At 40.7% G+C, this 119,464-nt stretch overlaps 1 protein-coding gene across 2 annotated transcripts; it reads right to left on the reverse strand.

Annotated features, from left to right (window-relative positions):
* Positions 1-3,335: 3,335 nt before the first annotated feature.
* LOC136858595 (monocarboxylate transporter 7) lies at positions 3,336-110,585 on the reverse strand. 2 transcript variants are annotated; one of them, XM_067138269.2, is made up of 9 exons: positions 110,405-110,585; positions 53,847-53,982; positions 40,379-40,505; positions 26,108-26,251; positions 21,399-21,967; positions 18,080-18,255; positions 17,400-17,701; positions 10,508-10,699; positions 3,336-6,855 (listed from the first exon to the last, which is right to left on the reverse strand). In XM_067138269.2, exons 2-9 carry the CDS (start codon positions 53,970-53,972, stop codon positions 6,710-6,712), a joined length of 1,782 nt encoding a protein of 593 aa, XP_066994370.2. In that variant the 5' UTR covers positions 53,973-53,982; positions 110,405-110,585; the 3' UTR covers positions 3,336-6,709. The 2 variants fall into 2 exon arrangements, with proteins under 2 accessions (XP_066994370.2, XP_066994369.2); XM_067138268.2 differs by lacking the exon at positions 110,405-110,585 and adding an exon at positions 69,532-69,631.
* Between the last annotated feature and the right edge of the window lie 8,879 nt (positions 110,586-119,464).

Below are 119,464 nucleotides of genomic sequence, written 5' to 3' on the forward strand. Positions count from 1 at the left end.
CTAACTGCTCACGAGCGTCAACGTTAGAGGGGCTTTTCAATCATGCCTATATCTAATTTATACCATAAGAGTTCCTTGGAGGAAGAAAAATCCTGGTCTCACCTAGTATTGACTCTCGTATTTAAGGATGTATTCCACTTCAGTTTGATAGAGATTTGCAGACTGTGCACTGAAAGCTTTAAGCATAAATGATGAAGAAATATATGTATCTATGAGTGAATAATGTTTTGTTGTGAATGTATGTAACTATTTATGACGTACCAACTTTCTAAATAATTGGCCTGTTTGGATGAAAAGCGCCCCTCGTGTTCCGAAAACAAGATTCATTCCCGCAAAACGTACAGCCATAATTTAACATCCTTCGTAAATATCTTAACATATAAAAAATGTCGAAGAGGCCAAGGTAATCCACCTTCTATGGATACTGCGGCAAAGTATTCCCCTCATAGGGTGGTGCTCCAACGGAATGAATGTCACATGATAATGAGAATGTTTATAATATTTCGAACGAATAGGTTATATAGGCAAAACCATGAACCGTTTCTGTGAAGCAGTATTGTATAGTACAATTGAGTATGAAAGATCCGGCCGTGTTTGTATTCCTACTGTTATTTCTGTGTGTGTCAAATGTGTCCCTTTTTGTAATTCCTGTGTTTGACGCGGAGTCGTAAGCTTCTGCCTTGAACCTGTTGCGCATCCGCTGATAATAAAGGACTCCACGGAACTGTCGCCATTTCATTCAGATAATAATAATAATAATAATAATAATAATAATAATAATAATAATAATAATAATAATAATAATAATAATAATAATAATAATAATAATAATAATAATAATTGTACCGGGCGGTACACCTCCACAATGCAAATTCAAATATTGCGCCAGTTTAAACTCCTTTACAGGAGAACGCCTGAACTTTAACAAACTATATTAATCCGATGGTTTCTCGAAAGATGTCACCACAGTAAATTTGGTAATTTTGAAGTGTCTGAACGGTGTCTGTTTCGACTTGTGTTTGTTTCCTCCGGATCAAGAAATTTGGACGTTCTCTAACATATGTCTCTACAAAAACTATAATAACGCACTCTGGTGTAAAGGAATGAACTGTCCTGAAGAAATTTAACATTCATAAGTTTTGTTTTTGCTAAATTTTGTTCTGTGGTTTGAGAGTTGGCAATGTTAATCCTTTCTTTCCGCCAGTTTTGAAATTAGCCAATCCCGAATTTCTTAAATTAATTTTCGGCCAATCGGAGCTTTCTTCCCCAACCTGCTCTGTAACTGTGTTCTGTAACCAATAAACTGCTGTGGGTGTGTCTTATCATTCATGAAAGGTCTCGAATGTTCCACGAGGGTATATAAACTGCTGATTTTCTTGTCTCGGTGCCACTTCAGTAACATCTCTCCTAGTGTGATTATGTAGCAGGGGGCGGGATGCGCTTCTTTCTTCGGGCAGCAGTTCATCCATAAGGTAATGGCCATTTAATAACTTAATTTCTCGCTAGCTCAGCAGTTTAACCCTCGGGGCAGGTTCGAAACTTTTCTCATGTAACCTATCTTTAAAATGTAATAGACACTTGGTAAAACTTCGTCTCTTTAACTATAAATTGGGATAGAGAGTGGTAATCCCTCTCGAGCTCCCACTCCTATTGTTTTGAGGTGACTTTGTTTTCACAACCGTTTCTTCCTTTCTTAATGTAATAAAGTCTTCTTATACAAGTCACCTCTTTAGTATGGGATTAGCCCTTGTGTATGCGGCCTAGTGCCAAGTAGGTTTTAAAAGTGTATTAGAAGTGCAAGTTACGCCTCCAGTCAAGTTGGTATTTTGGGCCATGTAACTAACCTGCTTATTTACTGAATAGGCCCAGTAGGTTGGGTATTTATTACCCCTGTTCTTGGTATGCCTTGAGGGCAATTTGAAGTATAGTTTGTTGTGGCCTTTGATGGGCTTGAATCTTGAGAGCGGGTTTGCTCTTTCTTAAATTTGGTTTCTGTGTGCCTCGAGGAGGCTTAATATGGTAATCAGGAGCCAGTGCTCCTTGGCATGATTGGGGTTTTCTGCCCCTTTGTTTGAACTTGGTATATAGGTAAAGTTGGGCTTACAGCTCAAGGTTCGTGAGTGTCGGGCTCGAAGCCCAAATTTTGTAATGAACTAAAATCGTACTTTCTTAATTTGTTGATCTGCTACTTGGTACCTGTTATATTTTGTTATTTATTTATCTTGAAAAGAAAATATAACCTTTGTTAAAGTTTTAAATTAACTTTAATTTCGTAAGTTGAGACCTATTCCACCCAGCACATTCTTTCACCTCTGCCGTTCCACAGATACCACGGAACAATAATAATAATAATAATAATAATAATAATAGTAGTTCTATATGCAGCCGAAACCCTGTCTCTAAATGCCAACAAAGGACTCCTTGAAGAACTGGAGAAAAGAGAACGCAAAATTGTGAGAGGAATCTTGGGATCAAACTACAGAAATGGAATCCATCAAAAGAGATCCAACAAGGAAGTCTACAGCAAAATAGAGAAAATTACCGACACAATCAGAAAAAGACGGGCACGATTTTACGGTCAACTGAAAAGAATGGACGGAAGAAAGTTAACTAAAGAAATATTTCACTTTTTTGATTCAAACTCCAAAACCACAATTCTCTGGTTTAGAAATACCAAAGAAGGCCTACAAATGCTACATATCTCAGCTGAAGACGCCCTTAACAGAGATCTCTTCCGCAAGAAAATATTGACGAACGGGCTAAACTGAGACGAGCAACCGAAGAGAAGACACGGTGCCCCTTGGACAGAGGAGCGTAAGCATGCCCACTCACAAAGAATGAGGGAAATTTGGGCTCTAAAGAAGGCCAAGTTCAGTGTCAAATGCAACAAGACTTAACGTGGTCCTTGATGGCCCCAGCGAATTATATAATAATAATAATAATAATAATAATAATAATAATAATAATAATAATAATAATAATAATAATAATAGTATTGTTTCCAAGTCATAATTTACTGCTGATAGTCGTAAGAGATACAGAACTTTCACACCTTTAAAATGTATGTAAATGTACTACAACGGGTCCCTCACACTTAATCACTCTCACACACTATTTGTGTTGGGACTCTGTACAACCATCTTGAGAGTAAACGAGCAATTTGTCAGCAAAGAGGAATAATCCATAATGAAGAGGTTGCGGAATAACCAGCGACAAGGATGTCACATTACATTCTCATTAGGAAAAATTATACATCCACCTTAAATAATGGAAAATAATGTAAATGGGGTAATTTTAATAAATATAGAAGGGTGAATTGTAAAGAAAAGCACAAATCGTGAGAATTTTTATGTATTTATTTTGTATAAAAATGTTCATTATTAGAACAGTACAATACGTATAAAGCGTCATGAATATGCACTATACTTAGATTAGTAGCATACAATACTTTGTTCCTAAGATTTATTTTCACAAATAGAAGTAATATATAAATGACAATTGAACCAATAATCCTCAGTAGGATTTTCCTTCTCCAGAATTACACATCTTGCATAATTCATAATAATATCTGTTTACGTAGAATACGGCCCAAAGAAATGGATCTCTGTTCGAAGTTGGTAATTTCTTGCCTTTGTTTCAGTAAGTGAGGAGCATTGATATAAACCTTGACATAAATATTATGTCGGATACATAGGTGAAATAAAACCTTCACATTTATTACGTATATTTTCAATAAACTCTTTCCATAGTGCCTTCAGGTATTTCCTAACAGCGATCGATTAATAAGTTTCACATTCGTCTATCGTGTTAAATCACCCTAGGACCCTCTTTATCGTACGCAGGCGGGGAGATGGGGACAGGTACAGCTAGCATTAACGATAATGGTACAATGTTTTCAGCCAACATGACTTACAAGCAAACTGTCTGGGATTGGGCCAAACAAACTGGAGTGAAACTTGCGTGAATGATCAATACATATCCTAAATTTAATAGTAAGAATAACTTTGCTGTGAAATCAACGATAGTGTTATAATTATTTCTGAACATTAGCTGTGAGACCAGGAGCAGTCGCTTGTATGTTAAAGTTACATAAAGACACGTTATTCCAAAAACGAAATTTTGACAACACAAACAGAATCTACTTTTCTCAAACTTGCGGTATACGAAGTACCTCGGTGCCTCAAGTGGCAGTGCACCGGCTTTTCACCGCTGGGTTTCGTGGTTCAAATCCTGGTTACGTCATGTGAGATATTTGCTGGACAAAGCGGAGGAGAGACAGGTTTTTCTCCGGGTACTCCGGATTTTCCTGTCATCTCTCATTCCAGCAACATTCTCTAATATCATTTTATTTCATCTGTCAGTCATCAGTCGTTGCCCCAGAGCAGTGCGAGGGGCTTCGGCAGCCGGCACAATTCCTATCCTCGCCGCTAGATGGGGTATTCATTAATTCCATTCTTGACTCGGTCGAATGACTAGAAACAGACTGTGGATTTTTGTTCTCACGGTATTCGAATATATCAAAATATTACAGTTTTCAAACCTCTGTGTCGCTTATAATGGGAGCTACAATATTAAGCAGTATGAAATTTTCGTCATATACAATATATCCGAGCACGCTATTAATATCTTCGTTTATTAGCACAAATTAGGAAACTGCCGTATTCTTGCTGATAATTAGGATTGTTATGCTGTTGTCGCTTTATTTCTTCATGTCTTGATAACCATCTTATACGCCTCATTGAAATCGATGCCTTCCATACACCATGCTCCTTTTCAAACTGTAGCAACACGTTACTATTTGCTTCAGTAAGCAAATACCTATTGCTTTACAGCAGAATTACTGTCATCATTATGATCTCCGGCTCTATGGCTAAATGATTATCACGCTAGCCTTTGGTGCAAAGGGTGCCGGGTTCGACTCCACACCAGGGCGGGGATTTTAACTTTCATTTGATTAATATCTCTAGTTTCGGACACTGTGTATTTGTCCCGTCTTCGGCATTAGAGTTCATCTTAGCTAGGGCCTTATCCTCGCAGAAGCGCAGGTCGCCTATAGGACGTCAGCTCGAAAGACCTCTCCGGAGGCCATACGCTTTTAAATTAACAAGTTTCACTCCAATCGATGAAGTCCAGTCCAAACACGTCCCTTGTTAATAGCGTGACCCTGCTGGGAAGGGACTATCTGAATGCATTGTAGTTTCGCTTACCTTCAGATCCACCATTTAGGTAGCATCTATAACAGAACAACGTATTAACCGTATTTTCTCACAGCCCCTCTTCTTTTAATCCATTTAGTACTCTATTTACTGAAAATTGTCCGGCTCTGTGGTGTAGTGGTTAGCGAGATTAGCTGCCACCCCCGGAGGCCCGGGTTCGATTCCCGGCTCTGCCACGAAATTTGAAAAGTGGTATGAGGGCTGGAACGGGGTCCACTCAGCCTCGGGAGGTCAACTGAGAAGAGATGGGTTCGATTCCCACCTCAGCCATCCTGGAAGTGGTTTTCCGTGGTTTCCCACTTCTCCTCCAGGCGAATGCCGGGATGGTACCTAATACAAGGCCACGGTCGCTTCCTTCCCCCTTCCTTGCCTATCCCTTCCAATCTTCCCATCCCTCCACAAGGCCCCTGGTCAGCATGGCAGGTGAGGCCGCCTGGGCGAGGTACTGGTCATTCTCCCCAGTTGTAGCCCCGACCAAGTGTCTGAAGCTCCAGGACACTGCCCTTGAGGCGGTAGAGGTGGGATCCCTCGCTGTGTCCGAGGGAAAAGCCGACCCTGGAGGGTAAACAGATGATGATGATGATGATGATTTACTGAAAATTAAACTAATTACAATTATACTAGGGTATGTGTCACAGGTTCACGGATTCTTAGTATTGACCTTCCCCAGTAAAAGTGGACCCGATGACCAAATAAATATAATAGTAGAAGTCTATTGAACTGCTTGCAGCTTAACTAAGATCACGGACAATATAAATCTGACTCTCTCTCCTTTCCTATCACCACAGAGAACATTAAGATGTTAGTGAGACCTTCAATTTGTAACAATATATAGTATATGTCTCTGAGAATTCCTAAAAATATAGGTGCGACATATCTTAGCGATATCGCCACTAGTCTCGCAACAGATCTTTTGAAGTTGAAATTGATTTCCCTCTGGTTTGGAATGTATGTTAGACCATAGTGTCAAACATTGTGAAGGCAATATTACTAGTTGCATAAACTGCAAATGTGTTTGATACCAAAAATACGGATTTAGTCACTATTTCTGTAAAATCAGAGTTGTACCAACCTAAAATGAATAAGATTTCTGCTTAAGATACTTGTGTATATGGTTCGACTGTCAAATTCAACTGTCGCTGTAATTTAAATACTACTACGATTCTTCACATCAGTTCCGTCAACTTGCCTTTTATTTTACGTGGAGTTCTTGGCTTGGTCTATCACTACGATCACCGAAGCTCATTACTCTAATCTAACTATAGTACATAAATATTATCAGGTACGTGAATTAATAATATATACACTCTGTAGCGGAATTGTATCCTGCTAGAATAGGATGAGTAATTGCAGAACACCTTGAGATTAGGTAATGTCTGGACACACGTTCTGATGTGACAAAGAGTATATATCACGTCTGGAACTCCAAGTAATATGGCAACTCAGGAGTTGCGTCAATTTGAGGATAATTGTTTCTTGGAAGTGCCTCCCTCTCAAGGTGCAGCATTGTCGTTCTCCTTTCTCCGGCAGAAACGAGTGTAAGTGAGCTCCAGAATCCAGGGTACGATACACAGCATCATCTGAACGTTCAGGGAGTGAATACAGATGGGGTAGCTGTTGGTGACGTCCCGGATAACACCTGAAATTAAAAATGAGCATCTATAAGTATTAAATTCCAAATTTATCCGTTTCTTGCGAATTCAATTCGCGTTTGGCATTTCTTTTACACGTTTCAAACTGTTTGAATATAAGTGCGCGAAACAGCTATTTATATAGCAAGTACTGAAATGTGTGTACAGAACATGCAATTTTCGAACGTTCTGCATACAAGATTGTTAACGCAGAATAAGTTCTGACGTCGGTAGATGCAGAGTGGGTTGTTGTACCATATGCTCTGTACTCTGACCGGCCAACCGAGCAGAGGAAAGTTGGCCACGGCTCTACCGTGGTTCTACGCCTCTGCATTTGGGAGACGGGACCGGGCTGGACCTCATGGCTGGCCTGTCCTGAGAATGGTTTTCCGTGGTTTTCCATTCTCCTGCACAAAGGCGAATGCCGGGACAGTTCGTAGTATAGGCCACGGCCGCCCACCCTCCCACCTTCTGCGCACATCTCCTTCACCGTAACAAATCTCCCGGCCTGAGAGACGGCGTCACCGTCTAAGAGGCCCGCCTCCCGCTTCAGGAGAGGAATGAAAATGTTTAGTAGTATTAGTAATACGTTTGGAGGTAGAATTGGTCTATACTTTCGAAACTGAACGTCAATTTAATTCACTCATCAGGGATCTGCATTTACGGCTGTCACCCAGGTGGCAGATTCCATGCCAGTTGTTTACCCAGCCTCCGCTTAAATGTTTCCAAAAAAACTTGGACATTTATCGAACATTTCCCACGATAAATTACTGTATTCCGATCCCTTGTTTTTCTTCCTGTAAATTAATATTTTCCACAATTTATTCTCTTGATTCCAACTTTGTCTTCATATTATGATCTTTCTTACTTCCTACTTTTAAACAATCACTCAAGCTACCAATCTACTAATACACCGGGCGAGTTGGCCGTGCGCGTAGAGGCGCGCGGCTGTTAGCTTGCATCCGGGAGATAGTAGGTTCGAATCCCACTATCGGCAGCCCTGAAGATGGTTTTCCGTGGTTTCCCATTTTCACACCAGGCAAATGCTGGGGCTGTACCTTAATTAAGGCCACGGCCGCTTCCTTCCAACTCCTAGGCCTTTCCTATCCCATCGTCGCCATAAGGCCTATCTGTGTCGGTGGGACGTAAAGCCCCTAGCAAAAAAAAAAAAAAATCTACTAATACCATTCCACGCCAGGTCGGTAGATGCAGAGTGAGTCTCTGCCCTGGCTGGTCGTGGTCGAACAGCTCTGCACTCTGACCGGCCAACCGAGCAGAGGAAGGGTGTGCACGGCTTACCGTGCCTCTACTCCTCTACATTCGGGAGACGGGACCGGGCTGGACCTCATGGCTGGCCCCAACCGTCGGCTGTCCTGAGAATGGCTTTCCGTGGTTTTCCATACTCCTGTACTAAGGCGAATGCTGGGACAGTTCCTAGTATAGGCCACGGCCGCCAGCCCCTCACCTTCTCCGAAAATCTCCTTCACCGAACAAAACTCCCGGCCTGAGAGACGGCGTCACCGTCTAAGAGGCCCGCCTCACCCTTCAGGGGAGGAATGAAAATATTTTAGTAGTAGTAATTCCACGCCATCTCTCCACTGACAACTTGGAACATACTGTTTAGCTGCTCGTCTCCTCACTTCCAAGTCTTCGCAGCCCAAAGTTTACAAAATGTTCGCAACACTATTCTTTTGTTGGAAATCAGCAAGAACAAATCATGCTGCTTTCCTTTGAATCTTTACCACTTCTCGTAACAAGTAATCCTGGCGTGGGTCCCATACACTGGAAGAATACTCTAACTGGGGTCTTACCAGAGACTTAATACGCCCTCTCCATTACATCCTTACTACAACCCTTAATTACCCACATAGCCATGTGAGAAAATCTCTATCCTTTCTTTACAATCTCGTTAATGGTTAAGGTACTTACCAGTGATCCCCATGAGGTACGCCTACTATCACCCCAAAAATACAGTAATTAAAACTGAAAGGATGTTTCCTCTTTGTGAACCTTGTAACCTGACTTTTCATCTCGTTTAGCAAGCTGCTTCTTTGGATCAGTGGTAGAGTGTCGATCTCCAGATCCCAAGATTGCGGGCACAAACCCGGCAGAGGTAGCCGGAATTTTTAAAGGGCGAAAACAAGTCCATTCGACATTCCATGTCGTCCGATGTCGGCATGTAAAATATCTCCTGTGACACATTTGGTATTTACCCGACAAAATTAATTAAATCTCAGCCGCAGACGCCCGAGAGAGATTCGGTTTACTCTGTCTGCCATCTAGTGGGCCTAGAGTAAAACGAAACGTCGAAATTGACGAGCAGACAGCCAGATGGCGTCAAATTAAAATGTCTGGCCAGCAGCTGAGGCCATAAAATTATTATTATTATTATTATTATTATTATTATTATTATTATTATCCCGTTTACCATCATACTATTGTCTACTGTCCATCTCACAACATTGCTCAGGTCCACTCACAATCCTATAACTTATGTACTACTGTGTAGAATGTTTTGGTAGATGGTATGACAGCAGTTAGTAAGACATTGTGTCTCGATGACGCATAATTGATTTTTTGACAGAAAAATCTTCAAGAATCCAACTAGCAGTTTCCCGCTGGCTCCGCCCGCAATGTACAAAGTATGGTGTTGTTCGTTACTATCCTCACGGATGTATTTGCAAAGTTTCGAGTTAATGAAATAAAGCACATGATCTGCTGTGGTAATAGAATGTAATATTATGTCAACAAAACACTTGAAAATACATCACACAAAGAAATTGAATTAAACGTTCCTTGGAACAACACAACGCGCCGAACTGTTAAGAAGTCCTTCAAAATCTTCGTCATGGAGACAAATTTCTCAGAATCTACCTATTTAAGTAGTTATTACCTCAAAAGAAAGCGCTTAATCCACTTAATCCACTGAGTGTTTTAGACCAAAACTAACTGCGTACCTCAATTAGAACGAAAGATATGTTTGCTTCAATAAGAAAAAATGTTGAAGAAATGAGACTTCAAATGGAATGTGCACTCATAACATTCCTCAGAATCAACCAATTTGAATAGTTAAGAACTGAAATGAAAGAGCTTGATCCACTGAGTGTTCTTAGACCAAAACGAACTGCGTACCTCAATTAGAATCGACGATATGATTGCTTCAAAGAGACAAAAAAAATTAAAATCAAATAATTTGAAGAAGGCGGAAGTTAAATGATTTGTAGTACCTGATGACAAATCTGTGCATGAATACCTTTCAGTTAAAGATGTGAAGGAAACTGACTGGATAGAATGGCCGGACTGACTGACTTTAGTTTTCATACATTTTTTAATATATAGATGGATATTTTTAGGAGTGTAACTCTTAATTTTATCATCACTCTTTAATATTTTTTGAATGCACACCTCCAATGGACGTTCATACACTGCGCAGACACATATTGTCTCCCTTGCAGAGTCCCAATGAACTAATTTTCAAGGCTATGCTTACACAACATGTCTCATCTTTGAATAAAAAGCGTGATGAATTGAACATTTTCCTGATCTTGACTTGATTCAGTGGATAACATAGAGAAATTATAATAACAGTTGAGTGCCTGGGATGCCACCATGATTCGCCTTGGCAAACTCCTACCAACTGTATACTAAAAGTCAACTTACCCACAAGTGGTCCAGTGGAAATCCCGATAACTCCACTGATGGCCATGAAGAGACCGTAGGCTGAAGGGAAGCGATCCCGGTGGCAATGTTCGGCGAACACCAGCGCGAAGTTAGCATGGATCCAAGCACGGAAGAAGCCGTGGAAGCCGTTTGCAATGACGAGGATTAGGTATCCGTGTGCGTAGATCATCACTGGAAAAACAAGAGCAATTATACAGTACTTTTTTCAGATCATAAAGGAATTTAGCTTATGGATGATGATATACTGATTTAAAACTCCTAATTTTCTTAATACGATCTATATCGCTTAATTAATTGAGGCTGGCCTTGTTCGTTCCAAATAGTGCGTTTGATCCAAGTAATCTCTCTTCTAATATATTCCTTCTCAGGGACTTCGGTGTTTTCAGCCCATCATTTTTTGTGTCAGAAAATATCCTTTTCTCCAGTGAGCTTCTTGCACAAAGCAGTCATCAAACGGAAAAGAAAATAAATGTTTGCATAACTTATCTCCTCGCTGCCAAAAAGAGTACGCACATAATTATGAAAAGTTTCCCAGGAGAACATCGTTGTAGGGCACATTTCTGTATGGTTTTACAAAACTATAATATATGTTAATGATAGTATTTAGTTTGATTCATGGAAGTGATGGATTAAGGAATGACGTTCAAGCCATCGGGCAGTTGTTGGATTGTGCTGGCTGGCGAGACCTCCTTGTAGACTTCTTAGGCGATTAATAGACATGGGATTTGTATACAAATGCATATTTTGTTTGCCGTTATGTAGACCTCCTAACCCGACAGGTAAGTGCGTTTGAAGGTGAAACTGGACAAATGATTTTGTTTAATAGTGCATATATATATATATTTGCATATTTTTGCGATTAATGCATACATTTCAAATTTACGATTTATTGTGCAGGTTTTCGACCTTTATGATGCATATTTTAACATGTTTTGCAAGCAGTCTTCAACAAAATATAAATTCATTAATGCCGTGAATTATAAATGAACTTCACAGCTGTGGTAAGTTTTCAAGGAAAAATCAAGAATCTAGAAACTTGTGGGTTGCGCCTCTGTGGTTCGCTGGAGATTATGGTGAAAGTGAAATGTGAACTGGAAGGTATCACAGGAAACCTCGGACTCGCTCTGCAAACAAATTATCGTGATGTCCTCAAAATAAATCCGAGCTACGATATCACGAATATTTAGCTGGTACTGATAATGTGGAACTAACAGAGTGTTTAACACCTACACTCGCTCTCGAATTCATGTCACATCGTAGATGTAGAGACCATTCATTCTCTGCGTTCATGTTCATTTTAACAGACTAACGTCACAGATTTATGCTAGAAAACTTGGAGAAAATTGTTGTAGTGTAAATTACTGCAAAGCAAATTATGGCAGTCCTGAAATAGTGTTTGGAGACAACGAACTAAGCTTCGGTAATCCAGGTAAGTACATTTTTTTCATTATGTTAATACGGTGATGGTTGAGTTCTAATAAAATCTTCGTTATAAAATAATCATTATTTGTTAATACTTGTTCATATTATCACCTAATTCTCTATCATTCACAAGTTTACGCAACGTAAACAATACTGGATATATATACGCATTATTTAAGTGATTTGATAGAATTTGACGATGTTCTTGTAGGAGGAAACAGGTCGTTCTTTGTATAATAGTGTTTATTTTTACAGGTATGTTTATAGTGTTAATTTTGTGCGTTTGAAAGAATGGAAAGTTTTTATGTCTCAAATTACGTACAGGGAAAGTAGGGCGTGTAGTGTAAAATATAAGAGGAATGTGTATTTAAGTGTATTTCTTCACGTTTTTTTTAGACAGTTTTCTTTCAGCCTTACTAATTGTGATTTATCATGTGTATTGATTAACACACCGTGTCTTATCTAGGAGACGTGTACACAATGAACACTGTTAGATTAATACGTCTCGCAAACTATGCACTGTGCCCTAGTGGAACAGCCACAACTCTAAGTAGAGTGTGATATTTTGTTTGTCATTCAGATGCTTATTCACGATCATGATTTTTATGTTGGTGTGGGTGAATCGCGTGAAATATGTCTAGTATAGGAATGTTACGTTTTCATTTCACAAAAGTGTTTAATAGCATGACAATAAGTGCATACTTAAGCTCATATTTCACCACTTTCTGAAGCTAGTTGCATGCATATCGATGGCTTACTTCTAAAACCACGTAGGGTATAACCCAATGCTCTTCCCATCCATTATTTTCCTAAAGACTGGTCATGCCTTCCAGGCACATATGGATATGCATCCCATCAGAACAATTTTCGTTCGGTTCACTTTCCTGTGATAGTGTGTAAAGGAAAATGAACCTTGAATGCATTATACTGTAGGAGTGCGTAAATTCGCGAGCAACCATCATCCTTACAATACGGTATGATAAGGTCCATTTTCCTTTGAACGCCAGCATAGGAAAATAAATACAACGAAAATTATTCTCATGGACTGCATATAGATGTGTATCTGGGGGGCGTGACCAGTCTTAAGGAATATAACGGGCAGGAAGAGCATTGAGACACACGAGGTTTTAGAAGTAAGCCATCGATATATTGGTGATTTATACAGCAAAATATAAATCCTATGTCTAGTGACAACCAACAATATTTATGATGCATTACTGAGATTAATAAATTCCTTGCAGTATGTCTGGATTCTCCACCTTCATCTCAACAGTGTTTATTCGTCATCAGATGTTCGAATCTTCTTGCACAAGCATCATCAACAACAAATAAATGTTCTTGTAAGAACAAGTTTGGAGTTGAGTAATGCGTTTGAGACAGACCAGTTAATGATTAACTGTACACACGCATATGGTGGTTTCTTTATGTGTTTACGACATGTTCATTGGCAAAGTCAAAACAGCAATCCGAGAGACATGCTATTTCAAGGGTTATTCATTCACAATTTATTATTCTTATTCCCCTTTCTCTCATTTACAGCTTAACCAAACATTGCATATGATTCAATACGCACAATCTCAATAATATATTGGACACTAGCTGAAACAAAATGTGATTGAGAATATCGTATGGTTTCGAGATCAAATACAACTGAAATAATGGAGCAAATAATTACAGAGAATTCTTGTCTGTTTGTTACGGTGTTCTGTGATGAAGAAGTGTGCTCTAAGATGAAATAACCTTTGCATCGGGAGAACTCTCACAAAGAGCAGATACTGTCCAAGTTAGGAATGAACTCAATAGTTGAAGGTGTGTGTATGAAATAGCTTCAGTGATAGGGTTACGTGAGACGAATATAGTAGGGCAGGTTACTTAGGACAATAAGGGACTTGGTCCTAGAGAGGTAAGTGTGACACAGGAAGACCAAAACCGATGATGGTTAGATTCAATTTTAACGATTTGTGTTTAAGAGGTGCGGAACTAAACAAAGCCTCACGGCTTACTAAATTATTATAATTTTTTTTTTTTTTTTTTTTTTTTACAATCGAATGGACCACTAAGGATCACGCTACAACTCCATTTCTTTCTCTTCGTGCGGAGTTTTCTCTGTGTCCAATACTCCTTCATGCTTTCGCTGGCCTGCTTCCGTTGTTCATCTGTCCAGGATCTTCCGGTCTTCTTAGTTCCCTTCTGCGCCTTGAACACCTTCCAAATTCTTCAGTGTGTTCCTAAACGTATTCCTTTCTAACGGCTGGTCTTCCAAGATGCTTAACCAGTAAATATCCTTCTTCGTTTCCTTAATCCATGCTGTAGTGGTCTTTTTTCTCCAGAAGTAATCAAATATCTGTTTGGTAAGTCTGTTTGCGTTCATTCTGTATAGGTGTCCAAGAAACGCTAGCCTCCTTTTCTTCATGGTCTCTGATATTCTTTCTACCTTCTGGTAAACTTCTTTGTTGCTCCGAAGTTTCTATCCGCTTTCAGTTTGGACAGCTCCCATAATTTTTCTGAGGATTCTTCTTTCTAGGACCTCTAGCTTCTCCAGCTTGTAGTTCATGGACAGACATTCACTGGCATACAGGCATTCTGTTTTGACCACAGTGTTGTAATGTTTTAATTTGGAATTCCAAGATAAGCACTTCTTATTGTAGATGTTTTTTGTCAATCCATATGCTCTCTCCATTTTTGATATCCGATCTTCCACTGCAGCTTTTTCTAGTCCATTCTCCTGTATCGTCTCACCAAGGTACTTGAACTTTTTGACCCTTTCTATCCGTCCTATCTCTGTTTCCAGGAATTTTGGTCCATCTTTGATGTTCGTCATGAATTTGGTCTTTTCTGCTGAGATCCTCAGTCCTGTCTGGCTGGCGATTCTTTCCAAGAGGTTATGGTTGCGACATTATTATTATTATTATTATTATTATTATTATTATTATTATTATTATTATTATTATTATTATTATTATTATTATTATTATTATTATTATTATTCATCGTTAGGAGCTCTAAGGACCGCGAGATCTCAACTGTTAGCCTTCTTGAGGGCTCACCAGGTTTTCATCCCTTCGGAGTGTGCTTTCTTCCATGCATCAGAATGGAAATATTTAAGTCGAGTTGGGACTTCTTCTTGATGAACCTGTCTAAGTTTGTGTTTTGAGTGGTTCTCGGAGTTGAATGTCTGTTTCTGTGAATTCATCCTTCAAAATATCCTTATCGATCTCCACCAACCAGGGAGGAATCGTTGCGATACTGCTGAAGTAGAATAACAAACGTTTACAGATTCCTTCAGTTGGCAATCTGAAGTGGTGAGGGTAAAAAGTTATACTTCCTTTTCGGATTACGCTTGATATGTTTCCGGTGTGGGTGTATATTTCTACGTTGCTCCTAAGTCCGTAAAATACCATCTTTGAGATTGGGACCAAGTATAATAATAATAATAATAATAATAATCAAGGAAACTTAAAATAAAGCACTACAACACAGTAGTGAAACCAGAATGCCTTTATGCCAGCGAATGTCTAGCACTGAACTACAAGCTTGATAAATTAGAAATATTAGAAAGAAGAATTATAAGGAAAATATTAGGTCCTCCAAGAATTGCAGAGTTTTGGAAATTAAGAAGTAACAATGAAATTTACCAGAACGTAGAAAATATATCAGAAACAATAAGAAAAAGGAGACTGCTATTTCTTGGACACATTTACAGAATGGATGACAATAGACTAACTAAACGAATCTTCAAGTACCTTTGGGAAAAGAAATCAACTACCACCTGGATTCAAGAAGTCAAGAAAGACCTGGAAAGGAACAACATACGAGAAGAAGAATTATTGGAAAGAAAGATTTTTACGAAGAAAGTCTTACAAATGGAAGGATTCCAAGGGAGGAAGGAAAAGAAAACAGGCACAAAGTGGACTGAAGACAGGAAAAAGAAACACAGTGAAACAATGAAAGAATACTGGAAGAAAAGGAAAGAACAACTAAGGAGGAACAATTGAAATTGTAACGTGGTCCTTAGAAGGCCGGAACGCAAGAATAATAATAATAATAATAATAATAATAATAATAATAATAATAATAATAATAATAATAATAATATGTTATTTTTAGCTAACGTCGCACCGACACAGATATAATAATATGTTATTATTATTATTATTATTATTATTATTATTATTATTATTATTATTATTATTATTATTATTATTATTATTATTATTATTATTATTATTATTATTATTATTATTATGACTTCTGGTATGGGCTAGAGTAATTTTGTTACGTTCATTGATCTGTCTCGGTCTCATCCTTGGCTTTGACAATATCAAAGTGATTGAGGTTATGAGCGATGCTAGTAATGCCATTCCTTATGCAGCCAGTCCCTGTTATGAATGGCGTGAAAATGTTGCTCATAGTGTCGGTTGGTGCATGCGTTTCGGTGGGGTTGGCAGACTGATATGTAATAACAACTTTTGGCTCTGAAGTAAGCAACGGGAAACTATCTCACTCCTCATTTCTCTAATATGCCTCTTACCGGGCGAGTTGGCCGTACGGTCAGGGCACACGGCTGTGAGCTTGCATCCGGGAGAGAGTGGGTTCGAATCCCACTGTCGGCACCCCTGAAGATGGTTTTCCGTGGTTTCCCATTTTCACACCAGGCAAATGCTGGGGCTGTACCTTAATTAAGGCCACGGCCGCTTCCTTCCAACTCCTAGGCCTTTCCTATCCCGTCGTCGCCATAAGACCTATCTGTGTCGGTGCAACGTAAAACAACTAGCTAGCTAAAAATATGCCTCTTTAGTGATGCTTAGGCCATCTATGACAGCTAATGGTGGAGCTGTTGAGGATTCAACCAGCCTTCAGGATGAGGACTGAGGACATTATTATTATTATTATTATTATTATTATTATTATTATTATTATTATTATTATTATTATTATTATTATTATTATTATTATCTTGTTGTTGTTGTTGTTATTCTAATTATGATTACATTTTATTTAGATAATAATAATAATAATAATAATAATAATAATAATGTTATTTGTTTTACGTCCCACTAACTACTCTTTTACGGTTTTCGGAGACGCCTAGGTGCCGGAATTTAGTCCCGCAGGAGTTCTTTTACGTGCCAGTAAATCTACCGACACGAGGCTGACGTATTTGAGCACCTTCACATACCACCGGCATCAGCCAGGATCGAACCTGCCAAGTTGGGGTCAGGAGGCCAGCGCCTCAACCGTCTGAGCCACTCAGCCCGGCATCTTATTTAGAAAGATGTAGGTTATGTGCCTTCAGTTTCTTGATATTTGTACCTGAGAGTTGGATGGCTTTGTCAGGGAAACGTAAACACAGGGAAGATTCCCAAGCTTTGTTTTCCAAAATCAACTAGGTATTTTCTTAATTTTATTACTTGAATGATTGCTATTTCTGACTGGAATGAAGACCTACCTACTCTTCCGAGAACCATGCAGATTGCACCTATCAGGAAGACAGTCCGACTGCGGATACTGGTCCAGGCTCCGAGCATGGAGAAGACGATTCTTCCCGCCAGGTCGCAGGCTGCGCCAACCGCTATGCAGAGTGCGGTCTCGGACATGGTGAAGCCTAGCGAGAACATGAAGAGTGGGAAGAGTGTGATGAACGTGAAGTCTGAATAGTAGGCGCAAGACACTCCCAGAGCTAGGTTGGTGTACACCGGGTCCTTGAGTAAGCCCAGGTCCAGGAAGTCCACGATAGTAGACCAGATATTTCTGAAAAGACAAACATACAATCCGATAAAGTAGTTGTATCTTCCTTTTACGAAACTAATGAAAGCCATGAATCCCTCAAAACTGATATAGGATAGTTTTACGTGATCTCATTGGTGAAGTCAAGTAGGTATGGTAATTTTATTCTAAAGTAGTGGGTTCGATTCTGCCGGTAGTCAGTAGCATTTTAGGATGTTTTCATGCAGAAACTCCATCTCGCTATTTTTCAGGATGTTAAAGAACAGATGTGTAAGTAAATTTCAACACCATGGAATTCCTTCAAAACTGCTGGGCTCAGTGGGTCAGAAGTGGAGTGTAACCACTTAGGGATAAAGTTAGCTGAATGCGCCACGTTAAACATACTGCAAATTAAATGCTTACCTTCTGCTTCCTCGCAAGCGTCTCGAACTGAGCGCCAGGCTGTCAGCGCCAGCCACCACGAGGCTCCCAGTACTTATGATAGATAGACGTGGTGACAAGTGCCGCATCCCATTGGGCAAATCAAGCTGCTGAACTGAATCGTCGCCGACCAAGCTTCCATTTCTGACCTGGGAATGCTGTAGAAGTAAAATAGATTATAGAAAATAGCAAAACACGAAACTATATATCTACTTATTACCAGGGTCCAGATTTTGGTGAAATGCCATCATTCTTGCCTTCATTCCTATCGATATCCCTTAACTTTCGGATACACGGTGCTGGTTACAGAATTTATATTTTTATGGATCAGTGTATGGTAATTGTAGCCCACCTTGTCCGACTCGTTGGCTGAATGGTCAGCGTACTGGCCTTCGGTTCATAGGGTCCCGGGTTCGATTCCCGGCCGGGTCGGGGATTTGAACCTTCATTGATTAATTCCAATGGCTCGGGGGCTGGATGTTTGTGCTGTCCCCAACATTCCTACTACTCACACACCGCACATAACACTATCCTCCACCACAATAACACGCAGTTACCTACATATGGCAGATGCCGCCCACCCTCAACGGAGGGTCTGCTTTACAAGGGCTGCACCCGGCTAGAGATAGCCACACGAAATTATTATTATTATTAGCCCACCTGATGGCCATCATCGTTAAGGGATCAACACCGTGGTTAGCCGGTTGGAATCCTTTAGTTGAAAACATCTTCACCATCAGAATGTTGGCCGTCAGGGTAGGAGAGGTGGTGGTATTCAATTTCTAATCACTAGATCGAATGCCAAAAGCCTGGATTCAATTCCAAACCCCTCCTCAGTGCTCATATGGAGTAAAATGAAATGAAATGGCGTATGACTTTTAGAGGCGGGAGTGTCCGAGGACAAGTTTATCCATGGAGCCGGACCTTATATGGAGTAAGGGGATATGACACTGTTGATGGTGATTCGTCCGTCGGATGGGGACGTAAAGCTTCCAGCAAACCCCTTGGTCTATGTGCCGGCACCGGGTTTCACTCTCTCCCTTCCTACTATCACATATCTCATTACTGTATCTTGACCAGGAGAGAAATATGTCTAGTCGAGTGTCGAAAACGAAAGTACAGTAGCGACACCAGTGAATTTACTTGTGCGTTTCCAGAGACAATTAGTTACATAAACAACATGGACGTAAATATATAGTTTGCTTTCCAAAATCATGTGCGCATGTATTGTATCTGTAAAGCCATTCGCTAAATCTGATTATTCATTTCATCTCATTAACTCCTCTGATGAGGTTGAGGTCAGGAAGTGCATCCGGTCATGGATGCACCGCCCTCCATACCCGACCCCGTATAGAAACGGGCTGGATATTCAATTTATGGTCATTTTCGCCAGTTTTTCAGTTTTACATAAAGAAAACGTTTTTGAGTCATATTTCGTCACATGTACAGTTTGAAATATTCTTTATGCGCTACGATGCCGAAACATAAATGATATATGCCAGAAAACTGAATCTTAATGACGCTCATTATAGTTCAAGTTTCATTATGATACAGGATGTTCACCAATCAGAGTTCAGGTTTTCATTATGATACGAGTTCTCCACCAATCAGAGTTCAGATTTTCTTTTTTTTTTTTTTTTGCTAGTTGCTTTACGTCGCACCGACACAGATAGGTCTTATGGCGACGATGGGACAGGAAAGGGCTAGGAGTGGGAAGGAAGCGGCCGTGGCCTTACTTAAGGTACAGCCCCAGCATTTGCCTGGTGTGAAAATGGGAAACCACGGAAAACCATCTTCAGGGCTGCCGACAGTGGTGTTCGAAACTACTATCTCCCGAATACTGGACACTGACCGCACTTAAGCGACTGCAGCTATCGAGCTCGGTAGTTCAGATTTTCATTATGATACAACTGTTTGACCAATTAGGTAAGGATAGCATTGCACCTACGCTCAGTGCACTAGCTTCGCACTTGTTTCCAAAATCAAACATGTCGGACACACATATTAACATCAATTCACCTTCTACTTCCAATATTCCACAACCACACGGCACATTCCAGCAAATTCACTTCACTAACTGTACAATAAACAATTTGTATTTGAAATAAAGATAGGTTATGATAACCTTATATCAAAGCTTTGAAAACATATGACATTGTCAAGGTCTCTGATCCACGCACGGAAAATCAATAACCCAGCGCATGCGCTCTGAGAATTTTATGAATATTAAAAAAATAGAGTTATAATTATCATCGATCATAAACAGACGTACACAACTCGCCTATAATGGTAATTAAGACACTCGTATGGAAATGATGAAACTCGCTTCGCTCGTTTTATAAATATAATCGTGTCTTAATTATTGTCATGATAGGATTGTTGCATAATGTACCATTTTCTCATTTTTCAATAATTTCCTCACCCTAATACCATGAAAGTAGTCCAATATACCAATATACTTAACTAGATGATATTGATGACCTAGTTAGAATATCTCGTATCTCCCAAAGCTCTTGCTATCCATTATTTCCCTTAAGACACACATTTATATCGACGGCTTACTTCTAAAACCTCGTATCTCTCAATGCACTTCCTATCCATTTTCTTCCTTAAGACTGGTCACGCCTCCCAGCCACATATGGATGTACAGTCCATCAGAACAATTTTCGTTGTGTTCATTTTCCTGTGGGAGAGTGAAAGGAAAATGAACCATACATACACTAAAATGTAGGAGTGCTTAAATTCGTCTTGAAAACAACATCCCTACAATATGGTGTGGTAAGGTCCATTTTCCTTTACATAATAGCATAGGAAAATGAACACTACAAAAAAGGTTCTGATGGATTGCATATAAATATGTGGCTGGGAGGCGTGATCAGTCTTAGGGAATGTAATGGGTAGGAAGAACATTGTAACATACGAGGTTTTAGAAGTAAGCCGACGATATGCAGTCCATCAGAACAATGTTCGTTGTGTTATTTTTTCCTATGCCGATGTGTGAAGGAAAATGAACCTTACCTTACCGTGCTATAAAGAATGTATATTTGAGTCATGTATGTACTAACTCCTGGAGTATAATTTTTATAAGGTTCATTTTCCTTTACTCGTAAGCATAAGAAAATGAACCCAACGAACATTGTTCTGATGGACTGCATACTGAAATGTGGCCGGAAGGCGTGACCAGTCTTAAGGGAAATAATGGATAGGAAGAATTTTGGGAGATAACGAGTATTCTAAGTAGGCCATCGAAATGATTGTCCCATCAACGGCAGGTATTACAGCTAGTTAGATTTAAACGTACCTTCCGACCGTTCTCCATTATTAGCGGACTCGTCTGATCCTCCCTTGGCTTCCAGTCAACAGTCAGTGCGTTTTCAGTTTTCTTCTCTATCTGCTGCTTGTCTTCCGTGTGATCACTCTCGTGGTCATAGTCTGGCTCCAGGGTGCACATCAACTTCACAGACTCCCTGTTATACTTGGCGTCCTGCTCTGATATAGGCTTCTCTCCGTCCTTGGGGATAGACTGAGCGGAACCCACTTTCTCCCCACAAGAGAGATTTTTCGGTACAAAGTCACCGTTGACCTTTTGAGTGACTTTGTTGGAGACGATGGTGTTGAGTTTCTTTGATTTTCTTACAGCAGGGATGAAGGAGAGCGCGCCAAGCGTTGCGCCCAGTGTCATGGCAGCCACGATAGCCTGAGCCCCTCTGAAGCCGAACTTCTCCACCAGATGCTCCACAATGATGGGATAAAGCATGCTTCCGGCCGACAAGGTGGTCTGCGCTATGCCCATCACGAACACCCGGCGTCGGATGAAGTAATCATTGAAACAGTGGAAGGACGCTGGAATCATCAGTCCTAGACCCACACCTAGAAATAAATAACAATAGGCCTATACGGTTAATATGCAATTAATTAGATAAGCACAGTAAAGTGTTTCCTTATAGATTAAATAAAAAATGAAATGGCGCATGGCTTTTAGTGCCAGGAGTGTCCGAGGACATGTTCGGCTCGCCAGGTGCAGGTCTTTCGATTTGACTCCCGTAGGCGACCTGCGCGTCGTGATGAGGATAAAATGATGATGAAGACGACATATACACCCAGCCCTCGTGCCAGAGAAATTAATCAATTATGGTTCAAATTCCCGACCCTGCCGGGAATCGAACCCGGGACCCCTGTGACCAAAGGCTAGCACGCTAACCATTTAGCCATGGAGCCGGAAATAGATTAAATTAAGTGCTTTTAGGTTTTGAACACATAATTTAGCATTTTTTATTAGGGATCGGATTTTTATGTGCTAAAGAAATGAAAAAATTTAATTCTATATGTGCTAAAAATCCTAGAAATATTTGATAAAACGTTTAAAATATTCTGCTTTAATATCACATAACTACTCGCCTTCAAGAGGTAAATAAGTATAAAGTTTTTGCATTAAAATATGGCCGCTTCCTTCCCACTCCTAGCCCTTTCCTGTCCCATCGTCGCCACTGTGTCGGTGCGACGTAAAGCAACTAGAAAAAAAATTATTATTGATACGACATGGAACAGATTAATTTGAAAACTGACCATTCCTGAAAAATGTTCCGGATCAGAGAGGGTATGGGCGATTTCTCATCCGTAGGTCCAACATCATCAGGAATGTAACTGGACTTAAGTGGTGCAGAGCGTCTGGCTGAGGGCTACAGAAGATGGACTTGTACAACAGCCTCATCTGAATTGAAAGAACCGTAAGAAAGAGCGAGAGAGAGGGGCGTTCTTAACCTCCCGTCAATACTTAGGAAGTTGTTCACGCGTTTCGAATCACTTCGCTACTACCTTGCTTTCAGGAGATAATGAGTTCAAACCCCACTATGGGAAGTCCTGAAGATGATTTTCCATGGTTTCTTATTTTCACACAAGGCAAATGCTGGGGATGTACCTTAATTAATAACGCAGTCGCATTTTCTCAGTTCTAGTTCTGCCCATTCCCAGCGCCTCCGTAAGCCTGTCTGTGTCGGACGACGTAGAACAAATGACAAAGTAATCAGTAGAGTTCTACCTATAGATTTGGAAATTACCTATATTTCCGAAATGTTTCCTCCAGAAGAAGTGTTTCAACGCGTCAGTGAATATCTACATTCGGTAAAATCTCTAGCAGAGGATCTTTGTTCACCTAAGCGACTGCTACCCAGCCAGAAGAACCGGGCCGGCTATGTTGACCACACCGTGAGCTGCATTGCAATTACCTTCACCCACAAATCAGTATGGAAACTGAATGATCAGAGCGTTGCCTACGTTATAATACAAGGCCTGGAAATAGAGCCCGTAAAACGCTATGGAAGTGGTTACACTGAAGTTCAATGCCGGGCCGCTAGGATCGCTATCTTGCCCCCTGTCGACCAGGCTCGCGCCTTTAAACGTGTTCATTAACTGAGTTGGTTGTGAATGTATTATGTATTTGTCTGATGTTAAGCATTCGCAGTTCCAGTCATGGTTTATTCACGAGAAATTAAAGGTAGTGGAATTTCGTTTGACAAGTTTCCAGTGAATGTTCCTAAGTTTTGATCCGAGTTACGTCATAAGAATCGGGCGATCCCAAAATTTGTCACTGGACTTTTTTTAAACTATGCTACCGTGACCGGCAATCATTTGAGAGGCATCTTTAAACTCAGAAATCTTAAATTAGTAAACCAGCGAGGAAAATAATTTGCCCAACAAATTTCATGAAAATGAATGTAGCAAGAGCTAAAAATATTGTATTTTCCCCTGAAACAATCTCTGGTTTGTAAAGTATGGAGGTGGTTATGTCCCGAGAGCATAAAATACAGTTTAAAATAAGCCATTTGTTTTATGAAGCATTTTATTAAATTGTTCAATGCGCATAACGTCTGAAACACCTCACATGGGACATATTCAGGAACGAGAACAAACGATCATCTTTTAACCGGGCGAGTTGGTCGTACGGTTAGGGGCGCGCGGCTGTGAGCTTGCATCCGGGAGATAGTGGGTTCGAATCCCACTGTCGGCAGCCCTGAAGATGGTTTTCTGTGGTTTCCCATTTTGACACCAGGCAAATGCTGGGGCTGTACCTTAATTAAGGCCACGGCCGCTTCCTTCCAACTCCTAGGCCTTTCCTATCCCATCGTCGCCATAATACCTATCTGTGTCGGTGCGATGTAAAGTCACTAGCAAAAAAAAAAGCAACTTTTAGTACTGAAGATGAACTCCTCAGTTGGTTAATTAATGATTTCCTGTCATATATTAAGAAACTTAAAATGCATTCAGAGAAAGTAAAAAAGAATCATGAGAGAAATGTATCAGGCATAGATCTTGACTACCCAGTCCACTGTGGCCAGCGTAAAATACCGGTAACTCATAAGTATACATTTGCATTATGCATTGATGAGGAACCTAAAGAGCTATGACATCGAGCTCTTCTTCAGCTACCTAAGACGCCAAGCGGAATACAATGACATTATGGTTCGTGTGGCAAAAGAAAAAAACAGACTGTAAAGGCTGTTTAGAACATATCTGTTCTCCAGCTACTCAAAGTTCAACATTGTGTCTTATTCGTTTCAAGATCGAGGAGCCCTCAGATACCGAAAATCGTCTGTGGCACTTCTGCAGTGAACGACGAAATTTGTCACTTCCGCTACGCAGTACTTGTCCCGAAGAGAGTTACTAAAAGGTGTACGTTTATTTTTTCGAAAGACATGTTCAACAGCGAAATTAAGTGTGGAAAGTGTAAAGGTGACAAACCACCTATTTTTCTACTATGACAATTTCTGAGACCTCTGTTAGACAACATTGCTTTGAACCACTCAAGTAGAAGAGAGAAAGTTTTGAAACTTCAATGACATATCCAAGCCAATGCAGCACCGCTCTATAAATAAAGTATTGTCAATACTCGCAAAAACATTCAGTTCTTTTTATTTAGGATATACTTTACTTATTGACATAGGCTATACGGCCATGCGAATACAAGGGGGCAAGTCCGCGATCCTAGCGGCTGAATGGTGAACTAGGAAGCAACCCGTTTCCACGAGTGCATTTCAAGGCCTTGTGTTATAGCGTAGGCAACGGATCAGAGATGGTGGTGGTGGTGATTATTGTTTTAAGAGGAAGTACAACTAGGCAACCATCCTCTATATAACACTAATCAGAGAGAAAAAATGGAAGGGGTCCGACACTTCGAAAAATGAAGTTATCGGCCAAAGGAAGACAAGGGCCACGAAGGGCGTGAAAATGAAAGACTCCCTAGCCCTCGCAAGCCTAATAGCGTCGGGGTCGGAAAAGAACAAGAGTTGACCAAGAGAGGTCGGATAGGATAGATAAAAGTGAGGAGCCTGGCACAAGTAAGTGGAAGCAATGCCAGGACTCAGCTGAGGGCCCCGTGGTCGCCAACCCACGCTCCAAAGTTCAGAGCCCCTGAGGCCCCTTTTAGTCGCCTCTTACGACAGGCAGGGGATACCGTGGGTGTTATTCTACTGCCCCCACCCACAGGGGGAACGGATCAGAGACAATGCTCCGAAAGGAATAGGTGTTTTGTTCGATTTCAGATGTCGCCATGATATTTTGCGTCTGCACTATGTATCTCTTTGGTGAACATTGAACTCGCCCTAATATCTGAAACTGTATTGGAGATAGAATATAGACAAAACAATCAGATCTTCTTTTTAATTTCTGTACACTGAACTTCTCACTAAAAACGTTTAGATGAAGCCATTCTCAATGACAATGATATATTTAGCAAGAAAGTGTAAATTTATAATTGGTGCCCTTTTACTCAGTCTGTCATTATTTATATTAAGTTATAATTGTGTTGTTAGAGATGTCAAGCTCCTCTATTTTCACACCAGATAACTGCGGGTATAGTACCTGAAGAGAGGCTGTGGTTCCTAGTTCTAGACTTCTACTTTCCTTCCGTTGCCGAAAAGCACCACTTTACTCTAGTATGGTGTTAAATAAATTTGAATGTGACCTTCTTATATGAGAAGACGCATTCTCGTTGATATCGCTTTGTTCACTTACCTGGGAGTATGCCAAATGTGATGATCATGTGGAAGATGTTCGTAGCGAAGGAAGTCGCGAGGTTACCAACAAAGAACAGCAGAGATCCTACCAGAGCCACTTGTCTGCAGGAGTACGACTTCAGGGCGTAATTGGTGAACAGCCCTGTAAGAAACAAAAGTTGATATCGCAGGGCAAACATACTTCTTACAACTATGAATTCTGTTTTAGAAAGACCTATAGCATATTATAGAATAGATCACAAATTATACGAATCTACGGAAATATATTCTTCTCTTGATTATTATTATTAGAATTATGTAGCTGATAGGAAGCAAGTAGAGAGAAAGAACATTAATCCAGAACCGATAGACCGAGCTCGATAGCTGCAATTGCTTAAGTGCAGCCAGTATCCAGTATTCGGGAGATAGCAGGTTCGAACCCCACTGTCGGCAACCCAAAAATGGTTTTCCGTGGTTTCCCATTTTCACACCAGGCAAATGCTGGGGCTGGACCTTAATTAAGGCCACGGCCGCTTCCTTTCCACTCCTAGCCCTTTCCTGTCCCATCGTCGCCATAAGACCTATCTATGTCGGTGTGACGTAAAGCAACTAGCAAAAAAAAAAAAAAACCGATAGAAAATTTAAACTGCAGTAATCCACGTAAGAATAGCAGAATATGAAAAAGGAGTAACTGCATTTAGTAAAAAGGAGTGAGCAATTTTTCCCGTCTCATTTTTAATGTTATTAGATTAGGCAGTAAAATATGAAAATTAATCACGACTGAAAGAGAGAAATTGGAAACTCTTAGTTGGCCTTGTGGATGATATTTTATCTGAACCTGCAGATGATCTGGAGAAATTGCTTAATGGTATAGGAAAAGGAATACAAGGTGAAAAATAAATTAAAACAAAAGTCATGTCATAGAATCGAATGAAGTTAAGTGACATAGAAAGTAACTGAATAGGAATTAGGAATTCAGGTACGAAAAGTGGATGAATATTGCTATTCGGGTAGTAGAATAACTTATCATTCGTGAAGTATGGAGGATATTAAATGGTTACTTGATCAAGCACGGAAGACAATTTTAAGAAATAAAATTTTCCATCCGGTGGTGGAGGTGGTGATTATTGTTTTAAGAGGAATTACTACACCTTAATCAGAAGTCATAAAAGAAGAGTCCTACGACGAGTAAAGGTACCAGTCACGAAATGGCTACGAAGGGTATGAAAATGAGAATTCCTAGGCCTCTCAAATCTAATACGGTCAAGGTCGGAAGAGAACAAGAGCGAGCGAAGGGAGCTTTGATATAAACATGAAAGTGAGGAGTCAGACACTCACATAGGCACCCCATGGTTGCCAGCGCATGCTCCCAAGTTCAGATTCCCCGTGGAGTGGCATACTTCAGTCACCTCTTAAGACAGGCAGAGAATACCGTGGATATATTGTATGTTCCCAACTACAGGGGCTTATTTATATATTGCATGTGTATTATAGTGAAAATCACTTATCAGTCAAACACCGCGGATCTCCATTCAGGACAGTCGCCTAGGTCGCAGATTCCCTATCAGTTATTTACCAAGTCTTTTCTTTAATAATTTTGAAGTACTTGGAAATTTATCGAAGATCTCTAATTTCTCTTCCTATTGTAACGGTTCAAATCCCGTTACAAGATGATATCTGTATTATTATTATTATTATTATTATTATTATTATTATTATTATTATTATTATTTTATTTGTGAGATTACTATTATTGTAACTATTATTATTGTTCAATTCACTTATGCAATGATGATCGCTTGCGTGATTGTAGTTGAATGTATGTATATATACGTGTGTATAGATTAACACTAAAAACATGAACAGTAAGAGTTGTTGTATATCAGATGTGGATGTAGTGTGTGCAATAACTTGTGACATTGTAATATTGCGAAATACTGCTGGAGTAACTGCCGAGTCATCGCTCTGTCATCGTGCTTATTTAGCGGTGAGCTTACTTTGTTTGAGAAACCCAGGGTGCCGCAGGCAATTTCGCCATAGTGTGAAACAGTTTGAGCAGGGTGGGAGTAGATCATAGTTATTTCTGGAGATTGCGTAGGTGTGTCAACCAATGGTTATAAATACTAGGACCAGCGTCTTATAGCTTCAGTCAGCGGGATGGAGAGGCCTCAGTCGGTCATTAGTCATTAGTCAAACGGAAGGTGAACAATGAAGAAGTCAAATGGATAAGTGAACAGTCAGGAAGTCAATTGGAAGGAGAGGCCACAGTTGGTCTGTCTGTGCAGTTGGAAGGATAGACGTACCAAGAAGTCATCTGGATGGAGAAGAAGCAGTCACATGGATATTTAGTCGTCAGTGAAACAAAAAGGATACATCACCAAAATAGGTTTGATACATCTGCAGCAAATACCAATTCAAAGGAATACGTTGTAATTACACTCAAAGTGCTGAAGGTAGAATCAAGTGAATCAGTGAGGGATACATTTCGTGTATAATTGTTAAATGTCCGGTCAAGAAGAATTCAAATTCATGCCTAGTTTCTTTCAGTTGCAATGTCATAATTTCATATTCTCATCTGTTTTATACAATTTAAAGAATATATTTTGTTCTATCAAATTAATTTATCGTTTTATTTCTAGAGTAGAATTACTTAACCTCAAATTGAATGGGGAAACCGAACGCCAATCTCCTTTTCCCAGAACTTATATGGTATGTTGTCACAAGTAAGCTTATTACCCCACACCCTAGAGATATTCAAGAATCTCATTCTCTTATTGCTGCACTGAGTGGTAGCTGGCGCCCTTCAAATAACGTATGTGTAAGTAATCAGGTAAGAACTAAGTGTGACTACAAAGTCCGACGATTGAGTAACTTATTTAATGAATATTAATTTTTATATTTATCATTTAAATTCAGATTAGCATGTTTTAAAAGTTAGTAAAGGAGTTAGGAACATTTACACTATAAGTGAATATGTGCCCAAATTTGTCCTATTGAATTCCAAATTTAGCTTCATATTGTGACCTTTTCTACTTCTAAAAACAACACTCAAACTTATTTGGAATGTTTTTAAACAAAACTTTAAATTGTTTTTTAGCATATCATATCCTTTGCTGAAAGAGCAGAGAATTGGAAGACACATTATGTACATGACCCAAGAAAGTGCCTCACCGTTATCTCAACGTGATGAACCATTGAACTTTCCATGCTACTTCAAAATGTAATTGACCAAGAAAATGAAGACATCAACTAATTGAAAGTGGAACAACTCTGACTGCTGACTGAAATATTCACGTTTCAATCTTTTATTGCCAAGTTCATCAACGGCGAGCTTCGCTGACAATATTTTTGTGTCGTCATGGAGATAGTGTTGGTTGTACGAGTAGTAATGATCGTCTTTGTAAGGACCAGCGTACCAGTGCGAGAACTCTCGCATGTGGAAAGCCGCTTCCCCACTTCCACCCGCACTTTCTTCCTACATCCGTATAAAAGGGTGAATTTATTTCTGACTTACTAAGCTTCGTTGCATACAATGTTTGATGTAGTATCATTGGTATCAAGTACCATTTAACCGTAACTACCCCGGTGTATTATGCATGTCTTGTGCGTTCAAACAAACAAGAGTTATAATTTCCATAAGAACATCATACCGCACCAATCCAAGCATCGGTCAAATATTCACGGACACTCAATCACAGGTCGGAAAATACGGCGAACTACGGATTTTCATATCCCCAGCCCCAAGTCCTCCCCTCTTAACCTATCTGGCTAAGTTTTGAAGCACTCACTACGTTACCGCACTGCTGATTCCACAATTCTGGTCTTACAACTGCTACGACTTGATGAAAAACGTATGCTTGAGCATATACGCATACATCCATAATCTTAGTCAAGTTGGACATTCCGACTGAGGCTGAACTATGACTTAAATGGCATTCAGATTGTCACAGTTCTTCTCGGGGGACTTTGAAATCTACGGATTCGACATTAATATTTGGGTGCTAGGGAGTTCCCTGCCCCTACAGTCTTTTTTGCTTCAGATAGTAAGTCGTATGTGTACCAAGTTTGGTTGAGAACTATGCTGGAACATACATACTTTCATCCATAATCTCTATCATTTTGGACATATTCTTTTCCGCTCCTTCTCACCACCGTGCCAATCGGACTTATCTTGGACTTAAATTATATCTGGAATGTGACTAATCACCTCAGCGACCCCAAAAGCTATGGATTCTGCATTAATATAGGTGGTTTTCTATTATTTTTATACTTCACTCTCTATCCATCCCCGTCCAAAGGAGTCCTACGAATGTCTTACACAGCAGTTTGTTATTTCCAGATGGTAGGTCATTTGTGTACCAATTTTGGTTGGCAGCTATGCCCAAACGTACATGCATAATCTCGCTGCTGTAGAATTTTGGAGCTGACGTTGCTATGGTTACGGCAGTTCAATTCTTTATCCGATTCCTAGAGCAGGGATAGTGTGGTGCCAATATCTGCATAACGGTTGGTTTTAGGGCCTTAAATCATGGTTCTTGGGCCCCTAGGGCTTACCGAGTTTTGCTCTTTGCGTCAAGGGGCTTAAAATGTGCTTTGTCTCGTCCTTGTACGACAAAGTCGATATTTCGTCCATATTAGCCTAGTATTTTTGTATCTCCCTCGTCGCCCAGCCCCCTCGAATTGTTTTGAAAATAAAATACGGCCCATGTCTCTCAGGGATAATTAATATTTACATTAGTAAAATAATTTTTAGGATCGGTCCAGTAGTTTCTGAGATTACCCTCCAGATATACACAAACTCACAAAATTCGCACTCTCTTCATTATATTAGTATAGATAGATAGATAGATAGATAGATAGATAGATAGATAGATAGATAGATAGATAGATATATAGATAGATAGATAGATAGATAGATAGATAGATAGATAGATAGATAGACAGGTTGATTGATTGATTGATTGATTGATTGATTGATTGATTGATTGATTGATTGATTGATTGATTGATTGATTGATTGATTGATTGATTGATTGATTGATTGATTGATTGATTGATTGATTGATTGATTGATTGATTGATTGATTGTGTTTGGCTTCCGGAGAGGCCTGATACAGGTCTGTCTATTTAACGGCCAACGCGTCTGGGTGTGATTATGATGATCATGAAGAGGAGGAGGAGAAAGAGGTAAGGGGAGGTTGAAACTTTGTGCTGCCTTATAGCCTACTCCTATCGAATAAAACCAAGGAGTCTACTCAACGCTTAACGCCTCCGTCCGACGAACAAATCATCATCGACAGAGTAATATGCCTTCACTCCATATGAACACAGCGGAGAGGTTTTTGGTACACAATCTAGTGATAAAAAATTGTGCATATCACCACCTGCCGACCATCATTCTGATGGCGTTTTTTTCCACCAGCGGGAATAGAACCAGTTAACTACTGTGTCAGACCTTAAAGACCTGACACCTTAGCGATCATGGCCACCAGGCGGAAGGAAAATAATGAAGATGACTGTAGAAATGATAAGAAACCTGTGAAGGAACAAACTCTCTAAGAATGAGAAGATTAATCATAAATAAGTGTGGGGAGGGAGACTGGGAGACGATGGCTGTCTAGGACTCAGATACTCTGATATTGCCGAATTGAAACAAAAACAGAGGTGGCATGCAACCTCCAACAACTGACCAACAATAGCATAATAGATGCGGACTGATTGTCATTAATTGAAGTGTGCTCTATCTCTTATATTGCCCCTCATCTCCGCTAGATCACTTTAGTGTTGGAATTGTACAAAAACTAGCTCATCAATTACGGGTGCAACAGTTAGGAAAACGTTTACTTTGCTGAGAGAGAGGGAATTGGAAGACACATTATTTCCATGACCCAATAAAGTGCCTCGCCATTATCTCAACATGATGAACCTTTGAACTTTTCGTGTTACGTCAAAACATAATTGACCAAGAAAATGAAGACATCAACTAATTGAAAGTGGAACAATTGTGACTGCTGATAACCCATACTTCGTCACCCATAGATATTATCTCCTTCAGATTCTAACTGGCATTCGTTTCCCAAGACCTCAAAGAGGGCACACAAACGTACAAATACAAATTTAGCACCGAGAAAGAGCTACGATTTGCAATTTTTAGCCTTATGAACACTGATAAATTATTTTAAAAACACCTATCTAGACGTTTAACAACATGGTAAGCTTTTATGAGATCAAGCGTGTGGAGGGTCACTACATTCGCCTCGAAAACACACACTCTCAGAAAGACTAAGAGCATTTGGGATGTGGTGTAATAATAATAATAATAATAATAATAATAATAATAATAATAATAATAATAATAATAATAATAATAATAATAATAAATACAAGGGTTCGGCAAAGTGACGGTCTGTCACACTTTCTATTCAACTGTGTTCCAGAGAAAATTGTAAGAATTCGGAACGTAAAGCTTAAAGAGCATAACATTTTGCCGATAACTTTGGGGAGAAAAAATAATGGCATTGAAATAAATTGCCTAGCATTTGCAGACGATATCGCTATATTGTCACAAAACCTAACAAATGCAACAAAATGAACAATCTCTTGAAAGACAGGTTTGAGAATCACTGCAGAAAAAACAAAATTTTTTACAAACATCAAGAATGCTCCAAAATTTTCGGCAACAGATATTGGTCCAGTGGAAAGAGTAACGAAATTCAAATATCTGACAGAACTAATTCAAGAAAATGTTTTAGACAAATCTGCAGTAGAATAAAGGGTACACAAGATGGAAAGAGCATATGGTATCACAAAGAATTTTTATAACAAAAAGTGTCTATCTAAAAATCTTAAAATAAGGCACTGCACTACAGCGGCGAATGCCTGGTACTAAACTATAGATTAGATAAACTTGAGGTACTAGAAAGGAGAATCATGAGAAAAATCTTAGGCCCTGTAAAAGCAACAGAAATATGGAAATTAAGATGTAATGATGAAATATACAAGAACATAGAAAACATAACAGAAACCATAAGAAAAAGGAGATTGCATTTTTTCGGACATAATTACAGAATGGATGATTCCAGATTAACAAAAAGGATTTTCAAGTACCTTTGGGACAAAAAGGCAACAACTAGCTGGATTCACGAAGTAAAGAAAGATTTAGAAAGAAATAATATAAGAGAAGAAGAAATTATGGTCAGAGAAATTTTTAGAAAGAGGATTCCAAGGAAGATTGAACAAGAAGCCTGGTGCGAAGTGGTCCGAGGACAGAAGGAAGCAGCATAGTGAAAGAATATTGGAAGGAGCGGAAGAGAAAACAACAAAGTATGAAGAACTGACTTGAAATTGGTACGTGGTCCTTAGCAGGCCTCATCGGAAAGAATAAAAATATCAATTGAATCCCTGTTGAATGCATTGAATGCATTATTATTATTATTATTATTATTGTGGTTATAGCTGGCCTCGTGCACCCGTTTTAAGCAGATCCTCCGAAGAGGGTGGGCGGTATCTGCTGCGTACAGGAAACTGAGTGTTGTTGAGGAGGAGCATGGCGTGCGTGGCGAACGGGTTACAGGGATATTGAAGACAGCATGCATATTCAGTCCCTGAACCAAGGGAATTAACCATTTAATATTAAAATTCCCTACCCGGCCGGAAATTGAACCCGGGGTCCTCTGAACCGAAGGCGACTACGTCCAGCATTCACCCAAAGAGCCGGACTGGGATGTGGTACTGACGAGGTACGTTGCGAATATCGTGGACAGATAACGGAAAGGAATCGAGAAGTTCCCCTTCTGATGCAATAATAAGCCTCATTTACATCATTGAGAAAAGGAAAACTTAAGTTATTGACCATCTGATAAAACTGAAAGGCAAAATATCCAGAGGAAGTCCCAGAGCAGCTTTCCTCGATAGCATCAGACAAGGAAACCCAATCAAACAACTGACTGAAAGAAGACAGCCAGTAAACTACTGAAGATGATGGAATGTTCATAATCTGTGTAAAAATGCTGCTGGTAAATCTTTTGAAGTTGCAGTCTAATGCCAATTTAAACCAGAGATTAAAATAAACTTAATGCACAAATAGTTAGACCTGTAAGCCAGGTTTCCACCATAAGTTAAGGATTAGCATAACAATTTCTCATCCGATTGACTTGGGTTTGATTCGAGGATGTAACAAAAGAGCGGTTTGACTGTCTGGAACAGTATATATTCAGCTTTGATAGAACAACCAAGAGAGGACGTGCGTTAAAATACCTTTCTCGACAATATTAGAAGTTCTAAATCTAATCAAAATATAGCCTATAAAAAACTTAAGGGCAATGGCTTCTTGCTTATACAGGGAGTTTTCTCGGTTATACTCGTTAGGTGAGCAATCCTAAGGAGTATGAAAGCACTTTTGTCGTGAAGTTTTCTTGCCTGTTAGTAAACCCTGTTCTTGTAGATGTACTTGTAATTAGTGATCCACGCTTTTATAACCTATTTATCCTCTGTGTGATGTACTCTTGTTCTTATATCCAACCACTTACAAACTTACGCACTTCATTTTGGAGAAGAGTATTTGTACGACCTTCCTTTTCCGTCTGCAAATGATCTCCTATTAATCATATCGAAGGCTTACTTCTAAAACCTCGTACGTCCCAATGCTCTTCCTGCCCATTATATTCCTTAAGACTGGTCACGCCTCCCAGCCACACATTTACAGTATATACAGTCCATGAGAATAATTTTCGTTGTGTTTATTTTCCAATGCTAACGTTCAAAGGAAAATGGACCTTACCATACTGTATTGAAGAATGATGTTTGATGGCAAATTCACGCACTCCTACAGTATAATGCATTCAAGGTTCATTTTCCTTTACACACCAGCACAGGAAAATGAACCGAACGAAAATTGTTCTGACGGGATGCATATCCATATGTGGCTGGGAGACGTGACCAGTCTTAAGGGAAATAATGGATAGGAAAAGCATTGGGAGATACGAGGTTTTAGAAGTAAGCCATCGATATTTATTATTTGATTTTTATTTGCAAATTTAGTTAATTTTACTTAATTGTTCCCTATTTATTCTTTGCGCTTTTATTTGTGAATTTACTAAATTTAACTGATATGCTCATTTCTTATAGCCTACACCCGCACACTACATTAAAAAAATAGTTTCTCTAGGGTCTTCCACTCTTCTCTGCCTTTAGCTCTTATTGTCCACTGTCATCCAGCTATTTTTTTGAACGAATCAGCCAATCGGGTCCTCTGTCTTCCTCTTCTCCTTCTGCCGATTATGGGGTCCCACAACTTTAGTCTGTGCGTCCACATCTGTGTTCCATTCTTGCTATGTGACCTCCCCATTTCCGCTTCAGTCTGTCGGCTTCTTTGAATGCGTCTCTTATACTGGTTATTCTGCGTATCTCCTCGTTCTTTATTCTGTCTTTCGGCATGATGTTGAGGATCTTACGTTCCATCCTGCGTTGGCCTATCTGCAGCAGCGTTCTTCTCTACTTCGAAGTTAATGACAAGGTTTGGCATCCACAAAGCATTACTGGTAGTACACACTTCTTCAGAAATTGTTTTCCAGTTATTCCCACTTTAAATTCAGGTCAGTGCAAAGAAAGTACCTAATGCTCTGGGTACGGACGGTCTTTTCTTAATTCGTATGTGCCACGTAACCTTACAGAACTCGATACTTTATGCAGCGTATTCATCTGGGAGTTTAAATGGTAGAAGAAAATGGGATACATATCAAAGTTCTCTGGGAGATTGCTAATAGAGCAAGTTTGAGAACAAAGGTTAACTGAATACATGTCACAGTTCTATGCCCCATGCAAATGGAACAGTTTTGTTTTGTGAGGAGCGTTCAATGGGATTAATTTCATAAGTTTTCAATGGGGTTTATGATGCAGTTCTGTGGATCGCGATAATGGAGCAGTCTTCAATGGTATTTACGTTACAGTTCGCTAGACCAGCATTTACGTTGTTGAATGGGATTATGTTGTAGTTCTCTTGCCCTTGTTAATGGAATAGATTTGTGCGGATCTCTCAATGGAATGCATGTTGCACGACGCTGAACCACGCTAATGGAACAATTTTTGTGAGGGGTAACCAATAGGATTTATGTCGCAGGTGTACGGACCACCAAAACGGAGAGTCGTTAAAGAGTGTAATAGGATACATGTCGCAGGTCTTTGGGCATGTTAATGAAGCAGTTCTTCGAGGAGTGACTGATGAGATGAGTGTCTCAGGTTTCTGAATCATGCTAATTGAGCAGTTTTTCCCTTGACGGATGAGTCGTGCCTGTATATTATGGAACTGGAAATGCTTGTTTCTGTAGTTGCTCCCAGATTCCTACCAAACTCGTCTTCTTTATTCCATTTTCATCGCCAACATTCAATCAATACAGATCTGCATTTAGGGCAGTCGCCCAGGTGGCAGAATCCCTATCTGTTGTTTTCCTAGCCTTTTCTTAAATGATTTCAAAGAAATTGGAAATTAATTGAACATCTCCCTTGGTAAGTTATTCCAGTCCCTAACTTCCCTTCCTATAAATGAATATTTGCCCCAGTTTGTCCTCTTGAATTCCAACTTTATCTTCATATTGTGATCTTTCCTACTTTTAAAGACACCGCTCAAACTTATTCGTCTACTAATGTCATTCCACGCCATCTCTCCGGTGACAGCTCGGAACATACCACTTAGCCGAGCAGCCCGTCTTCTTTCTCCCATTTCTTCCCAGCCCAAACTTTGCAACATTTTTGTAATGCTACTCTTTTGTCGGAAATCACCCAGAACAAATCGAGCTGCTTTTCTTCGGATATTTTCCAGTTCTTGAATCAGGTAATCCTGGCGAGGGTCCCATACACTGGAACCATACTCTAGTTGGGGTCATACCAGAGATTTATATGCCCTCTCCTTTACATCCTTACTACAATCCCTAAACATCCTCATAACCATGTGCAGAGATCTGTACCCTTTACTTACAATCCCATTTATGTGATTACCCCAATGAAGATCTTTCCTTATATTAACACCTAGATACTTACAATGATCTCCAACCGGGCGAGTTGGCCGTGCGCGTAGAGGCGCGCGGCTGTGAGCTTGCATCCGGGAGACAGTAGGTTCGTATCCCACTATCGGCAGCCCTGAAGATGGTTTTCCGTGGTTTCCCATTTTCACACCAGGCAAATGCTGGGGCTGAACCTTAATTAAGGCCACGGCCGATTCCTTCCAACTCCTAGGCCTTTCCTATCCCATCGTCGCCATAAGACCTATCTGTGTCGGTGTGACGTAAAGCCCCTAGCAAAAAAAAAAAGATCTCCAAAAGGAACTTTCACCCCATCAACGCAGTAATTAAAACTGAAGGTACTTTTCCTATTTGTGAAACTCACAACCTGAATTTTAACCCCGTTTATCAACATACCATTGCCTACTGTCCATCTCACAACATTATTGAGGTCACGTTGCAGTTCCTCGCAATCTTGTAACTTATTATCTATTTTCTAGAAATATAGCAACCCATTCAGTCACCCTTTTGCCTAGTGCAATTCCACTCATTTTTGCCAGTAGACTTCCATGATCCACCCTATCAAACGCTTTAGATAGGTCAATCGCGATACAGTCCTTTTGACCTCCTGAATCCAGGATATCTGCTATATCTTGCTGGAATCCTACAAGTTGAGCTTCACAGTGGAATAACCTTTCCTAAAACCAAACTACCCTCTATCGAACGAATTATTAATTTCGCAAACATGTCTAATATAATCAGAAAGAATGCCTTCCCAAAGCTTACATGCAACGCATGTCAAACTTACTTGCCTGTAATTTTCAGCTTTATGTCTATCACTCTTTCCTTTGTACACATGGACTACTATAGCAACCCTCCATTCATCTGGTATAGCTCCTTCACCCAAACAATAATCAACTAAGTACTTCAGATATGGTACTATATCCTAACCCATTCTCTTTAGTATATCCCCAGAAATCTTATCAATTCCAGCCGCTTTTCTACTTTTCAACTTTTGTAGCTTATTGTAAATGATCACACAACAATTACCACAATTATCACCCAACAAGCAAGTATTAATCATGGAACCACATAGGCATTTTTCTCTGAAGATAAAAATTCTTGACCGGGCGAGTTGGCCGTGCGCGTAGAGGCGTGCGGCTGTGAGCTTGCATCCGGGAGATAGTAGGTTCGAATCCCACTATCGGCAGCCCTGAAAATGGTTTTCCGTGGTTTCCCATTTTCACACCGGGCAAATGCTGGGGCTGTACCTTAATTAAGGCCACGGCCGCTTCCTTCCAACTCCTAGGCCTTTCCCATCCCATCGTCGCCATAAGACCTATCTGTGTCGGTGCGACGTAAAGCCCCTAGCAAAAAACAAAAAAAAACCAATGAAATTCTTGAAAACCGAAGACGGTGTATCTACAACATTCGGATTACAACTAAATGAGGTATTTATTTTTTTACTTTAGAATGAGCTTAATTCTTGAAGAAAAAATCTCACTAGACGTGTACCGAAAGAGATAGTGGATGAATTGAAGTTTGCCGTGTAATTCAATCGGTTTCTTTAAGGTAACACCGTTAACATAACTTAACGCAGTCGAAGTTGTGTGGAATGCTCCAAACATCCATCCACTAACCTCTACTATAATCTCACTAATCTTCCTTCACAGCAGAATATATCTAGACATATTCCACATTTTATTCACCGCCGACAAAACAATATGAATACATCAGTTCACTCCGTCATTTCAAATATCCCTCGTACTACCTTGTCTAACTATGTGATGGTGGTGTAAGTACAGTATAAAACTAATATTAAGTAATTGTAACGCACTATCTGCTGTAAATCTCAATGATCAGGTACTAGAAACAAAAGTTTCCTGTATGTTCGCATAGGGGTGTCCATGTGAAACTGGACAGAAAAATAATATTCTTAAGTTTTGAAGCAATAAGCAAAGCAAAGCAAAGTCACCTCCGTACAGGCCATGAAGGCCCTTGGAGGAGTGGAATGTAAAGGCTTCCACCGTTGTTAACCTCAGCACGTGATGGGGGTAGAGTGGTACGCCCGGCCACCTTTGCTCCCAGGAATGAACCTGGTACTCATTTCTGGTGTAGGCTGAGTGAACCTGAGGGCCATATGCACCTCCGGAAGTGGAAATCTCGTTTCTTAAATTTTACGATTTTCTGACGGGGATTTGAACCCACGTCCTTCCGGGCGAACCGAGCACGCATATACCGCTTCGGCCAGGCAGCCCCTATTTTTGAAGCAATACTCTTGAAATTTTTCGGGGGGGGGGGGGTTGGCAAGTTGCTCAGTTGAAATTTACCAAGTAGTTTTTCAGTTATGAGAACTGAGACAGACAAGGAAAGGGCAGGGCAAGTCCTAAAACATCCAAGACATCTGCTGACTGAGGGGTATTACAGGGATGGAAAATCAAGATATGAATATCAAAAAGTTTAGATGAAGTTTTCATTAGTTACGTGGAGCTGGACCGCCTCTGTGGTGTAGTGGTTAGCGTGATTAGCTGCCACCCCCGGAGGCCCGGGTTCGATTCCCGGCTCTGCCACGAAATTTGAAAAGTGGTACGAGGGCTGGAACGGGGTCCACTCAGCCTCGGGAGGTCAACTGAGTAGAGGTGGGTTCGATTCCCCCCTCAGCCATCCTGGAAGTGGTTTTCCGTGGTTTCCCACTTCTCCTCCAGGCGAATGCCGGGATGGTACCTAACTTAAGGCCACGGCCGCTTCCTTCCCTCTTCCTTGCCTATCCCTTCCAATCTTCCTCTCCCTCCACAAGGCCCCTGTTCAGCATAGCAGGTGAGGCCGCCTGGGCGAGGTACTGGCCATACTCCCCAGTTGTATCCCCCGACCGAGAGTCTGAAGCTCCAGGACACTGCCCTTGAGGCGGTAGAGGTGGAGGGTAAACAGATGATGATGACGTGGAGCTGGAAAGGTTAGTATAAAGTAAAGTAGTCCTAATAATTATTAGACTAGATAACATGTAAAAAAATGTATTTTACGCAGATTTGAGAGTTTCTATGCAATGAATGTCAAAAAGAGGCTAGTTAATAATAATAATAATAATAATAATAATAATAATAATAATAATAATAATAATAATAATTTACAATTTTTTTTAAACTTTAAAAGATTACAAACGAGAATGTATTGCAAGGCAGGTAGATTGTGAAAACGTGGTCCGCAGTTGGCCGTAACAATGAATGAATTAATTAGTGAATTAATTAATTAATTAATTAATTAAAATTGCTTACTCTTGACTACGTTGTACTACGTACCTGAGAATGAGTGCAAGGCCATGTAAACACTGTTGATGAGCGTGACTCCTCGGCTTCCTTCTCCCAGCCCCTCCAAGAAATTACCGAATATAAGTCCGAAGCATGCCATGGGACCCAAAGTTACGATCTGAAAAGACAATGTTCATTGATATAAGCTTTTAAACAGGGAAAATACCATTTTAGTCTGCAGTTTAAATTTCATTACTTGATAGAGATAGATAGGTAGATAGATATGTTAAAATGCATTCCTCCCTGTCTTTGAACATAGGCTACTTCACATACTGGCTCTAGCTTATCTGAGAACCGTTGTTTTCATAGACAAGGAAATTCGCTGCGGTATAGAATTAGGCTATATTTTTCTTCGAAGCAATTAAAACACAAAATGCCCGTGATTCCTCTGCTTGATAATGGTATTCGAAAAAATGTTACTCTGTCACAGAGATTCTCACATGTTGGGCTTAGTGGCTCGGACGGTAGAGTGTTGGCCTTCTGAATCCTTTCAAGGGGGCTTCCAGGCCGGTTTTGTCCGGTGGTATTGTAAGGGGTAGCAACGTGTGGGTAGATTCTTATTGGCACATAAAACACCTGTGGGACAAAATTCCAGTGCTTGTGTGTGTACGAAAGGGATGTAAACATATTTTCTGACAATTGACTTTACGTTACACCAACACAGATAGGTCTTATGGTGACGATGGGGTAGGAAAGGGCTAAGGGTGAGAAGGAACCGACCAGGGCCATGACATTTGCCCGGTATGAAAATTGGAAAGCACGGTAAACCATCTTCAGGGCCGAGTGATTTGGCCATGTGTTTTGGGTCGCGCAGCTGTGAGCTTGCTTTTGGGAGATAGTGGCTTCGAATCTCACCGTTGGCAGCCTTGAAGATGGTTTTCTGTGGCTTCTCATTTTCACACGAGGCCACGGCCGCTACCTTCCCAATCCTAGTCCTTTGCATCCTTCCGTTGCCGAAAACCTTCGATGTGTTAGTGTGACGATTAACAAGTAACAAAAAAAAAATGGACCCGAACTCGGAGGGTAAGAGATGTAGGAGACCAAGACAACGATGGTTAGACTCAGTTTTGAATGATTTAAAAATAATAACAAATAAAAATAAGAGTTATAGAACTATTAGAGGGCAGAGACCAGAACTGAGGCGTTTAGGTAATCCGCAGAGGCTTGCAGACTGAACGCTCAAAACAATAACAGTCTGTAATGATAGCTGAGGTATCATTTCTCAAATAAATAAAGAGAATACAATTAATTTTAAAGGAGTCCGACTCGTTGGCTGAATGGCCAGCGAACTGGCCTTCGGTTCAGAGGGTCCCGGGTTCGAGTCCCGGCCGGGTCGGGGATTTTAACCTTCATTGGTTAATTCCAGTCGCCCGGGGGCTGGGTGTTTGTGCTGTCCCCAACATCCCTGCAACTCACACACCACACACAACACTATCCTTCACCACAATAACACGCACTTACCTACACATGGCAGATGCCACCCACCCTCATCGGAGGGTCTGCCTTACAAGGGCTGCACTCGGATAGAAATAGCCACACGAAATTATTATTATTATATTTTAAAGGAAATTCATTTTGAAAACTGAATAACGTTCAAGAAAGTAAACACTCGTATTTTACGGAGAACTGTTGGCTTACAATGAACTGTTGACCGTAATAAGGCGCACTAAATTCTGTAACGCGAGTGGTCGCATGTCGGTCGTTTTGCCTTCCTTGGTTCTTGTGCCAAAATTGCTGGCTACATCGTATACGTGATTAATAGAACCTTGTAAGTCATAAAGAGGATTGAAGAAATTAAGTAAAAATTGTTTCAAACAATGTCAAGACTTTTTCTTTTTCTTGGAATTGCTCTCGCCCCATCCTCTTGCGGGCGTAGTAAACTAGACCATGCTTATGATAAAACAATTGTGTGGTAAATTTGTCCAGATTTTCGTATTATCCTTTCCTAAACCGAAAGTCCTATCAGTATCTGATATAGCACTCCCAACGTTAGCTTCCTCATCAGAAAATTCAAACTGAGCTCGATAGCTGCAGTCGCTTAAGTGCGGCCAGTATCCAGTAATCGGGAGATAGTGGGTTCGAGGCCCACTGTCGGCAGCCCTGAACATGGTTTTCCGTGGTTTCCCATTTTCACACCAGGCAAATGCCGGGGCTGTACCTTAATTAAGACCACGGCTGCTTCCTTCCAGTTCCCAGGCCTTTCGTATCCCATCGTTGCCATAAGACCTATCTGTGTCGATGCGACGTAAAGCACATAGCAAAAAAAAAATCAATCTCAGCGTCCGTGTTATGGCGACATTCTTGCAAAATGTCTTCTTCCCCCCGTCTCATATCCAAGGATCTCTCGTTAAGGGCCCATAAATTCGAGAAAGTCCACTAACTGTAAATAAAATGTACTGTGTATAACTCGGAATTGCTGAATGAAAACCCTCCATCGCTACAAGAATCTCACCTTCCTTACAAGGAGCGCCGGCGGCGAAAGGACACACGCGCGACCAACTGAACTATTTAAGTTATTAATGAGTGAACTTTCAGCCTGGCGTGTTTTGCAGACGGTTTTAATTCGCTGTGAAACTTAAGAGAAACTCACTGACACTACCACTTCAACGGAGAGAAATACAGACTATCGTCTTTCTTGTTCTGTACGTTGGTTAGTTTAGAAAAGATCAACTTACGGATGACAATAGAAAAAATAGCATAGTATTGCTAGTTTTCTCTCCTATTCACGGTAAATAACAATGGTAGTGGCAATGTTTGCTGAAAATATGGTAACAAATGCCTTGAAATGAAATATAAGTGAAAATCTTATTTCAAAACGTACCAAATACAACAAAAACAATCAAAATTGAGAAAATAATGTAAAACATACTTTGGTAGGAAGCTCCGTAATATGGAAGAAACATAAATTGTCAAAACGGCCCAAATCTATGTCAACCAGGGCGTTGAAATTCACGTTTCATGCCAATAAGTACCAAATCCCACGAGGTGAAATGGCCAGAGAACATAACGTATCCATGCAACCAATGAGGAGCTATTTCCGCGGCACCCGACCAGCAGCAACTGAACACTTTGTTTATTTTACATTGTTGTGCTCGATTATTTAATGTATTAACTGATTGGTGCCTTCAATGTAAGTAACTTAATCATAATAATAATAATAATAATAATAATAATAATAATAATAATAATGAAATGACGTATGGCTTTTAGTGCCGGGAGTGTCCGAGGACAAGTTCGGCTCACTAGATGCAAATTTTATTGTTTGACTCCCGTAAGCGACCTGCGCGTCATGCTGAGGATGGAATGATGATGAAGACTACACCTACACCCAGTCCCCGTGCCAGCGAAATTAACCAATTAAGGTTAAAATTTTCGACCCTACCGGGAATCGAACCTGGGACCCCTGTGACCAAAGGCTGGCATGCTAACCATTTAGTTATGCATCCGGAATAATAATAATAATAATAATAATAATAATAATAATAATAATAATAATGTTTTTACGTCCCACTAACTACTTTTTGAAGTTTTTCGGAGACGACGAGGTACCGAAATTTTGTCCCGCAGGAGTTCTTTTACGTGTCAGTAAATCTACCGGTACGAGGCTGACGTATTTGAGCACCTTCAAATACCACCGGACTGAGCCAGGATCGAAGCTGCCAAATTGGGGTCAGAAGGCCAGCCCCTCAACCGTCTGAGTATCTCAGCTGGGCGTGTAAATAACTTAATTTTGGTCGTTTTATATTTAAATACAGTGATTGTCCTGATGCTTGCAGTGAAGTTAAGTTATTGGAATAAAACATTTTTTTTAATCTTAAACCATATATTGTTCTGGGAAAACAAAAATGGAAGATTTATGATTTTCAGAGGGAAGTATTTAGAGTTTCAGTGCCAAAAAGTACCAAATACATCCTATTTTATTGAATATTACTTAAACTGCAAAATTTGTACAATAATACATAGTAAGAATGGATGAAAAACGACTGGCCAAAAAGATCTTCACATACGTAATAGGGTTAAAGTTCACCTGCAAGTCGGTAGAAAAAGTCAAGAGGGATGCAGGAGAAGATGGAATTACACTACAGACAATGCACAATAGAACAGAGTTCAGAAGAGATGTCGACAATCTGAAATCATTTGAAGAGCAAACCACTAAAACGGAGGCCCGAACTGATCATTTCCGAAGAAGGAGATGAGAAGCGAAAGAATGAAGAGATTTTGGGAAGATTAGAGAAGAAAGACCAAGAAGAGTTTAGTTCTATGCAGTCCATAGTTGCTTTGCTAGTTGCTTTACGTCGCACCGACACAGATAGGTCTTATGGCGACGATGGGACAGGAAAGGGCTAGGAGTGGGAAGGAATCGGCCGTGGCCTTAATTAAGGTACAGCCCCAGCATTTGCCTGGTGTGAAAATGGGAAACCGTGGAAAACCATTTTCAGGGCTGCCGACAGTGTGATTCGAACCTACTATCTCCCGAATACTGGATACTGGCCGCACTTAAGCGACTGCAGCTATCGAGCTAGGTAGTCCATAGTTGGCCAAACTCGGAAACAAAATGGATTTATTCTGTCTGAATATAATATGAGTGCTAAAATGATTTTTCAGTTCATATTTTACACTCTGAACATCTGTCTTCTCTCCTGAAATTTTTTCTCTTTGGATTTGGTACATTTTGAAAATAACTTTCTCAACTGTGAAGGATGTGGAGAAGCTAACTGTGTTTAAAATATCCACAATAACACAAGAGCACGGAAAGCATTCTATAGGAAAAAGCAAGAGTAAAGGTGCAACTTAAATTTTCAATACCCTTTTCCAGAGTGTAAGTATGATCAGCGGAGTGCCTAGGCTTTGGCCGGAGTTTTAAGATTGGTTCTAGTGAAAATCCCCCACACCCCACCACGAAGTTACCGGGATTGGAACTCTGCACAATCGAACGGGCAGTCGTGTGGTTATACTACTGTGCTGCCTAGTTCCCAAGGAAAACGTTTGTAAATTATAACATCTGCTACCTATCACAGAATATGTGTACAATTTTTAGTACATCAGGCAATACAGTAATTTCCACTTAAATTAACACAATACAATACCATTAAATAAGAACTGAAGTTACACGATATTCACACAATTTTTTGAAGCAATTTAAACGTTCTGGAAAAGATTTCAAGACTCCCGCAGGCAACGCATTATTTTAATTTCTCTCCCTTTACTACTACCCAGGGAAAACAACCTAAGTTCTCGAAATCGTCTGACTACTCCAATTAAGATTATTGAAATTCCTTCTTAAGAATAATTACTTTTATAAATATCAATATGGTTTTATTCCAAATTCCAGCACATATAATGCTGTTGAGGATATTATCATTAAACTGCAGGAAGCTCTTGATTCACAAAAATTAGCTTCTGGGTTATTTATAGACTTAAGAAAAGCCTTTGACACAGTTGATCACGAGATCATGATCAGAAAACTGGAAGATGCAGGAGTAAGAGGTGTAGCATTGAACTGGTTTAAGGATTATCTCAGTGATCGATCACAATTCGTCTCATATAAAAATGCTAAAAGTTTATGTCTTCCTATATCAATTGGAATTCCTCAGGGATCAGTACTGGGTCCAATTTTATTTCTAATATTTGTAAATGATATAGGTTCCCTAAAATTACAAGGACAATTATCTCTTTTTGCAGATGATACAAATATTTTCTATGTTGGTACCTCTGCTAAAGAACTTGAGGTAAAAATGCAGTATGACATGAGATTACTACAAACTTGGCTTTCAAACAATAGACTATCCATTAATCTTAGCAAGACCAACTACATGATTTTTCACAAGGCCGCATGCGCAACTCCTCTTGATATTACATTAACATTCTTCGATCATCCTTTACCAAGAGTACAATTTACCAAATTTCTAGGTTTAAAAATAGATGAAATGCTTGACTGGAACGAGCAAGTTAAAACTATATGCAAAAAAATAACTCCAGCAATTGGAGTGCTTCACAGACTAAGATATAAATTCAACCATAAGTTTTTAAAATCTATTTATCAGGCTCTCATTGAAAGTCACCTGACTTATATGATTCATGTTTGGGGATGTTGCAATAAGGAACTATTTGAGAAAGTTGCCATTTTACAAAAAAGAGCACTAAAAATACTTTTTAATTTACCACCCTTAACACCTACAGATTATTTGTTTAAGAAATGCAGACTTCTACCACTCCACATGTTACGTGATAGAGCTTCAGCTATGATGGTATATAAAATTAAGCATAATTTGGTTCATACAAACACTATCTGTATTACAAATTCTGACATACACTCATATAACACTCGAGGAGCAAAGAGAATCCATACCGAATTTGTAAAAACTAGTAAGTATGGTTGTTACTCCTTATGGCACTACTCTGCGAAGGTGTACAATGCTCTTCCAAAACATATACAACAGGCAACAACAATTTCAAAATTTAAACAAAAAATAAATAATCAATGGACAAAAGAAAATGAGCAGTAAATCTTTCAACCAAGTAATGTAGAGGGGTATTATATACTGTATTTATATTTGTGAGACTGTAATGTATTTAGAAATAAGCTATTATTGTATTGTCAATATTTTGTAACTCTGCCAATATTTAATCTTGTATTGCGCCATAAGAGCCTCGGCTCAGGTGCCCTTTCTTAAGTAAATAAAAAAAAAAAAAAAGTATTAACTTCTCGGTATTGAACCTTCATAGGATACCTCCCAACCGATATTACTTTAATCCAAAGAACTTAGCACGCACAAAACCTTACAGAACATTTAGACTACATGAATGGATTAGAATAGTTCTTACTGCGCCAAAAAGAATCGTCTAATCATTTTTATCTGTATTCGTTGTGGGTGACTTTGAATAGCAGTCACTAAGTGGCCCCCGGTCAAAGGTCAGTTTAGAGAACGCGGGGGGAGGAGGGGACATGCCACTGATTGATGTCTGAACAAAGTCGTACAACTCCTTACTTTGCCTTCAAATAATGAGAAAGTGATAGGCGAACGAAGTGATACATTGCATTGCAAAGCACCTAGAAGCTTACATGGGTCTTACGAGGCACACATACAATGGCAAGATAACACGAAAAGTCTCATTGTTCGTTTGTTATAACAGTTAAGAAATTGTAATAATATGTCCTAATTCTGCCGTACGTTTTTACAGTGGTGAAACGTGGGAATTTTCTTTAGGTAAGCTGAATGAAACAGGGCCTTTCACGAAATAATAATAATAATAATAATAATAATAATAATAATAATAATAATAAAAATAATAAAGTTCCTGCCGTCAAGTACTTAGAAGACTGGATCTCAGCAAGTGAGAGTGAAACTTTGCCCATACACACAAGGTGCACCAAGTTAGAGAGGGCCTACCATTGCTAAAAAAACATCTACGCCTCCAAGTACCTCTCCACGAAAGCTGAAGCAGTACAAGTCAGTAGAAAGACCCTCTGTGCTCTACGCCTCTGAGTTAGTGATGGGATAATCGAATATTTTAATAACCGAATAAGCTCCATCCGATGATTTAAATAATCGAATAAAATAATCGAACGAGTTTCAACTATCATTCAATTGTATTGATGACATAATCGAATATCTTTACTATTCGAATAACCTCTATCCGAGTATTTAGATAAACGAATAAAATCATCGAACGAGTTTCAAATATCATCGCATAGAATATTCGGATGCGTCATGAAACAATTTTTCGATTTAAGTGTGTCGGATGGATTATCGATTGAAATAAGCGAATAGATGAACTCTTATGAGAAATAGAAATACGGTTCTTTTCAAACGTATCCCCAAATGTTGAAACTAAATGAGTGAATTAACTGTCTTAATAATATCACTTTTCATTCGAAAGCAGTTCCGAATGAATTATCGAAAAAATAAACGAATGGAATAATTATTCACTATCCGATTGCCTCATTGTTTCGAATGGAGTTTCGGACGGGTAATGAAAAGAATAATCGAAAAATAATCGAAGGCAAAAAATTCACTATTCGATTGCCTAATTCATTCGAATGGAGTGAATAATCGAAAAGGTAATCGGATGGAAAAAAATTTCACTATTCGATTGCCTCATTCATTCGGATGAATAATCGAAAAATAATCGAATGATAAATATAATCGAATAATCGAATACGCTATTCTTTTGTATTCGATTGTCCCATCACTACTCTGAGTGCCTCTTGATGAATCGGAAGGGCCCACTCAGAAAACTATTAATTAAAAGAGAGGAAGACCTTAAGGAGGATACTATGATCCACAGGAAAGGAGGATGGCACTTACAGGAAAACTCTACGAACATCAAGAAGACATAGTCACCTATCTGTATCGGTGGGATTTAAAACAAATTGTAAGAAAATGCATTAAATTGATCCCATTAAAGGCCACAGAGAACCGATCTCAGCACCGACAGGCCATCCTACAGGGAGTCTTCCCACTGTCCTTCACAAGCAAGAAGAGTATAGAGACCACCAGACCTAAGTGGACAGGTGGAAGAAAGCAGGCACACAGCCAGAAAAATAAAAGCGTACTGGGCCAAGAAAAATCAAGGCCATAGTTAAGAGTTAAGATAAGCCCTGTAGTCCTTAGTAGGTCAAACCGAACAGAAAATAAAAAATTAAATATTATTATTAATAATAATTGTAATTCAAAAATTAAGCCATGTGTGCAAAAGTGCAAAAGGGCCAAATAATAATAATAATAATAATAATAATAATAATAATAATAATAATAATAATAATAATAATAATAATAAACAATTTCACGTAATGAGCAATGACGTCAGAAGGACGACGTGTTTACAACCTGTCAATCCGCGACACAGCCCGAGGTCAGCAGGAAAGAAAGGCGGTTTGCGTGCACACATTTAAATGAAGTTCCGACAATCAGAGGTAATTAAAAGTATCGTTCACCAAATTCTTACCTGGGACGGAAGCGCACGAAGCGAAGTGCAATGTGCACTCGTTGATTGTACTCAAGGTAAGTTCCGAAACGCGCATTAGAGAATATTATCATACCGTATGAATTTTACTGGCTACAATATTTCTGTGTCTTTATTTACTACCAGTGCCTAGAGAGGCATATTATAATTTATAACAAAACTTTCACTGGCGACTTAGTAGTTCCTTAATAAAACATCTGTACATCAGTACTTACATCAACTATATTACAGGGATGTCATGCCGAATTAATCACGTTACAAAATCTCAAAGAAGAGCTGAGAAAGGGACTGCAAGACACTGTTCGTACTTATTCTCATCCGAAGTGAAGACGTATTTGACCATTCGTACGTTTGATATTTCAGAAACCCTTGTGGTCGAGGACTTCGTGCAATCGTTACTAAAAACGCCAGTCCCTTGTCTGCCCTAGAAGATTACGAATTCAGGAAAATCCTGGATTCTGTACTAAATTCTATCAACTCTTGCATAACAATCAATGCAGAGAGTGTAAATCCCTCATGTAATTGAATACACCAAAAATTCGATCCAAAATTCAAAAACATGTGAATGGGAAAATGCTAAGTCTTAAGATCGACAGCGCTTCTTGCGCTGACAAGTTATTTGTAGCAGTAAATGTACAGTTAATTCATGAAGCCGGCATTAGGTTTTACATGCTCTCTGTGAGGTAGCAAAAAGAAAGACATAAAGCGGAAGATTTTAAGTCTCTTAACACTGGAAATATTATCCCTGGATAATATTTCACTGCAACAGGTTTATTCTTTGAATGCTGACAATGCAATCAAAACGACGAAATGTATCACACTTTAGAGGTTAAATGCCGTGTGGCCTCCGGAGAGGCCTCGTGCAGGTCTTTTGATTTGACTCCCTCCCGTAAGTGACTTGCGCGTCGTCATGAGGATGACATGATGATGAAGAGGGCACATACACCCAGTCCCCGTGCCAGGCGAATTAACTAATTATGGTTAAAAGTCCCGACCCTGCCGGGAATAGAACCTGGGACCTCTGTGACAAAAGGCCAGCACGCTAACCATTTAGCCATGGAGCCGGACACTTTAGAGATGAGAGGCCGAACTTCCCGTAACTTGCACCTGGAGGCTTTTGAAATATAATGTTTACGAAAGTCGTGTAGACTGATGAGATAACAAATGCTGAAGTTTTGCATGGAGTTAGGCTGCCTTCACACGTACGACTTTGCAACCACACCACAATACACACAACGGTTGCTGGCTGCGGGTGGTCTCACGTTTTCATGGAAATGCGATAATTGCTTTCACACGTACCGTACTCTGCAGTCAAGGTCAACCACTATCGCAATGTGTGGACTGTATCACCCACAAAAATGTCACTGGCAGTGGTCGCACGCAATTCACATGGGCGACACACCAACCACCTTAGTGCTGCGGACCTCTCGCGCACCCTCTCGCCTCAGTCGTTCCCTTCGTTTCCTGACGCTGATAAGTAACTATGCTCTAGTGCTGCTGAAAATAGAGAACGAACGATCCACAGATGATTCTATTAATAACTCTTCGCAAGATTAACATGTTCATTTTAACGAATTACGAAAATAGAGGTATAAATCGAAAAACTGGTAGTCGGAGGAAAACGAATTGACCAAGTAACGCGTCGCTTGTCTGATCGAATGTGCAAACAAGAAGCAAAGGTGGACTACATTTTGCTTTTTGCTTTCCTTTTCTCTTCTTACAATTTTTCTTTACGTTGCAGCGACTCATATAGGTCCTATGGCGGCAATGGAGTAGGAAGAGCCTGAGAGTGGGAATAGAGCGGCTTGACGACATTTGCCTGGTGGGAAAATGGGAAACCTGAAACTGGAAGCCGAAATTGACATTTTGAATATACGTCAGAAATATAGCCAACCTCGACCCCAAACTTATATTTACAAATGATGCAGGCGTTTCGACGACTTCTATGGTTGTGGATATAACACGTTATTATAAGAACAAAGACAACATTCAGTGCCCTCATACATATGTACAGCGTCCACCTACGCTGGGAGACAATCCTGAGTGCCACCGTACAGTTTCCCAATCTGAACCTCCACAGACTTCACATAATCTTTCATAACCAACAGCTAGTCTACCGGAATACACCTGACGGAGCATTTTAACCAAACAGTATTTCAAGTCAACGTACGGAGGATTTTCTTTTGACATATATATTTAATTATGTTTACACCTTGTATCTTTCATCAGATATCTTTAATATCTAAACAAATTGATGTGATTCCAGCACGCTCTTCTGGTACTGACATGCGCTCCTGTTGTTTGTAACAGGATGAATCCAATAAACTCTATTTCAATATAGCCAACGACGACTCTACATACTAAAAGCCCGAAATCCATTTCAGTACTCTGTACTTATGGCTGTAGAGTGGATCTTTGTAGTTATTTGAGTTCGTTAATAATAATGTTATTTGCTTTACGTCCCACTAACTACTTTTTAAGGTCTTCGGAGACGCCGAGGTGCCGGAATTTAGTCCCGCAGGAGTTCTTTTACGTGCCAGTAAATCTACCGACACGGGGCTGTCGTATTTGAGCACCTTCAAATACCACCGGACTGAGCCAGGATCGAACCTGCCAAGTTGGGGTTAGAAGGCCAGCGCCTTAACCGTCTGAGACACTCAGCCCGGCATTTGAGTTCGTATCGGCCACATTCTTTCCAACCACTCTACACCCGTAAATATACAGTACTGAAATGGATTTCGGAGAGGATGCATTGCTGTTGTTTTTGTTACGTCGACGAAGACGGTGTCATCGAAAGAGAGTTTATTGGATTCATCCTATTATAGGAAACAGGAAATTTAGCCTTTTCTATTCGGTTGCTATAAGGAGCAATTGTATAGTCCAAAATGTTTAGTGAGTTGCGTACCTCTTCAATAAACAATTCACCGGGCGAGTTGGCCGTGCGCGTAGAGGCGCGCGGCTGTGAGCTTGCATCCGGGAGATAGTAGGTTCGAATCCCACTATCGGCAGCCCTGAAAATGGTTTTCCGTGGTTTCCCATTTTCACACCAGGCAAATGCTGGGGCTGTACCTTAATTAAGGCCACGGCCGCTTCCTTCCAACTCCTAGACCTTTCCTATCCCATCGTCGCCATAAGACCTATCTGTGTCGGTGCGACGTAAAGCCCCTAGCAAAAAAAAAAAAAATAAACAATTCCATACCAAGGGTATGACTTTCGGTCGCCACTTTGCAGCAGCACTAGAGCGGAAATACGTATTGCCGGCTGGAAACGAAGGGAGCGACTGAAGTGAGCAGGTGTGCGCGAGGTTGGCGTGTCGCCTGTGTGAATTGCATTCGACCACTGCCAGCAACTTTTTGTGGGTAATATCGTCCACAGATTGCGACAGTGCGTGAACTGAACTGCAGTGTGTGGTAGGTGTGAAAGCAGTATTACCGAGCTCAATAGCTGCAGTCGCTTAAGTGCGGCCAGTATCCAGTATTCGGGAGATAGTGGGTTGGCAGCCCTGAAGATGGTTTTCCATGGTTTCCCATTTTCACACGAGGCAAATGCTGGGGCTGTACCTTAATTAAAGCCACCGCCGTTTCCTTCCCATTTCTAGCCATTTTGTATCCCGTCGTCGCCATATGACCTATCTGTGTCGGAGCTACGTAAAGCAGTAACCTATTGCATTTTCATAAGAGCTGAGACCGCCCACAGCCATCCACTGTTGTGTAGTTGTGGTGTGGTTGCATAGTGGTGCCGGTACATGTGAAGGCAGCCTTCAAGAGTGGTAGATTGTAGCCAAAGCTGAACCAATCAAGACCCACCGGCTTTTAGTTGCAAAGTGGTATGTGTAAAGGCGAAAGACATCTGAGTTGAAATTAACACGCAAACAACTACGTCTATCCTGGTGGGACCACACTTTATGCCATTTTTCGTTATTGACAATCATAATAGAAGATATATTGCTGGACAAAGGCCTCGGGTGAGACCTAGGAATTTATTCATAAAATATCTTAGAAGACCTGAGCAGAAAGTGATGTAGCAATGAAAAGAACAGCCGTCAGTCGGACGGCAACAGATAAGTCCTTGAACGGAATACATGATTATAATAATAATAATAATAATAATCTACACTATATATAATTATTTACTTTACCATCCGGCTCCTTGGCTACATGGTCAGCGAAATGGCCTCCTTTTAAGAGGACTTCGAGTTCGAATCCGGTTGTGTCGGGTATTGTAATTGTGTATGGTTCATTCCTCTGGTTTGAGGCACTAGTATTCGTATTAATGCACTTCTCTTCATTTATATACAACACACCACATTTCCAAACATTGCAGAAACATGCAAATAGTAAATACATCCCTCCATATCAAGTTGGCATCAGGAAGATTCAACGGTCATAAAACATGACCAAATTCACTTCAAGTTCCGGATCAGTAAGGAGAAGAAAATTGACCCGACTAACATCGTGCTTTCGGCAGTCAGTAGTCAAAATAATATTCTTACCAACACAAGTGCAAGCCCAAAGGCTACCACCCAGCCCCATCCTCCCTCGGGAGCTTCGTCTTCATTGTCTTCCTCATCCTCCAATTCTACCTCCATCTCGTACTTGGGTCGATCCTCGTGAACCATGCTTTCTGTTCTGAAACAAGAGAGAACATGTCTGATTAATTATAAGAAACACCGGAACTAAACTAGAGGAATAAAGCTTATGAAGAATGATACGGACTTCACTACCGTTGTCAGCAGGAAATATAGCACAGTAAAAATGCTTTGACTCATTAATTATCTGCATTTAGGGCTGTCGTCTAGGTGGCAGATTCCCTATCAATTGTTTACCTACCTTTTTCTTAAACGATTACAAAGAAATTGGAAAATTATCTAGCATTCCCCTAAATGGATATGTGCCCCAATTTATCGAATTCCAACTCCATCAACATATTATGACCTTTCCTATTTTTAAAAGCTTATTCGTCTATTAATGCCATTCCACGCCATCTCTCCACTGAGAGCTCGAAACGTACGTACTACACAACCGAACATCTCGTCCCCTTACTCCAAAGTCTTCCGACCCCAAAGTTTGCAACATTACTCCTTTGTCGGAAATCACCCAGAACAAGTCGTGCTGCTTAGGAAAGCATTTCTCGTATCAAGTAGTCCTGATGAGCGTTCCACACACTGGAACCACACTCTAATCTTTGTCTTACCAGAGATGTATACGCCCTCTCCTTCACATGCTTCAAATGCTTTCTAAGTTCTGAGCTTTGGCTGAACCAAGCGTTAGCTGAGCTATAGTCTTTCGTAATATTCTCTAATATACATTTGCCAATACAAAGTTTGCTACTTTTAATTACAAACAAAAATTTGTCTAATGCGCCTGTGTACACTGCGTTAATATGATCTTCTTACAGAACACCTGCCTGCAATGAACTTGGTTGCCTAAAACTCAAACATCCTTAATCTTCATGTCTTATGCCTCACCTCGCTACCCGTACTACTAACTTCACTACCTCTCATCCGAACACAATTTCGGAGCCGTGCTGAGTAGCTCAGACAGTAGAGCACTGTCCTTCTGAGCCCAAATCCTGACTCAGTCCGGTGGTATTTGAAGGTGCTTGAATACCTCAGCCTTGTGTCGGTACATTTACCGAAACTTTGAAGAATTCCTGTGGGACAAACTTTTGGCACCTCGACGTCAATAACGTTGAATTCATTATCGTAATCTCCAATTTTCCGATTAGATGAAAGAGAGGGAATAATGGCCTAAATATCACACACAAAATGAATCTTATGTAATCTAACCTAATAAACTTTTGTACTAGACGATACCTAGCTCAAAAAGACAGAGAATAGAAGCTTTTGAAATGTGGTGTTGCATACGAATGCTAAAGGTGAGATGGGTAGACCGAATCACAAATGGAGAAACAGTGGTTCGAATTGGTGAAAGGAGAATGATTTGGTGACATTTGGCCAAGAAAAGAGATTGAATGATAAGACACATCTTAAGACACACAGGACTTGTTAAGTTTGTATTTCATGGGCAGGAGGTAAGAAAGGCAGAGGTAGACCAAGGAACGAATATGACAAACAGATTGGAGTAGATGTAGGATATAGTAGCTACGTAGAAATGATAAGATTAGCACAGGATATTGTGGCGTGGATAGCTGCATAAAACAAGTCAATGGAATGATTGACACGAACAACAACAGTTTTATTATGTTAGGAAAGAGGCAAGCAACGTTTAGGGCAATCTGTAACGTTGCCCTAAACTCGTTCTACGAGCACAAAAATGTACCATTATATTAGCAAGGTGTAGATAAACTTCCATGTATAAACTAGCCTCTAATTTCTAGGACTATTTATCTCATGAATTACTGACCAATCTGGTATGAGAATATCGGGAATTTTAACCAAACACAACTGTCTATCGCACCTATTTTATCGTATTCTTATCACTGTAGTTTTATCGCACCTACGTGAACTTGCTTGTATGTAAAATCGTCAGAACAGCGTACTGAAGCATCTTTATAGATTCTTTGCCTTTTCCTCAATAATATATTTGACCAATGAGCGCACAATCAACAGGACGTTAAGTCTGTTATTCCGATGAAGTCGACAACCGACATAGGCTATTGGTGGGCTTCGGTACAAAGATTTTAAATAGAAGAATAAAAGAGTATGTTTCCGTTCTGAAAATGTTGTTCTCTGCATAGTTTATAAATGCTTTATTTTATATTTATGATTCATTTCTTTATTTAATCTGTTTACATTTCTTGATTTTTACCCCTGACTCAGCGAGAGATCCCACTTCTACCACCTCAAGGGTAGTCTCCTAGAACGCGAGGCATTTGGTCGGGGATACAACTGTGGGAGGACCAGTACCTTGTCCAAGATTGCCTCACATGTTATACTGAATAGCGACCTTGTGGGGGATAGGAAGATTGGAAGGGATGGGCAAGGAAGAGGGAAGCAGCCGTGGCCTGAAGTACCATCCCGACATTTGCCTGGAGAAAACCACTTGAAAGGTGGCTCAGGTGGGAATCAAACCCCCTCTACTCAGTTGGCTTCCCGAGGCTGAGTGGATCCTGTTCCAATCCTCGTACCAGTTGTGATAGAGCCGGGAACCAAACCCAGACCACCTAGGGAGGGGGTGGCAGCTGAACACACTAACCACTATCTATTTTATTAAGATTGCTTTTTAATTTTGTAGTTATTCGATAAAAAGTCGCAAGAAATACACCTGGAGCTTCAGACTCTTTCAGGATAAATTCTGGAACTCTAGAAATACTACTGCAGATAATAGGCTCCTCCTCTTGATTTTTCTTGTACTCAAGTGACATTAATTGTTCTCGATTACTTTTTGTTTCAGGAACACAAACATTGATCTATCTGGAATTATTCTTCAGGTCGAGCAAAACGAATATTCATTATAAATTGAGCTTTAGGAACAACTTAGGGCAGTTATCCAGGTCGCAGATTCCGTATTAGTTATTTACCTAGTCTTTCTTAAATAATATAGAAGAATTTGGAAACTAATCGAACACCCGTCTTAATAAATTATTGCAAATCTATAAACGAATACTTGACCCAATTTGTCCTCTTGAATTCCAGCTTTATCTTCATGTTGTGATCTTTCCTACTTTTAGAAACACCATTCAAACTTATCGGTTTGCTAATGTCATTCTACGCCATCTCTTCACTGTCAGCTCGGAACATATCACTTAATCGAGCAGCTCGTCCCCTTTCTCTCAAGTCTTCCCGGCATTAAGTTTGTAACATTTTCGTAGCGCTACTCTTTTTTGAAATCATCCAAAAAATCGATCTGCTTTCCTTTGGATTGTTTTCATTTTTTTAATCAAGTAATCCTGGCTTGGTTCTCATACACTGGAACCATGCTCCAATTGTGCTCTTACTAGAGATTTATATGTCCTCTCCTTTATATCCTAACTATAACCCTTAAATACACTCAGAACCATGTAAAGAGATCTGTACCCTTTATTTACAATTCCGTTTATGTGATCACCCCAATGAAGTTCTTTTCTTATATTAACACCTAAGTACTTACAGTGCTCAACTTGAGGAGCTTCATTTCTTACAAGTTGTTTTACGTCGCACCGACACAAATAGGTCTTACAAATACGTTGGGATAAGAAAGGGCTAGGAGTGGGAAGGATGCATTCGTGGCCTTAATTTAGGTACAGTCCTAGCATTTGCCTGGTGTGAAAATTGGATACCACGGAAGTGGGGTTCGAACCCACTATCTCCCGAATACTGGATACTGGCAGCACTTAAGCGACTGCAACCTATTGAGCTCGGCGAGGAACTTAACAAAACCCCATCAACGCAGTAATTAAACCTGAGATGACTTTTCTTCTTAATGAAACTCACACGACCTGACTTTTCACACCATTGCTTGTTGTCCATGACTCAACATTATCGAGGTCTTTTTTCAGTCGCTCACAGCCTTATAACTCTTTTAATACTCTGAACAGTATAACGTTATTAGCAAAGACTGATCACTGATTCCAGTTCTTTACTCATATCATTTATTATGTGTAAGAAAACATAAAGGTCCAATAATACTGCCTTGAGGAATTCCCCTCGTAATTATTACAGGATCAGATAAAGCTTGCCAACGGCCGTAGCCGTGTTGAAACGCCGGATCTCGTGAGATCTCCGAAGTTAAGAAACATTGGGCGTGGCCAGGAGTTGGATGGGTTGCCACGCGCTGTTGGTGGGGGGGGGGGGGGGGTAAGGGAATGGAGGAGCGGAAAGGAGCTGGCCACCCTACCGCACGTAAACTGCGGCTCAGGAACACCTCTGCGGAAGTTCGGACCTGCCTTCGGGCAGAATAACCCTTACCTACCTAGATAAAGCTTCGCCTATTCTAATACTCTGTGTTCTATTTTTAGATATAGGGTACAGCCAACCATTCAGTCAGTCTTTTGTCTATTCCAGTTGCACTCTTTCTTGTCAGCAGTCTCCAATGATCTTTCCTGAATATTCCCTATCACTTCTGCTAACCTAAAAATATCTCGAGCGGAGTAAATCCTTAAAAACTCGCTTATTTTCTGAAGCAAGAACATTTCTCTCCGTCTCCTGCCACGATCTTGTCTGCCATCTTTCTTACCTTTCAGTATTAGTTGAAGCAGCTTATACATTTGGCCTTTTCTTACATGTAGGCAGATTTTCTACATTTAATGGCAGACAAGAGCTGAAGTTCACACTATATTTCTTCTTACAACATCGCTGTTCGTCACTGTCTCAGCCGGGGGCACTTTAATAATACTTCGATGGATCCACATTTCAAATGATTTTTGTCTTTTCATGGTGCAAATTTTCGATCTCCATTGCGTACATCGTCAAGCTTATGTAAGTTCTAGCCATCCTTTGACGTAGTAGGGTTGGTATGGAAGATGGGATATGACAACTAAGTTTCAATTTCCTGGGACCTGTTTACACTGATATTCAAGTTATCTAATATGAAAACAGATAAGGAATTTTGTGTTTATTCCTTACAAAATTATCTTTGTAGGCGGAGCCATTTTATTTGTACACGCAACACAGCTGGAACAGTTTTCATCGTCCAACCGTGTTTGACCTCAGGAGATGATTATAAAATCAAGGCCAATAGGAAAGAGTTTTATTTCTCGTTTGTATTGCCTGGCACTTTGTGCGTCACGTGCCTTGAGTCTCGTGTCTGCCACTTCCGTCATTACAGAGGTTTCTCAACCAAAATACAAGTTTGCAGTTAGAGCAAATCGAAGGTCATACGATATCCATTCATTAGCAGATCGACCAAATAACGATGGTCAATCACTTCCTAGCCGGTTAACGAGTTGCGTTCCATGTGTAGCAGTGTTGCCAATCGTGGGTCTTTAGAAGGCTAACGGGACTAAGGTCTTACGCTAAACCGAACCAAGCGACATTAAACAAACGGAGATAATAACAGCGAATGAAAGCTTAAGGTATAATAATAATAATAATAATAATAATAATAATAATAATAATAATAATAATGATAATGATAATGATAATGATAATAATAATGATAATAATAATGATAATAATAATAATAATAATAATAATAATAATAATAATAATAATAATAAATTTTTTTTGCGAGGGAGTGTGGAAAATCTTTCATAAGACGCTTGTGAGGGTCCGCACTCAACAAGTGTGTGGAGATTCTTACCCACTAAAAACCACACTCCCTTTTCCCACGAAGTTTATCTCCGCCCCGGAACCCGCTCTCGCATAACTTCAGGGCGGATGTCGTGCTTAATGCATCTTGTGCTTCATCTTCCTTCTTCTGCTTTACTATCTGTCGTAATCGTCCAGGTCCTTCTTCTTCTGACGCAGAATATTTTCTACGTAGACTGCCACCTGGTCCCAAGATTCTCGACTTCGTAGCATTACTGACACGATCCCTTCTGGCGTCAATTCTCCCTGCATAACTTCTAAGCATCTTCTTTGCGGCAGCCAATGAACACACACAAAGAAAGTATGTAATACGTCATCGATATCACCGCAGTATATGCACGCCGGACTAGTTGCTAGCCCTAGTCTATGAAGAAATTTTCGGAAGTATCCATGACCTGTCAAGAACTGTGTGAGATAGTAGTTCACCTCACCATGGTTTCGGCCAACCCATACGCCCAGAGAAGGTATCAGTCTTTTAGTCCATTTTCCTCTAAAATCATCTTCCCATCTTGTTTGCCATCGTTGCATTCTGCGACTAAGAGCCAAAGCCTTTGACCTTTTCCTTCCTAGCTGTTCTTGTGTGAGCCAAATTTCTTGTCTTTCGAAGGCCAACAAGTCAATGGGAGCTACTGCTGCTACTACTAGAATCGCGGGTTCTGATACTGTGCGATATGCGCAAGCAATTCGTAAAGCTGCTCTCCGTTGTACAGCCGCAATTCTTCTCCGATATTTCACAATTTTTAACGATTCAGCCCAAATTTCCGAACCGTATAGCAGTATCGATTGAACAATTGACATGAGAAGCCGCCTTTTACTAGATATCGGTCCCTTGATATTTCCCATGAGTCTGCTCAGTGCAGTCATGGTTTTCGCTGCCTTATCTGTTACCCGTTGGATGTGGTCCCAATATGTAAGCTTAGTATCAAGCGTTACACCAAGATATTTTGTGCTCCTAGTTGTTTCGATGGCTATCTGCCCGATCTGCATCGGTACAACAGTATTAATCCTTTTCCTCGTCAGGAGGATAATTTCCGTTTTATGATCTGCGAGTTCTAACTTGTGATTTATCATCCATTCTTTGACACGTCGCATCACCTGATTCAATTTAAATTGAGCCAGCTCTAGGTTACGAGTTACTATCACAGCAGCCACATCATCAGCATAACCCACAAGTTTTACATCTTCTGGCATCTCCAGCCGTAACAAATCATCATACATGATATTCCAAAGGTGTGGTCCGAGAATTGAGCCTTGCGCTGCACCAGCTGTGAGCCGTTTTCTTCTCTGACCATCTTCCGTGTCGTATTACAATGTACGGTCTTTCAAATAGTCTCGCAGTATATACATGAGATATTCTGGTAGCTTGAAAGTTTCTTTTAGAGCTTCCAAAATATCACTCCATCTTGCCGAGTTGAAAGCATTTTTAACATCTAGAGTCACAAGAAGCGTCAGCTTTCTAGAGTAATGATTACCCATTTGAGCTCGTTCTGCTGTCTTCACCACTTCTTTCACGGCATCTAGAGTTGAGTGGCCTCTGCGAAATCCATAATAATAATAATAATAATAATAATAATAACAATAATAATAATAATAATAATAATGATAATGATAATGATAATAATGATAATGATAATAATAATAATAATAATAATAATAATAATAATAATAATAGTAATAGTAATTCGTGGACCGCTCCTGCTCCGCAGCGTTCCTTATACTATAAATAGGCCCGATAACTCGTCTTGATATACCTATCGTGGTCATATTGTCTTGCCAGCCCTTTTCAGTAGTTTTATGAACATTTAACACCGATAATGTAGTTTATAACACTTCTTTCCATACAGTATTCTCTGTGTTTCGAGAGGTGGTGGTGGTGATTATTGTTTTAAGAGGAAGTACAACTGGGCAACCATCCTCTTAATAACACTAATCAGAGGGAAAAATGGAAGGGGTCGACACTTCGAAAAATAAAGGTATCGGCCAAAGGAAGACAAGGGCCACGAAGGGCGTAAAAATGAAAGACTCACTAGGCCTCCATACGTAATACCGTCTGGGTCGGAAAAGAACAAGAGTTGACCAAGGGAGGTCGGATAGGATAGATGAAAGTGATGAGCCTGGCACAAGTAAGTGGAAGCAATGCCAGGACTCAGCTAAGGGCCCCGTGGTGGCCAACCCACGCTCCAAAGTTCAGAGACCCTGGGAACCCTTTTAGTCGCCTCTTACGACAGGCAGGGGATACCGTGGGTGTTATTCTACCGCCCCCACCCACAGGGGGATGTGTTTCGAGACCATTTTGCCATATCTCGATCTTAACATTTTGAAACGATCTTACCCGAAATGGTGCAACATACAATATATTGTCCGTGGCTGAATACCGGTTAGGGGAAGTAGATACCAACTTTTGGAGAGTTTGCCCCTGCGCTTTATTAATGGTCGTACCCGGCTCCATGGCTAAATGATTAGGGAGTGGAGCGAGAATTGTAATAAAGATGTAAAGTCTTACTGGTGCCATAAACGACCCCACCTCACTGTCTGAAGATTAAGACGTGTTCCTTCCTATCCCGAAGAGAACCATCCGGTACAGCACATCACACTACAAACCAGCATAGAAACACGCAGTAACGAATACATCCTTCCACATTGGGTTGGGGTCAGAAAAGGCATCCAGCCATAAAGCTGGGCTGAATCACACAAAAAGCCGACCCTAGATAACTGAAAGAAAGGTCAGGGTATTCGTTTCCTATAGACAGAACAAGTTGATATTTAGTAATTATATATACTACTGTGTTACAGGATTACTTGATACGAGAACTGGAAAAGATCCAAAGGAAAGCAGCACGATCTGTTCTGGGTGATTTCCGACAAAAGAGAAGTGTTACGAAAATGTTGCAAACTTTGCTGTGGGAAGACTTGGGAGTAAGGAGACAAGATGCTCAACTATGTGGTATGTTTCGAACTGTCTGTAGAAAGATGGAGTGGAATGACATTAGTAGACGAATAAGCTTGAGTGTAGCTTTTAAAAATAGTAAAGGTCATAATATGAAGATAAAGTTTAAATTCAAGAGGACGAACTGGGGAAAATATTATTTTATAGGGTAATGAGTAAGGGATTGAAATAATTTAGCAAGGGAAATGTACGATAACTTTCCAAATTATCTGAAAACGTTTAAGAAGAAACTAGTTTAACAACTGATAGGGAATCTGCCACCTATGTAACAGACATAATGCAGGTTATTGGTGACTGACTGATTCTCTTTCAGACTTCTGGGATCCTGTTTAAAATTTAACTTTCTGTCCGTTGCACGTACAGTCCACTAAGGGGCTTAGCGACTGCTGCTCAGCCAGATGTCTGCAGATATTGCAATGCTACGTTTCAGCCTGACGGCATTCCCAGCCATATGTCTTGACTTTCGTGACTGCGCCTTCTGCATCTAATATCAAACATTTGGTCTTACGAGCGAGGATGAGTGAACCAGTCCTCAATCCATGATTAAAATCCTTTCACTGGCCAGGAACTGAACCCTGGTTCTTCGAGTAAGAGGCAGTTTAGATACGCGACATACCATTGAGGAGGTTCATGGTCCTGGTGACTCAGCCAGCAACAGAAAAATGAGTACCAAAATGGACAAAAAATCATCTCAGCACAGGCCATGAAGGCCCTTGGAGGGTTGGAAGTAGGCCGACCAACTGTTGAAGGAAGGAATGAGTGTTAAGACGTTAGAAATAGGGGGACATTCCCCAATTTGGGGGCACAGCTATATTTTTAGCTGTCATTTTAAAACTACAAAAATATTTTCAAAAGCATAGTGTTGCCAGTTACCCAAGAGTACTATTACAGAAATAAACATATTGTACAATTTATTTTTTAGTCTGTGGGTTGAAGACCTCCATCAAAATGAAGACATTCAATAGTCAACAAACTCTGAAATAATAACAATAACATTGAATATTTTGTAGGCTAAATGTTATCATAATGTTTTTAAATTGGTAGTAGAAGAGAAAATACATATTTGATGCACTTCTTAGTTTTATCAGTTACAGAAAATACTTTGACGACAGTTGTTCTAAATTTTAACTTCTAGTTAATACATAAAGTGTAGAAATACTGAAAACGTCAACATAAGTAGAACTATTACTAAATTTAACTTGCTTGAAACTGCATTTATCGGCACTTCTTGCACAAGTCGAAATGTTTTTGTCATTTAGTACTGCATTATAGATACGAGGTATGTGTGCAGCTCATTCCAAAATGTATTTTGATTTGTACTTAAGAGTATTCACACGAAGTCTATTCCTAAGGTCTGAAAATAAAATTTTCGAACCCTATCGAAGGAATAAAACATAAGAACTGTACCAGTTTTGAAAATTTACCATTAATTTGTTTTTCTTCAGGTTACAAGTTTAAAATAATTCTCCATCATTTAACAATAATGTTCTACACATTTGTTTGTTGCCGCAATGTTAATGGAGTCTTTAAACAGAGGAAGCTCTGAATATGATTCATCAACATTAAGTGCTACAGAATGGAAAAAGCACTCCACGCCACTGACGGACTAACGGTAGCTCGGAAGTCGGACGGTACACGCTTCCCCAAAGATTCTATAACCTGCTTCTTTGCACTTTCAAAGATCATATTTCTGGAAACGGTTTAGTTATGTTTAGTTGAAGCTAGCTGGCAGGACAGTTGCGTATTGTGAAAATTCGTACCGATAACAATAGCACGAAAATTCGTCCTGATAGAAAACGAAACAATTGCGGGTCATTTACAAAATACCTACCTCCACAAGGCAGGACGTCCCGTAAAATGCGGGTCGGTTGGTCACGCCAGGTGGAAGGTAAAGGCTTCCACTATCCGCAACCTGGGCGCTTGATGGGGTAGAGTGGTTAGCTCTACGGCCGGCTGTCATTGCCCCCCAGTAATTAACCAGGTACTTATTTTTGGTGCAGGCTGGAGTAACCTCAGGACGATGCGCATCTCCGTAAGTGGAAACCTCGTTTCTTAAAATTTTCAATTTCCTGGCCGGGAATCGAACCAACCTCCTTCCTTTACAGCCTCCAAACAAAAATACACACACACACACACACACACACACACACACACACACACACACAAAGAAAAAGTAGACAGACACTGAGCTAACTACTCTACTCCACTTAGGACCGAGGACTCGGATCCAAACCACCTCCGCTTTAAGAAACTCTGTCAAACCTGGTTAATAAATAATAATTATTCATAACATACGTAGGATTAGATCACAGCCAAGTTATTGGGTTAATTAAAACATTTAAGTGATACATTAAGATATTAAAGTGTAGATAACTTATTTAGTGTATATTTAACTCTTCATGTAGGTGTATGTATGGTCGGACAGAATAGCAGGCTTCATAGCTTGAGTCCCGCCATACAAAACAAGACAACAAATATGATAATAATAAATATTACAAGTCGCGCCGGCATAGACAGATCTTATGGAGATGATTGGATAGAAATGAAACGGTGCATGCCGGGAGTGTCCGAGGACAAGTTCGGCTTGCCAGGTTCAGGTCTTTTGATTTGACCTGCGTGTCGTGATGAGGATGAAATGATAATGAAGGCGACACATACACGCAGCTCCCCTGCCAGCGGAGTTAACCAATGATAGTCAAAATTCCCGACCCCTACAAGATGGTGAGTTCGAACCCCATCGGTTTCCATTAGTTTATCATTTTCACACCAGTGAAATGCCGGGGTTGTACGTTAATTAAGGCCATTATTGCTTCCTTCTCAGCTCCCACCCTTCCCTACCTGTACTTTGTTACTAAATAATTTTGTTAGTAGGAAATGTCGAGTAGCCCGCTCTAACGTAATGTAGTGGGACTAACATAAATTCTAGGGGTTCTAATGAGACGAACCCCGGATGTTTATGCAAACCTCATAGCACTACCGTCGTGCGGGTAGACTCTACTTATTACTCGCTTCAGTCAGTTTGCATTCTAACCTATTACTCCATAAACATCCGGGCCCTACAGTTATATTCATGAAATATTTTCTATGGTTTTATCAGAAATTACTAAATGATCCAGCATAGTGGAATAGAGTTTGAAAAGTATTCGGCTTCGAAGTTTGAAGAGTAATGTTCTCGAGTATTCCGGCAGATGGCAGGCATGATATACGGTATATAATGACCATTAGTATTGACTAATTCAACATATTGCCTGCATGGAGGAGCGCGCTGTGATTTAGAGATTTTTAATCTCAAAGCAAGATACATTAAAACACGAGAAGTTAACAGAAGTAGCTGGGTCTATTCCGAAGATGAAGTGCCCATCCAGCTGCAAATGGAAGGCCACCAAGTCTACAATGTGGTTCGTATACCGAATGATCAGGGGCCCACCTCCCTGTGTCAGGATCCTGTAGCGGAACGTGGCTTCGAAGAACTTGCTGGCGAGGGACGGCGCCATGATTTACGCCAGGAGTCACTATGTCAATCATCCCCGCCTCAGCAGATTCGCTGCGACAAGTGTCAGAAGTAGAACCATCCACCCGGCAAGCCCGAATCACTCCTGAATCCACCAAGCTAGAGAATATCATTCCTGTAACCTCACAGGATCTCCCTACCTTCGCATCCTCATCCTTCCTCTCGATCCCGAGCTCTGAAAACATCATCCAGTTTCTGACTATGGTGTTACAGAACGTCCTCCACTTCCACTGCCCACACACCCTATCCCAGATTCAACTAGCCGCAAGAATGGTACTTAAAACTCATGTTGATATTGCGTACTTAGGAAATAAGATGCATTTTCTATTCTTCTCCCTAACTACTACTCCATTTCTACGTTGATATGATGAAAATCTACTATGTCAACATCAGATCTTTAACAGCTAACAGGCCGCTATTTGAAAGTTCCCTCTCACTTTATGCCACTTACAACTTTGTCTTAAACGAAACCTTTCTGACGTCAAAGCTAACCCCTAAATTTAAGTACTATATTTTAATTTATATTGTGCTGACCGCTCCAACCAAGGTCGGGATGGAGTCGCTATCGGTGTCAGAAAGGATCTAACAGTTGAAAAGCACACATTTTAATTTAATAATATATTTTCGGAATATCTAATCTTTGAAGATTTTTACACCACAAAAACAATAACAATAGGAACTCTTTGCCTCCCTATCGCAAATTCAGTACCATCAGACAATGTCTGTTCGCGGATATTGATGTAAATTCATATAATCAAACACAACTCACAGAATGTAATACCTTACATACTCATCTCCGGGGCATACGTTTTGGCTTCCCCTTCCACATCCTACCGCCAGCGGCCGTAGCCGTGCTGAAACACCGGATCCCGTGAGATCTCCGAAGTTAAGCAACATTGGGCGTGGTCAGGAGTTGGATGGGTTGCCAAGCACTGTTGTTGGTGGGGTAAGGGAATGGAGGAGCGGAAAGGAACTGGCCAACCTACCGCACGTAAACTCCGGCTCAGGAACACCTCTGCGGAGGTTCGGACCTGCCTTCGGGCAGAATAACCCTTACCTTAACTTACTCCACATCCTACCCTTGCCCAAACCTACCCCTCTCATTCTCACCCTCTCATCATCCCTAACCTTGTCTCCCACTATCCAATAACTATTTCATGTAGGTAGTGATCACGCCCTGCCCTCATAACTATTCCAGAATACCTCTCAACTAATCGTCAACCATTTCCACGACCCCACCTCTTAGACGTTTTTAACTGATTACAACTGGCAACTGTCCCACTTAAAGACTTACGTCCATGTCTTATCTTTACGCTCTAATTAGAAAAATCGCACAGGCTTATTATAATCGCAGATAAACTTCGCATTCCACATCGTAGTTACCACCCTACTCCTTCCCCACCACCCCAACCCATGACCTCAACATAAAATATCTCACCAAAGGCCTCCAAAATAACAATTGTAATGTATCAGAAGCCCTCATCCTCTCACCTCTCGCTACTGCAATCCCTAATAATAATCGGACACCCACTACCTCCTATCTATTCCTCATTCCCATCACGTAACTTCCCTATCCCATTTCCATTGCTCTCACAACTTATAGCTATATAGAAAGTCACGGAATGCTCTTGAAAGCAGAGGCACCAGCCTCAGTTCCTACGCTAAATATTTAGCCACTCTACATATTAGCTTTTATTGGTTACAGCTTACGCTGAATGACGCACCTGTAGACATTAATTTTTTTTTTGCTAGTTGCTTTACGTCGCACCAACACAGATAGGTCTTATGGCGACGATGGGATAGGAAAGGGCTAGGAGTGGAAAGGAAGCGGCCGTGGCCTTAATTAAGGTACATCCCCAGCATTTGCTTGGTGTGAAAATGGGAAACCACGGAAAACCATCTTCAGGGCTGCTGACAGTGGGGTTTGAACCTACTATCTCCAGAATACTGGATACTGGCCGCACATAAGCGACTGCAGCTATCGAGCTCGGTAGACATGAATCAGGCCATTGAATGTGCACTGGCAATGCTAGAACACACAGCAAGATTTAAAAGGTTCTGAGAATGTTTATGCATCCAAAAGGAAAAGTGAAACTTTCTCTTTCATGTCAGGTAGGTTGAGAAACTCTGAGAGATAAATTTTTGAGAATTACAACCTACAAGGCTAGCGCATAACAAGAACGAAAGTGGGCTTAACATAATGTACAGGGACAAAATCAAATTAATTTTAAAAAAGGAAGATAGGAGTATAATATTTGTGCCATAGTAAGGCATCCAAAACAACAACTAAAATGTTCATTAACGTTGTCCCCGACTTCGGGGATGGTCCCCTAAAGTGAACTGTCTAAAGTCTCTCACAGAAATTTCACACCATTTATAACCGTAGAGAAATTGCAATAGATCTAATTGGTCACAGAGCAAGGTCTTGATCTCTCACATATAATTTAACCTAAGCGAAATTGTACAGTATATGTTGGTTGTAACAAAGATAATTATTTACACTACCGCGCAGCTGTGAGCTTGCATCCGGGAAATAGTGGGTTCGAATTCCACTCTCAGCAGCCCTGAAGATGGTTTTCCCTGGTTTCCCATTTTCACACCAGGAAAATGCTGGGGCTGTACCTTAATTAAGGCGACGGCGGCTTCCTTCCCACTCCTAGGCCTACCCTGTCCCATCGTCGCCATAAGACCTATCTGTGTCCGTGCGACGTAAAGCCACTAGCAAAAAAAGTTACACTAATTTTGAACTTTTAAAACACCAAAAAGTGGAACATCAGAGACCAACGCAAAGTGAATTTTAAAGAAAGAAATATGATAACATCGGAAATAGAATAATCTTCAAAACCAAGAAAATTCAAAATACGAGTATTCTATAAGAGTTATCATAAAAAGCAGGATGAGTACATTCTTACATATCTTCATGTCTGTAATAACATTCCTTAATAGTAATCAATGGAGTAATTAAAACTTTGTGGCAGAGAATTTTACCATGGTATTTGTAAGATCATAAACGTCCAGTTGTCACTCAATGGTTAGTAAATAATTATATGAATACACAGTGTAAACGTGGGGATTTTTATAAATTTCAAATTAGTTTCTAGTAAGTAAGTAGTGAGTAATTGAACAGTTAAGTTCCTTTTCTCAAATGAAATTGAATAGGTGACTTAAATTTGGACTTCCTGTTTTTTAAAATGGAATATATACTTTTCCTCATGTAAAACTTATACTAGGCCTATATGATCAAAATAAAATTAAGGCATCAACGCTTTTTATTCCTATTATGTGATTTGAAAGCAATGCTTCCGATTTATTTCACTGTAAATCCAAGAATCGCTAGGTATTACAAGTATTCAGCACGTGTCACCAAGAATAGACAATAATTTTCCCAGAAAACACCCCAAGTAGATTGTTAATAAGAAGCTAAAATTTAAAAGAACAAAATATTGGAGAGAATTTAATGTAATACGAATTAATAAGATTGAGAATTTACCGTCCTTAAGAATATTTTACATAAGTTAACATTAACTTACGTCGTCTTCTCCATATATCAATCGGATTTCTGTTTGGATGTATCTTCGACTGGGAGTTTTACGCCCGACTGACTTAGAAGCAGCCAGCCTTCTCCTTTTGATAACTCGCGAGGTCATTCATTACTACATACTGATAGAGAGCGTGGAATCTTTTAAACATTTTCATGTCTCGTTACCCCTGATAAGTGATGTTAATGATGGTTCAGGAGGTCATAAATTTCGGGTCACCAGTAGAAGTGTTGAGATGTGCGCTGCAACGTCTGGCTATTGGATTAATAATGAATCATTCTTGCTCGTTCACGGACATAGCGTGGAGACGACGTGGTTTATAACTGTTTTTCTGGACGGCAATGAAACTCTCAAAATTGAAGAAAATGTCTACAGATCTAGGGGGTATATTAATTTGAATCTATCCTAGTGTACTGTAATTTTTATCAACTTCTGGTGAGGCCCGTGAATATCACTACACGTACAAGAAAAAAACTAAATGCATCTGGGAGATCGTGGGTTCGAGCCCCACTGTCGGCAGCCCTAAAGATGGTTTTCCGTAGTTTCCCATTTTCACACCACGCAAATGCTGGGGCTGTACCTTAATTAAGGCCATGGCCGCTTCCTTCCAACTCCTAGGCCTTTCCAATCCAATCGTCGCCATAAGACATATCTGTGTCGGTGCGACGTAAAGCAACTAGCAAAAAAAAAAAAAAAAAAAATGAATTGGAACGAACATAGACATTTACGTTATGAGAGCTTTAAATAATCATTTAATGTCGAGTGAAAAATGTAACGCCCAAGGTGCATTTGAGGGTGATTTTTCACGATATGTTAAATACATTTTAATCTCGTGTACCATACAATAGTTTATTCATTACCAATAACTAAATCAGAGTAAACAGTAGTTAACAATGGCATTGTTGCCGTTTTCTTCTGCTTAATTATAATAACAATGTTCTTATTTTCTATTGCTCAATCATACCTGGTCATCTAGAAACTAGTATTATAGCATTATCTTTATATGAGCCTCCACATATGTATTTATCAAGGGAATCAATTAATCCCAGAAGGCAGAACGAGATTTTATGTAGACTTGTGTACCGAGCCCATTGCATGATATTACGATCATTTTTTGTAGATTTTATTCTTTATTTTCCGGTTAGATTGTGTACTAGTTTGTTTTCTTTGAATGGCTCAGTAGTGCTTGAGATTATGTCATCTTTGAGATTATTCATGGAGAACCGGCGATGGAGCCAATTAGTTGACTATGTCCATTTATTATTTTCTTACAGGTTCTACAGCGTTGTACGTATTAATTTGTCTTGTCGTGTTACAAGTTACAAGTTTACTTCGTTTCGCTATTACTTGATTTATATTTATGAAGTTGCCAAAAAATTTAACGATAAATTATGCGGGAGAAAAAGAAGAATTGGCATGAATGAAGGAAGAACGAAGAAGCGAATGAAAGATAATAATGTTAAGTTTTATTATTCACATTAGACATCTATCTAAATCCACGAAATTTAGCTTTGTATTTGAAATCATTTAAACTTGTTTGATTGAGATGATTGGATGTTTATCATTCTTAGCTCCGTTTGAAAACGTCTGTTACGAATTCATGTAAACAAATATGTTGTAGAATGGCGGGCAGCCATCACAGTTTCATGCTAGACTGCATTGTTGAATTATGTCACGCCAATTCTTGTCCATTGTTGAAAATATACCAGCAAAATTAATAAAAAATTATTCCTTGTCGCGGAAGATGAAATATTTTAAATGACCGCCCACGCTGTGTTATTCTTCTATTTTGTTTTCATTGAATATGGCACATCTATCTAAGGAAAATTTTCCTATGCGTTGTCATTATATTTAGTGATATTCCCATATCCTATCCCATATGGTGGAAATTAGGATACTACGTTGATATTTTACACCTCACCACTAAATTAAATTATATTATAGACGAAATACCCGGCAACCAGTCTTTTACTCGAACGCCTATGAAGATGATACTCGTCGTCTACCGCTAAAGTTAATCAACGCAGTGAACGGGTATAATTTCTCACTAAATTAGATAGCCTACTAAATATGATCTTCCCACGCATTGTCTAGAAATGATTTTCATATTAAATCTTTCATGTTTTTAACGCTCACACTTCCGAGTCGATAATCGTATTCTATGCCTAAAAGATTATTTTATATCTTGTAGGCCTACTGGTGCCTTTGCTGGCGGGACCTAATGTTTACGGTGCACTATGTCTTCTGGTATAGGCTAGAGCAATTTTGTTACTTTCATTGATCTGTCTCAGCTTTATCCTTGGCTTTGACAAAATGAAAGTGACTGAGGTATGAGTGATGCTAGTAATGCCATTCCTTCTGCAGCCAGTCCCTGTTATGAATGGTGTGAAAATATTGCTCATAGGGTCAGTTGGTGCATGCATTTCAGTGAGCTTGGCAGACTGATACGTAATAGCAACTTCTGGCTCGGTGAGGAAAGCAACGGGAAACTACCTCACTCCTTGTTCCCTAGTACGCCTCTTCAGTGATGCCTAGGCCATGTATGGCAGCTGATGGCGGAACTGTTGAGGATCCAATCAGCCTTCGGGCTGATGACTAAACATACATACATCTTGTACTGTTTGATTTTCTTTCAAAGCCAATAAATATACTTCTCCCTTACTTGCTCTACTTCTACAGGCTCCTAATCCTAACATACACTACACGTCACATCATACGCCCCGCCCTCATCCATTGCTTTATTACATCATCATCATCATCATCATCATGTCCGCTTCCGTAGCGTAACAGTTAGTGTTATTAGCTGCTGTCCTCGGGAGCCCAGGTTCGATTCGCGGTACTGCCAGAAATTTAAAAATGACAGTAGGGCTGGTATGAGGTTTAAATGGGTGTGCCTGAAAAGAGCTGCATCACGTCGGTATGCGAGCACGAGTTTACTTTATCATCTTCAACACTCACCACTGACTCGCACTTAAGGCTGTCGCCCAGGTGGTAGATTCCGTATCGACTGTTTACCTAGAAAAATGAAAATCCACAGCCTGTTTCCAGTCATTCGACCGGGTCAGGAATGGAATGAATGAAGCCCCCATCTATCGGCGAGGATAGGAATTTTGCCGGCTGCCGATGCCTGTCGCACTCCTCTGGGGCAATGATCAATGAATGACAGATGAAATGAAATGTTACTGGAGAATGTTGCTGGAATGAATTATGACAGGGAAAACCGGAGTACCCGGAGAGAAACCTGTCCCGCCTCCGCTTTGTCCGGCACAAATCTCACATGGAGTGACCGGGATTTGAACTACGGAATCCAGCAGTGAGAGGCCGGCGTATTGCCGCCACGAAGGCTCTGCCTGAACCAATCTAACTTTTAAATGTAGTGATTAGTGGAAGATAGGATTATTGATATTTGAGAGGATTAAATAATATTTGCCCAAATTTGTCCTCTTAAATTCAAACTTTGTCCTCATCTTGTGATTTTAGAAACTTCTTCCTCTCCTTCTTCCTGGTATTTTTTACCATTTATTCGGGTCGGTACCAGATATAAAGGGTGATCCGGAAGTTCGTCAGTGATGACGCATGAGACCCGTGTGCGGTATAAAAGGAACTGTAGTGAAACAGGGCGTCAGATGCGCCTGAAATCGCGGCATGTCATGCTTGGCCTCCCCAGTCCCCAGACCTCAATCCGTGTGATTATAGGTTGTGGGGTTACCTGAAGTCGCAAGTCTACCGCGATCGTCCGACCTCATTAGGATTGCTAAGTGACAACATCCGACGGCAATTTCTCACCATACCTACGGATATGCTCTACAGTGCTGTTCACATCATTGTCCCTCGACTGCAGGTATTGTTGATGAATGACGGCCGACATGTTGAGTATGTGTTATAAAGAGCATCGTCTTTGCTAAGCCTCGATCGTTATGCTAATTATTGATTGTGTATCGTATGAAGCGTCATTTTATGGCCATTTTGTGTACTTTATTTTGGTGTCAATGAAACTCCTTCTTCTAGTATTCCATGAAATATTGCCTCGTCAAATGTTAACGGACTTCTTGGTCATCATGTAGATATGATTATGGCCGGATGCCTTTCTTGACGTCAACCCTATTTGAAAGGGTGATGGTAGTTGGTAGTGCGGCTGTTTTGTATGTAGATGAATAAAAGTGTATTTGTCGAACACAAGAAACGTGTGCCTGATACAGAGGAATTAATTATACCCAGTTAATATCCACGAATCGGCGGAGTATCGAAACCAGGGCCCTCTCACCGAAGGTCAGTCAGCTGACCATTGAGCCAAAGAGCCGGACTTCCTTTAAGAACTCCATGCAAGCTTATTCGTCTGCTAACGTAATACACGGAAACTTTCCAATGACAGCTCGTGATACACAGTTCATTTTTTTCATTAATAAAATGCTATTTGTTCGGGGCGTCGACCTAGAAAGATCTTTTACCCCTACTTGCACCATTATGTGAGGAACCTGCGTGCATTTTGTAAATGGAGGAAGTGTAAAGTGTTGAATGTGAGGAAAGGAAAGTTAAGGACGACAAAAACAACCAGTCCCCAAGCCAGGGATATTAATCATTTCCAATTAAAAACCCCTCACCCGACCGTGAAACGAACCCGGAACCGCCGGGTGACAAGCGGACACGTTGGCCCCTACACCGCGGGACCAGACTGATAAACACTTAGATCATGTTGTCTTCTTACTCCCAAACTCTTTCCAGCCGAAAGTGTGTAACGTTTCTGTAACACTACTCTGTCGTCGGAAATCGTCAACACATTATCCCGAACGAAGCAGTTGAAAATCATTGAAAATGTAAGCACATTACCAGCGATATTACATCTAAACGTTAATGATTCTGAAATAGGTAATAGATTATTTGCTTAATTATACAACTCTGGTTCGCCTCTGTGGTGTAGTGGTTAGCGTGATTAGGTGCCACCCCCGGAGGCCCGGGTTCGATTCCCGGCTCTGCCACGAAAATTTGAAAAGTGGTACGAGGGCTGGAACGGGGTCCACTCAGCCTCGGGAGGTCAAGTGAGTAGAGGTGGGTTCGATTCCTACCTCAGCCATCCTGGAAGTGGTTTTCCGTGGTTTCCCACTTCTCCTCCAGGCGAATGCCGGGATGGTACCTAACTTAAGACCACGGCCGCTTCCTTCCCTCTTCCTTGCCTATCCCTTCCAATCTTCCCATCCCTCCACAAGGCCCCTGTTCAGCATAGCAGGTGAGGCCGCCTGGCCGAGGTACTGGTCATACTCCCCAGTTGTATCCCCGACCAAGAGTCTGAGGCTCCAGGACACTGCCCTTGAGGCGGTAGAGGTGGGATCCCTCGCTAAGTCCGAGGGAAAAACCGAACCTGGAGGGTAAACAGATGATGATGATGATGTACAACTCTGTAAACGTTAACACCTTCGCTGGACCTTCAAAATCAATTACACATAAAAAGAATGGTATCACGTGTGGTCTACTAGCACCTGAGTATCTACTAGCACAAAGTATTATCTTCGAATTTTGGGCCAATACGTCAGTAGATTCCCCTATATTGAAGTAGTCCTGAAAACAAATAAAATTACATTCTAGATTCCTGTATAGGCAAACCTCCAAACGCGACCGTGAAGCAGTACTGTATAGACTACTACAACCGAGTATGAAAGATCGTTTCTTTTTACGATTTCTTTTGCGTCGCACAGATACAAATAGGTTTCATGACGGCGATGCGATAGGAAACGGATAGGAGTGTGAAGGAAGTGACCTTGGGCTTAATTAAGGTTCATCCCCAGCATTTACCTGGTGTGAAAATGAGAAACCACAGAAAACCACCTTGAAGGCTACCGATCGTGGGGTATAAACCCACTATCTTCCGAATGTAAGCTGATAGCTACGTGACGACGTAGCCACTTGTTGGGTGATGGAAGATCGTGTGGAGTATGTTCGATCCTTTCTGTCTGTGTCACATCTGTCTCTTCAGGTAATTCCTTTGTTCACCAACAACTACACAGTCGTATGGTTGGTGTGTTTTCTTGTTTTAATTCCTGTTATGAGTAAGAAAATAAATTTGTTTAAATTGTTATACACAGGTCATTAACAACGTTTTGCAACACAATGAGAATGCAAGAAGTGTATTATTTAAATAGTTTTTAAAATAATAGTTTACCCCGTTTATAACATTACATCCTAACTTAAGAACCAGCATCACGCAGGGACAAAATTCTTATTCTACACAAGAAAGAAACATATAGTCCGCTTCTGTGGTGTAGTGGTTAGCGTGATTAGCTGCCACCCCCGGAGGCCCGGGTTCAATTCCCGGCTCTGCCACGAAATTTGAAAAGTGGTACGAGGGCTGGAACGGGGTCCACTCAGCCTCGGGAGGTCAACTGAGTAGAGGTGGGTTCGATTCCCACCTCAACCATCCTGGAAGTGGTTTTCCGTGGTTTCCCACTTCTCCTCCAGGCGAATGCCGGGATGGTACCTAACTTAAGGCCACGGCCGCTTCCTTCCCTCTTCCTTGCCTATCCCTTCCAATCTCCCCATCCCTCCACAAGGCCCCTGTTCAGCATAGCAGGTGAGGCCGCCTGGGCGAGGTGCTGGTCATACTCCCCAGTTGTATCCCTCGACCAAGAGTCTGAAGCTCCAGGACACTGCCCTTGAGGCGGTAGAGGTGGGATCCCTCGCTAAGTCCGAGGGAAAAACCGAACCTGGAGGGTAAACAGATGATGATGATGATGATGAAGAAACATATAAAACTATAACAATATATGGCCCACAATTCTTAAGAATGCTCTTATAATGAAATAGCAAAGCAAAGTCATCTCCGTACAGGCCACGAAGACCCTTGGAGGGGTGGAAGGTAAAGGCTTCCACCATCCGTAACCTCGGCACTTGATGGCGTTGAGTGGTTAGCTCTACGCCCGGCCGCCTTTGCCCCCAAGAATTAACCTGGTACTCATTTTTAGTGTAGGTTGACTGAACCTCAGGGCCATGTGCACCTCCGGAAGTGGAAATCTCGTTTCTTAAATTTTACGACTTCCTGACGGGGATTCGAACCCACGTCCTTCCGGGTGAACCGAGTACGCCTTTACCACCTCGGCCAGGCAGCCTCTTTATAATGAAATAGCTCAAGTAATTTTAAGTAGAAGGAAAAGCAAAATTTGTGTACGTACTTGTCCATGTTAGTTACATGATGTTGAACATTGAGAATTGATAGCCGGGCTGAGTGACTGAGACGGTTGAGGTTCTAGCTTTCAGACCCTATCTCGACAGGTTCGATCCTGGCTCAGTCCGGTGGTATTTGAAGGTGGTCAAATAAGTCAGCCTCGTTTCGGCAGTTCTACTGTCATATAAAAGAAGTCACGTTGAAATAAATTCCGGCACCTCGGCGTCACCGTAAACAATAAAACGCAGGTAGTGGGACGTAAAGCCAATAACATTAATTAACATTTACTTTTGGCTGTATTCTGCTGGCTATGATATGCTCAAGATGGAAGACTGATCAGATATGAAATGTTTAGTCGAGTACAACCGTACATTCTCTGACCGGTTAATGTCGAACCAAGTCTAAACTAGTGACTTTTTTGTTTTTCTTTTTTTCGCTATTTGCTTCACGTCGCATCGAAACAGGCAGGTATTAAGGCGACGATGGGAAAAGAAAGGTGTAGAATAGGGAAGGAAGTGACCGTAGTCTTACTTAAGGTGCGGAATAGCCCTAGCTTGAGTGAATATGGGAAACCATGGAAAAACATATACAGGGCTGCCGACTGTGGAGTTCGAAACTCAAAATCTCCGGATTGTAAGCTCACAGCTACATGAACGAAATCCCATAGCCAAGCCACTCAGTAAACCAGTTTTTTCAGGCCTCTAAAAATTATCACCAAGTACTCTTAAATACCAGCCGAATATGCCAAAATCCGATCCTAAAAAAAAACCCTCGATGAGCCTGTTACACAACCGATCAGATGGGAGATTACAGAGGAACTTTTATACTAAAGTATCATTTCTATTTAGTATAAAATAGTGTCCGCCTCTGTGGTGTAGTGGTTAGCGTGATTAGGTGCCACCCCTGGAGGTCCGAGTTCGATTCCCGGCTCTGCCACGAAATTTGAAAAGTGGTACGAGGGCTGGAACGGGATACCCTCAGCCTCGGGAGGTCAACTGAGTAGAGATGGGTTCAATTCCCATCTCAGCCATCCTGGAAGTGTTTTTCCGTGGTTTCCCACTTCTCCTCCAGGAAAATGCCGGGATGGTACCTAACTTAAGGCCACGGCCGCTTCCTTCCCTCTTCCTTGTCTGTCCCATCCAATCTTCCCATCCCTCCACAAGGCTCCTGTTCAGCATAGCAGGTGAGGCCGCCTGGGCGAATAACTGGTCATTTTCCCCGGTTGTATCCCCCGACCCAAAGTCTGAATCTCCAGGACACTGCCCTTGAGGCGGTAGAGGTGGGATCCCTCGCTGAGTCCGATGGAAAAACCGAACCTGGAGGGTAAACAGATTAAGAATAAGAAGATAAAATAAAGTCCTTGATCCTGTCTGTCTGTCTATCTGTCTGTCTGTGACGGCTAATCTCAAGGACCACTGGATGGATTTTGATGCGTTTTTCACTATTCGAATAGGCATATATCAAGAAAGATTTATATATAGAAATATTCATCTGTGACCAAAGGAAGCAGAACAATAACGATTTCAGTGAAGCAAGTCGAAGAAAAATCGGCCGTTCGTGTGCCTTATTAGCTTACGCTGGCTAAACCGTTAAGGATACATCTGTACCATGAGGGTAAGAATTATTCAACAAAAAAAAGTTCTACAAAATTCCGGGACAGCATATATCTATTTTTAATGCATAACCCATTATAAGTGTTTCTATGTTACAGTAACGATCTAGATAGAACAAGTCGAAGAAACAATGATCGTCCTTGCGCCCTTTTAGCATACGTTGGCTAAACCGTTAAAGATAAATGTATACTGTGAGGGTGTAAGAACTATCCAGCATAGAAAGTTCTTAAAAAAAGCCCGCGAAGGCATTTATCTATATTTAACACATAACCCACAAAAAAATGATGTTAAAGTTTGCTGTAAATAGTCAAATTTTAAAAACACATTTTAAACAAATTAGTTAATCTTTATCATAGTCAATTGGAACCTCAAGTAACGAATGCAGATTAAAATGTAATTTTCCTTCGGAGATATCGTCGATTTAATTTTCTCGCTCAATCTTCATTCTGCAATATGGCGAATGACCAACTTCAGAGCGACTGAGTAAATTGCTAGGCAGCGCGCGAGCTATCAGTGACTTCGGCCAGCATTTGTCGAACATACTACGATTTAAAAAAATAGTTATCCAGTGATTTTTCGTTATCTATATAAAATCTATGATAACCCGTCATTCCGAAACGAAAAGCGAATATAGGTCATAGTACACTGAATTCCAAAAAGTGCGTTTATATCGTAACAATGAAACTAACCAACAAAGGGATTCTCGAATGTCACAAGACATATTGTAATAGACCCCAGAGTAGATTCACAACCAGGTCAAGGATATTTTTATCTGAATCTGAGGGCCGGTTCGGAGTTCACTCAGCCTACTTGAGAGCTATACTTTAAGGAACTATCGGACAGTAAGATGGCGGTCCAAATCTAGAAATCCAAGAGATACCGCCGAGGCCGAGAGTGTTCCCCCTCCTAATCTGTATCCCTTCAGGCTGAGCAGCGATCGCTTTTTAGGCCAAGGCCTATCAGCGCCATGGGGTTTAGGTTTGGTTTGAATATTCTGCTCATAAGGAACAAGAAATGCTATTGAAATATGCTTTAATGTGTTATAAAATTGCTTCTTACTTATTTGAAGTAATCGTATGATGTAGAAAGGAAAGTTCTCTATGGACTGTAATGGTTCATAGAAAAATATATTCTCCGAAATCCTTAAAAGAGTAGTTAGTGGGACGTAAAACAAATAACATTATTATTATTATTATTATTATTATTATTATTATTATTATTATTATTATTATTAGAAAAATGTACATTTCATAAGGTCTACACTGTATATTTCAGAACTTACTTGATAAATTCATCAATTACTATTTTCTGCTCCACGAGAAAAATCGTTGTGTTTCTTGTATTTTTAATTTGATATTGACGGTTTATCGTCCAGGTTTGGTTTGTCACCCCGGACTCAGCGTGGAGTCTAACCTCTACCGCCTTAAGGGCAATGGTGTGGAGAGTGACACATTTGGTCGGGGGTGGGATACAACTAGAGAGGAGGACCAGTGCCTCGCCTAAGCAGTCTCACCTCCTGTGCTGAATAGGGGCTTGTCGGGGATGGGAAGATTGGAAGGGATAGACAAGGAAGAGGGAAGGAAGCGGCCGTACCATCCCGGCATTTGTCTTTGAGAAGAAGTGGGGAACCGCGGAAAACTACTTCGAGGATCGTTAAGGGGGGAATCGAACTCCCTATACCCATTCGACCGCCCGAGGCTGAGTGGTCCCCTTTCCAGTCCGGTAAACGAGCCCGGGCCTTTGGGGGTGGCAGTTAATCACACTAACCACTACATCACAGAGGCGGACATGTTTCTTGTGGTTTCTGAAATTTGTGCTACATTACAGTATTTTTATTTGTGTGGGAGAATATCATACTATTTTGGTGCAAAATGTAGGTAATTACCTTTGGTTATACCTAAATTTGAGCGATATAAAGCAGAGTGTTTCCTTATCATTTTTCTTTTTCTATAACCTACGTGTGATTAATTAATTATATTCTATTTTTATTCTAAATATTACACCTCAGTTTTAATGAATTACTCCCGTGGTATTAGAGGCACTTAGAAAATTAAATTGAAAATAATCACTTAGGATCTGAAGATCACTTACTGTTTTTTGTGTCTCAACAAGAAGCTTGCATTGATCCAGTTTGCTGTGTATGTTTGGTGGTGTGTAAAAATGTCCGGCTCCATGGCTAAATGGTTAGCGGGCTGGCCTTTGGTCACAGGGTTCCCGGGTTCGATTCCCGGCAGGGTCGGGAAATTTAATCTTAATTGGTTAATTACGCTGGCACGGGGGATGGGTGTATGTGCTGTCTTCATCATCATTTCATTCTCATCACGACGCGCAGGTCGCCTACGGGAGTCAAATCAAAAGACCTGCATCTGGCGAGCCGAACTTGTCCTCGGACACTCTCGGCACTAAAAGCCATACGCCATTTCGTTTTAGTGTAAAATAATGATCACTTTAAGATTTAAAGTAGTTTTATCGATAATTGTAATAGGCCTACGTAAGGTTAAGGACCAATACTGTTTGAGCTACCAGTGCAAATGCCGTCAATAAGATGTAATGTTAAACTTGCTGCGAAAAACATTGTCAATACAACCATCACTCAAGACGTAGTTTTATGGCTCAGTTATCTTTCCGTGAGATTGAAGGAACGCTGTGTTTTGAGGACAACGTCATGCGTGATGCGGCCAATGCCGTGTTGACCTGCAGGTTACAGTTGGCAAATGAGAATTCCAAGTATTATTTTCTCATTGGACGCTAAGTTTCATTTGATATGTGATGTCTTACACAATGTAGGGCGCTCTCAGTGGGGGGTTAAACGTTCGCACTTCCATGTAATGCGGTCACATGCCTGGCAACAACGCTTGATCACATGAATCGGTTTATTACGACAAATACACAGTTGACCTAAATGCAAATTCAGTGGCGCCCTAAGAGCCGAGAAACATGAAATGAGATGGTAATTCAGCATAACAAACAACAGATTAATTAGACTACTATTAACTGCCGAATCTCCGGAGGCAGATCAAGTGTCAGAGTTGAAATTTTAGGTTGAGAATACATCCGGAGAATTTCATGTTTAATCGGACAGTGAAATAAACATGTTTTTTAAATGTGAAGTAATATATTAGAAAAATAAAGTGGTTGTAGGTACCCATTTCAGCTCAAATGTCAGTTTCCTCTGTTCTACAACCTTCATTATACAGTTCAATCCGAAAGACTTTATTTTGAAGTCGTGATTAATTCAAAGTCCGCCTCTGTGGTGTGCCAACGGCCGTAGCCATGTTGAAACACCGGATCCAGTGAGATCTCCGAAGTTAAGCAACAATGGGCGTAGTCAAGATTTGGATGGGTTGCCACGCGCTGTTGGTGGGGGGTAAGGGAATGGAGGAGCGGAAAGGAATTGGCCACCCTACCGTACGTAAACTGCGGCTCAGGCACACCTCTGCTGAGGCTCGGACCTGCCTTCGGGCAGAATACACCCTTACCCCCTTCTGTGGTGTAGTGGTTAGTGTGATTAGCTGCCACCCCCGGACGCCCGGGTTCGATTCCCGGCTCTGCCACGAAATTTGAAAAGTGGTACGAGGGCTGGAACGGAGTCCACTCTGCCTCGGGAGGTCAACTGTGTACAGGTGGGTTCGATTCCCACCTCAGCCATCCTGAAAGTGGTTTTCCGTGGTTTTCCAATTCTCCTCCAGGTAAATGCCGGAGTGGTACCTGGCATTAGGCTACGGCCGCTTCCTTTCCTCTTCCCTGTCTATCCCTTCCAATCTTCCCATCCCCCACCAAGGCCCCTGTTCAGCATAGCAGGCGCGGCCACCTGGGCGATGCACTGGTCATCCTCCTCAGTTGAATCCCCCGATCCAATGTCTCACACTCCGGGACACTGCCCTTGAGGCGCTAGAGGTGGGATCCCTCGCTGAGTCCGAGGGAAAAGCCAACCCTGGAGGGTAAGCAGATTAAGAAGAAGAAGATTAATTCAAAGTTTTCGCACGCTTCTGTGATATTCCTATACAGCGCAATGTTAAACAAATCTGCGATCCGATTACTTCTTGTATAATTCGAGGTAATAGCCAACGAGGCTGAGTGGCGAAATTATGAAATCCAGCCCTCAATACCACTATATTGCGGGCCTGAGTGATGCGATTGGAATGGTATCGAAAGGAATGAAGGTTAGTTAAGCTTGTTTGTTAATTGCAGGAAATACACTTGTTTTCATTATTCAGTCTACCGAGCGAGTTGGCCGTGCGGTTAGGGGGGCGCAGCTGTGAGGTTGCATTCGGGAGATAGTGTGTTCGAACCCCACTGTCGACAGCCCTGAAGATAATTTTCCGTGGTTTTCCATATTCGAACCAGGAAATGCCGAGGCTGTACCTTGGGTCAGGGACGCTTCCTTCCCACTTCTAGCCCTTTTCTATTAGTCCAGGGGTTGATTGGATCTTCAGATAGAAGTTATGTGGTTATAAGGAAACCCAGAAACTAATGGCGGCGCTAAGGTGAGGTGCATTAGGCAAAATGAGGAGTGAGGCTATTTGCCATTGCTTTCCTCACTGAGCCAGGAATTGGTCTTGCAGCACAAACGACCGTTTGAGCGCCACCATACCTCAGAATCTTCCATACTGCCACAGCCATTGATGAGAGTGGAACAAAAATACGCAATGCTCTGATGGTATTGTGCAGTTAGCATCAAGTACTTCTACAATATTTATTACTACCTCCAAGTATTATTATTATTATTATTATTATTATTATTATTATTATTATTATTATTTGCAAAATTATTGGCCATGACTTCATGGAATGCTACGGGATTAGCCATACCATCCTGCGGAATTCCCTGAACTGCTGTCCATTTAGCCGACGTATTACAATTACAATTTGTCGTGTTGAATGGCTCAGACAGTAGATCACTGGCCTTTTGAATTCAAGTTGGCGGGTTCGATTCCGGCTCAGTCCAGTGGTATTTGAAAGTGATCAAGCGTGTCAAAATCATATCGTAGATTTACCGGCACGTTAAATAATTCCTGTAGGACGAAATTCCGGTACCTTGGCGTATCCAGAAACCGTAAAAATACTTGGTGGGGCGTAAGACGAATATTATTATTATTATTATTATTATTATTATTATTATTATTATTATTATTATTATTATTATTATTATTAACTACTTTTATGGTTTTCGGAGACGCCGAAGTGCCAGAATTTAGGCCTGCGGGAGTTCTATTGAGTGCCGGTAAATCTACCGACACGAGGCTGACGTAATTGAACACCTTCAAATACCACCGGACTGAGCCGGGATCGAACCTGCCAAGTTGCGGTCATAAGGCCAGCACCTCAAACATCTGAGCCACTCAGCCTCCTAACGTACAGTAAAATTAGAGCAATTCAAAATTTATTGTTGATTTTATCAGAAGAAAATTTACCCTTATTCGAAGAATACCTATGTAAAATAACAAATGGCGGTTAGACTTTCGTAAACATTAACTTATATATTCCTTGGCTGAAAGGTCAGCACTAAGGCCTTCAGTTCAGAGGGTCTCGGATTCGATTCCCGACCGAGTCGGAGATTTTAATTGCGTTTATTTCATTCCTTTGACTCTGGGACTAGGTGTTTATGTTTGTCCCAACCTTCTCCGCTTAGTAGACACATAACATACCACACTACCAACCTCCACAGAAACACGCAGTAGAAAATACATTACTGTACAGAGTATTGGCGACGGAAAGGGCATCTGGCTGTAAAACAGGCCAAGTCTACATGTGCGAAAGAGTTCGCATACCTGACCCTACCGGGATTTGGGAAAAGCGGAAGAAGAGGGAGAAGAAGAACATTAGCTTATATACGGCACCGCTCTTTCAACCCGAATTATCAGCTATCATATTCATTTTTGTCTTAATATGGAGGGGAGAATACATCGAAATGACGTCCATCCGCGCTGGGATGGAACGTGGTGTCGGAGTTGTAGCATTTCTGAGGAGAGTTCTGATGATGATGCTTGTTGTTTTAAGGGGCCTAACATCGAAGGTCATCGGCCCCGAGGAGAGTTCGAAAGGACTGAGTTATGTTCTGCAAACAAATCAAACTCCAGCTGTTACTACTGTTTAGGCCAGGGATGGCGAACTAGTGTGCCATTTTATGTCTGGTTTATTTTTCTGAACGGTATACTGTGCCCCTTGTTATTTTCCTTTGGATTGGCTATAACCAACCCCACCCCAACCCACCTCCAACTTCCGTCCCTAATTCCAGATTATGTTTCATAATATGTTATTACACATACACGGTAAAATAATACGTTTCATTGCATGTTCCGTGGTCGTATTTTGCCAATACGCAAAAATACATTTTTTAATATGTAAGTTTTGAGAATACCTAACATTATTTTTGTTTAAATATAATAAGTCCCCATTGTAACACACTTCGTCATTGAGTAATATTGGATATAGAAATCAAAAATACTAATATTGGCGAAGGACTTTAAGTCAAATGTCGTTCTCAACTTTAGCGTGAAACTTGTTGCTGAATCTTAGTAGCCATGTCATTTACTTGTTGTCTTCGATAACACACGAGAAGCACTTAGCTCTGAACTTAAGACGGTTTCTAACAGTTGATTTCACGCGTTCATTGCACAAAATAGCTGTTCGCAGGCGTATGATGAACCAAACAAAGTAACTAACGCTTTAGCAAGTTTTTCATGGCCGAAAACATCTGTGGGAGGCTGTTCCGCTGTTCAGGTATTAAGTTCTCTGGCTTTCGCAAAGAATATTCATCATCAACAGCACACTCGATTTTCACCAATTCTTCACAGAGTTGTAGGAATTTGTTCACCGATGTTGTTAAAATTTAATTTCGTGTGGCTATTTTTAGCCGAGTGCAGCCCTTGTAAGGCAGACCCTCCGATGAGGGTGGGCGGCATCTGCCATGTGTAGGTAACTGCGTGTTATTGTGGTGGAGGACAGTATTATGTGTGGTGTGTGAGTTGCAGGGATGTTGGGGACACCCAGCCCCCGGGCCATTGGAATTAACCAATGCAGGTTAAAATCCCCGACCTGTCCGGGAATCGAACCCGGGACCCTCTGAACCGAAGGCCAGTACGCTGACCATTCAGCCAACGAGTCGGACTGTTCACCGATGTACCGTTTTCTTGAAATTCAGTCAACTCCATTTCTAAACGATCAGTATCTAAGCACTCAAAGAACTGGCCTTAATAGCACTCATTTGTGCAATGTGAGGTTTTGAAATAAAGTGCGATCGTTTCTCCAAATCTCGAAGTTGAGATAATCTCTTGGCAACTATTTGTCTTACAAAATTCGAAACAATAAACAGTTACACACTACGAATAATTCCGCGATGCCGGCAACCACACACAAGCCAAACTTCGCTATTTGGCTGATGTGGGTGAGCGAATGGTTCGTCGGACGCATATGACATTTATCTCACTTGTCTTCCGGACCTATCAGTGTTGAAGTGTTGCCATAATGCACGCCCGATTGGAACTTTTTTGTTTTTGTTTTTGTTTTTGCTAGTTGCTTTACGTCGCACCGACCCAGATAGGTCTTATGGCGACGATAGGACAGGAAAGGGCTAGGAGTGGGAAGGAAGCGGCCGTGGCCTTAATTAAGGTACAGCCCCAGAATTTTCCTGGTGTGAAAATGGGAAACCACGGAAAACCATTTTCAGGGCTGCCGACAGTGGGGTTCGAACCTACTTACCCGAATACTGGATACTGGCCGCACTTAAGCGACTGCAGCTATCGAGCTGTTCGATTGGAACTAGAATTTAGATTTTGGATATATATTTCTTAAATCTGCAACACTGTAACTATACCATGAATGAGATATGTATATGTACAAGACGTAGATAAAAACGTTAATATGTTCATGTGGTGTGCGGCCGAAATCGTGTTCGCGTGTCACCTAGTGACAAGCGTGGCATAGGTTCGCCATCCCTGGTCTCGGCCACCACCAAGTTGGCGTTAGATGCAAAATGCATTACGTAATCAAGCAAAAGGAGATAACAGCTCGCAAAATGTATGTTTCTCGCAGAACTGGATAGTCGTAACATAATAAAAGTGTTATCTACATTAATATTTCTGTGACCTTCCCTGATATTTTACGTGAGCCTCTCTCTTGAGCACCGTGAGGGAATATATTTCTTACCTTTTTCAAGTGTTTACTGATGCTACAATTTTGTCCACATTCATGAATTTGAGATCTAGGTGCATCTTGGCCGTAAATAGGAATCAAAATATCAGGGAACGCCACAGAAAGTGAATGTTTTATTTACAAGTTGCTTTACGTCGCATCGACACAAATATGTCTTATTGCGACGATGGGATAGGAACGAGCTAATAGTGGGAAAAAGGCAGCCGTGCCCTTAATTAAGGCACAACCCCAGCATTTGTCTGGTGTGAAAATGGGAAACCACGGAAAACGATCTTCAGGGCAGCCGACAGTGGGGTTCGAACCCACTATATCCCGAATACTGGACACTGGCCGTACTTAATCGACTTCAGCTATCGAGCTCGGTGAAAGTTAATGTAGGTAACACTCTTTTATTACAAGATAAAAATAAATAAGTCCAAAAAGTAATGGAGTGTAGTCGAACGACTACTACTACTACTAAACGTTTCCATTCCTCCCCTGAAGGGGGAGGCGGGCCTCTTAGACGGTTACGCCGTCTCTCAGGCCGGGAGATTTGTTACGGTGAAGGAGATGTGCGGAGAAGGTGAGCGGCCGTGGCCTATAACACGAACTGTCCTGGAATTCTCCTTAGTGCAGGAGAATGCAAAACCACGGAAAAACATTCTCAGGACAGCCGACGGGTGGGACCAGGCGTGAAGTCCAGCCCTGTGCCCCTGTCCCGTCTCCCGAATGCAGAGGCGTAGAGCCACGCTAGAGCCTTGGCCACCTTTCCTCTGCTCGGTTGGCCGGTCAGAGTACAGAGCTGTTAAAGGGACGAAACCCACTCTGCATCTACCGACCAGTCGAACGAAGGCTGATGCTGGAAATATTAAATTAGGAAAAGTCTTAGAGGAAATAGATTAATATTTTTACTTGGGTAATAAAATAACTAACGACGGCAGAAGTAAGGAGGACATGAAGTGCAGACTAGCACAAGCAAAGAACGCAAATAAGAATAGAAATTTGCTCACTTCGAACATTGATATAGGAATTAAAAAGATGTTTTTGAAGGCTTCGGTCTGGAGCGTGGCATTGTATGGAAGTGAAACATGAACGATAACTAGCTCAGAAAGAAAGAGAATAGAAGCTCTTAAAATGTGGTGTTACACAATAATGCTGAGGGTGAGATGGATAGGTCAAATCACGAATGAATTGATACTGAATCGAATTGATGGGAGGAGATCGATTTGGCTAAATTTGACGAGAAGAAAAAATAGAATGATAGGACACATCTTAAGATACCCAGGACTATTGCAGTTGGTTTCTGAGGTAAGTGTAGGCGGTAAGAACGAGAGGAGCAGATCAAGGTATGAATATGACAAGCAGATTACGGAGAGCAGATGTTGGATGCAGCAGTTACGTAGAAATGAAAAGGTTAGCACAGGATAAGGTGGCATGCAGGGCTGAATCAAACCAGTCTATGGACTGATGACTCAAACAACAACACGTTTCTAAGTGTTTACTGATGCTACAAGTTTGTTCACATTCATGTATCTGAGAGCTACTGTAGGTGCATCTTGGCCGTAAATCAAGGTACGCAGAGTTTTAATTTTGTCATAACATGTATACTAATGCTCTCAACTGTTGCTACAAGAATACATTCTAATTTCTAACAAGTTGTTAGCTTTTGCTCCCACCCAGTTTAATAGATCTGTTTACTCAACCTAGGGGCCAATGACCTTAGGCCCCTTTAAACAACAAGCATCATCATCATCATGATTACTGAACGATGTGAGGGTAATTTGTTCTTTCATTACTTGATAGATCGCATGCATCACAACTGTTAACTCATCGCTAAATCTTGATTCATTATGTCTTACAACTCTGTCAACCTAAAAGAATATAAGGTCCAAGCACGTGAATATTTCACGTGCCTCAATTTTGCTATCAATCTTACCCAAACAATTTCATTTTCTCTCACAATCCTCATGTTAATACCATAGTTCCTACGGTTTTGTTCAAGCTCAGAATATTAGACTAGCTCTTCCGACAAAGGCCTTCAATATAATCAACATATTAACATAATCTCTATTCCCTGAACTCATAGTTACGACATATGAGATGTGTTCACTTGTCTTGTTGACTCTAAAATAGCGCTTTCTTTACTTCTGCCAGGACGTTACATTTCATCTTCACTATCCATTGTTCCCTTGTTAACTCCTTATTCTAATGGAAACTGGTCAAAGGTATTGAAACACCAAATTAAGTGACATATTTGTGGTTAACGAACTTTGGGCATGGTCAATACTTAGGTAGGCAGCAATGGACACTGTTGCCTAGACGTGCAGTAGAAGGAAACTCTCACGCTACTACAAGTATAATCTGGCTCAGGATACCTCATCCGTGAGTGAGTCCGACCCCGCGGTGTAGGGGCCAACGTGTCCGCCTGTCACCCGACAGCCCCGGGTTCGATTCTCGGCTGGGTCAGGGGTTTTAATTGTAAATGATTAATATCCCTGGCCTGAGGACTGGGTGTTTGTGTCATCCTTAACGTTCATTTCCTCACATTCAACACTTTATTACACTTCCGCCATTTACATAATACACGCAGGTGGTTCCTCACATAAGGTGCAAGTAGGGGACAAAAGATCTTCATAGGTCGATGCCTCGAACAAATAGCATTTTTTTTAAAGTAAGTAAATAAGCGTCCGCCTCTGTGGTGTAGTGGTTAGCGTGATTAGCTGCCACCCCCGGAGGCCCGGGTTCGGTTCCCGGCTCTGCTGGAACGGGGTCCACTCAGCCTCGGGAGGTCAACTGAGTAGAGGTGGGTTCGATTCCCACCTCAGCCATCCTGGAAGTGGTTTTCCGTGGTTTCCCACTTCTACTCCAGGCGAATGCCGGGATGGTACCTAACTTAAGGCCACGGCCGCTTCCTTCCCTCTTCCTTGCCTATCCCTTCCAATCTTCCCATCCCTCCACAAGGCCCCTGTTCAGCATAGCAGGTGAGGCCGCCTGGGCGAGGTACTGGTCATACTCCCCAGTTGTATCCCCCGACCAAGAGTCTGAAGCTCCAGGACACTGCCCTTGAGGCGGTAGAGGTGGGATCCCTCGCTCAGTCCGACGGAAAAACCGAACCTGGAGGGTAAACAGATGATGATGATGATGATGATGATGATGATGATGATGATGAAGTAAATAAGCAAGTAACAGTGATCGGAAGATTACAAAAAAATTGGGCTGAATTAGAGTTGGTAGATTTACTGGCACGTAAAAGAACTCCTGCGGACTAAACTTCGGGACCTCGGCGTGTCCAAAAACCGCAAAAGTAATTATTATTATTATTATTATTATTATTATTATTATTATTATTATTATTATTATTATTATTATTATTACTGAATTACAGTTACATTTTACTCAATTCCAATTACAAATTGTTTTTTAAACTAGTAATCTGTAAAATTACATTTACCTTACAGAACGCTAGTCTTACGGATATCACTGAAATAGAGTATCTTTATCGCATGGGGCTGGATTAATACAAAAATCCGCAAGGAAAATATATTACTTCATTTTTTGTGTGTTTATTTGCATAAACACATTAAGTGGCTATTATCACCAGGTGAGACTAAACATAAGACCTTTAGCGTTTCTAATAATTTGTCATTTATTTTAAAAGTAAAATAATTGGTTCTTAAAATTCTCATTACAAAGCCTAGAACCTACTTGGCAGAAAGTACATCTTTGCATTTACTGAAAAGACGCCCTACAGGGGCACTTGAAGAAATACCTATTTTGCGATAAGTAGTCTTTCCAAGTACTGGACAAGTAAGAAAGTATATCATCGAGCACTAGTGAAGCTACAGGTTCTGCTGTAGCAGAGCTGAAAAAGTTACCTTCATCATCATTCATTTTGTTTCCGTTTCTACTTCCGTGCATATTTCAATTGCCAGGAAGTAACGTTTGCTAGAATGTAATTACGATGTAACGATGATAATTTATTTCAAGAAGCAAATTACAATTAAGGATTACTTTTGTAAAAATATAACAATTATAAGTAAAAATTACAAGGATGGTGGTATCAGTTAAAGAAAACAGGATTCTTTGTAAGTGGGGAAGTTAATGACTCGGATCAGCTAAGCCAGTGGTGTCGTTGGTCAGTAGCCGAATAGTTAGACTTACCAACTCTAGTAAGTAAGTAAGTAAGTAAGTAAGTAGACAAGAAAGTAAGTAAAGTAAGCAAGAAATTAAGTAGACGAAAAAGTAGGTAAGTAAACGAGCAATTAAGTAGCTACTCTGTAAGTCAGCAAAATTAGGTGACCAGCCATTCTTCCAGGAATTAAAAGTTTCTTCATCTGCTTCATTTCAACCCACCCCCTTCCCAAAATCTCTGATAGAACCTGAATTAATAATAATAATAATAATAATAATAATAATAATAATAATAATAATAATAATAATAACGTTATTGGTTATACATAGGACTAATATCTTTTAAGGATTTCAGAGGTGACATGGTGCCGGAATTCTATCCAACAATAATGCCTTTACGTCCTTGTAAATTTACCAGCACGAGGCTGGCGTATTTGAGCACATTCACACATTGTTACGTAGAGGCAGAGCGGATGGTAACCTGCCAACGTGGCGTTCATAAGGGCAGTTCTCTTCTGCGTGAGTCACTCAGCCTGGCGAACAGGTAATCGAGCCTATGCATATGATGATGGTAAACAATAGCTCTAACTATTCGGCTTCTGACCAATGACGCCACTTGTTTAGCTGATCCGAGTCATTAACGTCCCCACTTCTAATGAATCCTCTTTAACTTTTACTGATACCACCATTCTTGGAACAGTCAATACCCATCATATATTTTTCACATACACACACGCATATATTTTCACTACCGACTATTATGTTCTTAGTATTAAGCGTGCAATCCCCGTGGAATGAAATAATTTCCTCCATAATTAATCGCTATTTAAAAAAATACATTACAGTGCCACATGTCAACAAGACTGTCTACAGCAGTTACAAATTGAGAAAGAGTTTTAATATGTGCCTCTAATCACGAATACATTAGTGTTGTTGAAATCTCAGTGGCTCATATTTGGCTTCCTCTCTCATGTCAAACATCTTGGCATGCACTGTTATCAGTGAACATAATCTGGGGACAAAACCTTTAAGATGCAGAGTAATTCCACTGAAGGATATTCACTTATACCTTTTTCCGTTTAACGACACACTAACGCAGCTTTAGGTATTTAGTGACGCTTTGGAACGAAAGGGCCAGAACTTGGAAAGAAGCATCATCATCATGATCTAATTAAGACTCTGAGGATATTTCCTTTTGGTGTTACTTAAAACAGATTTTCACCCCGCTTATCATCATACCATCATCTTCTATCCATCTCACATCACTGTAGATGTCTTTTTGCAGTCACTCATAATCCTGTAATTTATTCATTACTCTATACAATATAACATGTAGATGCAAAAGTGTTTCTCTTTTTATGATTTTTAGTTCACTTCTTGATAGTTCTTGCATCCTTTTGTATGTTTTACTTCGTCCACCCTCATTTGGCTTGGTCTCCCTCTGATTATTTTCTCCCCAAGATCTTGTCTTCAATTTATATTTGTGATTTCCTACATAATTATTTCTTTTTTTACATTAAAGTTCCCCTGTCAATAATGTTGTCCTCTTCTTTCCCAGTCTCTTATCCATAGCAGTTACGAATTGAGAAAGAGTGTTTATGTATGTCCTTAAAACACGAATAAATTACCGCAGTGTTCTTGATCTTACCCAAAATCATGTCCTATTTTGTTTTACATTACGGTTCCACCTGTCCTTCTTCTCAATTATTTTCTCTTTTTATTTCTTTACAGGAAGGAGCATCATCATCATGTGATTAAACACAGTGCGTTTATGAAGGAATCATTGTATTATGTTGCGTGCTGGAATTTAATTCATAGTAAATGACCAAAAAAGGGATATGTTCTGTCTATGAATAAGGAAGCATCGGTGGCCTCAACCCAGGTCGATCCGTGGCATTTATTTGGGAAATCACGGGAAAAATTATCTAGGACTATGGATGGTGGGGTATGACCCACGATATCCCGAATGCAAGTTTATGCCTACATGAACCACACCACTCAGTAAAAGTGTCCGATTTACTTCTTCTATACCTCGTCCTAGGACGAGGGAATACTGTGGAATAAAAAGAATGTACAATAGTAGAATTTTTCACCGTTTACCGAAGCACGGGTACACAGAGTAAAGACAGGATCTTATGTAGACAATGTTGCAGTAGATCATTAAGACACGTGTTAGATAACTAAGTAACTCTCTCCTTTACTTGCACAAGTGTTATCAAACTGCAGTGATAAACATACGTTTATGAAGGGATCATTCTATTGTGGTGCAGCGGATTTCTGGTGATACACTCACTTGCAAAACTATTTGCGCTTCCCGAAATAACCACCGTAATTAAATTAAACTGGGCACATGTGCAGTGCAAGGTGATTAAAAGAACTCATATGGATATCAGACGTCAAAAACCATGTATTGCAGGAAATCACACACTTTATCAAGGCAGTTTATAGGGTACTATACCTTAGCTAGATATATGCGGTGATTGGTTCACAATGGAGACGTGAGGATGTCTATTGTGTTCTTGAGGAAGACAACGACACAGACATCAGCCTGCTATCCAGTTTCCTCTCAGTGTTGCCTTCCCACCTGATCATAAACATGTGCCACAGGTCTGATAACCTGAGATCCAAAAGACGTGTAGACATCCCGAGAATAATCGAGATACTACCATACTGCAAGTGAGCGGGCACTGACCTGCTGGAATATGGCGTTATGAAACTGCTTCAGAAGAGTTATGGAATTTCCTCAACGTACCTCTGTGCGGTCAAAATTCCATGGAACACTGCCAGAGGGGACCCCCACGTATGACACAACCCGTTCTAGCGGTGTGACGCTCTACAATTAATACTGGATGAGTATTACTTGTCCGAGACCTCCATATTTGGATTTGATGATGATGATCGTATCCGATTCTCCTCAAATGTTGAAGTCATTCCAGCATGAAGCAGCCTTGTCACTGACTGCGTCTCTGTCTTCACCCTGAGTTACCACATGGCATTTTCTTTTTTCTTTTTTTTTTCTTTCTTTTTTTTTTGCAAGTTGCTTTACGTCGCACCGACACAGATAGGTCATATGGCGACGATGGGACAGGAAAGTGCTAGGAGTGGGAAGGAACCGGCCGTGACCTTAATTGAGGTACAGCCCCAGCATTTGCCTGGTGTGAAAATGGGAAACCACGGAAAACAATTTTCAGGGCTGCCGACAGTGGGATTCGAACCTACTATCTCCCGAATACTGGATATTGGCCGCACTTGAGCGACTGCAGCTATCGAGCTCGGTCCATGGCAATTTTGGCATTGTACAGATGATCCAGATCACGAAAAGCACCTCAGTCACGGGTATAATTTTGTGTGTATCTCAATGTGTTTAGTGTGAATTCGGAATCCCCTCTGCTGGCTTATTCCAGCTCGGTAGTGTCGACAACTGCTGCCAGTACTGACTCCCGAGAGCTATTGGTTTATCACATGTAGGCTTGATGCTGTTTATAAAAAAAATTCAGTGATCTGGGACGTTGCATTAATTCTGGGTGGCCAACAAGAGAATGCAGATTGCCCACCTCTTGTTTCAGTTTCTCTGTCGTCGAACACTGGGTAGTGCTATACCACAAGTGTGGTATGCCTCTTCGACATTAGTTTGTTTCAGTCATGCAGAGACGATGGGACAAGTTGCATACAAGTAAGTAATGACTTCCTTGCAATACACAGAGTTGACCCATACAGGACAAGCATACTCAGCTGTATATATATATATTTCGTGTGGCTATTTCTAGCCGAGTGCAGCCCTTGTAAGGCAGACCCTCCCATGATGGTGGGCGGCATCTGCCTTGTGTAGGTAACTGCGTGTTATTGTGGTGGAGGATAGTGTTATGTGTGGTGTGTTCATTGGAATTAACCAATTAAGGTTAAAATCCCCGACCGGGCCGGGAATAGAACCCGGTACCCTCTGAACCGAAGGCCAGTACGCTGACGATTCAGCCAACGAGTCGGACACTCAGCTGTAGAGACAGAGAGTGTTAAAGCTGTAGTTCGTTCTATGCGTATTATTTCAGTAACAATCAGGTCTACACCCACCATCTGGCTGAATGTGCTAAGTCACAAACCACCCTCAAATCTTCGAAGAAAAAAGCATTGATTAGGGAATACAATAGGATCTTAGCAAACCCTGTACTACCTCTGCATTCTGATATTCCTGACCTCAGTTTCAACAGACTTCGTTCAAGACATCTTCCTCTCACACTTGGAAAAAATCTCACTAGATTTAACATCATTGATTCCTGAAGAAGAGAACGGCTTCAAAACATTTCAGAAACATGTCAGTTGTTACCTTGAATCTCTGAGACGGTCCCTGGGTTTGATCTACCTCCCAAGGTATGGACAACACTCAATCGGTTGAGAACAGGGCATGCAAGATATGGAGACTCAATATTCAAGTGGGGAGTGCAGTCCTCGCCCGTATGTGACTGCGGCGCATCACGGCAGACCATTCAACATATTAGGGAAGACTGCAGAAATAGAGCTTATGGAGGAGAGTATGAGGAATTCCTAATGGTAAACCCGAATTCTATCAGATACATCCAAGAATTAGATGTTTGTTTATAATATAGTGATGAATTTCATTATGTTTCTCAGAATGTATCCAAAAAACCATACGCTAAATAAATAAATTCGCACAGTCGGTGGGTGTGTTCCACATGTTGAGCGCGTTAACATCCTAGGTGAGCTACTCCTTGCTCTAACCTTCATGCCGACGGAGTGGCAGTGACCTTTAAAAGTCAGTGAACGAACAACTCAAGATGCCTTCATTCCCAGCGTAAATTCAGTTTATTGTTTGTAGCATGGTTGCGAAGTAGTCATTTGGATCCAGAAAAAACCTGGATTCGCTTCTGAACACCATCCGTTGTCGTTATGCTAGCAGCCTAGCCAAAACGGAGAAGTGCAATCAAACTCGTCCCTGTTGTGGTGTTAATGGTTGTCGGAACCCAAAAAACAGAAAATCTATACATATTTTGATTTTAGTTATTGCAATTGATTCCAACTTTCGTGATAATGTTGTTATATCATTTGTATAGAAACTCGATCTAAAAACAAGTTTGTGAGGTTTACTAAGTTAAAGTTCAAGATTATTCCATTTTTCACGGGTTCCATTGAAACCTCTCAATCCTAAAACAATTGAGACAGAAGGCTTTCGCTTTGTAGAGAGAATTTCAATATTTACGATGGTAGTGTTTTTATAATAAGTAAACTATAACCAAGCGAGTTGGCTGCGTGGTTTCTGTCGTGTAGATATGAACTTACATTCGGGAGTCCGTGGGTTTGAATGCCACAGTCGGGAACCCTAAATATTGTTTTCTGTGGCTTCCCATTTTCACGCCAGGCAAATGCTGAGCTGTACCTCAATTAAGCCCAACCCTTTCTCATCACAGCATCGCTCGAAGTTTTCAATGTTTTAGTGCCACTAAATGACAAAATAAATAAATAACGATCTAGAGTGCAGTACTTGGGTAGAAATTATGGGTTTCATTGTACGAGTGTTTATAGCGATTTTGTTATCGTACCTCGTAGCATTTCCCGAATATATGCCTGTATCTAACGCACTAGTGAAATAATAATATTCAAGTTTGAATCCCTTAAAGTAATTAAAAATGCCTGAACTGTAATGTAGTAACATATTTCTTACAGTTTCAATTAGGGAAATATATAATACAAGTTCTCTTCAGAAATGGCTTTAAGTAGAAGGATATTATGTACCTTCTTCAAACCATAATCATCACCTAATTCTGGTACAAAAAATATACAACAGGTGCCAAAAACAGTTCTACAACTTTCTAAGCTCTGGGTCCAGAGATTTCAAAGACACAGGTACATAAACTTAAAAACTTAAGCACCAACGAGGTGGAACATTTCAATTCCCCTTAATTGGGAGACGTTATAAGATAAGACAGACCCTGTTCTGGAAGAAGCCTTTTTATCGCAGGGATATCCAGAGAAGTATTCAGAAATGATGTGACATGTCTTTGGATGGTGGCAACATTGTCCCTGGATTGGTTACTTCTTTTCGATCGGTGATATGATCCCCTTGTCAGGTAGTCTACTGCTGTTTCAAAGTCTTCCTAACCCGTACATGTACCCTCTTCTTCCAGCTCCGTTGAAAAATGCAGACTCAAAATTGCACCTCTGAGGAACTGTTCATACTGTTAACCTTCATTTTGTACAACAGTGGACTGTTGGCTCATGCTGGAGGAACACTAACGTCCCTGGTGGTCTCAAGGTAGTAAGATGGGGTGGCCTTTTATGGGGATAATTATTATATTGTAATGTTGGAGAATATATTGCTCACAACACACGATAAAATAGGGTGACGCTCTGTAGTGCGGCGTTATATCGGAAGTTGATTGTATTCTAAGGATAATAATAATTTCGTGTGGCTATTTCTAGCCGAGTGCAGCCCTTGTAAGGCAGACCCTCTAATGAGGGTGGGCGGCATCTGCCATGTGTAGGTGACTGCGTGTTATTGTGGTGGAGGATAGTGTTATGTGTGGTGTGTGAGTTGCAGGAATGTTGGGGACAACACCAACACCCAGGCCCCGGGCCATTGGAACACCACGGACACCAGTGGGAATCGAACACATGTCTAGTGCTCTGCTATTGACCTACGATGCCCTAATTCATTCTCGTTCCGTTCACAGGAGTATGAGCTACTGCGGCTATTACTACTATGGAGTGCGCTATTCGCTCTCTACGTTGAATTCGAACTGAATATTTTGCTTTCGCGACATCATTGTATTTGAAAGAGACTTTAATATTATTTTGTCGTTTCGAGCAGTGGCGTAGGTACGACTTTTCGTAGGGGGAAATAATAATAATAATCCTAATTTAAAACACATTTTAAATACGCAGTGGCCCATTGAAATGCAATTTACGTGCGAGGGGGGTAGGAGGCTAGGATGAAAATGAAAACCCCCGGTCTGTTTCCAGTTTCAACCGGGTCAGGAATGGAATGAGTGAAGCGCCTATCTAGCGGCGAGGACAGGAACTGTGCCGGCTGCCGAAGCCTGTCGCACTCATCCGCGGCAATGATTAATGAGTGATGACTGACCGATGAAATGAAATAATAATGGAGAGTGTTGCTGGAATGAAAGACGATAGGGGAAAATCGGAGTACCCGGAGAAAAACCTGTCTCGTTTACACTTTGTCCAGTACAAATCTCATTTCACAAGGAGTGACGGGGATTTGAACCACCGAACCCAGCGGTGAGAGGCCGGAGCGCTGGTGCCTGAGCCACAGAGGCTCTTACGGGGGAGGGGGAAGGTATATGAATAGTAATAACAATCCAAAAATTGATACACATTTTAAACGGTTGCTTTTGCAATTGGGTGTTTTTATTATTTTATTATCAAAGGTATTTATGTTGACAATTGGGCTGCAGTGAGAATTGATGGTAGAATGAGTTTTTGGTTCAGGGTACTTACAGGGGTTAGACAAGGCTGTAATCTTTCACTTTTGCTGTTCGTAGTTTACATGGATCATCTGCTGAAAGGTATAAAATGGCAGGGAGGGATTCAGTTAGGTGGAAATGTAGTAAGCAGTTTGGCCTATGCTGACGACTTGGTCTTAATGGCAGATTGTCCCGAAAGCCTGCAGTCTAATATCTTGGAACTTGAAAATAGGTGCAATGAGTATGGTATGAAAATTAGCCTCTCGAAGACAAAACTGATGTCCGTAGGTAAGAAATTCAACAGAATTGAATGTCAGATTGGTGATACAAAGCTAGAACAGATCGATAATTTCAAGTATTTAGGTTGTGCATTCTCCTAGGATGGTAATATAGTAAGTGAGATTGAATCAAGGTGTCGTAAAGCTAATGCAGTGAGCTCGCAGTTGCGATCAACAGTATTCTGTAAGAAGGAAGTCAGCTCACAGACGAAACTGTAGTTACATTGGTCTGTTTTCAGACCAACTTTCCTTTACGGGAGCGAAAGCTGGGTGGACTCAGGATATCTTATTCATAAGTTAGAAGTAACAGACATGAAAGTAGCAAGAATGACTGCTGGTTCAAACAGGTGGGAACAATGGCAGTATGGTACTCGGAATGAGGAGATAAAGGCTAATTTAGGAATGAACTCGATGGATGAAGCTGTACGCATAAACCGGCTTCGGTGGTGGGGTCATGTGAGGCGAATGGAGGAGGATAGGTTACCTAGGAGAATAATGGACTCTGCTATGGAGGGTAAGAGAAGTAGAGGTAGACCAAGACGACGATGGTTAGACTCTGTTTCTAACGATTTAAAGATAAGAGGTATAGAACTAAATGAGGCCACAACACTGGTTGAAAATCGAGGATTGTGGCGACGTTTAGTAAATTCACAGAGGCTTGCAGACTGAACGCTAAAAGGCATAACAGTCTATAATGATAATGTATGTATGTGTGTATGTATTATATTTCAGTATCTATCTATAATAAATAGTGCAAGCAACTCGTAGGGGGCGGGAAAGAGATACCCCTTATCTACGCCACTGGTGTCGAATAGCTAGGAATGGAAGCTGAAGATGTCAAGTCTTCCTCTATTCGTAACCTCGGCACTAAATGCTTGCCACCTCTGTCCCAGGAATTCTACTGGTACTCATTTTCTGGTGTGGACTGATTGAAAATCAGGACGAGCCATGTGACACTCCAAAAATTGAAATCTCGTTTCTAAATTTTGACGTGATAAAGTCTTCACGCGGAAGGGTGTGTGTACTTAAACACCGAGTAACGAACAGCTCTAATAATAGTAGCGTGCTGTTCTGTGACTGTAAACCACAAAGCAATTGATGTGATTACGTAGCTACAATCCCCGCTCCTGCAGGCATGGGGTGACATGGCGCTTATGACGCGCCGTCTGAGTGCGCATTTGGCACCATTTGACTCGCTGTTTTAGGTGACTGTCGTTTGTTTGATTTGTTTCAGGTATACTTTCAAAACACAATAGGCATACACTCCACAAGGGGTGCTAACAAGTTTCATGCGATAATACTGTGTTACTACATACGCTTGAAATTTGAATATTCAAGCTGAAAAGTGACCGTTGAGGCCTGTGCTTCAGTTCCTATTGTATAAATAGCATAACTTATATATCAACATATCAGCCGAGGAGATTCAAGCCTTGTCCGCGGCTCTCACCCTGCTTTGGCCAGATAGGTCCGTCCCTCTGTAAGCAGCAATCTTGCGTCGGGGTGATATCGGTTTCTACTCGGCCGTGTAATGGTGTCGAGGTCAGTGGGCTCGTGCCGTCTCAGAACTCACGAGGCTTTACACTCACGAGTATCAAAATTCATGAATTAAAAGAAGAGGTTTGGTAAGAGTAGGTTTCTCTACCTGGGCCAGTCTGAAATCGCACAATGCGCGCCAGCTCTTCTTTGAATGGATAAATGCCCACCCTACCCACATAAGGACTGAAGATGTTTGAAAATATAATAGGAATTGCGCGAAAAAGTTATTGTTAGCGCCAACCGGAACTGCATGCCCTTTGGTAACTGATACCTCTCTCATCAAGAGGCGGGCCTGTTGTGTAGCCTCGCACAAAGTATACACGATGGGAGGTTGAGACACCCACGGACATCAGATACATATCGGTGGGCTGTTTCACTTAAAACGCTATTGTCACTTGCAATTGCAATTTTACCAGCACACGGGGATGACAATCTTTTATGACAAAACCATACAGTTTCGCCCGCCTTGTTTTCTCTCTGCTTATGAAACCTTTAATCGTTAAACGTTAAACTTAGTTTACTCTTTTGTGAAGTAATGCATTCCATGTCGTGCATTGCTCGATGGCACCAAGCAGAGTAACTGAGTAACGATCAGTGTTATAATTGGAGAGTTTGGTTTCTGATAGGGTGATACTTTTTGTTAACAATACATGGGATATCCCATTCTAAATTGGGAGAGACAAACATGGGTTGAAGGGCAGCGTGAGTCACGACGCACCTCATCTCTCCTACGGCAATCGCAGGCACCTGTTGTCCGGAGTCGTGAATTTTGAGAGTAATTAGAATGTTAACTAGTTTTTAGTCGTGAGTTTTGATACTATTTTCTGCTAATTTTAGCCCGTGAGTTTTGAGACGCCGGACTTCTTCTCTCGTTGGACGTCGCTACCCGTTGGATGTCGGTCTAAGGCCCCCTCACCGACGTCGCAAGACGTGTTCGTCGGGCAGCCCCTGGTGTTCCCGGCCGACGGTATGTGTGCAAGGAATTGATGCGCCGTCCCTCAGAATAGGCCGCCAGGCCTTAACAAGCGAGGACAAGTATGATAGGTAGACTACATCAAGCCAAATATGATGGTGAAAGAATCGTCTCATTCGTTCAAGAGATATGCACCTAACAAGATGAGCATAGTACGCTGATATGACGTAACCCACGCCGCCATCTAGCAACACATCTCGCTTGTCCAATGCAGTGGGAAACTCGTATATAAATATTTCGACTTCCTGACAGGTCATCGAACCTAACTCCCTCTAAACGAACCGAGCACGTGGATACGGCTCCGGCTAGACAGCTCCTATATCGAAGTAATAATAATTAGATTAATGAGAATACTAACAAGAAGAAGAAGCAGGACATCCATATCGAACATGGTAGTTACATAACGAACAAGAATATCGAGACCTTTGCATGCCAGAGACAACAATGTTATTCCTCTGGAAGCAGAAGGCCAACCACTAATCGACTAAATCACTATACTCAGCAACATATTTGGGATCTTGTTTGACCGCAAGTTAGCTCGTTTAAGATCAAGAAGCGAGAGGAAGTATGAATGACACTTCACTATGTTAAATGTACGAGTGCATTCACTATGTGTATATGAGCAGCTTGTATAATACTAAGATTAAAATAAAAGACATCTTTTCTATAAAGACTAAGGTCAGAAGCGTTCGTTGTCGATTGGACATGAACTCTGTCAAACAAGCAGGCAGCGACAGCAATGTAATCAGCAAAGCTGGCAGAGTCAACCATGGGATGGGAGGTTCTCAAAATGAGGGACAGTTTCAAATTCCTGATACTGCTAGGGACAACAATCTATGTTATATGGTCCCGCCTAGTCAACACTTATTTGTGCTATTTTTTGCTAGTTACTTTACGTCGCACCGACACAGATAGGTCTTATGGCGACGATGGGACAGTGAAGGGTTAGGAGTGGGAAGGAAGTGGCCGTGGCCTTAATTAAGGTACAGCCCCAGCATTTGCCTGGTGTGAAAATGGGAAACCACGAAAAACCATTTTCAGGGCTCCCGACAGTGGGGTTCGAACCTCCTATCTCCCGAATACTGGATACTGGCCGCACTTAAGCGACTGCAACTATCGAGCTCGGTACTTATTTGTGAAAACAAATTGTAATCTACATTTTACTTAGTTCAGTGCATGTTTCAGGATTCTATTCTAATCCCTTCATCAGCCTTCGGACAAAATACTCTTAAGATATTAAAACCTTTCATTCTATTGCTATTTACATGTTTCCTAAAATAATTAAAATACACGACATTTAAAATATTAGTTACCGGTACACTGTTAAAATATGATTATATACACTCATTCGCTGTCGCCTGTAGATGTTCACATTGGCTTCCGTAGTCAATAGAGATTGGTGAGGCTGACTAATAATGGGAAATATAAATAATAGGAATGTGCCGTGGACTCAATTAAGGTACTGCTCCAGCATTTCCCTGGTGTGAAAATGGGAAACCACGGAAAACCATCTTCAGGGCTGCCGGCAGTGGGTTTCGAACCCACTATCTCCCACATGCAAGCTCACAGCTGCACGCCCGTAACCGCACGGCCAACTCGCCCGGTGACATATTATAAAAAGGGGTGTTAGAGTACAGATGGGGTCAATGTGAACTTGCAGGCTGTGATGTGAAGTGCTGATGGATAAACATGATTGAAGGATATATTATCAAAGAGGAGTGTGAGAGTACAGATGGGGTCAATGTGAACTTGCGGGCTGTGATGTGAAGTACTGATGGATGAACATGACTGAAAGACATAGAGTACAGATGGGGTCGATGTGATCTTGCAGGCTGTGATGTGAAGTACTGATGGATGAACATGACTGAAAGGCATATTATCAAAGAGGAGTGTGAGAGTAAATATGGGGCCAATGTGATCTTGCAGACTGTGATGTGAAGTACTGATGGATGAACATGACTCAAAGACATAGAGTGCAGATGGGGTCAATGTGATCTTGCAGGCTGTGATGTGAATTACTGATGGATGAACATGATTGAAAGTCATAATATCAAAGAGGAGTGTGAGAGTACAGATGGGGTCAATGTGATCTTGCAGACTGTGATGTGAAGTACTGATGGACGAACATGACTGAAAGACATAGAGTACAGATGGGGTCGATGTGATCTTGCAGACTGTGATGTGAAGTACTGAAGGATGAACATGACTGAAAGACATATTATCAAAGAGGAACGATAGAGTGCAGATGGTCGATGTGACCTTGCAGGCTGTGATGTGAAGTACTGATAGATGGCCATTATTCATCATATTCTAGAGAACTGATTACTCCATTCGCAGTATTGTCATAGGCCCTGGGTCAGTTTCCCTCTTTCGATGCGCTGAATCCTACACCTGCGGGATCCAAATACCGTATAGATATCTCTCAAAACTGATTCGTTAGATGCAAATAAATTAATCGTTATTGATTTGAGTTGTATACTGTACTTATTATCAACTAATATTCTCCAAAGGAAATTTGAAACAGTTTTTATAGGAATTTTACAGAGTTCTCTTATATCCGTGTTGGACAGGCTGAAAAGCTATATAAATGATATTAAGTGAATGGTGATATTAGTATACAGCGTAAGTTGTTTGATACTTTAGCTAAATACAAGTGCTTTATAAGAACAAAGCTCATAGATTTACCTGGCTGTAGGCATCATGATCATAGCCATGCAACATGACACGATACTCCTTTTCAAAAGTTATTCCATCGAAAAGAATTCAAACCGTACCCGTCTAGGTGAGAAAGCAGCGACGAAATTATTCGGCTGTCAGGACTGCGGTTTATAAAGTATCGTGCCCGCTGATGTATGAGAAAATATTTCTCTTTTACCTGGAATTTTACTTGGAAGACTCGATTTCAATTTTTTTCATGTTAATTTACGCTTCAGCAACACCGATACATCTTATAGCGATGATGGGATAGGAAATGGCTAGGAACTGGAAAGAAGCGGCCATGGCCATAATTAATGTACGTCCTGGTGTGAAAATGGGAAACCGTGGAAACTAGGGCTGCCGACAGTGGGGTTCGAACCCACTATCACCCGGATGAAAGCTCACAGCTGCGTGCCCACGCGCTCGGTGGTTTCGATTTTCGATTGGAGTGGAATTCTCTTAGCCTCCGGAGGTCACCTATGGAGCTGTCTTATATAACGGGCAACAAACCCAGTCCTGAACACCAAGCGTTACGTAAGGAAGTTGTTTCGCTGGTCAAGCTGTACTCCAACATCTGCAAGAAGTCGTCCAGTCAGGTTCACAGCTATCCATGAGATGCCTTGCCTTCAAGTTTTATGTTTTAGAGTTACCTTAAAAAAAGAATACAAAATAAACCTAGTCTAAAACCTGCACATTCATCCGCGAACACGTGTCTGACATACAATTCAAGAGGATATTACCAAGAAATAATAATAATAATATAATAATATTTTGTATGTTTTGACACAAATATGTCTTATGTCTGAGAGTCATCTGAAATCAGCAGCCGTTGATGGATGGCCATCACTAAAGAGACATACTTATGATCATTTGATTTTCGCAAAGGGAAAAACTGTTTCCTTTCATTTCCGCAGCCTTGCCATGTAGGAGTAGCGTACCTGATAGAAGTATGCACTGCTTCAGGCTTGAATTAACAAATACTTGTCGGATTCGGGCCGGAATAGAGCTTGATAAAAAGACAAACAATTTAATTTGTGGCGTATTTTCTATCCGTGAATTATAATTAATTTCAGAAACACATTAAAAGATTAGCTGCCACCCCCGGAGGCCCGGGTTCGATTCCCGGCTCTGCCACGAAATTTGAAAAGTGGTACGAGAGCTGGAACGGGGTCCACTCAACGTCTGGAGGTCAACTGAGTAGAGGTGGGTTCGATTCCCACCTCAGCCATCCTGGAAGTGGTTTTCTGTGGTTTCCCACTTCTCCTCCAGGCGAATGCCGGGATGGTACCTAACTTAAGGCCACGGCCGCTTCCTTCCCTCTTCCTTGCCTATCCCTTCCAATCTTCCCATCCCTCCACAAGGCCCCTGTTCAGCATAGCAGGTGAGGCCGCCTGGGCGAGGTACTGGTCATACTCCCAGTTGTATCCCCCGACCAAGAGTCTGAAGCTCCAGGACACTGCCCTTGAGGCGTAAGAGATGGGATCCCTCGCTAAGTCCGAGGGAAAAACCGAACCTGGAGGTAAACAGATGATGATGATGATGATGATGAACACATTAAAAGAATGTGGATATATCCAAATACAATAGCCGAATTACTGTACTTTCCGTTGGAATGATTTATTTACAATATGATTATTTTACCGAAAACATTTCAAATGCTTCAACTAATGTGATAAGTGAGGTGTCAAGAACATTTTCTCTTATAGCTCAACTGGGATCCGTCTGCTCACGCCTCACAAGACTGCCTTTTCCTGCTGAAGGCCTATCCCTAGCTAAGTATTTTCTTCATAATGCACCTTTCTAACGATAAGACACTACACATACACATCACGATATGCATCATTTCTATTGCATATCTCACGTTCTCCGCATGGTAATTTAATAAATAAATAAATAAATAAATTACATCTTTATTATAGACTGTTATTTCTCTCAGCATTCAGTGTGCAAACCTCTGTGAATTCATTAAACGCCGCCACAATTCTTCATTTGCAACTAGATCTGTGACCTCGTTTAGTTCTATATCTCTTATATTTAAATAATTAGAAACCGAGTCTAATCACCGTTATCTTGGTCTCCCTCTACTTCTCTTATCCTCCATGACCGATTCCATTATTCTCCTAAGTAACCTATCTTTCTCCATTCCCCTCGCATGACGCCACCACCGAAGCCGATTTATGAATACAGCTTCATCAGTCGAGTTCATTACTAACTACGTATTTCTCTCCTCATTCCGAATACCCTTCTGCCATTATTTCCATCCAGCGATCATTCTCGCTAATGTCTGTTACTTCTAACTTATGAATAAGATATCCTGAGTTCAGCCAGCTTTCACTGCCATAAAGCAAAGTTGGTCTTAAAACAGACCAGGGTCAAGATAGTTTCCTCCAGGAGCTCCTAGGTTCTTACCTACTGACAGCACTTTAGTCTTGAAAAGACTAATTTTTAAGTTCCAAGATATTAGACTGCAGGCTTTCAGCACAATCTGTCATCAAGACCAAGTCGTCAGCATAGGCGAAACTGCTTACTACATTTTCACCTAATTGAATCGCTCCCTGTCGCCGTATACCTTTCAGTAGACGATGCATGTAAATTATGAACAATTAGACTAAGGGCGCTATTGGGATCCACTCAGCCTTCTGAGGCATAATGTGCGAGTGTGTGATACGAGAGACAACAAATATAGTCAAGAAATCCGAGCAATACGGTTGAGGATACCGTTACGTTGATCACGCCATACTCCAACACCTGCAGGCCTTCTGACAGGGCTCCGGTCATTTTGGAATGTCAAAACAGTTAAATGCTTTCTGGTGTTTCAGATACCTCAAGTAAAGCATAGACAGTTGCATACTCACTGAGCTTGCTACAGGTTTTTTTTTTAATAATATTTTTCAGTGAATATTTCAGGATAATATTACGCACCGGAATGTCTCGCAATGAACAAGGGAAACCGGAGTTATAGGAAATAAGATTTTTGGAAAATATTTGGCCCTGGTCGAAGACAATGGGGAATGCCGAAGACAGCGTAAGCACGAACTATACCCCTACAGTGTGGGGAAAAATTAGTGATACAATTCCGAATGCAACGATTGTCATTTATTGACACGTGACGGGAATGAGACCAACAAAATCAATCAACCAGAACTTCACCTACTTTCAGGACAAGAACACCAAGGTTTCCGGCTGAATAGTCAGCGAGTTGTACTTCGATTCAGAGAACCCGGGTTCGATTCCCGGCTGAGCCGAGGGTTTTACCTGCGTATGGTTAATTCCTGTAGCTTTTTGGGTTTCTGATCTTCTTAAGGGTACTTAGTCGTGAACATAAGGAAATTTATGTAGTGATTCCTGAGCATGTAACTTTGGTTCTATAGTATATATTGATCTGGGAATGACTACAATAATTGTAACATGTATTGGCCACTAATACGGAAGAATTCATGCCTATACCAGTTGGCTGTAATATATTGCGGCTTATACAATTGGCTGTAGAAACACTTTTTTTATAATCTAATCATGATTTCAGGATGAAACCCACTGCGTTTGTTAAATACATCCATACCTGTACACCATAAAAATGCCAGTGAATAAATACCAATAAAAATGAAGTGTATATTTTTATACTTAAGAACTGCGTAATAATATGCCGTATTAACTGGGTGGCTTTTCCCCATTGTCACAAATTTACGATGGGAGCGTGATACGAACATGACTAAATTTCAGTACTGTAACATTAGTAGTTTATGAGAAAAATGTACCTAAAAGCCAGAATTATGCTTTTTCGGTAAATAGAGAAAGAAAATTGACAGCAATGTAAACTCACGTACAAGTTCAGAGCAATCTCACCCCCCCCCCCCTTACTCCTCTCGCCCTTCAACCTCCTCATAAATTTCCTGCCGGGCTGAGTGGCTCAGACGGTTAAGGCGCTGGCCTTCTAACCCCAACTTGGCAGGTTCGATCCTGGCTCAGTCCCGTGGTATTTGAAGGTGCTCAAATACGACAGCCTCGTGTCGGTAGATTTACTGGCACGTAAAAGAACTCGTGCGGGACTAAATTCTGGCACCTCGGCGTCTCCGAAGACCGTAAAAGTAGTTAGTGGGACGTAAAGCAAATAACATTATTATTATTATAAATTTCCTTCTTTGCAAGTGCTTGCTTCCTTAGTCATTTGCAGGGCAGCTTTCTTCCACTGTAGGAGTCGCTGAAGGTCAATGGCCCGAAGTGCCTTCCTCATATTAGGTCCACTTCTGATCCCCAATGAGTCCATAACTTTCAGTCTATTTCTGGAACCATCATTGAAACAAATTACAGCGTCCATCACTCATTACTGCATTGTTTCGCTGCCAATAAACACGGTTTTTTTAAAAAACGTTCCCATATTATGTTGTTAAAACTTTCGTTCAGATTTTGTATTTTGAGAGCAAAGAAGGTTTTGCAAAATCACTAAATATAGGCTTAATTGCTTCAATTACATCGTAAGTATCATAATTACATCATGAGTATGAACAAAGCACAAAGGCAGTTTATCTAGAAATGTAGCCTAATTATGGAGCATTCAATTTATTCCAATATTCATGGCTTTTAAAAAGAGTGTTCCAATCTCATGGGTTACTTTAAATGCCCTTTACCATATTCTGATTCAGGATTCGTGGTTCTTTCATTGAGACAAAAATTTTAAAATCGAATTTTTGGCCCATGTTCACGTCTAAGTCCCCTTAATACACTTCTTCCTTTACATACAACACATCACACCACCAACCACCATAGAAACATGCAGCAGCGAATGCGTCCCTCCAATTAGGTTTGGTGTCAGGAAGGGCGTCTGGCGGTAAATTTTGGGCTAAATCCACATTAGCTCCGGCCTCAGATGATTGATAAAAGGTCCGCAAGGAAGAAGGAGGACAAGAAAATAAAGGGGCCTGGTTCGCCTAAGAGGAAAGAAATCGGAAAGAAATGGAGATCGCACATAAAGATATCCCAGGAGCATGGCCCGCTTAAGCTAAAACTTGGAACATACCACGGTTTTCCAGAAAATCCGAAGCTGAAAGAAGAAAAGACATGGACTTCAGAGAAAAATAAACTGGTTTTTTTTTTGCTAGTTGTTTTACATCGCACCGACACAGATAGGTCTTACGGCGACGATGGGACAGGAAAGGGCTAGGAGTGGGAAGGAAGCGGCCGTGGCCTTAATTAAGGTACAGCCCCAGCATTTGCCTGGTGTGAAAATGGGAAACCACGGAAAGCCATTTTCAGGGCTGCCGACAGTGGGGTTCGAACCTACTATCTCCCGAATACTGGATACTGGCCGCACTTAAGCGACTGCAACTATCGAGCTCGGTAAATAAACTTCTGCATAAAAGTCAATCCATATATGCAAAAGAGTATTAACTTACTTGCTATACGTTCTCTTAGACAGTTGAGTAATAATAATAATAATAATAATAATAAGGTCATGTGGCTATCCCTACCCTAACGGTATATGACGTGTATGGGAACTGCCTGTTTTCGTAGAGGAGGATAGGTTATGTGTGCTATGTAAGTTACAGGAATGTTGGGGACAGTACAAACACTCAGTCTCCGAGCCAGGGGAAATAATCATTTAAGGTTAAAATCTCCGACTCGGCCGGGAATCGAACCAGGAGCCCCCTGAGCCGACGGCGATTACGCTCATCATTCAACCAAGGAGCCGTACTACCACAAAATGAAACCTAGAAGATGGCATTTTAAATTATTTTATCACCTGGCCGATACAGCAGTCACAAGTACTCGTATTCGGTATAAAACATTAATGAATCTAAGCAAGTAAATAGTAAGACCTTCAGAAAAAGAAAATATCACTGATCTTACACAAACTCTGTGACATGCTGGGAAGCAGAATTCCAAGTGAAGAAGATCAATATCGGACATCATTCAGGAAAGGAGAACAAAGTGTCGAAGGTCATCATACACTTCAGCTGATGTAAAGGAGTATTTTAGAGGCCACTGACCACTATAGAATGAAAAATATGCACAACATCAAGTGCCCTTATGTAAGGGGTAAACCTTCATCATATGCCAGAAATGTAAATTACACATCTATCTGAGCAGAGACATCTTTCAAAACCTTCTATGTCAATTGTCTAGACTTAAGTGTAAATTTTAAATAGTGAAGGTAAGGTCAGCACTAACATGTACTTCAGAGGATTCATGAGCTTGGAAATTTCCTAGGACTGAAGCGTGATTGTAGTCTCTATACATATATGTAAAAAAAAATAATCTTAATTCGTTATATTTTGACTTCAAATTTCTCCGACAGTTATGTTTTAAATAATTTAAACTGTTAGCAGTCACAACGTTTTTCGGAGCTTATGCTCTATAGTCAGGTTGTGAAATGGTGACATTGAATTGTCTATACGCAATTGTTTTCAAAGCATATTATATTATTTCATTGAAAAGTAGGGGCTACGTATATTATGAATTTAATACAGCTATGTTGGGTCAACTCTAGGTGTGTGTGTGTGTGTGTGTGTGGTCTCAGATATATACAATTGCTCTTTAAAAATATCCATTTTCAATGTTATCATTGAATAATTGTTGAAGATCTATTATTGATGTCTATACATTTCTAGAATTTCTAAAATGTTCATTGTAAAATGTTTTACACACAAATCAAAATGGGAAAAACATTTAACAGATCCTCAACACATACTCAGTTATAAAAGTAAAATTAATTGAAAATAAATATTTAAAACGTGTGACAGGTAACAGTTTTAATTATTTTAATAAGAAATTATTTCACAGGCAAGGCCTGCATTAAAACATGGTTGTGTTTAAATGATGTTTTCTTTTTTGGAATGAGAAAAATTATTTTTAAAGAAATAACAAATTGCACATTTAGGTGTTAAAGGCAAAATAAGGTGATAGTTGAATTAATCACTTACTGTGTATTCTCGTTGCTTCCTGGTGTTTCAAGTAGGAAAGGAGTCCGACACTGACGGCTGAGTGCTTGCTGAAGGCGTGCTCCTGAGGGTGCTCGCTGGTGCTCTGTAACTTGGAGAGTGATGCTGAGGTACCTGTTCCCGACCTACTAAACGTCTCGTCACTGACCTTGCTGCAGTACCCCGAGTCTCACGCCTGTTTAAACAGGAATTAAGCTGCGTTGGAAACAAGCGCACAGTTTGGTAAAAAGAATAGCTAAATCACGAGATGTTTCTCTTAGTGACGGGCCATAAATGTCTCTCTTTTACGTCATTCTGATGGCACCAACAAGAATCTCGAAAACATACTAATACTTGTTATATATAACCACCATTAATCATTCAAGTGGTGACAAGACTGCGCTTTCCTGGAAGATTGTCAAGATATTTGTGCTCCTCAGGACCTCATAACTTGCAACTGCTTTTTTTTTTCTGGGCTGTATTCCACAACCAGTCCACACTCAAAGAAAGTGATGCCCTGTATTGTAGTTTCCTTCTAAGCCTGGGCATTCTATTTTATTTTTAACAAACTTTCTCTCCACCCTTGATTTGAAAATTTCCTTTTCTTTTTACTTTTTTCCTCTATTATACTGAACTCCATTCCTTCCTATGTTCTTGTTATCTCCTTCATTTCATTATTTCATTCTCCTGTTTTATTATTTATCTCCTTCCATCTCGCCTTCCTTCTTTTCTTTTCCGTTTTTCTTCTGAATTATTATTATTATTATTATTATTATTATTATTATTATTATTATTATTATTATTATTATTATCAAATGCATTTCAGTAGGGAGATATTCCTGTGGCAATACCTGCTTACAGTATTATCTATACTAATATATAAAGAGGTAAACTTTGTATGTGATGGCTAATCTCAGGAACTACTGGACCGATTCTAAAAATTATTTTACTAAATATTCACCATCACTGAGGAACATGGGCTGTATTTTATTTTCAAAACAATTTGATAGGGAGCACAGGGAGAAGTACAAAAACAATGGGCTAATATAGGTGAAATATCGAATTTGTCGTACAAGGACAAGGCAAAGTTCAATTTAAGCCCCTTAATGCAAAGAACAAAATTCGTCAAACCCCACGGGCCCGAAAACCATGTTTTAAGGCCCTAAAACCAACCGTTATGGAGATATTGCCATCACACTACCCCTACTCTAGGAATCGGATAAAGAAACGAACTGCCGTAAACATGACGTCAGCTCCAGGATTCTACAGCAGCGAAATTATCTACAATATATCACAGAAATCTCACATGTTACAGACATGAAAAGTGGTATTCGGAACCTCCTTTAAAAATAAAAGAACACACATTTTTGTTTTCAGAAAATCCACTGGAGGGATAAGGGGGAGGTGGTGAGAAGAAGTGAGGAAGGAGTAGAATTACTTTTATGAAGATACATATATCTCAGAAGCTGAAGGTGCTTGAATCTCCTTTAAAAACACATTAACACAATTTTTTTCGGAAAATCCATTTAAGCGGGTGAAAAGAATAAAAAATCGGGTGAATTTTTAAAATGAGTGTCTTCTTCTTTTACCGCTTTTCCCCACACCTATGGGGTCACGGGTGCCAACTGTGTAACATATGTGGATTTGACCCTGTTTTACGGCTGGATGCCCTTACTGACGCCAACCCTATGTGTAGGGATGTAATTATTATTGCGTGTTCTTGTTGTGGTTGGTAATGTGGTGTGTTGAATGAATATGAAGAGGAGAGTGTTGGGACAAACACAAACAACCTGTCCCCGAGCCAGAAGAATTAATCACACGCGATAAAAATCCGCGACCCAGCTCGGAATCGAACCCGGAACCCTGTGACCCTTTGAATCGAAGGCTTCAACGCTGACCACTCAGCCAAGGAGTAGGTCAGTTTTAAAAATGAGTATATCTACAGTATATCTCATAAACTTAACATGTTACAGGCGTGAAAATTGGTATGTAAAGATAAAGAAAGACGTACTTTTTGTTTTCGAAAAATCAACTTAATCTGGAGATCGAAAATAAGTGAAGAAGGAGTTGAATTCTCTTTATGAGGATAATTATATCTCAAGAACTAAGATGTTACAGACGTGAAAACCGGGCGAGTTGGCCGTGCGCGTAGAGGCGCGCGGCTGTGAGCTTGCATCAGGGAGATAGTAGGTTCGAATCCCACTATCGGCAGCCCTGAAGATGGTTTTCCGTGGTTTCCCATTTTCACACCAGGCAAATGCTGGGGCTGTACCTTAATTAAGGCCACGGCCGCTTCCTTCCAACTCCTAGGCCTTTCCTATCCCATCGTCGCCATAAGACCTATCTGTGTCGGTGCGACGTAAAGCCCCTAGCAAAAAAAATAAAATAAAAAAAACGGACGTGAAAATTGGTATTAGGAATCTCCTTTAGGAATAAAGAAACCATTTTTTTTTTCGATTTAAAAGAGGACTGTTCCTCACATGTGGAGTTTCATGTCGCATGTTCCAGATTTAGATCTGCCAATAGCCCAATCATCTTAGTCCCAAAAGGCAATGCGACAAACGTAGTTTACTAAAAGGTTCTGGGGTAAATTAAATGAAATTTTTCGGTGAGTTTGTATACTGTAGGGATTTTCAGATAATGCCTTAGTGTAGTGCCAAGGATCAATTCATTTTTATCAAATTACGAAATCCTCGCGTGTGAAGCCGTGGGTAACACCTAGTAACAAATGAATTTAAATTTAAAAAGTAACTGCATAACAAGAATTGGAACAAACAATTACTTGAAAACCAATTTTTATAAAAACTATATCACAACAAGAAATTTCAAAAGAACTAGAATTTTCACGATAATGAAAGAGGAATGAAACAGACGTACATAGAAAAATCACCTGACAATTAAAAATAGCATGATTCGTGTAACATAATTACAAGGCATTCGCTCAGAAATTCACCCACAATTTACAAAATATTCCATTACATCTAGCGCAATATATTTACAAGTCATGCACTCAAAAATTTATAACAAAGTTACAAAATCTTCCATTACATATAGTGTAACATATTTACAACGCAATCACTGAGAAATTCTCTCAAAATTTACAAAATACTACAACGCATTTACTCATAAATTCACACAAAATTTATAAAATATTCCATTGCATTTTCTGCAATATATTTACAAGGCATTCATCCAAAAATTCAACCAAAATTTACAAAATATTCCATTATAAGTAGTGTGACATAATAATTAGAAGGCAATCACATAAATATTCACGTAACTTACATTTTTTCAATACCATAAGACTACGATTTATCCTTCTCTTCTTTCCTCCGTCCTACCTGTATTTTTCTTTCTTTCTTTTATTAATTTGTTCCCTTACACTGTTCTACAAATTTTTTCTTTCACAAGAACTAAAGTAACTGAATCTAAGTGTGTTTTTCATGCTGCGCTCAAATATGCATTCAGATGTTTTCCATCCGTCAGGATTTTCTAAGACTTATGTAGAATTAGAACTAACAAATCACTAAATGATCAATATACACGTCATTCACGATCACCTAAAAAGTTGCAAGTGATGATTTTTGGCCATATTTTGCGTTTGGGGTGTCTCTTTTCAGTGTCTAGCAGTAGTTGGCCAACATACTGGGACTACATTTGCCTTGGTACCTCTTTTCGTACCTCTTTTCTATCCTATAAATCTGCTGCTTAAAACGCTCGCCATGTTAATCACTGACAGCCCCGAGATATTCTGGGAAGAAATCTAGGTGGGAGTCCATTAAGAGAAGTTCAAAGACAAGTTGCATCCCATTGCTTGGCATGACTTCAGAAGATCACTCACTATTTCAGGATAGTTTGCTGTTTCATTCTTACCAAGGTAGACCAGGATATATATTTTTGAATGATTTGAAGGTTGCTTTTTTTCAGCAGATTTAACAATTTCTCTAAATTGCCATATTTGATCACTAATCTTACTTTTGGCCATAAAAAATGCCTTCCTTCAGTTCTTCATCACTAATTTTAGGTAATTTAAATTTCGGATACGTACATGCAGCGAAATCGCTATCAATTGGTTTTACAAAATGTATATGCAAAGGAGGTAAGTACACTTTTTAAAGATTCGTCAATGAACTACTTGGTCAATTTTTTGTTCCCTGTTATAAGGGATTAACGTTTAGACCATTAGTAATAATAATGGCGTATGGCCCCCGGAGAGGCCTGGTACAGGTCTTTTTTCTAGTAGATGGCCTATAGACGACCTGTATGTCTGTGAGGATGGGGCCCTACTAAACATGATTTATAACGATTAAGCCAACACAAAAACCCAGCCCCATAGCCAGATAAATGAACAAATTAAAGTTAAAATCCCCGAACCGGCTGGGAATCGAACCAGCGACACCTCGGACTACGTGTCAGGATGCTCACCACTTAACCATGGAGCTGGTTTAGTCCGTTGTATCTTAAAGTAGTGGGTTTTCTTATTCCCGCTGTCCCATTCACATAAGAAACAGCAGAACTTGGTGTAACCAAATTGCAAACACAGCAATAAACCTATGCCGTTCAAATTCACATAGATATTCCAGTTATATGCTGTGTACTGAATTGTCTCTAACAGCAATTTTATATGTTCATATGTCTCTTGCATATCATTAAACATGCGTCAAAGATTGAGATGACAATTCATTGCCATTATGCAGCCTTCAATTCACTTTTGATGAATCAACGAACAATCACCACTCATTTGACTGGTGCTGGTATCCAAGATCCTCTATTACTAATCAAATTACAATGAACTACACCTTTCTCTTTAGAGAAACAGTCTTTGAAATTACTGCCGTGACTACGATACTTGTATCTTTGTTGAGTAGGTTGTAACCTTTGAGCCGGGAACTTACGACGTCAGGCAGTTCTTTAGACAACTTTAAATCCCGATTAAGATCATAAGATACTCTGAGTTAAAAAGTGACACTCTGACAAACAAGTTGGTTCAAATGAAGAATGACATACCTCGTCTCGTTTTGTACCGAGGTCGATAGCTGCAGTCGCTTAAGTGCGGCCAGTATCCAGTATTCGGGAGATAGTGGGTTCGAACCCCACTGTCGGCAGCCCTGAAGAGGGTTTTCCGTAGTTTCCCATTTTCACACTAGGCAAATGCTGGGGATGTACCTTAATTAAGGCTACAGCCCCTTCCTTCCCATTCCTAGACTTTTCCTGTCCCATCGTCGCCATAAGACCTATCTGTGTCGGTGCGACGTAAAGCAACTCGCAAAAAAATGCGTCTTTTTGTTCTTTAGCAGCAGTTATTCAGAGTTATCACTCTTATTCTTATTCTTCTTTATCTGTTTACCCTCCAGGGTCGGTATTTCCCTCGGACTCAGCGAAGGATCCCACCTCTACCGCCTCAAGGGCAGTGTCCTGAGCTTCAGACTCTGGGTCGTGGATACAACTGGTTCAGAAGGTACAGCGCTAGTCCTCCGAGCTCAAGTTGGCAGGTTAGAGCCTAGGTCGGTCCGATGGTATTTGACGGAGCTCAAATACGAGCAGTTTCGTGTCGGTATATTTACCGGGACTTAACATAAATCCTGTTTCACAAAATTCCGGCATCTCGGCATCTCTAAAAAGTAACAGTAGTTAATAAGACTTGAAACCAAAAACGTTTATTATTATTATTATTATTATTATTATTATTATTATTATTATTATTATTATTATTATTATTATTATTATTATTCACGTTGTGGGTTACTGTAATCACGTCCTAGGTTGTGAACCATGGACAACGGCTGAGTGGCCTAGTAAGTGGTCCTGAGAGTCGGGATTCCAGTTGCTCTGGAATGGGAGTGGGCATCTCGGACATATTCTGAGTCATGGCCCCCCTTGTGCTCAGGCCGATAGGACTATACAATCCACCGGTGGTCCATAACCCGTTAGAGGAGAGATCCTCACTTGGACTAAGTGTAAGAAGGGTAGCATCCTGCTTCATTAATTTACCGAGCTCAGAACATTTTAAGCAAGCCTCGTACCTATGGGGGTAACGGAGTCCCACTCCTATTTGACAGGCGAGGGACTCCTTGGAAACATCTTGGCGAACGAAATGGAATTCTATGGGGAGCTATCAATATTAATGGGGCTTATGGAAGAGAGAAAGTAGAACTGGCTGAGTCAGGAAAGAGGAAGCATCTGGATAGGCTAGGAGTAAGGAGATTACAAGGAAGAGATAGATTATAAAGTGTACTTGACGGGAGTTGGAAGGGCAGAGTGTGGGGCAGGGCTGTTTATCAGGAATATTATTGGACGCAACATAGTTTCTGTTAGGCACGTAAATGAGCTAACGATGTGGGTAGATTTGGCAGTTGGAGGAATTAGGACAAGAATTGTCTCAGTGTATTCACCTGCACCTGGCAAGCCGAGCATGTCCTCAGACACTCATGGTACTAACAGCCATACGCCATTTCATTTACCATGCGAGGATGCAGATGAGGACCGATGTCGACAAGTTTTATGAAGCATTGAATGACATCGTAGTCAGGGTCAGCAACAAGAATAGGATAGTGCTAATGGGCGATTTTAATGCGAGAGTTGGAAATAGAACTGAATGATACGAAAGGGTGATTGGTAAATGTGGGAAAGATATGGAAGCTAATAGGAATGGGAAGCGTTTGCTGGACTTCTGTGCTAGTATGGGTTTAGCAGTTACGAATACATTCTTCAAGCATGAGGTTATTCACCGCTACACATGAGAGACTAGGGGTACCAGATCCATAAAAAGTATATCTTAACCGACTTCTATTTCTGGAAATCTGTTAGAAATGTACGGATTTTTCGGGTATTTTACTATGATACAGACAACTATCTGATCTGTAGTAAACTAAGTACCTCTAGGCCTATTATAGAGAAAATGAAATACGTCTGCAAACGAATAAGGGAAGAAAATTTCCAGGACGAGGAAATACGACAGAGGTACTATACCCTACAGGGCATAAACAACAGTGCATAATCGAACTTACCTGCTTACCTGTTACTAGATAAATGCACCAGCCTAGCTTCAGTCGGCAAACGGTCGTTTACAGGGTTCTTGCGACGAGAGTATGGGGGTTAGGAAAATATACTATTTTTTTAAAAAAAATTACGAAATGAGGAACTCATTTGCGTTTTAAATATATAATTTTACAAAGCATAAGTTTCTGTGTTCATAATCAGTTTTTCTTTACAATACATAGCACTCGTTGTGCAAGAAAAAAATGCCATAAAGGCTTACATCTATAATTTCCAAAGACAACCTAAAATAGCGTGATGAAGTATATCAGTGAACCCAAAAAAGGAACATGTCCCCTACATGGAACAGCATCAATAGACCTACAAATAAAAAGGACATGTTGCTAGGATCAGAATTGTCTTGCAGAAATAAAGCCATTGAAAGGGGTCCCCACTCATATTGGGAAGTACACACACAAATAGCAAGTTCGGATCTACTACTACTGGCATTACTCTCCTGTAACAGTAAATGTGGTACTTCGGTAGACATGAGACGCAGGGCGTGTACCATTCGTTGAAGTGCGTACAGAGGGAGAGGGTTTGTTTAGAAATAAATCTTAAAATATTTCCTCTGAGTTTATTAATAAATTCAAAGTCATGTCACCTCTGTACAGCAGATACAGTAGAAAATGTTCCTCGTCCTAGGGTTGGCGATGTCCTTTGATTCCGGCAGCTCCTTTTCCCATACCAGTGAACCACCATTCCTCCCCCGATGGAAGTTCTAGAAGATCCATTCGACGTCTTGAAGATCCATACGGTGCTGATGAAGGGCGTTGAGGTAGTCCTCGTGAATGATGAACGTGAATGAACATCGTTAAGCCTTGGGGCGAGTTAATGCAAAGACTGCTTCTGCACAGATGAGAGGAAAGTTTATCAATGGTTTTAACAAGGTTCAAACACGAAAAAAATGTATCTTTGAGAGTTTATCACACGGTGAAATGTCACTAAATTTTGTCCCGTGTTAAATGAAAAGAAGGCCACTAGACTCGAATGAGCATGTAAGTTTAATACTCACAAAAATAAAAGTCCACTCGAAACTTATCGTCGAATTTTAACAGAGTCACTTGAAGTTTGTGGCACTTGGCATAATGTAAAGTAATGCCGCACGACTTAGTTCTTAATTTGAAACACTGTTCAACGTAATTTAATTGGATTAGAAAATAAAGATGTTTCACTCGTGAATTCGAACTCATTCACGTATTGATAATAACATGAAATTAAAAGAGGAAATTAATCATGTATTGACAGTGCACACATGCACAGTTTACAGTTCATGACCTAACGTTCATGAAATGGTAAATTAGTGACGTAGTCATGCTTGCAATGGAGTAAATTCTGGATTAAAACACAGTCTCATAAACTTGAAGTATTTAGTACTCTGTAAGGAGCAAACTGTCCTAAGTCCTGTCCATAACATTAAACTTCAAATTACGAGCACTCGAAAACATTCGCAAGTCTTAGACACTCATGTAGAATAAACAGTCACTTGATAATGTTCAGTCGAAGCACAATTTATATCACGTCCCGTCGGAGTAAAAGTTTATCACTCACAGTATAAAGAATTCCGTACAAGTCCATAATCGACGCGATTGGGTTAAAGTCCACGGATTCGAAGATTGATAGCCGCTTCGCGCTAGATCACGGTCCTCGCGAACCGACTGTATGAACTCCACTGCCTAGCGTGCACATACACACTCTGGCCACATACTCAGGCCACACACTGCTCTGCTGAGTGAAGCAGTACTGTATTTATATCTGATCCGGGCCTTCACATCTCGTTCCATAACTTCATCGCCTCATGTCAGATTTACGTGAAACTCTGCAGGAACGTAGATAAGGGATCGGGTTACACGATGATATTGTTAAATTTGTTTAATTATTATTGTGGGGAAAGTTATTACCCATAGAAGTTCGAGGAACATTCCACATCAGTCTAGGCTGTGTCGCGGCGAGGCATGCTGTGACGTCACCCGCTCTCTACGTCACACGCACACAGCTGTTGCTCGCCATCCAGTCAGTCTTTCGTAG

This window comes from Anabrus simplex, chromosome 1 (assembly GCF_040414725.1).
Source record: "Anabrus simplex isolate iqAnaSimp1 chromosome 1, ASM4041472v1, whole genome shotgun sequence".
NCBI lineage: Eukaryota > Metazoa > Arthropoda > Insecta > Orthoptera > Tettigoniidae > Anabrus > Anabrus simplex.

What these genes read in the sequence shown, in the direction of transcription:
- LOC136858595 (XM_067138268.2), bottom strand. An exon ending in TTGGGCTTGCACTTGTGTTG is followed by an intron (nt 40,506 to 53,846) that starts GTAAGAATATTA and finishes TTGTCTTTTCAG; the next exon opens with ATCGTAACTTTGGGTCCCAT. An exon ending in TAATGGAGAACGGTCGGAAG is followed by an intron (nt 18,256 to 21,398) that starts GTACGTTTAAAT and finishes TTACTTCTACAG; the next exon opens with CATTCCCAGGTCAGAAATGG.